Consider the following 144,179-nt stretch of genomic DNA (forward strand, 5'->3'; position numbering starts at 1 on the left):
TCACAGAAGCTTGAATACGAAAATTATTATTTTTTCCAACCTCTTCTTTATTACGTCACTCAATCTTTCTATTACTTTTATAATTATAAGATGGTGTGAATTAAGTTGCGTTTCCTAATTATTTAGATAATTTTTTTTCTTTTTTTAACAAGTTCGGATAGTTGTTATATTATCAAAAAAAAGGTTTTGGAGCAAGCTCCTTTTACATTCCGTTGTTCTGATATGATAGACTGAGCAGTAAGATAGGCACACAGACCTTTCTCCTGTGCTTGGTATCAAAACTTCAGAAGTTTTTTTAGCTATTCTAGAGTACTGTTTAACATATTGACCCACTAAGAAAACAAATTTACATAGCATATTTCACAAAAATTTATGGTTTGTAAACTAGGAGAGCAAATTCTGTGGCCTTTTTCTTGTGTTTTGCATTTTGATGTTCCTTAAGTTTGTTGTTCCTTGTGTTGTTGTTTGTTCTGCTTGATGTTCCTTGCTGCTGTTCCATCGACTTGCTGTTCCTTTGGCCTGTTTTTCTTTCGTCTGTTGTTCCTTATGCTGTTGTTCGTTCTTATTGCTATTCCTTCTTTTGGTGTTCGTTTTGCTTGTTGTTCCTTGCTGCTGTTCCTTCTGCTGTTGTTCCTTTTGCTTGTTGTTCCTTCTGGCGTTGTTCCTTCTGTTGTTGTTCCTTCTGGTTGTTGTTCCTTCTATTGTTGTTCCTTCATCTTCTTGTTGTTCCTTCTTCTGTTGTTCCTTCGGTCTGTAGGTGGCTTTGCTTTTATAATAGTCCACTGCTTCCTCTAAATGCTTGCACTTTGATTTCAGAGCCATGATCTCTTCTTGATGGACTGCCATGTTGCGCTTCTGGAAACTATACTCCATCCTCACTTCGGAGATCTTTTAATGACTGCCGCAGCCAGTGTATCATGATTCCTTTGCACGGCGCAAGAGTCATTCCTTGTTGCCTCATCAATGTGGTTAAGCTCCATTATACTGCTCTTTCCTCTTGCTATACTTATCTCCCTAATTCTTATTTTTTCTGTTGTAGCTTTCCTTCTGTTGCTACTTGCTGACCCTTGAGCCTGTGTTATTTTATAGCCCGTTCCGCCTTCGCTGAGCCTGCAATTGGAGGATTCTACTTGATGGCAATCGTCCTCCCTAGATTTTCTGCCTCGATTTTTCCTAGTGCCTCTGCTTTTCTCATGAAACTTGTGATCCGAGCTGCCATCACTGACATATTTCATGTGTTGTTCATCGTTGTCATGATTTTTCCTTTGACTGTCCGAGTTTTTTTGGATTTCCCGATGGCTGTGGATTCCTTGTTGCACTGTACATTCTATTCCTTGATGTTTCTCTTTACTCCTTCTATGTTGTCCTATTGTATACCAAAACTTCATTCTTGTCATTTTTCGATGGGAGTTATGGCACGCTGAGATAGTATTCCTCCTGATTCTCTATGACAATTCCTTCTTCCTTCTCCACAGCCTAATTTGCATGATGATCCGCTTGCTTATTATGCATCCTCAAGACATGTTTGAAGGTTGCATTTCCGGATCCTGCTAAATTCCTTCTAGTTCTTTGGATGATTCAGCTCATAAACTTGTTGTTTGGGTTCCTGTTTCGAGCCATTATCTCAACTATGATGGCTGAGTCTCCTATGATTATAGGATTTTGAATAGCTTTTTTTTGAATCAGCCTTGTTCCCATTAGTAAATTGTATGCTTCCACCTGATTATTTGACATTTGTCCCAATCCCCACTCGTAAGTGGTTAATTTTCCCCATTTGGATCATAAATTATTCCACTAGCTCCTGCTTTTCCCGGATTGTTCTTTGAGGCTCCATCAAAATACATACAGTGTCTATTCTGAGTTTTCTTCCAGCTTTCCAACTCCTCTTCTGTCATTCTTAATTTCCATTTTTCTTTGTATTTTCTTTTCTCTGACCTTTATGTCGATTGTTGTCTATTATGGCCTTACTGAGCCAATCCCTTTCCTCTTGTTGGAGAATGCTATAATTTGTTGGTGTAGTTCCTTTTGCGCTGAGAATTTAAGAAGTCATTCCCCAAGTTTTGGATAGTGTTTTCCCAATTCTTGGGCTTTGATTTTTGAAGATGCTCTTTTTTCGAGCCAACCAGATTTTCCAACATAACACCGTTGGTATACATTTCCATATTCTTATAATAATGGCTTTCTTTTTTGTTACATAAGGGTAAGCTTTCTCAAGGGTTCCGAGAAATTCCGGCAATGGTTTTTCGAAGCTTAAGTTAATTTCCAATGGTTGAATTGGCTACTTCTAGCATTCCTTTGAGAATTCACACTCTTGGAATAAATGTTGTATGTTTTCTTCCGCTTGCCAACATAAAGGGCATCTTGATGGCCCTTGGATGCTCCTTCTTTTAAAATTTTCTGCAATCAAAATCTTCCCTTTTAACGAGGTCCATATGAAATTTTTTATTTTTGGCAGGCTTTCTGATTTCCAGGCTAATTTCCAGGAGTCCCATTCCTAGTGATCAATCTGCTCTTGGAGGATATTATATCCAGATTTAATTGTGTATGCCCATTGTTTGGATATCATAGGTAGTTGTCTTCCTCATCATAGTGGACAAGAGCTACCCCTTTTAAATGTTGTTGGATTTTTGCCCATTGTCCTTCTAGGCTTACTGGAATGGCTGGAATTTTCCACTCTTACCACTCCTTCTGGTTCTATAGTGAGATTGAATGAAGAGTGTTGAATCCACTTCCTTTTAGCCATTCTTGAATGCTTTCAACTTTTGGGAGATTTTGGATTTGACCTTTCCCCATGACCCTGTCCTCCCATATCGAAATGGTTTTCCCGTTACCTGGAATTTTTGAGATGTGGCTTCTCATTAATGGAATTACTTTTTTGACTAGCTTCCATACTTGAGAACTTTTTCTAATTGGGATGATTCCTTTCAACAACTTTTCCTTGGATCCATCCATGTATTTGTTAATTAGGATTTTTTTCCACCAGCTCTTTTTACCTGTTATGATTCTCCACACTATTTTCATACCAAGAGCTGCATTCATTAGTCCAGGCAGTCGGATAGATAGCCCTCCTTCTTCATATGGTAACACTACTTGATCCCACTTGACCAGGCTGAACTTCTTGTTTTCCTGCTTCCCACCTTGCCATAGAAAGCTTCTTATAATTAACTCCATCTATTTGTGGGCGCTTGCTGGTGCCATGATTATAGCATATTGATAAATCGGTAGTGCTGCAAGGAGAGCTTTAATTAGGATCACCCTTCCTGCCATATTTAACCACATAATTCCCCAATTCTTAATCTTAGCTTGCAATTTTTCGATCTGTTTTGTCCATATTTCGGCTTTCATGCTCTCTTTGGAGATTGGGAGTCCCAGGTAGAGGAAATGGCTCCATCTTTCTTGTGCTAGGATTTCCATGATTTGGGATATCCTTTACATAATTCTAGGCGAAACATTCCAGCCATAAATCCTGCATTTAGTGTTATTTAATAGCCCCCCTGACACCTGTAGGAATTTATCCAATGTTTTTTTAAATCTTCTGGCTATTATTGTTGATGCTCCTCCCAGCAGCAAAGTATCGTCCACAAACAAGGAGTGGTTTATGGTTTTTATTCCTTTTGCTATTCTTAGCCCTGTTATAGCTCTTTCTTTCCTCTGGGCTTCCAGAGCTCTGCTTAAAGTCTCTGCCATTATTATGTAAAGAAAAGGGGAAAGAGGGCAGCCTTGCCTAAGACCTGTAGTGCTTTGGAAGAAATCACCGGGTCTTCCATTTATGAGAGGGGTTATCTATGGAGTGGAGATGCATGCCTGAATCACACTTGTAATTTCTTCTAAGAAGCCAAGTTTCTGGAGGATGACCATGAGATAAGGGTGGCTAACCCTATCAAAGGCATTTGCCATGTCTAGTTTGACTATCATGCCTTTCTCTTGCTTCTGGATACTAGAATGGACAGCTTCCTGGACAATTATGACATTATCAATGATTTGCCAGTTTGGCACAAACCCTCCTTGATTTTCAGATATGATTTGGGGCAACACTTTTTTGATTATGTTTGCCACTAATTTGGTTATTATCTTATAAGACGAATTACAAAGAGAGATGGCCCTGAATCTATTGAAAGTAATGGGATTTGCCTCTTTTGGGACAAGTGCCAGATAGGAGGATTTTGTGTTGCCTCCCATCATTTTTTTTTTGAAAATGTTTTTCACCATTCTTATGAAGTCCTTTCTAATTGTATACCAGTGATTTCTGAAGAAAGCTATGGTGAAACTGTCTGGCCCTGGTGCTTTATCCGGATGTAGACTCCATATGGCCTCCACTATCTCTTCCTCTGTTGGATCTTTCCACAAATCTGCGTTTTGTTCTCTTTTTATTTTCTTTTTTTGTGTGCTGCAAAATTTATTCATACTCAGCCGTTCTTCTGTGGCTGACAATAGATCTTTGAAATGCATGTGGGCTGCTTTTTTTATTTCTTCCGCTCCTTTAATTTCTTGATTTTCCACTTGGATCTTTTCTATCTGGTTTCTAGCTCTTCTAATCTTCATAGAATTATCGAAAAAGGACGTGTTCATGTCACCTGCCTTGAGCCATAAACTCCTGTACTTCAATCTGGCCTCTTCTTCTTCTTCCCTGTTTTCCCTGTAAATTTCCCAAAAGATTTCTCTCTCTTTAAATAGTCCTGCCTGCTTTCCTCTTTGCCCTCTTTCTCCATTTGCATGCTGTCCATTTTCTGTTGGAGCTCCTTTTTTTTTTGTTCCTCTATTCTTGCCCATTCTTTTAACTTGGCTCTTAAATTTTTAATTTTTGTCTCCCATATGTAATGAGGTGAACCTACTACTCTTGGTTCCCATACTGTTTTTACTAACTTGCTATTTTCTATGTTGTTGTCCCAGGTTGAGCTGTATCTGAAGGGGAGAGGGCCCTGGTTCTCCAATTTACCCAAAGCTATTAAAACTGGTTTATGATCTGATGCAGTGGTGTGGATGATTTTTGATTTTATAGAGCTGTATTCTGCTGCTATACTTTCCTGAATTAATATCCTGTCCAGCCTTTCTTTGATATTACTTTTACCTACTCTTTTATTGTTCCAGGTGTATTTCCCGTTATTTGGGGGGATGTCCAGAAGGCTGTGTTGCTCCATAATTTCTTATAGAGAGTTTTTGGAGGGGTCTGTTTGATAATTTCCTCCAAATTTTTCCTCAATACTTCTTACCAGATTTAAATCTCCTCCTAAAATCACCTTCCCTGCTTGATTTTCCTGTAAGATTTCCTTCAAAGTAGCCCAACACTATTCTTTATCCTTATAGTGATTGGGGGCATAGACGTTTATAACCCTGTACCTCTCTCTTGTACTCATTTTCTTGAGGTCTGTTATTATCCAATGCTGATCTATTTTCTTTTGAATCAATTCCCATATTCCTTTTTTCCATCTTGTGCATATACTTCCTGATGCTCCTATTGCCTGCATGGCTTCCCCTTCCTACTTTCTAAACTTTTTTTTTGAGATTTTTGGTGTTTTGATTGCTTGCCTTTGTCTCCTGGATATTAGAATATCTGGGTTTTCATTTATTAATATATCTCTCGCTGCATTTTCCTTAATAGTTGACCCCATTCCTCTGCAATTCCAGGAGACTATTATTATTATTTACTTGCTTGGTGGTACACGGTGCCCTTCCCCTTGGGTTGGCTTCTCTCATTGTTCCCTATGCTCTTCCCTAGGAAGGTATCCATAGGTTGTTATGTTCCTAGAGCCATTTCTTTGCTGTTGCTTCTTCCCTTAATTCCTTGTTTGTCTTCCTTCCCACTTTCTTTTTGATTTTCAGTATTTGGGATTGCTTCCTTTGCTTGCTTTCTGGTTAAGATTCTGTCTATTGAGGGGGGCGGAGAGAGGTGGGGATTTGAGATTCTAGGGCAGTGGGGAGAAGGGTTAAGGGAATGAGGGGTTCTAGATCTAGATTTGGGTCGGGGCGATGGGGGAGCAGAGAAAATAATGGGTCGAATGGGTCTGCAGTGGCAAGGTCCGCATTTGGCAAGAGAGGCTACGCTTCGGTGGATGTTGAGGGTTGCGAAGAAGATTGGTTTGGTTGCTTGTTTACAATTTTTTTCCTCTTGACATGTTCCCATTTATTTTCCAGATCCTCCGTTTTTTCACTGATCCGGATTTAAACAGGAACGCAACAAATTACAGAGATAACCATATACACAAAGATGCAGCGGAAATAATACTTCATTTCATTAATGGAAAATACTGAAATATGCTTACAAACAGAAATGGCAATAAACTAGCTAGGGCGATGGTAGCTTATCTCTGAGAAGAGATGTGATGGCTACATGCCTCTGAACTGTGTTACAATGAGGCTCGAAGACCTATTTATTGTTGAGAAACAATGGACAACCCTTAATATTCCAAAACCTAACCCTAGGAGATGAAACGCCAAACTGTGGGCCCCGTTTGGGTAAATTGGTACATCAACTTCCCGGGGTCGTAACTTTGGCATACGATCTCCGTTTGATGCGTACAATAGCTCGTTAGAAAGATCTATCCGAGCACTACCACTTTGGGAAGGGCAACATCGGTCCATGGACCCATGTTGCCCCCAGATTTCCCAAAAAACGTCGTTTAGGGCCTCAAAACGGCTCCGGAAGTTCAGGACCCGAAAAACTGCTAAAAATAGTAAGTTGTGCTACAATTGAGGAAACTGAAAATGCTGAGAAAGACAATGGTGGGGGTCCAGGTGGACTTGGCAGGTGGCCACCAATATCCACCTGGATCATTCCTCCCCCCTTAGGAAGCAATGGTCCCCATTGCGTTGAGCTCCTCCATGAGATGAGGGAACTTCTGCTGAACTTGTTCCCTGGTGAGCCACTTGCCCTGCTGAAGGAGTTGGCCCGCTTTGACAAGTCGATACAATTGGATATTTTGTTGGCGAGTGTTCTTGATCTGTGTGTCCATGATCCGATCAGTTGCAGCTTGTTCCATGCAATCTGGATTTAATTCTGTGGGTTTGAGCTGTTCTGCAATGTCGGATGTGTCTAGCAATGGTGGAAAGTATGGCCGAAGGCGGTCCACATTAAATACTGGGTGCAGTCCAAGGAATGGGGGAATGCTGAGCTCAAACGCATTGTCTCCCATAGCCTTAGTAATGGTGTAAGGACCATATCGGAGTGGTCTCAATTTCCGATAGGCTCCAGTAAGGCGTTCCTTTTGCAAATGCAACCAGACTTTGTCGCCCACCTGAAACTTGTGTGGCACCCGATGTTGATCATGTCGCTGCTTGTACTTGGCATTTGATTTCTCAAGGATGTCATGGACCTGCTGGCGAATATGTTGGATTCGCTCAATGAAGCTGGTGGCCTTATCTGTTTCGGACTGGACATGAGCTGAATTCATGTGAGTAGCTGCAAGTGGCATGGCCACATCAATGGGGCATAGTGGCTGGAATCCCAAACCCACCTGAAAAGGGCTATGGCCAGTGGAGCTGTGCAGAGCTCGGTTGTAGCTGTGCTGAACGTAGGGGAGGCTCTCGTCCCATGTGCGTGGATGCTTTGAGTTATACATGCGCAGAATGTGCACAATCATCCTATTGACAACCTCCGTCTGGCCATCAGTGTGAGGATGGAAGGCTGTGGACTTCGTGAGTTTGGTGTCCAGCATTGACCAGAGACTGGACCAAAAGGTGCTGAGAAACCGACTGTCCCGATCTGAGATGATAGACTGTGGGATCCCAAAGTGCACCCACACTCGTTCAAAGAAGAGTTTAGCAGTGGCTTCTGCTGTGATATTCTTCTTGCAGGCCATCATAATGGCCATCTTTGAGAACCTGTCGACGACCACAAAAACACAGTCATTTCCATGCTTAGTGGAAGGAAGGCCTGACATGTAATCCATGGAGATGGATTCCCAAGGTCGACTAGGGGTAGGCAACGGGGTATAGAGGCCTTGCTTCTTAATGGTCGGTTTGGCAATGGCACAGGCAGTACATGATCGGATGTACTTCCCAACATCCTGTCGAAGATTCGGCCAATAGAAATAGTTTTGCAGTACTGCCACTGTTTTCTCGACCCCGAAATGCCCAGCAGCCCGACTGTAGTGTGCTTCCCAAATCATCTTGGCACGCTCGCTTGAAGGAACACAGAGGTGACCGAGGTGGCATAATAGGGCATCCTGGAGGTGAAAATCTGCAACCTGCCGACCCTCCAAGAGTGTCTGGTATGTGTGGCCGAATTCTGGGTCGCTTTTGTAGAGAAGTGGCCAATCAGAAGTCTCGTGCCCGCAAGAGTTGAGCACGGTGGTTAGCGCCATGATCAGTGGTCGACTGAGGCAATCTGCAACATTATTGGTGCTGCCCTTTTTATACTTGATATTCAAGTGAAACTGTTGCAGGTATGTAGACCACTTCTGATGGCGATCATTCTGCAATTTCCCTTGGGTCTGTATGAACTGCAGAGGTCGGTGGTCTGTGTGGATGACCATTTCCTTCCCCAAAATGTAATGCTTCCATTGTCGGCAGGCCTGTACAATGGAATACATCTCTTTATCATAAGTGGGGTACTTCTGGACTGTGTCTGAAAGTGTTTCACTGTGATATGCCACTGGATGTCCATGTTGAGTAAGGACTGCCCCAATAGCATAGTCAGAGGCATCTGTCTCGACCTCAAATGGTTGTTGTAAATCTGGTAACGCGAGCACTGGTGCCGTGCAGAGGCGATCCTTCAACTCCCTGAATGACTTCTGTTGAGATTCAGACCAAAAGAATTTTGCTTTCGCCCCGCCCTTGGTGACTTGACTCAAGGGCCAAGAAATATGAGAAAATCCCAACACAAACCTGCGGTAGAAGTTGGCAAGACCTAGAAAGCTGCGGAGCTCTGTTAGAGTGGTTGGAGAGGGCCAATCCCGAATGACTTGGACCTTGGCTGGATCGACATGCACCCCCTGTTCATCAATGATGTATCCCAGATACTGAACCTCGGTCATGCCAAAAGTGCATTTCTCCAAATTGGCACATAGCTTGTGTTGCCGCAGTGTTTGGAGAACCTGTCGGATGTGGTGGAGGTGCTCTTCCCAACTCTGGCTGAAGATCAGAATGTCATCCAAGTATACTACTACAAAGGAGTTGGTGAATGGCCGCAAGATGTCATCCATTAGCCTCATAAAGGTTGCAGGAGCATTCGTCAATCCGAAAGGCATGACCAACCATTCGAAGAGGCCCTCCTTGGATTTGAAGGCAGTCTTCCACACATCTGAGGGTTTAATTGGTACCTGGTGATATCCTGACTTCAGATCGATCTTGCTGAAATATTTCGCCCCCTTTAGTTGGTCTAGGAGGTCATCAATCCGCAGGATCGGGTACCTATTACGGACAGTGATCTTGTTCAGCGCCCGATAGTCAATACAGAGTCTCCACGTCCCATCCTTCTTCTGTACTAACACTATCGGGCTCCCACAGGGCGAAGAACTCGGACGGATGTGACCTTTCTGCAGGAGCTCCTGAATCTGTCTCTTGATTTCATTGTTCTCCAGAACGGAGCGCCGATAAATTGGTCCATTGGGTAGCGGCGCACCTGGGGTCAGATCGATGGAGTGCTTGACTTGACAGTGCAGAGGAACCCCTACCGGGGAGGTGAAGATGTCTTCGTACTCCTCCACAATCTTGTCCATCTGTAGCTGTCGTGCAGAGGAACCCCGTTTGGAGGCCGCAGCCACTGTCTTCTTCTTCCCTTGAGGGCGTATCATCAGGGAAACAAATTTCCTGGTTTTGGAAATGATCTTACTGCATTGTTTTGCAGTAATCAAAGAGATGGCGGCAGGTGGTGCTACCTCTGGTATCCTGAACAACTTATTTCCCAATGTAATAATAACAGCACGGGGCCTTGATTCATACACAGCATGTCGCTTCCACAAGTATGGTTGTCCTAGTAATACATCACAAACTTCAAGGGGAGCAATGTCACACAATACCTCATCCGTGAAGGGCTTGATGTTTTATGGAAGGCGACACTGCTGGCTCACACGAAGATCTCGCCCTTGGTGAAGCCACCCAATGGTGTATGGTTGTGGATGTGCTGTGGTCGGTAAGCCCAACCGCTTCACGACCTTTGCCGAAATGAGGTTCTTTTGACTCCCGCTATCAACAATGAACTGTATCGGGGAGCCCTTTACCCACATCTGGGAGTGGAAGAGACGCTCCTCCTCCTCTGGATCTTCGGGGTCATTTTTCTGGATCTTTGCGGTAGCAACAGTGGCGCTGGGATCCGCATCAATGATCTGCTTCCCTTTTTCATACCCCTTATCGGGTTCTGACTCAGAGTCGGAACATGCATCTGATTCTGAAACCTTTAGCTTAGCCACCAGTGACTGCTTGGCCCGACACTCACTTGTGTTGTGAGTGGAGCTCTTATGGAACTCGCACCATTTTCCAGTGTCCTTTCTCGGCTTCGCGGCGTTGCTCTTTGCTTGCAGCTTCGACTGGTTGTCTTGGGCTGTCCCGCCTTGGCTTTGTCCTTTGTTCTATGGTTTAGGGGCACCTTTCCCCTGCTTTGGATTCGCAGATCCAAAGTCTCGCTTCTTTTGTTTAAACTTCTGCTCGACCTTGACGGCATACCGGTATGCTGCGCTGAGCGAGGGGATGTTTAAGAACTGTATTTCTTCCTGGATGTACTTGTGTAGGCAGCCACGGTATTTGAGTATCAAATGTTGCTCCGAATCCTTGATACCCAACTTTGTGCGAAGGGTATGGAAAAGATTGGTGAACTCCGGCACGTCTTGGTCCCTTCCCTGCCGCAGCGTGGTCCACTTTATGTATTCATCCTCATAGCTTCCGACAGGGTAGTACTGCTCCTTGATGGCATCCCGGAACGAATCCCAGGTGGGTGCGGCTGAAAATAGTGAGCCAGTACTTTCATCCTTCTGCTCGCAGTAGGTTTCCCACCAGTCCTTGACGTGGGGGGCTGCTTTGAGAAGAGCAAAAACAATCTTTTCCCGACTCGAAAATTCATGAACAGAAAAATAACCCTCTAGCAGATTTAACCATTTATCTACGGCATCGGCGTCTATCTGACCCTCGAATATGGGGATTTCAAAATTAACTTGTACCTTAAAGGGTGTGGCGTTTCCAGAGGAGCTACTGGAAGCCGATGTGCCGCTTCTGGGTAGCCGCTGAAGGATCTGCGCAAAGCTGTCCATCATCGCGTTCCGTTGTCGCTCGAGCGCTTCTTCGAGCAAGATTTTGATGGGATCTCCTGCCCCCTCGTCTTTCTTCTCGTCCGCCATGGGAGGCCGTCGGGATTTGCGAGGCTGGTCTTGCAAAGGTTCAACCAGTTCAAGCCCTAACTCCTTATATCCCGACCTTGTTGGGGACATGCAAAGAAAAACAGAGAAAAAGCAGACCGCTCTGATACCACTGATCCGGATTTAAACAGGAACGCAACAAATTACAGAGATAACCATATACACAAAGATGCAGCGGAAATAATACTTCATTTCATTAATGGAAAATACTGAAATATGCTTACAAACAGAAATGGCAATAAACTAGCTAGGGCGATGGTAGCTTATCTCTGAGAAGAGATGTGATGGCTACATGCCTCTGAACTGTGTTACAATGAGGCTCGAAGACCTATTTATTGTTGAGAAACAATGGACAACCCTTAATATTCCAAAACCTAACCCTAGGAGATGAAACGCCAAACTGTGGGCCCCGTTTGGGTAAATTGGTACATCAACTTCCCGGGGTCGTAACTTTGGCATACGATCTCCGTTTGACGCGTACAATAGCTCGTTAGAAAGATCTATCCGAGCACTACCACTTTGGGAAGGGCCCATGGACCCATGTTGCCCCCAGATTTCCCAAAAAACGTCGTTTAGGGCCTCAAAACGGCTCCGGAAGTTCAGGACCCGAAAAACTGCTAAAAATAGTAAGTTGTGCTACAATTGAGGAAACTGAAAATGCTGAGAAAGACAATGGTGGGGGTCCAGGTGGACTTGGCAGGTGGCCACCAATATCCACCTGGATCATTCATTTTCATTTTCTTTTCTTTTTGTACATTTATTTGCGAAATGACTGTATTCATGACATACCTTGCATTTGAAGGGGATCTGCTCGTAGTCCAGCTGATGTATGTGCGTCCACTGGTCCACTTTGATTTTGATAACTTCCGGGAGTCCTCTCCCTAGATCCAATTCGACACATATTTGGGCGCATGCATGCATATTTTCCTTTGGCTCACATCAATCGATGTACTTCCCCACTGCATTTCCTATGGCTTTAACTAAGTTGTCTCCCCAGCAATGGAGAGGGATGTGCGGCAATCTAACCTAGACAGGTACAACGCTTGGGACATCCATTCATGGATCAAAGTCCAGGGTCCATCTGTTCAGATACAGCCCCCTTGTATCCATGAAATACAGACCATTCCTGAAAATCAAGTCTCGATCCTCCTTGGTCTCGAAATGAAAGGTATAATATCCTCTGCCGCAAAACCTAATCGAGATCTTCCCATTTATTGAAGTCGACCAATTTCTTTCTACCCACTTTTGGACAGTCCTCGGTGATGGCCACAACCCCGTGAACTGCCCTACTAATCCTCGTTCTGCCAGGGAGAGAGCTGCTTTTCGTGGGAGAGCCGGAGGGAGAGATATCTCTGGTATTTCTTCCATTCTTTTAACAAACTTTGAGACTGCTGGTCTGTTCTTAGCCGGTCCCATTGCCGAAATGAGGGAGGCAAATGCTTTGGCTGTTTCTTCCGATTCCTGATGGTGGGCTGAATGATGATCTTCGTTCTCTGGTGGATCCATTTTTCTCGAGCCTCAGCAGCAGGAGGCCATTGAGGGCAACTGCGAATTGCTTGCTGCAGGGAGGTGCGCGATCTCTCTGATCCAGAAAAAGTCGATCCTTAGCAGCTGGAGGCCAGTGAGAAGAAGCATGGCTGCATCTCTGAATGCTGCAACGATAGCTAGAACTGCACGCGGGCGACTTCAGGAGCTCTCATCGCAGCAAAAAAATTATTAGTATTCTTATTACTTGAAACCTTCTGAGACATTTTTTAGATAAAATTATTAACCTTCATTGTTTTTCCTAATTATTTAAACAAAATCATTGACATTCTTTTTCCCTTATTTTTCGCACTATATAGAATTTTTTTAATGTAAATATGTAATTGTAAAATTAATAAATATATAATTTTTAAACATATTTTTTCCCTTTTCAAAATTTCCATTTCAAAATAATAATTATTAAAATAAAGATTTTGATTTTTTAAATATAAACGTTTATTCAAATTTTATGCTTTATCGCAATATTTTAAAATTTAAAAGATTCCAAATTAAAATACTCATAATCAAACAAAATTCCCTTTCCAAATCTTATTCTTTCAAGTCTACAAATGACATGGAATTAAAACTCTCCTCTTCCATGCTAAGGAAAGTAACGTGGCATTGAAAACACTCCCCTCACCTATTTGTAATAAAATATCTATTAGGGGCTTGGCTCAAAGTGACGTGGCATTGGAAACCCTTGCTCCTCCAATTTCGAAACGTTGCAGAATAATTTAAACTATAGTAAAAATATACATTAAAAAGCAAATTTAAAGTCATCCTCATGAGGTTGCGGCAGCCATAAACATCTTTCACGCTGCCTCTGCTATGGATGCACAAATCTTGGCTTGTAAGGGTAACGGGCTTCTATGAAGGCCCGCGGTCCCAAACCTTAGGATCTCTTAACCACGTTCCTCTTCCGGGCAAGCGGTCTGGAAGGCCCCTGTAATCAGCTTTTGATCTAAGGCTGTTTTATAATTTTTTTTTTTTTTGGATCATTGGGGTTTTGCGGGAAGACGAAGAAGAAGAAATTCCAGAACAAAATGCGGGCGCTAAATGAATAAATAAACGAATTCAGTCCCCCAAGGGAACCGATGTCAACGCTTGTGGGTGTCCGCAACCCAAACGGCAAGGAAAACGAAGGCCAGGGTGTTCGAAACGGGATCGCTCAGCAGCCCGGACAGTTTTCGGGCAGTATTTCGCCCTCTGGGACCATCTGGGGTAACCCTGAAAACCCTAACCTCAATTCTAATTTTTGTTTCAGTGCAAATCCAGGTACAATGCCTATAAATCTTGATAGCAATACAAATGTAAATTCATCCACTGCTTCTTCTTTTTCTTCTTCTGGGAGTTTCGGCGATACACACTTTCACGCTGGATTCTCAAGGGTAAATAGGACTGAATCAGGTAAGGAGAATATATTTAACTCTTCGTCCGCAATGGGAGATGGAATGGATTCTAATGTTAAAGCAAATCTCGGCCCGTTTGCTTCGGCCCCATTTTCTACATCTTGTGCATCCTTTTCAGTTGCTAGTAATAATGCATTTAAAAATCCGAGCAAAGATACTGCGGGAATATTTCAGTCCGAAGCCTCCACGAGCTCTCAGAGAAATAGACCTGTTGCTACTCAGAGGCCGAGGTTCATGAAGGTGCGAAGGAATTTAAATTCATCCAAGGGTAAATCTGCCGTCTTTACTGGTAAATTATTTCATAGCGAGAATAGCTCGGGGGTTGAAAAATGCGAATACAATCCTTTTCAGTCAAATTCAAATACGGGGTCCAATGAGACTAGATATTACTTCAAGCGCGATATGAATCAAAGATCAAGTGCTTCTGCGCCGTTTTCCAGTGCGTTTGGGGAGAATATTGGTAACCAGGGATTTAAGCCGGTGCAGAATGACCATCCAAAGCCATTTGCAAAGAATGTCTGGGCTAAACAGAACGATGATGTGGAGTTGGGCAACCGAATACGTGTCTGGGACCCTTTTAATAGAACATCCGAGAGTGTTTCAGGGGTTGCAGCCAATTCTTATTTTAAAGCGCATGAAGACAGCAAGAGCAGCTCTACATTTAGAGGAGTCATGGAGGATAAGTTAGCGTCCAAAAACAATAGTGAGAATAATGGGTTTGAAAAACGGGGATGCGATCCATTTCAGTCTAATTCAAAATCGGGGTCCAGTCAGACGGGATATTGCTTTAAGAGCGATCTGGATCAAAACCCATGTACTTCTGCATCATTTTCCAATGTGTTTGGGGATAGTATTGGTAACCAGGGATTCAAGCCAGCGCAGGATAACCATCTAAAGCCACTTGCAAAGAATGGCTCCACCAAACAGAACGATGATGAGGAGTTGGGCAACCGAATACGTAGCTGGAATCCTTTTGTTGGAAAATCCGGGAGTGGTTCAGGTGTTGCAGCCAATTCTTATTTTAAAAAGGGTGAAGACAGCCGCAGCAGCTTCACATTTAGAGGAAGCATGGAGCATAAGTTAGCGTCCAAAAACAATAGTGAGAATAATGTTAATGTGGCACGTGGATGCTCAGTTTCTGGCTGGCCAGGGTCAGTCAATGTTGGAAGCACAGTGGAAGACCTTAACAATGCCAGGAACTTGAATGATAGCCTGGTCGATAGTGAACAACGAGCCTCTAAGCCATCTGAGATGAACTCTGCCAGTGTAGATAGTCATTTGTACAACACGGAAGATGCTACTCGGAAAGCATTTGTCTTTACTACAGCATCCAAACCAAAGTCTAGCGTTAGATTCAGACACAAACAAGAATTGCGAACTGGAAGATGTGACAATAGTAGTAGCTTGAAACAAGCTGCAGGAATATACGACGGTACATTTGCATCTCAAACTTCTAACTCCAACACCGACGGATTGAAGAAAAATGCTGATGAAAAGTATGAAAATCCATTTACTAATCAAGCATCAGTCTCTGGATCATTTAGACGAGGTGCCTGCACATTTGATAATCCATCTGTAGCTGAGATGCATCCTTCTCGCCCAAAATTCGCGAGTTCTACAATTGATAGCTCAGTTGGACCGACAACTTGCGGTCAAATTCCTTCAACCTTCATCTTTAACGCAGGCAGTAAGTTTCAATCTGGGAGCCAGAAAGCTGCAAGTCCACTGCTTGAACCATTTTCATTCTCCGAAGGTTCTGCCTCTGGCTCTGCTGCACATGCATTTAGTAGCGGGTCTACAAAAGAAACTGCCAACAAGGTTAATATCTCAACCAGCACTGGAGAAATGGGAGCAATTCCTACAAACTGGGAGACACCGCAATGTGAGGGTGAATCATCAATGAAAGATAGTTCTTGGCCTGCTATGGAGAGTTTGTTTTCAAGTTTGAAGCAGAGTTTTGAGTTTAACGCTAGCAAAGAATCGAGCAAGAGCCACAGTACAAGGAAGAAAAGAGAAAAATCTCAGTTACCCACATCCATGCAACGCAAGCTTGGTAGGCGCTTTGCTCCTAAGCCAAAAAGGTACATTCCACGTTCCTCTCCAGCCAATAACACTGAGGGAGGTTCACCAATGGATTTCTCTCCTTACAATGAAACTGCTTCTAAAGATGAGTCGTCTTTTGGAAATCACAACATACCAGATTTAGGGCAATCTTCTGCAGCATGGGAAGCTTCCATCCAGTATGCTGCTCAATCAAGATACAATTCACATGAATCTCTTGTCATGGAAGCCAAGGTTGAAGAGCTGAGGGCTGCAGCTGTAAACCTACATATTGGTACTGATAAGGAAATGGATGTCAAAAGTCACCACCAAGAAAAGCCATCCAAAGGAGGAGAGGGTCTGTCTTGGCAGAGAAGTAACAGCACTTGTGAAGCAAAATCTTTATTTCCTGATAGAAGTAATAATAGTAAAAGGGAATCTGCTGAAGAGCAGATATCTATTCCAAGTGCTGAAAGTGAGTTATTAAATTCTAAAATGGAAAATATAAGAATCGATGAAGGTGGTGCAAAAGCAGAAGCTGAGGAAAACAGTCAAAATAAGCAGTTTGCCTTCGCATATTCCTCTGTTGATGCAAAAGCTGAAGAAAGCAGTCAAAATAAGCAGTTTACCTTTGCATCTCCCTCTCTAAATTCTACTCCATCAGTATCCAAACGACATGCCAGAAGAAGTCATCGGACAAAACTTGGAGAAAATATAAATGCATCAAGCTGCGATATTAAGATTGAGTCATCTCCTTTTACCACACAGCCTTTTGTTTTTCAAATGAATGGAATGCAACAAGAAATCATCAGTCCTAATGGACCTAAGCTTCAAGGTACAAAACAGAAAGATGAAGAACATAAAGGAAATGATTTTTCAGAGCCATTTTCATCTACGTCTAAGCACAAAGAAGAAAGTGGAGCAACAGTCACCTCAAATGTTGGAAAAAGTGCTGCAACAGAGCAGGCTTGTGAAAAATGGCGGCTCAGGTGAGAATTAATGTACCGTTATTTACTTCAAGGATAAAGTTTACAAGGTTTCTTGTTTTTTGCTTCAAGAGTCTGTCCACTTTTTTTTTAGTCTTCTATTAGTCTGCTGCTATGGGATGCTTTGTGAATTTGATCTAGCTTTATGCTTCTATTAATTACAGATTTCATGATTTCACATAGAACATTCCAAATCCTGATGCACCTATTAAATATTTCTTAAATACTACCTGTCTATATGTTTCACAGAGGAAATCAAGCTTATGCAAATGGAGACTTTCCTAAGGCAGAGGATTGTTATTCACGAGGGGCAAGTGTTGTATCTCCTAATGAAACATCAGAGAGTTGTATACGGGCATCAATGCTGTGCTATAGCAATCGTGCAGCCACTCGCATGGCTGTTGGCAGAATGAGAGAAGCACTTGCAGATTGTAAACAGGCGATGGCCATTGATCCAAACTTTCTAAGAGTTCGAATTAGAGCTGCCAGGTAAAGATTGCTTGTTTTCCACTTTCACTGGGCAGAGGTTTGTATGCTTGTTGTACCTGTAGTTGACTAAGCACGTTGATTCATTTGCAAATTGATTACTAGGTTTGGAATTCTAATGCTAGCTGTTGGCAAGCCCTTGGAGATTCTTCTAGGAATGATTAATGATTAGCGTTCCTCAGAGATGTGTCCCCTAGGGTTGGGGGGGTGTGTCCCCAATATTTCTTATGCTCCTGTGATGTAGAGGATCGGGGGGTGCTTGGGGAAATGTTTCCCCACGTCCCCCATTTTTGGGAAATGTGGGGAAATGTTTCCCTAGTGTAGGGGGTGCGTTCTCTCAAAAGGGTACTTTTGGGGTGCCCCCCTAGAAAAGGGGTGCTTTCACGTTTATTCACTTTCACTGCTTGATGCTCATTTTATTTTCAATGTTCATTATCTATTGTTAATTTTCAGTTTTAACTTTTGAGTCGATTGTCGATGTTGATGACCTTAGATCGAGTCTTGATTTGTCACTCTTCACTATTTTTTGAGTTTGAGTAATTTCAATGCACTATTTCAGACGTAGGTATCTAATATTTTTCTTAGTACTACTTAGATTCTAGAATGATTAATTTAAATCAATGTATCCATATTTTACTATTTCTGTTTTATTTATGGTTTTATGAATCAATGTATTTCACTACTGAATCTGAATCCAAGTCATGTTTATATTGTTTACAAATTTGAATTTTAGTATTAGTTTAATATTTCTTATTTAGTATTGACATTGCACAATGATGATTTTTTGTGAGATGAATTATTATTTTTGGGATTTTATCATCATCATCATCATTATTTTTATTTTGATTTTAGATATAAGGAACCCTATGCTAGGGACCTCGACGTCCCCTGCTACCCTGAATTTTCCCAAAATTTGGGGTGCGTCCACATGGCCCCCATATACATTTATCCTCTTCTGCACTCCCTTGTCTTAGAAACTTGGTGGAAAATTGTTAATGACAACTTTTTGTTTGAAAGATTGGTGTGTTTATATTGTAACATTACCATTGATGGAGAAATTTTATTGAGAGAAAGCTTGTGTTGCATGATCACTTTACCTTAATTTAGGAGTAATGGTAGGGTCAAGTCCAACCACTAGGTCTAGCACCTCTAACCAAAGACCTGCTCTAGTAGCCATTTTATTGTGATAATATTATGTCCATGTGATGAATGAAATTTAAGAGGAAGTGTGTGTTGCTTGGTATCTTCATGTCTATCTTCGCTAACTACAAAATCTCTTCATAGAGTAACTACCCTTTGGTCTTCATCCCTAGGAGTTTGACTCATTTGTAACTAAGTTATATCTTGAAGAGAGATTGCCGATTTGGGACTAACTTATGCTTCCTTTTTTGTCCCCTAAGAATATGTATTGTGTTAATAGCATCAAACCCATACAACAGCTTCTTTGATTATTTTGCCGCAATTGCAATATATGCAAGATTCAAAGGATATTAAGATATCAAATATAATTTTTGGAATCTCCTTGGAAAATAAGTTTGGTGAAGACTCTCTTGCAATCTTCAAATCCTCAAATAAGACATTTGAATTTCACTTTATTATTTGTCACTTTTCTCCTTTTTAGATCACCATAATCTCTTTTGTCAAGTGAGAAAAATTACCTTTTTCTCCAGTGGTTCCCACATTCTTCTTATATGATCCATGAAATTGAAGTATATAAGAGCCTCCTAGAGTAACTTCCAAAATAAGTTAAAGTGACAAATAATAAAGTGAAATTCAAAGGTCAAAGTATATAAAAGCCTCCTAGAGTAACATCCAAAATAAGATACAATACACTGTGTTAAAGGAATCATCTTTGAAGATTTGAGTGAGATTTAAGTTTGACATCTTACATTGCTGTTGCATCACTAAATTTGATTTTTTATTGAATTCCCCACAAAAGTACCTTAGAAGAAGTTAAAAGGTAAACTAAGAGTTTTGACAACTATCCAATCCACCTTGGGCTTTCTTTCATGGAAAGTGGCCCTATTCCCTATGATCTAGAGGGATCTTAAAACAAATATGGGGAGGGATCCCCAAACAAGGCCCATATACAAAATTATTAAAACCGATATAGATAAGCATCATTTTATCCTATAGTTAGACTCAAATCTTTAGCATCCTTTACATTCCAAAAGAGAGTTGCTTCATGGTGAAGGTCTCTTTCAACAAACCTTCACACTTCATATATAAGTCCTCTAGGAACATATGTCTCTCTTTATCAACTTTACACAACCCTCAAAGGAAACTCAAATGTAAGATTTGTTGCACTGTAACCAATTTTTTTGATATTATCAATTTGGGTTGCATTTATATCTTTCTACATAAGGCTAACCACCAATCTACCTTGTAATCTCTATGAAAGCAAGACAATCCTAGTGTATGAAGGATGTATCACCACTACAATTTAGAGCTTGAGTAGGATGTAGTCCATTCTAACCCTTCTATTGCTTTATAATTATATAGGATGTGCATGGAGGTTGTATGAAAGTGGGTGTAGCATATCATTAATGAAATATATCTTTTTTCCCCTCTCCACCATTATCTCAATGAATTCATGTAACCAATCTTTTTACATGGTATTAGGGTAGAAATGTCTGCTTGTTAGTGGAGTCTAATTTTTAGGAAAGTTATAAAGCATTTAAAATAAAATGTTAGAATTATGTCCCTGCGAATTATTGAGCCCAAATGTGGTCCTATCTTGGAAAGGAGAGAACACATTTTAATTCTAGAAGTAAAATTATTTTTATCATGGGCTTAGAATATAATGCCATCCCTGGGCCAAGACCCTCCAAAGGAATGATTTAGGTGATTTGGGTATATTGTTTGTAAATGTCTTATTTGATCAATATTTACGTCTTCCTTAGACAATAACAGGTGACTTAGACATCTAGGGAGTACCTGAAGAGGGGAGATGGTCTGGTTAGATGGCCATGAAGTGAAGTAGTTGAGGGACCTTTAAGAACTAACATTGGGCATGCCATGGGAGGGGTCCTCTAAGTCAATATCCTCCAAAGAACAAATTGCTAAATCGGGATATTGAACCCTTGATCTAGCAACTATAAAGCCTTGAAACTATGATATATCTTTGAATCTCGAGCAATATCATGGAGTCAACTTGTAAATGTTATCTCAAAATACCATATCAATGGGCTTGATCCCATGCTAAATGGATGGTTGTTAGCTCAATTATGGTGGTGGTTGGCTCAATCAGATATAATGGCTCGGATAGTGGCAGATCGATAAGAGACATGTTTGACCCAATTAGAGAAAGCAAGGGTTCGAGCAGAGGAGTGAGAGGGACTCTCGATTAGAGAAGGTGTCTCAATTAGAGATGGCAACTTGCTGATACCCTAGCTGATGGCTAATCCTATAAATTATTCCTTTGTTCTTGGGTGGCTTGTTCATGGTGGATTAATTTTGTAAATTATTCTTGGTGCCTCTATGTTGTGTGCAACTTGAAATTACAATACAACCCTCCCTGGTTAGAAATTGTGGTTTCTCCTCTTTTGCAAAACGTCAAATCTGCATGGCTTTGTTAGAAATTGAAGAATTATAACATAGGCCTTATGCCTAATAAAGATGGCTCTATAACTATTTGGCTATGAGCTGCCACCTGATTTGACATTGGGTGGATGATATGTGGTGACTATGGGAGGGAAAACTAGAACAAACAACTTAAAACAAATTAGCAATGTGAGAGTTGCGGGAGGTGGACGTCGTGTTTGAGGAACTTCACTTGGAATCCTTCCTCATTAGCAACCGTTTTTGTGCTGATGACCTTGACTATTTAATTGAGGTTGTAGAATGAGAAAAGATGTCAAGGGGAGGTGGACAGTGATATGGGTAGGGGCTTTTGTAGAAATGTTGTAAGGGGAAGTTGTATGAGAGTGTTAGAAAATCAGAAAGGCAAAAATATTTTCTTATATTGATAATTACTTGTGATATTCTTATGTTCCTCTTTTAGCTTTAGTTCATCAAGCAATTAATAACACAAAGATCACAAACACCAGATGTAGGCGGACAGGCAGGTCAAAACCTCTATCGAGGGGAAAACCTAGTCAACAACTCTTCCTTAATAATTTCATGAGATGATCCAAGACTCTTGACCTAGAGACCAACTTCCTCCACACCAAGTCAACCTTTTCTTCCTTCTGTAGATGATAACCCTTTCAACAACTTCGACTTAGTAGCAACAACTAGCAGCAACAACTTCGACCAAGTTGTAGCCCAGCAAATACTTTGATCCAACAGAAAGACATCGATCCAACAACAACACTTCAACCCTCCAGTGGTAGACCATAGAATCCACACGTGTGAGAGAGAGAGATGACCCAAAATCTTTGATCTTGTCCTTTCCAACAATTCTCCTTCTTCTCTTGGAATTTTGCAGTTTTTCTGCCTCCTTCTCTTGGATATTGAACTTGTGAGTGAGTGTCTCTAAATGAATTCGAATTGCTTGTATATATACCCTTTTGGTGAAGTCGAATTAACTTGTTTGAGGCAGACTTAATCTCCTTGAGGCCGACTTGGTGTGGAGGTGACAAATACCTTATTTGACTCAATAATAAATCTTTTTACATGATTCAAAAGCCCAAGAAAGGTCTCTTTTAAAGGAAAATGACTCTAATGACTTAAGACAAGACCTAGAAGTCCTCAGTGGGGACTTTGACCTAATATATGATGAACCAATCATGAAACCCATACTTTAATAAGTCGTAAAAATAATAAAAATAATTCTTTTTATTTCTTTTGATAAATCCATTTCATTATGACTCAAATACAATTATGAAGACCGAACCTAGTTACATTTCTCAACACTCCCTCTTAACTAGGGAAGTATTCATACATACATATACAAGTACATGGAAGATCTCAAAACACATGGACCATGAAGAGTTTAGGCATTTACAGTGCCACGAATTAGATTCCTGACCAAGGCAATCTATCCGGGTGGGACTAAGATGGACTAAAGCTTTCAACCTCTCTAGGTACCATTAGGATTACTTGCTAACCATCAACCCATGGAACTAGGTGCGTGATGCAAGGTTAGAGCTCTATGACCAACGCCACCCTCCCTACTACTTCAAGAACTAGACATCAACACATGTTGGCTAGATGTCCTCCCAGGCATTTTACACACAATGCCTCAACATATCAAATCTCTCTAACTTCAAGCATGCTTTTCAAAAACTTTTAAGAGATTTACCTAAACAGTCACAACCCCAATCAGTAACAACTTTTCAAATACTCATGAGTAAACACAAACCTTTGGGGTCTTCAGACATCTTGATGTTGCTGCACAATAGTAGGACAAATCTTGACAAAGGTTTCTTCAATCATTCAACTTCCTTTCCTACTTCACATGCAACAATCAAATCCTACTTTCCTTCTTTCAACAACACCTCAATATGCACTCTCTAATTTCTTTGAGGTATCCATCATGACTATAATATGCCCTCCCTCTCAACTTGGGAGATATCCTTCCTTATATCTAGGCTCCTTCTTAACTTAGGGAGATCAACATCGGAGAATATTTCATGGCTTCCATCCTTCTTATCAGAGCCATCTTGATCATCATCATTTCATATAACTTCCTTCATCATGCTTATCAATCAAATCAATTTTACTTACAAACATCTTCATCATCTTGAAGATTATGTACCTGCACAACTTAGATAGCAAGTATAACAAGATACATATAGAAGCATGTTCATAATCATACAATAATGGAAGCATTAGACTTTAGACCTCAAATACTTAGTTAGGTTCATAGTCAACAAGAGACACATACTTTTATACTTCAACTTCTTGCTAGGGTTTTGTCATAAACCCTGGACTTCATCATCAAGACTTTTGAGTAACTCAATGAGGATAACAATCTTCATTATATCTAGGGTCTCAATATTTCTTCAAGGGATATGACATACTCTACTATAATATATTGTAAACCCTAGAAGCAATTCAAACAAGTACACTTACAATGCATCTAACAACTTTATAATTCATTTGTTAGACTTCTACTAGGATTTAATGCAAACCCTAGATTCCATACATGAGACACTAAGCCTTAGATATCAATAATCAAAACCAATCACAACATAATCTAAGGTTTCAATAATATGACCAACATTTCTGTAAACCCTAGATTTTATCATCACATTTGAAACAATATCATCTCATCATATCTTAGAATATCAAACTTCTACTAGGGCTTAGTTACAAACCCTAGAACTTATCAACAACTAGGTTAGCACAAACACATATCTAGGATAATCATGCACAAGCCTATCATAACATATATAGGACAAACTCAAGACACAAATATCAATACATTTAAATTCATACATGTAATGATCTTGATTAAGCTAGGGTTTTGATGATACAAACATACATACCTCCAAGTTTTCATTCCTAGGAGCTACATACATAAGGGTTTTACTTATAAACCCTAATTTACCAAAAGCCTCAAGGTCTAGGAACACATTAGCATCCAACCCTAAAAGACTAGGGTTTCCATAATAATACTAAAACAAGACATTCACCATCAAAATCCCAAACATCAAAAGAATAGTATTTTCTAGATTTCATTAGTAACCCTAAGTAGACTAGGGATTTCACATTAGCATGCCCTTAGGTTATGGATTTTCAGAGAACCTATTAGGGTTCCACAAACATGATGATTTAATGAGGGTAGATTCAATCTAATGATTAATCTCCCAAACAAGAATCTCTATGATTCAAAGGTCCTAGACATAACACTTGTTAGTAATAATGAAGCATATTTCTTAGAATGAATGAATATACCTTTATAACGAAGATAAATAAAACTTATAGTTTAAGACATACCTTTGAGTTTAGACAAACCTTATAGAACATCAATTCTAATAGAACATCTATGCTTTGTCTTATGAGGTCTTCTTCATAGCTCTTGAGCATATCAACAAGCTTTTCGTAACAAGGAAAATATAAAAAGAAATGTTATTAACATCTAGTGTAAACACATCTAGATAGGAAAAGGAAAACAAAATATAAAAGATAATACAAGGAGTAGGATACTTATCTTTGAAAAATTGATAAGGGCTCCCTCTTAATCCAGTCTCGAGGGATACCTATGACTTTAACATTAACAAAACAATTCAAAAATGTTTTTCCAAAGTATGTTAAATCCATAAGTACTAAAAATAAAAAAAATACAAAACAATTCAAAAACAATAGAAGGATTTAGTAGTATAAGTCCTTTATTTATGATTCTTCGGTCTTGTCCTTTTTTGGAGATCCTTCTTTGGCAACATTTGCATGATCCCTATTTCCCTTTCTATTTCTCGGATTCTCAAGACAATCACTTTTATAGTGACCCATATTGAGACAATTGTAGCATTCAATTTTGGATAGGTCTATCTTCCTTCTAGGCCCTTTGCATTTCTTGAAATTTCCTTTGTTCTTGTGATGAGTGGAATAGGCATTCGAAACTAGAGAAATTCTGACTTCTTCTTGACTGCATGCATTCCATAACTGTTCGAATGTAGGAGTTTCCTTCCAATTGTTGAGACTTGATGAGAAGGCACTCCAAGATGTAGGTAATCCTAGAAGTGCAGTGATTACAAGCTCATTTTCTGGTACTATCTCCTCAATTGCTTGGAGTTCATCTCTTAATCTAGCTATTCTTACAAAGAAGGATGCCATAGTGTCTTCCTTTGCCATCTTTATAGATCTTAGTTCATTCTTAAGACTTGCTATTTGACCAAGATTCCAGATAGTGAATAATTTGGATACTGCCTCATACATCTCTTGAGCGGAATCTATGTTGGATATATATGGGATGAGGTTATCCTTTATTCCATCCACCATTAGTGTCATGGCCAATATTTCTGTTTCCCTGAATTTTGCCTTTTCTGCATCACTTGACTCATTAGTAGGCTTCTTTAGCTTTCCTTTGTCTAGATCCAAAACTTTATTCCTCTTGAGGATGAGGTTTATCCTCTTCTTCCATGCCTTGTAGTTGGATGCTCCTAATTTGTTTTCTCCGTTCATTGAGTTACTGTTAGACATTGTCCTTGAAAATGGTAGACTTGACTTCTTATATGATCCTTTTGATTACCCTCATTCAAACCTCTTAAAACTCCTTTCAATAGATCTTTGAGCTGCCTTTTTCCTCCTTCACCTTAGCTCAGGTACCATGTTAGAAAATTAGAAAGGCAAAAATATTTTCTTTATATTGATAATTACTTGTGATATTCTTATGTTTTTCTTATGTTCCTCTTCTATCTTTAGTTCATCAAGCAATTAATAACACAAAGATCACATACACCAAATATAGGTGGACAACCAGGGCAAAACCCTTATCTAGGGGCAAACCCCTATCGAGGGGAGAACCCAGTCAACAACTCTTCCTTAATAGTTTCACGAGATGATCCAAGACTCTTGACCTAGACACTGACTTCCTCCACACCAAGTCAACATTTTCTTCCTTCTGTAGATGATAACCCTTTCTACAACAACTAGCAACAAAAACTTTGACCTAGCAACAACAACTTCAACCCAACATAATTTCGACCTAGTTGCAACCTAGCAAATACTTCGACCCAGCAGAAAGACTTTGATCTAGCAGCAACACTTCGACCCTCCAATAGTAGACCAGAAAATCCACATGTGAGAGAGAGAGATGACCCAAAAACTTCGATCTTGTCCGTTCCAACAATTCTCCTTCTTCTCTTGTAATTTCACACTTTTTCTGCCTTCTTCTCTTGGATATCGAACTTGTGAGTGAGTGTCTCTAAATGAATTCGAACTGCTTGTATATATACCCTTTTGGTGACATCGAATTACTTTGTTTGAGGTGGACTTGATCTCCTTGAGGCCGACTTGGTGTGGAGGTGACAAATACCTTATTTGACTCAATAATAAATCTTCGTACATGGTTCAAAAGCCTAAGAAGGGTCTCTTTTAATGGACAATGACTCTAATGACTTAAGACAAGACCTAGAAGTCCTTAATGGGGACTTTGACCTAGAACATGATGACCCAAGCATGAAACCCATGCTTTAATAAGTCATAACAATAATAAAAAAGATTCTTTTTCTTTCTTTTGATAAATACATTCAATTATGACTCAAAATACAATTATGAAGACCAAAACTAGTTACATTTCTCAACAGAGAGGACATGTACTAGGTGTCTAAATCTAGGGTTAGAGCATTATGTTTAGGAAAATACAATTTTTTTTTGGAGAATGGTAAAGGGCTTCACAAATCCCAATTTTTATGGTTGAGGGGATGACAACAATATATCCAAAAATGAGGAAGGGAGGGGGGTTCATGTTTACAAGTGAAATGAAGATGCATGTGGTGGAGTTTGTTCTCCTTGTTGAACAAATGGTCCATGGGGAAAAAGCAAGGTGTGGGGCAAGGGCGGACTACTAGATGAGAAAGGGAGGAGGGGAGGAATCAACTCGTGAAATCGTTGTATGTAGGAGTCAACATACCTTTTAAAGAAGACAAGAGTGCATGATGTATTGGAGCGGGGGTTGCGAGGTAGAGAGAGAAAAAGATAGGAGGGAGTGGGTTCTCCAAAGGAGCGGGGAAGACTAAAAAATGTCAAATTTAAGGGAGTAAATCTTATTTCACCAAGGCATAATTGACTACACTAACTACGTTGTTGTGAGGGAAACATGTCGGCCCCTCCATTCACAATAGAATGAAAGATTATCAAGAACTAATAGGTCATAAGATTACCCAAGTTGTAGAAGGTGCCTACCATAGTTTGTAAGAGGTCCATAATCATCATTTGAAGTCCTATGAAAGGCCACATTGCTCTAGTTAATCTCTTGAAGGTAAAGGACATCCTTGGATTTGTGATAAAGTGGTACTTTTAAGCCCTTGGTACGCTTGTTGAAAGCCCCCCAAAAGAATATCTCTACGAAGAGTAGAGTAACGAAAAATCTTTTTATGTAAGTAGAGGAAAGGATACCTATCAGACTAATTGTGAAGTGTGAAGAAGCTAGGGGAAGTAGGAGATTGTGATGTAAATACAATGAGGTAGGTGGGTACTACATTGGACTTGGGCCCATACGAGTCATGGATAAGGCACACAACCCCTTTAGAAATCTCTTTCATGCTTGGTATACGAGTCTTTGACTTGCAGGTTGCTTGCGCTAGATGGTAGCCTATGGTAGCTATGAATTGTAGGCGTGCCTAAAATGCTTGCATGCATCTCAATGAAAAAAGTAGGTATTGGGTTCTATGCATATCAGAAAGCGTTTCTAGAGGAGAGAAAATTTAAAAGATTTCCATTCGAGTTCTAACAATAAATGGAGATGGATGAAGACCTCTCCCCTTCCCCCTACAGGTGAGTCATTTGGTTGGGTAAGATCTCTCCCATTAGGGCAAATGAGAGCCTTGAATCATTGCTGTGAGATCTTGATGAATTGTGTTGAATCATTACCCACTTGTCTTTCCTTGTAGTTGTAACAACTTGTTCCTTTGCATTCTTGAATTCCTTTGTTTGAAGCACTGTGAGATGTAGATCAAGAAGGTTTTAGGGGGGCAGGACATCAAGAAATGAAGAATTAGAGTGGAATTTAGGGTTAGTCCATGCTCTCTTTAGAACGACATGCTTGAGGTCAATGGTGTCATGAATGAAAGCTAAATCGTGTTGGATTGAAAGAGGAATTAGGGAGACCACATTCTTTAAGGTTCAATTTCTTAGATTACTTGAGCCTCTCCTCTTCAATCTAGGCTTGGACAACCTTCTCCACAACTAGGGTGGTCTTTGCCCCTTTCACAACTTGGACCCATGTTGGTTGTTGTTCCACCTATTTTTGCTAGTTTCAAATCTTTATTTGTAAGGTTTTTATGTTTGTGATTTCAGCTTGTCAAAGTGTAGTGTCCCAAACAGATGATTGAGGAGGTTGTTCTGATTGTAGGCTAGTGATATTCTACTTCAAGTGATAGTCATCGAATTCTACCTCCATAACCTATAATTTAAATCTGTGGCAATGGTTGTGAGGGTGAGGTTCTTATAATCCACCTTCAAAGGCCTCTCTTTAAGCTTCGTCATTATTGTCACAAGAGACTTAATTTGGTTGGTGCAATGTGAGACATTTTTGGGGGTTATATCAAGTGGAGATGTTGGGCTGTATAGGAAGCATATTTGTGGGTTTAGATTGATTAGCCTTTGGTGGTTCAATTCTTGGTTCCACCAAGCTTTGATTGGATTTGTGGTGCCCTTTGTTTGTTTAGAATGCTCATTGCCTGCCTTGGCTGTTGTACAAGGCATTGAGATGCCCCTTATGTCTCTTCTTGTCACGTTTACATTCATATAACCATAACTTTATTGTTCCCTTCTTTGTCGTATGTGCTAACATGACTACAATTATAATTGTGAGTGTTTGCCCTTGTAAAACATATGTCGTCCCACTTATGGATTAAGCAATCATCTCAATGCTTTTTCAGGTCAACTCCATCAAATTACTTTGATCCCATAGGCTTCAATGGACAAGGCATGCTCCAATTTTTAATATTTTTAATATCCTCGACTTTGTTCATTGATTGGGATTTGACAGACAAGATGATTATTGGAATTCCATCAATTACTAAGGTAATTACTTTGAACTTTTTAATCCCATAACTTGGAGCCATCTCTTTCTTATCCTTGAACAGAAACTCTCCAATGATGATAGAGTATGAGACGATTGTAAAAGACAATCAACAAAAGTTGACACTTTTCACAGGTTTTGATCAACTTATTGTTTCAACACAAATGTTGTCCACACGTGGGGTCTTCTGCTCTTTATTGGGATTTCTTACTATGGATTCACTGGGACATCACAAGTCATGACCTCTTTGAGGCTTCTAGCTTCTCAATAATGCACATGCATGTGAATTATAGTAATTGAAATGTGGCATTGGTTTCATGCTTTCTTCGAGTTTCCAAAGATGAAGCTTGAGGTCTCCAAGATCCAAGAGTTTAACGCTGGCTTCTAACCTCAAGTCTTGACTTTTATCCTCTCATGCATTGATTGCTAATAGTGCAATGTGGTGATTACTAATTGTGACAACTACACAAAAATTTGCAAATTCTCTCGAACTGACGTAGTGGGTCAATCATTTGTATTACTTCACAAAATGTGTGATAACAATGATATTTGCATGGATTTTAAAAGCTATTTTAGCGTTTAGGTTTTGAGTTTATTTTATTTTATAAATTTTATTTTTTTCTCTTTTGCATTTGTATTGCTTTTTCTTTGGAGATTACATAATTTTCTTGAGAAAAGCCAACACTTTCTAAACAAAGCTTTATGTTTCACCATGAATAGAGGGGTTTCTTACGCAATTGATTACTCATCAAGAAACAACAAACAAGTACTAGAAATTCCTTTTCTGTCAAGTACTAGAAAATCGGCCAACTAGAAAGTCAACTTTGCGGTCAAAACATGCTTGCAGTCAGAGCAAGTCAACTTGCCTACAAAGTATTGCAACATTATGTGGCCTGCCCAAACAAAGATTCTCCCACAAAAATTGTAGTCAAACTGTCCCTTAAATCCCTCGGTCAATGCTGGTCAAAGTCTCCCCAAAACAAAAAGTCAACGCAGGTCAAATCAGCTCCAAAACTCGCACTTGTGGAAGAAGAACAAGTTACCTTAGACTTGTATGATCCAATCAGTGAGGGAGAGAAGAATATGTTGTGTGTGGAATGCACCAAACGAGGTTGAAGGTCTCTTCTATTTATATGTGTGATGCAAGAGGGTCAATTTGACTAATGAGACCCCAGGCCGACCTTGACCAAATGTGTTCTTGTGGGCTTGACATCAAAAACATATTTCTTGTCCGATTTTAGCGAGCCTTAGATCAATTTTGGACATCTCGGAAAGATGAGTTCAATCCAATAATCATCTTCTTCAAATGGATTGCCCAAAGTGGAATTTGGCCCTAGTTGCACATTTTAACAACAATCCATCATTCTAAACTTTTGGAGGATCTTGATCATGTGCTTCCCTTGACCAAGAAAAGTCTCATCAATTTTTTGCCAAGTCTCAATTAGTTGTGAATCGATCCAAGATTCTCCATGTCACATTCTGCTTCCATCTACCTCTGAAGTCAATACCTTTTTCTTTAATTTTATGAGTTCTTTGAATCATTCAATTGATCAAAGTACGAGGTCTTCTATAATCATGAGTTTCCTCTTTCCATTTCATTCACAAATCTGGGGTAACTCTTCCAACTGAGATATGAACTACTTCTATTTAACAAGAGAACCTTCTTGAATTTTGCTTTCATACTGCCATCTATTGCATGCTAGATCTCGACTTCTTTAATGAATGCATACTTCAAACTGCTTGCTCCTCCTATATTCAAAAACATCTTCTTGTTATGCTATGTCCTTCCAGTTCTTTCTTCTACGTTCAAAGTCTAGGCAACCCTTGCCGTTGCTTTGTAAAGTCTGTTCCCTCTTAAACTGAAATGCACTGTACTAGTCAACATCTATGTATTCTAGTAGTATCACTGGCTTTATTCTTTGATGTATATGTTCGAATCGATGTCTCATAAAAAATCAACTCCTTTTGGCTAGAAGAATCTTTAAAAGTTTTGCTTTTGAATTTCTATCTCGCTGCAAGATAGAACTTAGACATACTTCAAAGCAAATAGACCATTGTTTTAGATATAGACTTCTTAACACGTTCTTTGCTTTTGCTCTTCTTCTATTTACCAAAACTTTGGTTGCCTTCATCATATCCCTGTGATCCTTGAGAGAAATATTAGCTTCCTTTGAACCTTCATGATGATATTCTCTTCTTTTCTTGAAGACACAAGAGTTTCTACCATGCAACTCCTTTCTTTAATCAATAAAAATTCCTACTAGTCTTTTTATGTAGATAGTAGTCAACGAGGCTTCTTTTCATAAGAATGTACACACTTCAAAATGTTGATTTCTATAGATGACCAAGAACTCCCTCTTAATTTTTCATCCCCTTGAACCAATCTAGACAAATTACTAGATCCCATAGGTCATGTAGCTTAAGTTCTACTTTGACTATTATCTTCTAAACACAAAATGAAAAGTAAACTTTTACTTCAAACTTGGTACAAGAGTGGATGTAGGATTATGTATGCTTGCCATATTCTTCATCAACTTTCAATAATAGAGATCCTTCTGATTTTTGTCCTTGGGTTTCTTCGGAGCTTCTTCATCTTCAACTGTTGATGCTTCATGTAGTTTCTTCCTCTTATTGTTCTTAGAGTTCTTAGGACAATCTCTCTTGTAGTGTCCATATTCATGACATCCAAAGTATTGGATTTTGGACATATCTTTATTTCCTTGAGATTTGTTACCAACATTTTTGTTTTCAGATCCAAATTTCTTCTTTGTTCTCATTGCAAAAGCTTAAGAATCTTCATTATGAGGTTGAGTATTGCTTTTGGCCTTCAATCTTGATTCCTCTGAAGTGCAAGCAACCCATAACTCTTGAAAAGTAGGAGTTTCCTTTCTAGCATAAATGTCTCCAACAAAACCATCCCAAGTTTTAGGTAAAGCATTGATTACAGTGGTGATCAATTTAGAATCAGATATAGTTTCACCAACCCCTTGAAGTTGATCTCTAATTTTTGATATCTTTATAAAATATGAAGCCACGTTGTCCTCCTTTTTCATCCTTGTTCCATAGAGTTGGTTTTGTAAATATATTTTATGCCCTGTTGTGTTGATGGAGTACAAGCTCACCAAAGTATCATAAATTTCCTTGGATGTTGACAATTCTAAAACAAAACTCATGAGGTGATCTTTGATGGATTTAAAGAGAATCCTTTGAGCTTTGATTTCTCCCTTATTATACGTGGCCACTTGAGCATTGTTTTTATCTGGTGCTGGAACTTTGCCTAAAACAAATTACACGACTTCATTTTCTATAAGGACTAAATTAATCCTCTTCTTCCAAGCTTTGAATTTAGATGCTCCTTCAAGCTTGTTTCCCTCCTTACAAATAGATGCCATTTGATTAGAAGTGTCAGACATAAAGAATAGAAGAGTACTTACTTGAAAGTGAGAGAGAGCTTCTATAAGGATGTCTTTAAGAGTGCCAACAAATTGTGATCTTCAAGCCTCCTTCCTTCACCTTAGCTTTGATACCATGTTGAGAAACCAAGTACAATGCATTCTAACATTTAATTCCTGTTCTTGATAATTACTTTTGAAAATTAGATGTCTTCTTATTACTTCTTTATGTCTTATTCATCAAGCAATTATACATTTGTTCAATCATTCGAAGAAATAAAGATCATAATGAGACAAGAGACACTAGAAATTAGGCCAGTGGCTAGGGCAAAACCCCCAAGCGGAAAACCCACCAATCCTTATAGAATCATATCAAAATGAGAGATATCCAAGCCAAGACCAATACCAAACTGCCACCAAGATACCAAGTCACAAAACCTCCTCCAAGTCATCTCGAAAAGTCAAAGTCAATGTTGGTCAAACAACTTCAAATTTGGTCAAACTTCAAAATTTCAGGAATGCAACTAGGGCCAAATTTCGACCTGCAATCACCTCGGAAAATTTCAGCTCCTTCCACAAAATTACAATCCTCTCATGTGCAAATTGCAGCAGTTAAAGATTTGGTCAACTTGGGAATATGCTTCTTGTTTCTGACTTGTATTCTCTCTCCTTTGACTCGACTTCTTCTTCTCCTTCGCTAGGTTCAGATATGCTTCTTGTGATGATGATTGAATGAGGTTCAGAGGGGTTGAACTTGTTTCTTATATATACAGCTGTCCAGGAGGGTCGAATAGGTGTCGCTTGGAGGGCTAGATTGACTTGGTCATCTTGTAGACTTATGACTCATACTAAAAATTCAAATTCTCTTTCTTTTAAGTGCCCAATTGGGACATGACGTAAATAAATTTTCTTTTGACTCAAAATAAATTCTTTTTGACTCTAGCATGAAGAACATGCTTGACAATTCATAATAACAACATTAATGATAAATATACGCTATGAAGACCTAACCTTGTTACAACTTCAACAGGGGATTGATGAATATGCATGAAAATAATGAGGGGGTGTGTTGTGGCTAAATCTTGCATCATGCAACACTAGTGCAACAGGGGACAAAGAAAGCTCCCTAGAGACAGCCTCTGGGTTGATTGTAGACCAGTGCCTAGGACATCGTAAATAGAGTGCTTGTGAGGTTATATTGTACGGGGGTTACAACACTCTTAAAACAAAAAATGAAATAAGAGGGGCTTGGTTCAATAAGCTTTCAAAGAGGAAGATTCAGGCCAACTCATGGATCCAAATGCTGGGGGGTATTTGGGCAATCTCAAAGAGAAATGACTTCTCCTTTTGGTGGCCGACACATGAAAATGAGACAGCTTAAACTGAAGTTGTATTGATGGTGGAGAGGAGGAAAGGAGGGAGAGAAATAGATGCATAGGGTTGTAACAAACATAATCCTAGGCAACAATGTTCTAGTAGAAAGGGGAATTCAATGGATAGGGCTGTAAGCAAGACAGAATCCTAAACCATGGTTTTCCAATGAGATGATAGAAATAGAGGAGCAAAAGAAGGTTTCAGATCAAACATAACATGGGTATCGTTCTCTGCCAAAGCAGCTAAGATAAATCCATAGATTGAAGAGGAACCAACTGCGTTCATTACACTATTTCAAAGAAAGAAAAACACAGGTGAAATGAGATTACCAAGAGGAACTTGCTGCACATTAATCATGCTTGGAATCAACAGGGAAACACCATTTATCCCAAAGGGCCCAATAACCAATCCATACACTCAGCCATGATATCAATGAAGTCCCATAAAAACATATTGAACCAAAATGGCAACACATAGTTTAGCCCTCGCAGGTCTGAGAATCCGGAACCCTTGTATTATGTTTCATCCCCCTATTTATAAGAAGAGGGGGAGAGCTTTGAATTACAATTAAAATATCTGAGCCTGAGCCCCAGCTGTCATGCTAGACTAGCTGTCTCAGCTCTGTCAGGCTCTGCTACCACCTACCTAAGATTACAACAGGGATCGAATCCCTTTCTTGGAAAAATACATAAATAAATGCTCAGAGAAAGAAAGTCGAGAGAGGAAGGAGGAGGTGTCCCCTTGCTGCTTCAGTGGAGGCCTTGGATGGAGCCATGTCCCTGTTGTTGTCATGCTTCTCTCTGCTATTGAGGCAGTTTACTGCTGCATCGGTCGACTTCTATCAACTCTCCTTTGACTACTTTCGGCACCGACTTATGGAGGCGTGTTACAGGCTGAGTCCTTCCATGAATGCGCCCATACCTTCATTAAACTGCCTAGTTGCCGACCCATCCACCCATTAAAATTCTGCGCTTTCCTGTTGGCGTTACGTTGTAGCGAACAATGGATCGGTCACGGGCCTTTTAACACCAAAACATATGAAACAAGCGAGCATTTTTAATTAACTCTTAGGTGTTTATCCTTTATGCCCTTTTATTATAGCCGCTTTGTTATTTCTTCATATGACCACGGGCAGAGACCAGGGGCTTATCTTTAAAGCGCTTAAGGCCTTGACTTGTTGTGCAGCGGGCTTTTTCTTTATATCACATAAGTCCCTCATCGATCGATTTCCCGGACTCGAAATATTTGTAAATCGCAGCTTATAATATATCGCACCTGGAGCTTTTTTCTATTGCATCGCAATCGGCGATAAGCCCAAGACCGAGAGTCAATTGCTGATCGTCGATAACCTGTTGACGTCGTTGCTGATACTATCACTGCCATGTGTCACCCTGTGAGTGTTGCCATGTGGCACATGGAAACAACCCCATAGGAACCCTAAAAATGCCCAAAATGAGTGACACATGTCCACCTCCCACATCATCTTTCGTACTTGCCACGTCATCTTTGACGTCAGTTGCCATGTCAACTCGGTGGACCAATTAGAGGCCGCCACGTGGCCCCCTGGAGGAGAGAGAAAGAGGCCCGCCTAGCCCTATTTTTCCATGCTTTCTTTTGTATTTAAAAATTGGCCCTCCTTGATGATTTTGGTCCATATCGCAATATCAACTATTTTTTATAGTTTCAGACTTGTGAGCTCGCCGATGCCACGTGGAGGAGAGAGAAGGGGAGGCTCGACCCTTGGTTTGTGTAGCCATTTCCTTTGTAAATCAGAATCGACCCCTCCCGACAGTACAACATTGTATCGCAATCGGCCCCGTCTATGCTGTCTTAAGTCTTAAAACCTCGCCGATCGTCGATATGCGATCTGCCTAGACCCGTCGACGCTGATATGCGATTTTTCCCTCAAGCTTAGCCATTTTTTGGGTTTTCTGAGCTTTCTAAAGGGATTCTTCAGTAGGCCCTAACTTCTGATCCATGAACCCTTTTTTGGACTTCTATATACCCCCCTGAAAGCTCTTTCCAAGCACTTTGCAAACGGAGAGGGTCCCATCTAGCTCTGATATCTTCTGTGGCTCAGCATTTGGCATCAAACATCACTGCTATTTGGCTTTTTAAGCAACTGAACACTGGTGAAGGGGTGTGAGTGATAACTAGGAAAATGACATGAAAACATATCTAGGTTGCTAGTAGTATAACTTGACTTAAGAAGTGATATGCTTATCTATAGGAGAATCATTTGTTGAATTGTGTAGCTTGGGAGGTACTCCACAAGCCTAGATCTGGGTTTGTGAAGTTTGGTCACAAAAGGCTTTGTGGGCAAAGAACCCAAGTAGAGGGGTTTTAGACCCAAGAAGGGGTTTAAAATCTAAAAAGAAATTAAAAGGAAAATTAATATTTCCTAAGGTCTAAGTGGATAAAACCCCTAAGATCTAGAGGGTTCCTAAGAGGCCTAAGGAAGAGCTATTTAAAGAGGCCTAAGGGAAGGCTAGAGCATCAAGTGGGAGGGAGCTCGTTTGATCAAGGAGGGAGGTTGAGATGTAGTCCTAAAGAAGGCCAAGCTAGGAGGCTGATTAGGGTTGCATAGTAAGGTCGAGTTCTAATCCATCCTAGTGCAATGAACTTCTCAAAAAGGCAGCAAGGAGCCTCAAGGAGAGATGCAACAAGGAGGGTTTGTGTCCTAGATAACTCGTTCTTATGGAGGCATTCTTCAACCCTAGCAGCAATGCATTCTCAGAGGTTTCGCTGAACTGTGGGTAAGGCCACAGGCCTGTTCTAGGGCATGTAAAGGTGGCCGAAAGGCCTAGTTACCTTGCAAAGAAAAGGTCCACAAAACGGTATGTCTTGCTGGTGTAAAGAGGTGGGGTCGAGAGGCCTAGATCATTCTCCAATCCGCAAGAAGAAGGTACCAAGCGCTTGTGTGCTTCGTAGGTGGTCCATAGGCCTAAGAACAATTGCGGCCAGGAGGGTCGAGCACCCTCAGGCCTCAGCGCAACAAGATAAGTGGCCTAGTTTGATTAATAACAAGACTAAATATAGACTGCATGTTGCTGGTGTGTTGGCAGTGGGTTTTAGGGCTGTGTGGAGCTGCTAGAAGAGGGCTGGCCATGGAGAAGATTGCTAAGTGGATGGAGGAGTTGTTTAAGGGATTGAACAATAATAGTTGATGCCTTAGATATGGTTGCTTTCTCTGCATAGATTCACCCTCAGATTTATTCCCTATGTCTGGTATAGCGCAGATGTACGTATGATACAAGAGGCCGCAAGAGCAGTGGGAAGATGGCAGAGTGGAAGGTTGATTGTGCTAAGAGAAAGTGCTGGTTATGGAGGTCTGTTAATAGATTATGAACGACAGTATATCAATGCAATTTGAGGGACAAATTGCAGAATTGAGATCTCCATATTTGGGGTCCTAGATCAATCAAGTTTTAACTGTGTATGGGTAGTTTGAAGACCTTAAAGTGAGTGACAAGAAATCTGATATGTCACAATAATGAAGGCAGAATGAAGAAGCCCTAGATGAGGGCAGTTCTGTGGGTTTAGATATGTGCAATTTGAGGTGTCAAATTGCAAAACTAAGGGTAGTATGTTTGTAGCCCTAGATTAGTCAAGGAGTGACTTTATGTGGGCAGATCAAGAAGATGGGATCATTGTTCACAAATGGAATTGTGAACAATGGATTTTCGTTGCAGGACACAGTGTAGGATGGAGTGGGAGAAGATCTCAAGTACACAATCATAAAAGGAGTCGTGGACTATTAGGAGGTAGATTTGGGGCCCTAGTTCAAAAGTTGCAGATGGGTAGACTTCAGTGAAACAAGGGTAGCTCCAGAAGACACAATGAGCAACCATCCTAATGGAGTAGGAGGAATTCTAGTGGGCTGTTTGATGAGCCAAAGTTCAATGACACAAAAGGAGTTGTGGTCATCGATAGTGGTAGGCTGAGCAATTGAAGATTCAGTTGAAGTGATCAACAGATGGGGAAGGCAAGAGGACTTGCCAGATGTGTTCAGGGCATGTGGACTGAAAGGGCCGCGGGGCGCCACATTAGAAAGTAGGTAAAGTGTGTCTTGTTCAGGGTAGATTGGTAGTCAAAGTGACCAACACCAAGTCCTAGTTGTGTCCTTGTATCAGGGTTGTATGTAAGGGCCATGATCCGTGGTAGAGGAGCCCTAAGCCTGTTGTATTATAGATTGTTAATATAACATTTAGTGGGTTTGAAACGTTAAAATTTTTCTTCTGCACTAGTTGATTCACTGATGTGTGTATATTGTGCCGCGCAAAGTAGTATAGTTGTGGCATTTGAGTGTGTTTGAGTTTGAGACTTTAAGATTCAAACCAGATTCTCATATGCCGTGAAAACTCAACATTATGAAGTCACCATGGTACAAACTAATGAGAGACAAGAATTTTGAGCGTTATGAATCATTATTAGATTACATTAATGATCACCTTAGTCATGACACATATCGTGAGCTTGGGCCACTATGGCACTTTGAAGTATTGAGAATTGGTGGATATATGAAAACATGTTTGATTGGCTAGGACTTAGTCGACAACGCTAGCCCTGGAATTGTAAGGGAAACATATGAAATTTCCAATCTCTAAGAAATCAAGTTACAGGTAAGCCATTAAGGATCAACAACTTATGAGACTCACCCAAATGTAGTTGGTGTTTTGTATAAATTGAAAAGGGTCCCAACCTATTCTCTAACATCCTGTGGAGGTTCACTGAGACTAGGTGTAAAACATTCTTGGATTTGTTGTGAAATAGTGTTTGTTGGTTTTTGTAGGCATTGAAGCCCCCCATAAGGTTGACCTCACCTTATATTAAATATTGGACAACATCAACTTATAAGTTCAGGTAGGTGTTCCTCACTATAATCCCTATAGAGAGCATTATCTGATGAAGTAGGGGGAAAGAACAGATTTTAATGAAGATGTCCCCGAGAAGAGGGGATATGCCATTAATCCTGACCCACGTGAAATGAGTTGCCTCATTAGAATTGATCATGCGATGTTTTCCTAGAACAAGTACTAGATATAATGAGTAACACAATTTGAACCCATAACTCCATCAGTTCTTTGTGTATCTAGTTTGCAAGTCGAAAACAAGTAATATTCTAATATAGTTTGAACAAGACTCGTATGGGTCTTTGTCACATAGAGTATTTGAGGGTCTGTGTGTCATAAAGTGATCTTGGAGAGTACCAAATGATCCTGTTATGTTGAAAATTGGTAGTTGATGGAGCAGTGCCCTTCTTGGAGAAGCCCAACAAGCCTTAATGAGACCCTTCTTCTAGTTGGGAAAATTTAAATTTGGACATGGATTTTTCTATTATTATTAATGCTCGTTTGGGTCAACTCAAATTTGTCAAGTCGTTCTAGAGGAGAAATTCGACCTCCTAACTCACATATAAATAGACCTAACTTGACATAACTTGGAGCCATCTCATCCCACATCAAATCTTCTTCATTTGGTTCGATCACTTTTGAAATTGCAGGGCCGAGTTGACACGTGCGAAGTAGAGAGAGGAGACTTTTGTTGACTTCATTGATTTTCTGATTTTTGACCTCCTTTGACCTAAGTTGACTTGGTTTGACTTGAATCTGCTCTGTTTTGGAAGGCCACTTTGGCTGGTATGTTGACCGAAGTTTTCTGGGCACTTTGGCCATCTTTGACCGCAGATCTAAAGCTAGGGTTATCGTAGGTTTACTTTGTGAGTTGACCGAATTTGGAGGTAGATTTGAGGACTGTTTTGACTAGGTTTGATTGAGTAAGAGGTTGAATTTTTTGTTGCTTTGAACAAACTTTTCTGAGCACATTTGACCGTTGAATTTCACTGGTTAGAGTTGCATTGATTGAACTTTAATAGGGTTGAAAATTGCAGGATTGGTACTTTGACCATATTTGACTTTTATGCTTATCTTTGGTTGGTTATTAGATTATTGACTTGGATAGTCAAGGCTTTGACCTTTGACTTGTTGTTGGATGTACTTGGACTATGTATCTCTGTTGAACATTTGATGAACATCTAATAGAAGAAGAATCTGGTTGGGTTTTCCCCCTTGTGGGGTTTTTCCCTGGTCTTTGACCTAAATCTTTGTGTCTCATTGATCTTGGTTGTCTTTTATTGTTCATATTATTTGTTGGTCTATCTACAATTGCTTACTGTTTTTGGGTGATTGAAATTAAATTTGGAAAACTTATTCTTACTGAAACAAGAAATTGTTGAAGTGATTGTTACAACATAGAACATTGATAAATTAACACATTATAGTTTAAACATCTGATCTAAATGCTTGAAACTCTACTCCCACCCATCAAAGGGTATCATTTGGTAGACCTGGGTTGGTAATATCTTAGGGGGAGCAGATTTATGAATCATTGCTATAAGATCTTGGACGACTACCCATTTCCTCGCTTTTCAAGCTTCTACTACTTGATCTCAAGATGTTTAAGTTCCGCAACCCGGGAAAGTGAAGGTTCCTGTCCAGTGTCCAAAAATATTTTATGAAGAATTGAAAGAGTCTTTGCTTGGCTTTGAGAGCAAATAGTTTGTCTCCCAAAGTTTGAAATCTTTGGAAGGGCAGGGTGGAATTTGAACTATACCAAGTGCTCTCGGGATTGAGGTTTGGGAGGCTTAAGGTGTCTTGGAAGAAAAAGGCCCTTGCTTGTATGGGTTTTTGGGGCAATGAATTTGAGGGAGAAATCCTTGAACCTTTAGATTAAGTTTCCACGCTTCATTGGATCATTCGCTTATTTGACTTCCTCTACGTCTACTCGGGGAAGGGTCTTATCTCTCCCATTTACCACCTACAAGACCCAAGAACCAAGTTGGGTTTTAGTATTTTTGTATAATACTTGTTAGAATTTGATTTCTTCCTTTTTTTTGAGGTCCAAGATTTCAGTATGAAGAGAGTCACTTGTGGGTAGGAGATCTTTTTGTGTAGCACCAATAACAATAGAACTAGACCTAATGGAGGCACGAGTTGGTTGCGCTGCACAGCTAGTGCCTTCCATTGGTTGTTTGCCTTTGCTTGATGCAACTACTAATTCTGGTTCCAATGGCTCTACCAAATTTGCGTTGGGATCAACCCCCCCTAACTTCATGTCAATATCAAAATCAACTTCAAACTTAGGATCTTCAGTCTCCTCCACCCATTCTGATGTTGGATCAATATCGTCCAACACAATGGGATCTAGATCAAGTCTTCTGTTCATCATTTGGTTGCGCCTTAGTCGAAGGTTGTATTGCATGAAGACAAGATCATTTAGACGTTTTCGTACCAAACAATTTCTCTTCTTCGTGTGTATGCGCTCAAAAATAGACCAATTGCGCTCACAACCTAAAGCATTGCAAGTTTGGCTAAGGACTCTAACTGCAAACTTTTGCAATTGAGGATGTTGGCGGCCAAATGACTCCCGCCAATGTGTTGCGAAGAAAAAAGTATTAATTAGTAACTTAGTTCATTTCATTACTTATTTACAAGTATTTTAAGACAATTTAAATTGTAAATTTGTAAACAATTGAACTTTAAAAGAAAAACAAATTGGAATTGCTTACTTGGTTGATCCACATCTCTTGCCATTTTTGCCAAGTTTTTTCCAAAGGTACCTACTGCCATACTGAAAAGAGTAAGTTGTCTGTATTTCCAACTGGTCAGAATGGTTAGAGACCGTGCGCTCCAAGCAGTCATACAATCCATCTCAGGGCTCCCCAACTTGCGGATCTCCTAGCTGAGCTTTATAATGATACTTCGGGTTCAAAAATACCCAGCTGCATGTAGAGGACGATGGAGTTGTGTTCCATCTGTGATCAATGATCTCCCAAATACGCCCATATTTAGCTAACTTATCCTTGTAATTTTCTCGTATCTGCTCCTTTGCCTAATCCATAACCTCATAGATGTAGCCCATGGCCAATTTTCCCCATCCAACATCTGTAGCACCTTAACAAGGGGCTCGATAATTTTCACAAGCTCTACAAACCTTTTCCAAAATAATTGTCAAAAACTCTCTTTTTGGTGTCTTTGCCATCTTGTCTACGAGCCCACCGAGATGAAGTCCAATCATCAGAAGAAAACATTTTGTGCAAGTTTTTGTTGTTGAGAATTGAGACATAGCAACGTAAGGAAGTGAGCTGCAAATCTCGTAATTGCAGGCCTAGCAAGCTCTTTGCCCCTAGTGTTTTTCCTCATTAGGCTCAATACCCATGGGTGGTTGTACATGTATTTTATAATGCACTTGGCATGCTCTACCGTGTTTTTTACCCACTCCACTTTGCCTATGTCCTCAAGCATGAGGTCTATGCAATGTGTAGCACATGGAGTCTAAAATATGGTCTTATATTTGGACTCTAGCATCTTTCCAGCAAAAACATAGTTTGAGGCATTATCTGTGATGACTTGCACAACATTCTACTCCCCCAGTTGCTGAATAATGTCATCCGAAAGCTAAATAGAAGGTTTGCATCCTTGACCTTATCAGATGCATCAACTGTTTTGAAAAACATGGTTCCTTGAGGGCAAGAAACAAGGAAATTAATGATAGTGCTATTCTTTCCATCTGACATGATGGAACAACCTGTTTTGAGCCATGACTCTTTATACTCAGCCGATTACTCATCAATGATAGAAATCTCTTTTTGCAAAAGAACTCCCCTCAAGTCATGCACAATAGGCCCTTTGAAGCCCTTTCCTGTAGCTATAACAGAGTCCCACATAGCTTGGTAATAAGGTGAGTGGGCAACATTAAATGTGAAATCTTCATCATATCACCATCTAACAATGTATTGAAAAGAAGATTCCTTGCATTGTTTTTTCCAATGATCATCCAAAGTGGGTTGACATTGAGTTAGATTTGGTAGGGAGGGAGTGGGATTAACAAAGGCAGTGGTGGCAGGGGATGAGAAATAACACTAGATGTTCATCCTCTTTGTTCCTTTAGATTGTTGGCTATGATGATAAGATCCAAGAGCAAGAGGAACATAGTGAAAGGGGTCATTGGTGGAAGGGATAGAATAGGAGTCTTGAATCTCAAAATCATCATACCCACTCTCTTTCGTGGCTTGTAAAATTTCCTTTTTCCTTGCAATTTCTTCTTGGATAGCCTTCTCGCTAGCCTTATTCTCCTCAAACTTCTCAAACTTGGCAAGGTATTCTGCCCTAACAGGACTTATCACTTCCTATGGTGCATCACATGGCTTTACTTCACCTCATATCCCAGCGAAGTGTTGTTTCAACCTCCAATAGATTTATTGCAAACTTTGCATATCATTTTTCCATCAATCACATCACAATGAGCCCATGTAGTGTCCTTGGCTTTTGAAAGCATGGTCGCTAGAAATATTTGAAATTTGCAAAGAAATTTGCCAATTCAAAAAAATTGCAGCTAAGAAAATGGAAAACCTAAGATAAATTTGGGAAAAAGATGGGGCATATTTAGCCTACAAAATTTGATAGAATAGAACTAGAGATTTGATAACAATGTAGCATAGAACGCATTAAGAAATTAAATACATGGACAACGGTGAAATATTTATTTTTTCAAGTGAAAATCCTTACCTGGAAATGCAAATTAGTTTCATTAGCCTCCTCTTGAAGATGCCAAATTTACTAACAGCACCCAATAAATCCAAAATAGCTCCAAGTCCAAGTCCAAGCCTCCAAGATGACTACTCCAGCAAAAACTCAACAATCTCCAAGCTCCCAATGAAACTCACAAAATCTCCAAATGAGATGTGTGAGGCAAATGAGAGGGGAGACCTCCTTTTATTGGCTTGGAAGCACTGTTTTTGGAGGGAAACAACCTTTAGTTTCCCTCCAAACCACTTCACAAGCTTCCAAAAAACCGTCCGGTGGGTCCATGGCCGGCGTGGCAATGAACCAGCCGGTTTATGATGGAACCGGCTGGTTTACCCATAAGCTGGCCGGTTCCGTCATAAACCGGATGGTAAGGCCCGTTTTTCTAAAAGAACGGTGAAATGGTGGCTCTAACCGGGTTTTTTGGCTGGTCCGGATGGTTTAGCCAGTGAACCGACCAGTTTGACTGGTTTCCAGTTCAGACTGGTCGGTTTTTAATACAATGATTTAAATCAGGAAAAGTTCGAGCATAACCTTTGAGTCTGACTCATATCTGGAAAGACTCCAGAAAGCTCTGGGAGTAATTAAATATAGAAAACGGTTATGTAAAGCTGACTGAGTTTGCCTAGTCAAAATTGCTCAAAACGAAGTCAAACATGTATTAATTGTGGGTCAGAGTGACTCGTGATTAATCCCGAGCAAGAAAAACTCTTTTCTTCCTGCTTAGAGTCATCAGGATTCCTGTTACATCCTGTCATAAATATTGTTAAAACTATGTTTAAAATTTCTATCTATTTCTTGCGATTGGTACACAGTACTTATGTTGGCATCAATGTCTAAATGTCATACCTTAAACAGTTTTTGAAGAAGTGTGATCTTAGATTGGTGATGACTTGCAAAAGCAGTGCATGTGACATATGAGCATTATGAAAAATTTGGTAGCAAGATTGTGATGACCCATGGTTAGATACATTAGATACATTGATAACAAAACGAAAATATCATTTTGCGGATGGAATGGGAAGTTGTATTAACCCTGATGTCTGGAATGGAGGAAAATATGAAAATGTTCCAATTGATTTTGATCCCTTTCCCATGAAGTGTTTCTCAACAAAGGCATATGCTATTGCATATGGTCTGTAGTGCAAATTGAATTGTATGTCATTTCTTAAAAATCATTTGTTTAAAATTCAGATTGTGACAGAATATAAATTAAACGTAGGTGGTTTATGTTGCAATAAGTTAAATTGCTAATGTTCCGTGGATTAGGATTAATCATTAGTTATGTTGAAATTTTTTATAGGTATAGTGTTACTTCAAATATTGGCGATTAGCCTAGAAGTTGCAAGGTTTTTAAATATAGAAAGGGGTCAATATATCAGGGCCATTAACCTGTCCCTTAACTGGGAAAGCAAATTATTTTGATATTTTTAATAGTGTTGAATGTAGAAAGTTTTGCAATATAATCTAACAATGAGAACATAACATGCCTTCATGAATGTGTGCTTCATCTTTTTATGCAGTTGGAACTGCACTACGTTCATTCCATATGTTTTGTTGTCTTTGTATTACAATAATGTTGACTATTGTTGTCATCTTAGTGTTTAGTGTAATTATATGTTTGCAGTTGTCATCTTTTGCTTGGAGAGACTGAAGAAGCAGTTGCACTGTTCAAAGGGTGCTTACGTTCAGTAAAAGATATCACAGACCTGAAAATAGCAGGGGAAGCTTCTGAGGGTGTGAGAAAGGCACAGGTTGGTACTATTATTTGTTGTTGTTGTTTTTTTTTTTTTGTTTTTTGTTTTCTGAATAAAATCTTCCTTTAAACTCTATTAGGGATGATATATACATGCATTTCATACAAAAAAGGTAGGCCACATAAAACTTCTGCCATGATCAAAACGTAGCTACTAGAACACTCAAGGGCATACTAAAAATGGTAGAGTCAATGCCCAAAGTGACAACAAGCCCAAAAAAGCAGCAATCATATGGCTTAAGGGTAAAATTAACAAATAGAAAGCAAATATCAAATATCAGCTGGCCACAATGAAGAATTAAACAACAACAACAGATCCCATGTTCGGAGCAGGGTCATGGTCATCAAAGTTTTGGCCCCACCTGGGTTTTGGTGGTGCATCAAGAGGCAGGTTGGGGGTCCATCCATATTCATTTTGTTCGTGCTTCTCCATTGATGTGTAGAAATTTTCCAGGAACATCACTTTCAAAATCTCACCATAATCTTATGGCTTGCCAGATCTATTCCCTGTGAACTGAGCCTTGGGCTAATCTGAAATATTAAATTACAGCAGAAATATTTCACTTCTCTTCAAACAAGTTTCACATGACAGCCTAGGATAATAAATACCATACAAGTGTACTTCAGTACCACTATGCTACAGGCTTTAGGGTGCACGTTTCTAGGCATATAAAAGATCCAAATTCTCTTATTACAGCAGATTATAAATTTGTAACAACAAGAAATCTGCTTTCATCTTTAAAATGTGCTAAATCACTTAAGCAATTCAGTTATATGTTATGTCAAATCAGCATGAACAACAATTAGTAGAATCTACCCAAGCAAGAAGTTAACATAATCTAAAATTCAAATATTGAATTAGATGATATTTGGATAGTTGGAAACTTTACATATATACAGAAGATGAAGTGCAAATACATACCATAGCTTAATCATGTTGAAGCTTATAGTAGCTTTGGAAGGTTTTCGGCATAGGCTTAGTGTCTTAGCATGTGGAAGATGATTTATTGCCTCTAGGTGTTTGCTTAATGAAGGTTATGAAATGAAGACTAAGGGAGAGGTGAAGAGACAAGAGGAGACACAACGAGAGAAAGTAAAAATCAATGTGTTTGTAGATTCAGATTGATTTTCCTTACTTGATAATTACTTGTGATATTTTTTGGCTTTTTATTATTTAGTTTTACTTCATCAAGCAATTACCAAAACATGATCACAAAGACACAAAGAAGACAAGATATAGGCTCCAAGCCAGGGCAAAACCCCACAATTGGGGAAAACCTGAAGAATCCTCTTCTTATAGAATCAGATCAAAAATGAGATATCCAACCCAAGACCAAAGACTTCTTCAAGGTTCCAAGTCAGCCTTCCTCTCCAAGTCAATGTCAATAGCAGTCAACTTAGACAGTTCAGAATTTTGGCCTAGTTTCAGAGGTCAAAGATCATGGCAGTGTTATAGACTTCAAACATCTCCAAACTTCGGTCTTGTTGCAAACTTCAAACAACTTCAGACTCTTGGCTTTTTCACAAACTGTAGGATACTTCAAACCCTTGGCCCTGTCACAGAACTTAAGAAAAGTCTTGGTCTTGTTGTGGATCCTCGGCCCTGTCACAGAACTTAAGAAAAGTCTTGGTCTTGTTGTGGATCCTCGGCCCTGTCACAGTACTTCTAACTTGTATGTGTGGGAGATATAATACAGAATTCACCTTTCTTCTATTATTTCTTGACTTCCTTTTGTCTTTGGAATCTTAACCTCTTTTTATCTTTCTTCTATTACAGATATCGAATTTCTTCGTCTTCTGTCATGTCTCCAAATGAGCTCGAATGAGGGCCGACCTGAAATTTTTTGACTGTCTTTGATTGACCAATTGTTTTTTTTTTCTATCTTTTGAAATGTCAAATGGCATGACTCAAATACATATTGTTTTGACTGAAATGTCAAATGGCATGACTGAAATTTTTTGAGGTATTTCTGGTGCATTAGATGAGCTGTATTTTTGTGCAAATTTAGTTGATTATTTACAAGCCAAACTTAAGTTATGTTTCAATCATTGAACGTTTGTGCTTGTATTTTAATGATTCCTTTGCAGAGCTTCTTTTGGCATATGAAAATTTGGCTATGTTGATGACACTGTCACTGTGTCTTTTATTGGCAGGAAGTGTCAGAATATAGAGATCAGGCAGCAGAGCTTCTAGGTGCAAGAAATCCTGGAGATGCAACAAATGCATTGCGTATAGTGAATGAAGCTTTGTTAATCAGCCCACATTCTGAGCGGTTACTTGAATTGAAAGCTTTAGCACTTCTGCTAGTGAGTGTATTGTCTGTTTGTTGTGATATGATTGACTGTGAAAGTATTTTAGCTGTAGATGGATTAATGGTCCTAGTGCAGTTTTTCTCCAAAGCCTTACTTGCATCTATATTATTTTGACTTCAAGTTCTTGTGTTTTCACTTTAGTTGCGAAACTATGAGGAGGTCATACAGGTATGTGAGCGAAGCTTAGAATCTGCAGAAAGGAACTATTGCTTTGTGAACAATGACAATCAATTATGCAATGAGGATTCATTGGAAAGTCTGGGGCAGTTTCCTGTCAAATTATGGCGGTGGCAGATGTGTGCCAAGGCAAATTTCCACTTGGGCAGATTGGAGGAGGCACTTGATTTACTGCTGAAATATGAGGAAATAAATTCTGCAGTTCAAAAGTAAGCGTCATTTTCATTCTTTATATAGTTCAAAATATGAGCATTTTGTTTTACTCTTACCTGGTTTATTTTCGAGTTCTTGAAGTCTGTATGGAAAACAATATTTGCATGTAGGTATGGAGTAGAGAATATGGAATCTTTGACATCATTTACGGCTACAATCCGTGATCTACTACACCATAAGGTATCTTGAGTTTTTCAAAATTAATAATCACTAATTTTATGGGCATCTTTTCTTTGTTGAAGTGTGTTGCTTTTGTGAAGTTCTTCTACATGATCCTGGCAATCTGCTATAACCTATATGCCAGCGTATTATCATTTCAAAAATATTTTTTAAGTTTTTGTTAGTGTGTAGCCTGGACTAATTTGTGTTTTTAGTTTACAATGACTGGGGTTTGGCCCCTGCGGTAGATGCAAATTTATTAATTTACCATATTTACTTGGAGGATGAGTCGGTGGGGTCAAAGAGTAAAAGATGACTTAGACTGGGGAAAAATTAAAACTTGGGGGTTGACTGGGAAAATTCAAAGAAAAGAAAAAGAAAAAGAACGCTAATTTAAAAACACTGTTGTTAAATAACATGCATGTTTACAATGCCCAATAATGTAAATCTTCAAGGATAACCAATGTTATACCAAGTTTCTGGTAAATGGGGATGCGTAGACCAACCCCCCAAGAAATTTAGGTGATGACAGGGTATGTTAGGCATTAGGGCGTAGGTATCCCTGTCCCAAATATATAAAATATACTAATGTTAAGTGTTAATTAAGCCTTTAAAAATAGTCCTTAATTGTGGATTTAGAAAACCATAAAACTTGCACCTTAATATCTAATGAATTAGAATCTTTGTATTTGTCTTGTCATTAACAGAACTCAGAAGTAAATGGTGAAAAAGGGCATTAGATATCACAAACTCAAATTTCTCAACTGTAAATGTGCATTTCTCAATTGTAATGTATGAAATGGGTACCCTATCGTGAGAAATTACCTCTCCTTCAATTTGTAGATGGAAATGTGTGTAAAATCAGCAAGAGAATGACGCTGTTACAGGTTTCAACTTTTCAACAAAAGTTTCTTTGAGAAATTGCAAATATCCATGGCTGTGACAGAACTTTGGCCACAAGATTGTCTCTCCATTGTGTTGAGTGTCAAATCCAATTAAAATATGCTGAAAATCCACTGCGGTTATGATTTTTCAGCTGCCAAATCAGTGCTCAACACCAAGCCATTTCCCAATACCAACAATCACACTTGCATAGTATCATTGTGATTTGTTTAGTGTTTATAAAGAGTAGTAGGGTTTGTGCCTTGTGGGACCTAATAGAAAAGGGCATCGAGATAGAAATAAGGTTTTTATTTGTAAATTTTCCTTCGATTATATAATATATTTAATGCAGATCTTATATATATGGCAGTTTGCTATATCTGCCCATACAGGCTTATATTTAAAAAAATGGGAGCCCATCATTTTGATGGACAGTAAACCCAAAAATAATTCATCCCACCTTCTTATACTGAAGCAAAGAATGACACATTTTGTAATCTCAGTGAGTGCTCAAAGGTATATCAATATCAATTACTACTTCTGACAAATACCAGAGACAGGGGATGATAGGGTTTGAACCTAGGTCATTGTCACAACCACTACTCCAAGTTGTTCCTATACCATATACCAATGGATCCCTTACATGACTTTACATGTTTGGTGTCTAATGGTTTAGATTTATGATGTGGGGGATTTCTTCCTCCACCCTCCACCCTAACGCTTCACTCCTAAAGCATGCTCCTAGGGGGAGCATTCAGGAAGCACCCTAGTGAGTGTGCCCCCTTGATCTCCATCATTTTTCCTTCTCCGTCATTCTATCGTAGGCACTAAGTTATTCTCAAGATTCAACAGGCATGATGGGTATGTCAATGTGGTATATCCTTTTGGTCCCATTTTTCTTATGATGGTGGTGTTGGTAGGATGTAAAAATACTAGTGATGGTGAGGAAGAAATAGAAGTAGGCAATATATTGTCATATACCATGGAAAGGAGGAAGAAATGTAAGGGGATTATGATAATGAAAATTAGAGTCATGATAAACAAAAACCCAAGGAGATCTTAGCAGACTTATGGAAGAATGCGACGAAGCTTGAGGGAGGGAAGTTGGGTGGAACCACAAAATTTCTTTGGTTTAGTTGTCATAAAATTTATACATGTTCCTATGCTCATGTGAGAAAGCACCCAGGGATGAAGGAAAGACTATAGGAGTCAAAACCTAAGTTGCACTGAAATGGATACGGGGTTTGAAACAGATACTGCCAATTTTCAAAATTTTTGGATACAATATGACAAGGAAGCGACACACACACACATATATAACAAAATAAGAATTTCATCTTACCATTCATCTCTTAGAATCTAGATTCTATATCTAAAAATACATAATCAGTTATCATCATCATCAATTCAGAATATACCATAAACAAATCATCATCATCGATTCAACATAAACATTGTCATTGTTCAAAAGTTTAAAACACCGCCATAAATTACATTTACATATCATCAAATATGTCTTAATTGATGTTAAAAATTGGTAGCTCAGGGATGAATTTCTCCTAGAAAAAATCATATCTTTCAGTTTTGTTTGAACTTCCTATAATAAAATTTCATTACAAAAATGTAACTCCTCGTTAAATGCATTTGTAACTCCCTCATTCAATTCGAATTGTAACTCTCACCAAATATTCTCTCATGTCTAAGTGTATCTCTCTTTCCCAAATTTGAATTGTAACTCTTCAAGACGTGTACTCTCTCTATTCTTGGGATGAGTTACACTTCTCTTCAAGTAACTCCTCCCTCATGGAATTCAATTCTCTTTTTACTGGCGCAAGGCATGAATTCATTTTGTAACTCGTCTCCTTTCTTATCTATTTTAAGCAAGAGTAAGTGAGAGTTGAAAGTAGCATGTTTATTGTGAAGAAGGAGAACTAGTGTTGAGTGTGTGCAAGAGAAGTGTGAGAGTAAGTAAAGAGTAAGAGCAAGGGAACAATTGGAGCAAGTGTGAAGGACAAGATATGATCAAGAGAAGGAGGAGATCTTCAAGCAAAGAGCAAGAGCACTTCAGCTGCAAGTTGATCAGACATTGGTGACTTTATTCATTCTCATTCTCATTGTCTCTCTCCCTCTCTCTGCACTTTTGTTGAACAATTGAATAAATCTAATAAAAAAAGGATCATTTGGGTTTTCCTATTGTGGGTTTTGCCCTGGTCATTGGACCTAACTCTCAGTGTCTCATATTTGTGCTTGGCTGTCTTCATATGATCCTTAAGTTTATGTTTTATCTACAATTGCCGATCTAAAAAGTTGTGAAAAATAAATATGCATTCTAAGTAATTATAACAACATAGAACATTTAATTTTATGTAAAATACATTCGTTTTTTTGCAAACTACTTTCAACTTTCTGCTGGGTACATTCAACTTTCTGCTGGGTACATTCATTTCCATTCAGTTTTCTGCAAAGTACATTCAATTTTATGCAAGTACACTAATTTTTTTGCATAGAACTTTCAAGTTTCTGCAAAGAATTTTTAAATTTATGCATAGAACTTTCAGATTTTAACAATGGACATTCATGTCACTAAGAACCCCATCATCTCCAAGAGTGGGAGCATTGCTGCCATGTCCACTTGAAGATCCAACTATTGGTGCCTCCTCATCAAACAAAATCAAATGAGACTTGACATTCAACGTCATATCCAAGTCAGACAACTTTGGTTCCACATTCCATAGTTTGGTGGGCCCAAATTTGTATTCGTCACTCTTGTGTGATAGAAGGCGAAGGTTTGAATGAATATACACTAGTTTCTCAGCCTTCTTGGAGCCCAATCTATTTCGCTTCACCCAATGGATGAAGCCATATATACTCCAGTTCCTTTTTGCTGAAGAGGAACTAACAACCTGTGACAAGATCTCGATGGCTAATTTATGGATATGTGGAAGTTCCCCACCATAGTGGTTCCACCAATCAATTGGACTTAATTTGGTCTTGCCCTGCATATAATCAATATCAACACCGAAACTCTCTGCTCCTACAAAATGAGCAAACTCTTAACAAACTCGAATCCCAATTTTAGGATCTACAGAAAGCTTTCTTAAAGCTTGTTTACATCCTTGTGAGACTTTTGGGTCTTTGTTTGGTGCGGTTATTTCTAGATCACTTTGAAACTTTGGAGAATAATATTTTGGATTCATTGCATAGGCCAAAAGGTGCAATGGGATGGTCATCTTGTTCCACCTTTTGGTCAATATATCTTTTACTTTGTAAAAGACTTCATTTGAGTTCTTCTCCTTGGCATTTATAACCACCCTTATCTTCTTTATCATGGAGTCAATGTCGTCATACACCTCTTCCAAATTAAGCATCTCAGTGTCAAACATGCGAAGCAAATCCACAATTGGCTTAGTAAATGCCAAAAGGTACTCGACCCTCTCCCACCATTCATCATCAACAACCAATCTTGTCACTACTTGTGCTCTTTCAGATTGTGATTGCCTCCATTGATTCCAAAGAGAACTGCATACCATTGATTGTAATGCTTCTTTCATTTGCATAAGCCTTGTTAAGACTATGATGTGAGAAACAAAATGAGTCTTGACAACTTGCAAGTGTCAATGTTTCAATAAATTAAAAATCATAATTGATTGAATATCTATTATGATTAACAAATCATGACATTTATGAATCCAATTTACATATTTGAATTTAGAGTCATAGAAATTAGAATTTATGAAATAAACTTTAAAGTTTAGATACCTTAAGGAGCTCCAACTTCGCAAATTCCTTGTAGATGCCTTGGGACATGTGGTGGTTTGTGATGAATGCTTGAATCTATTTTGTATCTTCAAAAATAAATTAAATCCACTCAATTTGCTTCCCCATCTTGCTCAACATGAGGTTCAATGAATACACAACACAAGGGGTTCAGAAGATGCGCTGATATTTTCCTTCAATAATTAAGCATGTAGCTCTACACACAGTTGCATTGTCAATTATTACTTGAACAACATTTTCTGGCCCCACCATTTCAGTTGCTTCAATTAAGATGTCAGCAATGAATTGGGAATCTTTCAGATGCCCCTCACAATTCATTGCCTTCAAAAACGTTGCTCCCTTTGGGCTCTGAGCAACCACATTAATTGAAGGCCTATTTCTCTGATCTTTCTATCCATTAGAAATGAAGGACACCCCTGAAATGTGCCATGAATTACGAATGGGGCTTAATTTAGCTTCCAAATCTAGCTTCTCAACACTCAACATTCTAGTACGAACCTTCTCATATTTAGGGCTCTTGTACCTTTCTGGGGCTTCATTCACTGTTTTAATCATTTTTGCCAAATAAGGAGATCGCACAAGGTTAAAGGGAAGGCTCGTGTTAGCTTACAGCCTGATAGAATGACTTAGCTTTTCAAGGATTATGATAGAAGAATGTAAGGAGATTCCTAATAATTAAGCAATCAGACAGACTTCTTAACAACTAGGGAAATTTGGATGCGTGTAGAAGATTTCTACAACCCAACAAAATATATAAAAAAGGAAACTGAAGGCTAAACTGAAACCAATTCTAAGAGGAGCTATTCAGACAGATAGTCGAATAAGCTAATGTCTTTTAATGGCTATCAAAGTGCATAAAGCAAAAACTAGTCAAAGAGGAGTTATCTTGGACAAACAGTCCAATAAGCTAATATTTTTCTGAAGGTTATGATTTTATAGGGGATTTCAGAGAGATTAATATTTAATCTACACTTGCCCACACCTTCATATAAATGCTTTGAACATGTGTAGAAATAAAATATGAAACACTAGAAAACACAAAACTCTGTCACATTGGAGCTGGAAGGCTTTCGTTAAAAATATTATAATAGAAGCTATTACAAAGTGAAGAGCCTTGGCATCAAAAGCCCACACACAATACCTCAATTGATGAAGTATTTATACAAGTTCCTCACAAAATATCTTGATAAAAATATCAAGAGCTATTGCAAATATCTGAAAATTGTATTACAAAAATAGAACACAAATAAAGGTAACTAAAACTATTTGAAGAGTTCTAGTACTATCCTTGAGGATTTCTATTGATAAAGAAGAACAATTCAAATTTGATTACAACTCATATTTGATGAGGTGGCCTCCAAGTCACTAACTGTCTTTGAGCTTTTTCCTCTTGAATTTCTGAAAAATAGGGTCCAGTCATCCCTTTGAATATCTCAATTCGAGCTAGTTGTGTGAAAGCTGAGAGAGGTTTTTGTAGTCTAGTATCTTAGGAACAAAAACCTCCTCGTTTCCCAAGATTCATCTATGATTATCCACAATATTTTTTGCAAAAAGGTGGATTAAACAGAACATTGCAATATCGGAAAAATAGGCTAAACATGATGAGAGTGTATCTCCCAACCCCTGACACTTATATGAAAAGTGAGAGAGGCTTTTGTATTTTGGAATCTTATGAACCAAAGCCTCTTCCAGTTTCCAAAGATTCATCTTTGTTTGGCCAAAATATTCTCTACAAAAAGGTGACTAAAACAAGAAATTTCTGGAAAACATGCCTTCAAAGATGCATTTGTATATCCCAAACCATAAAAACTGTTAGAAATCTGAGAGAGATTTTTGTACATGAGGATGTTAGCAACAAAAACCTCTTTCAGTTTGTGAAAATCCATTCTCATTTGTTTGTAAACAATGTGTGACATTACTGTGCTGTATAGGGAGAAAACATAGTTTTAGCTGACCATGAGATAGGCATATGACGTGGAGGTAGGAGATGATGTGGAGGCACATGGTTGGCAGAAATAGTTGACGTGTGGACGTGGAAGGAAGGCGTGGGAATGGAACGGTAAGCGGGAGCGGGATCAGGGGGGGGAAAACAATGAAAACCGACATAATCAAGATGGGTGGTTTACGCGGGGAGCAAATACCCTTTTTTTTGGGGGGGGGAGTGGTTTCTTGTATTGGCGGAGGGGGGTATGAAATATCGGCGGAAGGACACATAGTAGCGGGAAATTGCTTTTTCGGATCCCCCCCTTGACGTTAAACAAAATCACATCAGGGGGGTCCGAAACAGTTAGTTGGTTGTCAGATTTGGGCGGAGTTGAAATCTACAATGAGGACATGCCTGGGGATTAGTGCTGGTGGTCGCCATCGGATCTTCGATGGAGCACTTTATTAATGAATGCCAAAACTTGAGGATAAGCTGTATTTCCAAGTTTTATTAAACATGTTACCTCTTTTCCTTAATTTATACAAATAAACTAGGTAGGGTGCATTTAAATGTGCTGACCCTTGTTTATTTATTTATCAATTAATCCTAATTTAATACATAAATTTAAAATGGTATGATCATACAGTTTGATCAAAACTAATCATGTTACAACACAATCTTCCTTTTGGTCCATGATTATTCAATTTGTTACAAGACTATTATTAATATTATAAAATCCTTAATTAAAACAATTCAGGAGATTGGGCTATACAATGTCATTCAAGGCATTATTGATAATGTTGCTAACTATAAAGCAATAGGAGCAATCATTAATGATAGATACCCTAACATATTTTGGTTAGGGTGTTTGGTTCACACAATAATTATAAATGGATTGGTGCATTGTATAAGAGCGGTAAGAAAATGATGAAATTTATTACCAACCATAGCATGGTCCAACACATTTTCCGGTTTTTTTTTTTGGTTTGTAAGTTGGAGTTATTAAATATTGCAAAGACCAGATTTGTTAGATATCACCTCACTTTCAAGCACCTTTTGAAGGTAAGAGAGGCATTGGCTAGTATGGTCTCAAGTGATTCATGATAGGATTTGAAAGACAGGGTGCATTCGCATCTGATAGGCATGAATTTTAGGAGGTGGAGTATACACTGCTTGATGATAAGTTTTGGCAGTATGTTAGGTGTGTTCTTTACTTCACCAAGCCCATTATTAGATGAGTAGATGGACAACATGCTATGCCAAAATCAATGACAATGTTGAGCTGAGAGTTGCGATCTTGTATGATCACGTCATGTGTCCTTGTCTTGGTGCAACACCTAGCATATATCGTTTGTTATAGCCTTTTGTTCTAGCTTGGAATGAGTACGAATTTTCTAGTTCTCATCCATGGGTTCTATTGATGTAGCAAAAACAATTGTAGATGGAGAATTGTTTGCCTCTCTTGGGATATTAAGGACACCAAAAATGTGAGATACTTTGTGGAACTATAGTCTTGAGCTTGGAGTTCTATTGATAATTTCAATTCGTACTTCTTGTGCTAATGATGCCATTGATGGTCCATGGACACCATAAGCTTTTGAGCCTCCATAGATTTGTGCTCACATCTCTTCACAGTTCTCCTAATCATATCCAAAGCACACTAAACACATCTATCCTCTCTACATCCATGAGCTATATATAACAAGAAGAGGAAAGATATGGAAGCCTAAGGTCTACTGATAATTGCACTAATGTTTTGCACTAGAAGGATAGTTTTCTCCATCACTAGGATCTTGGGTGCACTGCTAACACATGCCCCCAATCTCACACCATTGTTGTTAATCCTAGGGGCAAGGTGGAAGGGGGCATTTACAAACTGTCTCCACTTATAGTGCCAATAAACCACATGCGATGTAGATCAAACCATTATACCCTTTAATAGTTTGAGTGTTAGAGACAAAGTACATTAGTAAATTGGGTGAGGCATGTGTTGTAAAGTTGTTTCGACGTGAATGTGTGATGATACATGTATACTTCTCATTCATTGCCATGATAAACGCTATCAAATATCAAGGTAAGGGTGACTTGGATGGCTGAATCCTTTGATTAGAAGGATTGAAGTGTAAACTCGAGTGTTTTGGTGATTGTACAAGGTTCCGCATTGTGAGATTCATTACATTTGTGAAGATCTGTTGCTGGTCCCTTGGAGTTGTTGGATTGACTTGGGGGGGAATTCATCTTCATGGAAACCGTTTCTTCATGGTCTTGGATCATTTGATGGAGATCTTTCATCTGGGGAAGTCTCACTTCTCCTTGGCTTGGTGGTCTTCTCACATTTGATTGCCTTGTTAATCACACCTTGGTTGCACATTTGATGTATATGTGGAGCATACTATCTCATTATGGTGGTTTGGTATATATGCTTTATCTTGGATATGGATGCTGGTTCTATCTCCCCAGTTGTTGGATGATGATGTTTCATGACATTATTGATGTTTCCTAGTGACTTGTTGTGTTGTGTATGATGTCATTGTTGCTAGAATGTTGAGTGTTCTACATGGTCCTCATGTATTGGATGTATGATGGGGAAGACACTTGATGGTTGGATGGGGTTGGCATTTCTTTATGCCCCCTTCTCTTACGATCTTGCTATGGTGGAATGATGCATGTTGGATTTGGGGGATTTTCCTAGGTGATTTAAGTTTATATGTAACATTTGATAGGCATCAATTGGGGTGGGGAGAGAAGGGGGGAGGGGATGTGTTCCAAGATGTTAGTACCTTCATTGACATGTCTAGGTTTGAGTGAGAAAATGGGGGTACTACATATGATTTGGTGGTGATCTAAATTTTTCCTTAGGTTGGATGATGAATTTTGGTGTAGTAAATGCCTTGGTGGTGTTGCACCTTAGGTCAGGCTCTATTATTTTTTGTTATCATGGTGGGGTTTTGATAGGGAGAACATCTTTTATTTACATGGTACAACACTTTGTTAGAGTGCACCCATTACTGGCGGATATGTTCATGGTAATTTAATCAATTTGTGGGAATGTGGAGGGGGGACGATGGTTTTATTTCAGCATTAATATTTGTGCACACATGTCAAGGTTGATTTAAATTTTCAATGGCTAAATTAATCTAATTTATCCAATTTAAGGTTAATAGCTAGGGTGCCCTAGTTCATCGACTTCCTTTTCATGGGTGTTAATTTTTCACAGTGCTCTATGCTGATATAATCACTTAGACAGTTTTTTCACTTTTATTCACCCCAGTAATAGTTAAGCAATTATAGGTGGAACAGTAAAGTTTAAACAGTAAATGCACAATAGAAGATAGCCAAGCACAATGAAACATAGAGATTTGGTCAATGACCAGGAAAAAACCCCACAAGGGGCAAAACCCTTAATCAATTCTTCTTCTTCTATTAGTTAATCAATGTTCAGCATGAGATACATCAGTCCAATAGTACATCCAATAATCAGTCAAAGTCCAATTTTGACCTTACCATGTCAACCAAGATAATCAATCCAATGAGAGAGAAATAGTCAAATCTGGTCAAAGATACCAGTTTGCAATTTTCTGCCTTTGGTGATTCTGTCGACCAGTCAACAGCCTGCAATGATTTCCCCAAGTCAATGGTCAAAGCTGCCCAGAAAAGTTCGCTTAACCCAGCAGAATATTCGTCCTTCCTTTCTCAGTCAAACTCGGTCAAAACAGTGACAAATTACTCCTGCAATTTCGGTCAAACTGCCTCAGTCAACCTGCAGTCAAGCCCTAGTCAACTATGCGGTCAACTTCAGTCAAAGTGACCAGAAAATTTCAGTCAAAGTCTCCTGCAATTTGGCCTCCCAAAACAGTCAAGAATTTGGTCAAAGAAGCCCAAGACAAAGAAGTTCAATGCTGGTCAACGCAGCCCAAATCAGAACAGGAAAAATCAACTCAGCCAAAACAGAAAATGCCCTCCTCCTTTGCACGCGTGGATCTCCTTCTGCGAATTTCAGATGATGTGATGTCCAGATGTCCTCCAACAATCCACTATTTATATGCACTTTGGGACATGTCTTTTCACTTGTTGGCCAACATGAACTTCTTTGAGGCCAACTTGTCAAACTTGTAAATGTGGGTTGACTTTATTAATTTTCCATTGGAAATTTTGACCGAGGCTGCCATTTTCAACGGTTTGAAGGTGTTAGTTGAAGTTGTTTGAGGCGTTTTAGTGCTGCACCCCCGCCCCCCCCATCCACTCTCCCCTTCTTGGGCACACTTAGCAAGGTATGCATTATTTTATTATTTCATGGAGAGGTTGGGACTCTTCTCTAGGGCACACTTTCTTGGGTTTTTAAGGCATTTTTATGACATGGCTTATGGAATAATATTTTATTGTTGAGTTGTAACACTCTAAGGACATTCTCCTGGGGTGCACTTCATTGGAGAATATTTTATTATTTGTGTGTGGTTGAGGTAGCTACGTGGTCCACTTTTCTAGGGCACACCTCTCCTAGTAGCTCTCTCATCGTTATTGCACAATGCATATATATTTCAGTTACACTTGCTATCATTTGATGTTCATCAGAGAGCAACCTCAGCTCTTTAGCATGACATATATATTATTTTATTGGAGGTGGTTATAGAGCTGGTGGATTCCCTAAAGCCTAAACATGAAAAGTCTTGGTCAGATTCTAGATACTAGACAACTTCTAACCAAAGGCTTCCAGGGATGGATCATATTTTCTAGAGATATGACAAACAGGGATAGATCATATTTTCTCGACGGATATGATAAAAAATAACACATGAGACGTAGGGATGATAGGGCATGTCCTGTTTCACAGCTTGCAGGCCTTCTTGGTGTCATTGCCCTTACAAGTTGTTGTGACAGAATGCACAACAATGGAAGCACATGACATTTTGAGGACCTTGCCTTGCTGGTGGGAAAGGCCCAACTTACAGAGAAGGATCAAAATTCAGTAACATAGTACGTGATCTAGATCATGCAAAGCAGAAAAACAATATGGATGAGAATAAAGACTGATAGTGTACCACACAAGCCTTTGAAACCTCAAATCATAATTGAAACCTGGCAGAGCTCTGTTCCTTCAATCTGTTTCAAAATTTTCACTCTCATACACCTATAAATGAAAATGTGTATGGTGCCACATCCACAATTCTGAAATTTGAGACCCAGCTGCACCTACACATGATTCATTCCTGCAGCCACCAACTTAGTAAACATTGACCATACCATTCATATCATACCTAAAATGTAATTTTATAAATGGGGTACACATGCTGGTAATAGTAATGTCAATTAACTAGATACAATTGAGATGTACATGGGAAGTCCAAAGTGACGTTTGAGATTCATGGAGGAATTTTATCAATGTCATATGCTTTTATGTCTGATTGGAGGTTCCTTTTATATATTTTGGGGTGCTATGATTATTCTTGGAGGCTGTCATGCCGTTTAAAGACACATTGCAAATTGGGTGCAGAATCAATGTCATATCCATTTTGAGGTAACAATGATGCAGAATCATTTAACTTTTGAGTCGTTTCATATTTGTAGCTCTTGTTTAAATTGAAGGCAAGGGCCAGATTGTGCATGCTTTTTCTCTGCAGCTGTTCTGAATTGTAAATTTATCAGTCTGATTTGTCTAGTATATACATTGTAATACTCCCGACTTAGCTTATAGACTGGCATGCATGATTTTTCTTATGATGCTTGTGATTTCAGGCTGCAGGTAATAAAGCTTTTCAAGAGGGTAAGCATGCAGAAGCAGTGGAGCACTATACAGCTGCTTTGGCATGTAATGGAGAATCACGGCCTTTCAGTGCTGTTTGTTTTTGCAATCGTGCAGCTGCCTCCCAAGCTCTGGGCTATATCGCTGATGCTATTGCAGATTGTAGCCGAGCCATTGCTCTGGACCCAAACTATCCCAAGGTTTGTTTACAGTTCTTTTTGGTGTATTTTTTTTTGGATATATCTAGTTGCATACTAGAGGTAAAACATCCCACAATGTAACATGTATATCAATTGTTCTTAATTCCAGATGTGGTTTTAATTCCTAGTAATTTTTATAACCCAGATTTTTTTTTCTGCAATCACTGAATGAAAATACTCTGAAGTTTTTCTCTCAGAAAATTAAATAACAGAAGCAAATACAAGAAATCAATCACACAGAAAGATATCATTCCATCTTCACTTTTTATTCTCAGAACAGTGAGGGTTTGCTTACTGGGAAAATGGCCAACAGAGAAATTACAGAAAATTCCACGAAATAAAGCCTGGAAAATCTGCCCCTGAATAACCCTGATCTGCACTTTGCTGGATTTTTCCTCTGCGCATGTGGCCTCTACAAAGACTGAACATCTGAGACTTGCAGCCTGCAAACCCTCCTGGTCACTCTCACGTGTGACCCAACCTGAAGCTTGCTGTCCCACATGTGGCCTCCTATGCAATTCTCTCTGCAGTTCAACTCGCTCTCACATGTGCGGCTCCTGCAAAAATTGGTGCTTAGAAATTGTTACAGCCTTGGCCTCCAGTCAATCACCTTCTCCAGAGTTTTTCTCTCACTGTTGCAACACTTATTTTCTCTTCAGCTTTGAGTATCACATTCACTGAGAAAATTCCTTTCTCAAATATGTGTCTCTTTCCTCTTTTAGGCTGTATTGAGTTAAATCCCTAATCCTAATATCCAAAGTGATGGATGGCTAAGACCAAATCTTAATCCACATGAGATTAATGGTTGAAATTAATTCTAAGTCACTAAAGTAAATAATTTACTTTTCCTTGGACTTTTCAAGCTTAATAACCAGCATTGATTAATTAACTTAATTAATGTAATTTTCCCGAGTTAGACTGAGGGAAATCATGAAAGACAACTTAATAAATCAAGCAAGTTTCCTAAAAGGCTTTGGACGATTCCTGTATGAATGGCACCTAGCCAATGCAAAAATACCTGTCTGCTGCTACAAGCATCATTATCAATTATTATGCTTCATTGCTACTTTGCTGTGAAATTAGTGATTTGCCTACCTATATCTTGTAGTTGCATTTAGTTCATCTATTCAAGGAGTTTCGGCATAGTATCTATGTTATTGGAATCGGAATAGTGGACCCTTAAAACTGGAAACTGGTCAAAATTAGAAAAAGGGGAAAAACGATGACCAAAAAATATAAAGAATTCAAATTTTGGTAAATATATATTCATTGACATCCTTGTGGATCCAAACCATTAGACACAAATACATAAAGTTTTCGTGTATATAGCAGGTAAGGGTGCATATAACCAAAATAACATAAGTGCAATCCATATCTGAACCAAAATACATGTACAAAAAGGCTGAATCATGCTACAAGTAACTATATATCACATCACAATAATTTCCGAAATTGGAATCCTCATCATCCAAAATCATCCTCTTGCATTAAAATAAGGTAGAAAAAGCTTAACATGCTTAATCGATGATTTTGGTTGAGAGAAGGCTACATTTTTACTAGGGTCATGACAAAGGAGTTCAACAATCAATGCTGGCAACATCGAGGTACATAGAGGTTTTTGTGCTCTTGACTAGATGCCAGTTCGATACCCTCATATATGATAAATTGCAGTGGGAATGTTGCAATCCTGAAATTATGAAAAGTGTTTAAACATTTTGAATTTTGAATGGGATCTAAAATTCTACATTCTTCACATGAAGTCCACTGGGGTTGGAACCTCTCTCAAACATCTTGAAATAATTAATGGTAATGTTAAAAAATTAAGTAAAAGTTGACATTCTCCTTTCGATTTACACTGAAATTGTTGAAGCAATAATGCTACATTACATGTTTATGGCCTTTGTACTGTATCACTTTGGTGAGCCTATGGGTTCCTGCATATATATATATATATATTTTTTTTTTTTCCAAAGGAGAAAAACCGTAATTTCATTCATTTGAGAAATGTTGGAAAATTACATTTTGCATATACACATCCTTTGTGTATTCATTTGAGTTGAAAAACTGCTATGTGAGCTCATAAAAAGGATCTCTTTTGACTAGAGTATCAAACCATTTACTAGAAATTTGAAGAAAAAAACCTAAGTACTGTTGATTACTTCCAAGGAGGGGTGAGTAAGCTGCTTCACCCAGCAAGAAAAATACTCTGTATGGCTGGTAACAGAGAAAAAACAGAGTGAGAACAATAATCTGAAAACTGTGGATTTTTATGCTCTTGCTGCCACAAAAGGAATGCCCCTATAAGGCCTGTGAAAGAATTCATAGGCCTGTGCATTATTCTGCTCCGTTATACCCTAAAGTCCTTGGGCCATATCGGCCCTCTTTTGGGAGGCGATCAGCTGCCCTGTCCTTTCCCTGTAGATGTGAGAACATGTAAAATAAATAAGAGAGTCAATGAGCTGCATGGTTTCCTCCAGAATAGGCATGAGTAATATGTTCCTGCATACTTGTGTTTTGTTGAGCATATTGATTGTGAACATAGAGTCCCCAAAACATGAATCTGAGTGCATCCCTTTTCAAGAGACAAATGCATCAAGTTTTTATGGGCCAGAAGCTCTGTCTGGTTGTTGGTCCCTTGGCCAAAGCCCATGTTTACTTGAAAGGAGTGAGCTTCAGAAAGAAACCTCCTCCACTCTGCTGATTGCCATTGCTAGAGGCTACATTGAAATAGGCCCACGGCCTGGTGGTTTGATCAATAGTTTCTGTCCTGACCACTCTGGGTGGGGCAAGGTGCAAGCCTTTTTCCTGTGGGTAGTGGCTTAAGATAGCTGGTCCTTGCATATTTTTAAAATAGTGAGATATGAAATGTATCAACTATATTAGTTTCTGATGGATTGATAGAAAACTTATAGTTTTTCAATCGCTGAAGGTGTCTTGGTTTATACACATTATCTTCACACATGACTTGTTGAAGCATTTATCATGTTTGATGATCTGAGAATCATGTTAATTGTTTACAAATAACCAAATCGCAGTCAAGATGACTGCTAAATGCAATTTGTACAATACCTCATGGGAACATATAAGGCACACATAAGAAAATAAAAATGTCAAAATGAAAACATAAAACATAAAACAAATTTGCAATAAAAGTAGCATTGGGAAGGTGTTGCTGAGATACAGCTGTCACTGAATAATGGTTTCTTTTTTCCTCCCCAATCAGAATAGAGTCTGTCAAGATGTGTCTGTTATAAGCTCCAAGTGTGTACTGCTCATCTTTCAATTAATGCCACTTGTTTAAAGGAATGTTCAGAGTCCAGATAGCAACACATTAGTATGAGAAGCAGTAAAATATACATACTGTTTAAGCACAGCCTTGCTTAATCAGATCAATCCATTGTCATTATTGATGTGCCTTGGATTTTGGTGTTACAAAATGGAAGCTACCTTGCTCCCCCAGAGAATTGTTGATTAGTGGATCCATTTGCAATTGAATGTAGGCTAGGATTGAAAAAATCAAGATGGTATTTCTCATTATTAGTAGGAATTACAGTGTTTAATAAAACTAGCTTGGTCTATAATCTGGATCAGGCAAGCACCTTGGGAAAAGACACGACTTTGAAAATCTGGATCAGGCAAGCACCTTTCCATGCATGTCATAATTCCTCTTCCAAGCTCCCCATCCTCGTTAAATTTGCTTTTATCATAAAAATATTGTGGGTTTAAGAAGTACCCAGCAGCATGTAAAGGGGAATGCAATTGCCTATCCCAACATGCGCCAATAATGTCCCAAAGAGGCATATACTTTGCCTCCTCATCCCCATATCTTCTTTTGATGCCCTCCTTTGCGAGATCCATCGCCTCATAAATGTAACCCATAGCGGGTTTGTCACCATCAACCATCAAAAGAAAGTTTAAACTTTAAACAAATTTAGTGAATTGATGAAGCCTTCAAGCCTCAAAGGGTACCTGGCAACATCTTAGACCTTTCTCGTATAGCACTGGTATAGCAAATAATTTAGCTGGCGCCCTATAATCTTGTAGTTAGGAAAGACACGACTTTGAAAATCTGGATCAGGGAAGCACCTTTCCATGCATGTCATAATTCCTCTTCCAACTTCCCCATCCTCATTAAATTTGCTTTTATCATAAAAATCTTGTGGGTTTAAGAAGTACCCAGCAGCATGTAAAGGGGAATGCAATTGCCTATCCCAACGTGCATCAATAATGTCCCAAAGAGGCATATACTTTGCCTCCTCATCCCCATATCTTCTTTTGATGGCCTTCTTTGTGAGATCCATCGCCTCATAAATGTAACCCATAGCAGGTTTGTCACCGTCAACCATCCTGAAAGTTCAAGCTTTCAAATTATAAGAAATATGAAACATTGAAAATAAAAAGAAGCTCGAAATGAAATTTTAAAAATGAAAAAGTTCAAAGACTTGAAGACTTGAAGTAACTGAGAACTTTGACAAGGGACTCCGTCACATCAATTATCTCTTCGTCATCTTTCCAGAAACCGTCATTAAACACAAGTGCAACAATTTCATTGCCTTCAAGGGGCCTGGAATGTTTAGATGCCATCCACTGAGGTCCCAAGAACATCCTCTTCAGATTTATCTTTTGCTCAACCACAGATTGCAAAGATACAAAATTTGTTGCAAATCTAGTCACTGCAGGTCGAATAATTTCCTTACCTTTAGTGTATTTTCTCATAGTGTTTAGTACAATAGTGTGGTTGCATAGGTATTTGGTTATGGATTTTGCCTTCTCCACAACATCATGTATCCAATGAATCTCACCAATGTCCTCAAGCATTAAATCTATGCAATTGGCAGCACAAGAGGTCCAAAAAATAGTGGGTTGCTTAATCTCAAAAAGTCTACCAACAACCATATAATTCACTACATTGTCGGTGATAGTTTGTACAACATGTTGTTCTCCCACTTCTTGAACGACTTCCTCCATCATTTCACAAATAAGTTGGGTTGTCTTAACCTTTTCTGAGGCATCCACTGATTTGAGAAACATTGTTCATGTTGGACAAGATACAAGGAATTTTATTAAAGATCTATTCCTCTGATCTGTCCATCCATCACTCATGATGGTGCACCTTGTTTCTACCCATGATGAACGAAACTTAAATAGCACAAGCATGTCATCTTCAACACTCTCTAACAACAAATCTGTCCTAAGGCTCTCCGATGAAGGGGCTTTGAACCCTGGACCTGCAACAACAACTGCATCAATCATAGCTTGCCAATAAGGACTTCTGGCACAATGGAAAGGTATGTCAGAATAGTACCAAAAGTTAGCAATGGCCTTCCTTGCTTGACTATGGATATTTTTTTCCAACCAGTGGCATCCAAGGTAGGTTGGGAACTGGGTTTAGTGTGGGGAGCGAAAAAGGTGTTTATGTTTCCACCTCCAGTGTTGAATGTAGGAGGACCCATTAGTCCTTGAGTTTGAGTTGGACTTGGAGGCATGTGTGGGAAACTTGGGAACATCATTGAGGATTCAACAGAGGGAAATGACACGGGGGTAGTGGAAGAAAAATCGTCAACTCCAGGAGTTCCTATTTTTTTTTTTGGTTTATCCTTTCTGCTTTCCTTTCTTAGCATTATGCTGTCTCAACATATCAATGGCCAAGGTTGCTTGGTGTTTGACATTTTTGTCAACCTTGTTGCAGAGATCTATATCATGGCTGGGTATTTGTGCAAGGTGGTACTTGAATCTCTAAATGCTTCCACTACATTTTGCTTTGCAAACTTTACAAACGAGCTTGGGGTCTCTAGGAATCTTGTCAGAATAAGCCCAAGCAAAGTCCTTCTCCCTTGGCATTGTTGTTGTTTTGGACTTGTGTTTAAATTGTGTCTTCTGTTAAGATTTGGAGTTGTGCCTTCTGTTTAATTTGGCTCCTGTAACAGTAAAAGACAATAAAAAATTTAAAATTGCTTGTATTCTAGTAAACTGTAAAATACAAATTTGTCAGAGCAGTAAACTTTAAAATACAAATTTGTCATACAACAGTTGGAGTCGTCCCGGTGAACAGGGGCTGGAGTCTTCCTCGTTCTTGGAGTCGTCAACTGGAGTCTTCCTCGTTCATGGAGTCGTCTTGAATCTTGATGGACATCAGCAACAACTGAGATATCATGAACAACAATGACATCGAACAGTTCACTGCTGAGATATCGTGAACATTGAAAACACAATGATGACATGTAACAATATATCCTGACGTAGGGGGTATTTCTTGGTTTTCTCATTGGCTTCAATAAAACCGATTGTGTAGATGTCTTTTGTTGTTATGATCTCCATTCTATTGAGCAAAGTGGCGAAGCTGTCACAACAATGCTGAGTTTATATAAAGCATCACAGGTTACATTTCCAGGAGAAGGATCTGGCTTCAGCGACCAGTCGACTGTGTTTAAAATTTAAATACAACCACAATATATTGCCTAAGCCGGTTTTCCACCCGCCCACGCATTGCTAAAGTCTGCCTGGGGCTTGGGCACGTATTCATATCCCTCTGCTATATTTGTGAACCGATGTCGGCTGTGTTTCTGTGGACTGCGGTTGTGTTTCTACGGATTGCTATCTCCGAAACTGAGTCATGACTGCAGGCTACAGACTGAGTAAACGATAAAACATTTTTTTTTTTTGTGTTGCGTCGACTTCAGCCGACTGTCGGCATTTGCCGCTGTGTGTGCATCAGCTTCAGTGGACTGTTGTCGTTTGCGGCTCTGTTTGCGACTGTGACAACGGAGCGGGCAAACCACGTATAACGGTTAACCTAAAACTAAATCGTGCCCGCAAACCCATAATTAAATTATTAAAGTCGTGCCCGTAGAGTTTTAACCACAATTCAATCGGCAATAAATCGGACATAATTGGCTAACTCAACAAACTCAGGGACTGTCGAACTCGCGTTGACCACGAGTCAAACTCGGTCAACGTGAATTTGACTCGCCTCTTTTGGTTAGTGAGCAGAGTTATAATCACGATTACTTGGCATACTTGGCGATTCCTGTTTCATTGATATTTTATGAAATTGATATTGGAAAAATCCATTTTTGGGTAACTGAAAACTATGATAAATAGGATTATTATTATTTTATCATATGTTAAAGGGATTTACAAGAAATACTCATCATAAAACTCAAACATGATGTCTAATAGAAAATGAAGACTTAGAATACAACCTTAATCCAATTAAAGAACCAAGTTGATGAAATGAATGTAATATCTTGAAACAAGTGAATTTATCATGTTCCCTAGAATAAATGGATAGAAAAATGAGTGAAAATAAGGAACGCATGGAAAATAAGATGGATGAAATGGATAAGGTGGAAGAATTACAAAATTTTTTCATCGAGGCTTCCTAAAAGGATATGGAGATTGAAGGAGATTGTTATGAACATAATATATAAGTAAATAATTAATAAATAATTAGCATATTGAAGAGTCGTGTCCTAAAGGACATAACTATTCGTGAAGGGGCAACTTGCCTAGTATATAAGCAGGGCTCTCATTTGTAACATATCGTCATATCGTATCTCTTGTACATTCAATATTCTTGTATATAAATATTACTGTCCTATAATGGATATTTACATATTCTATATATTCTAAATATGATGTTGTGTATACGAACCATATTCGTTAAGGAGATCATGAAAATAAGGAGAACAATTGTGTTGGGACTTAATCACATGGGCAATATTTCATCACAATTGGAGAGCACAAATATTGAATCACAAAATCGTGATAATTCACCACTCCATGATCCCAAGCATCAAAGGTTTGTTGAGAAATCTAGGGCATGGATAGTTGAAAGATTTCTCTGCTTGATAATTGCTTGTGATATACTTTTACTTCTTAGCTTATAGTCTTTTCTTCGTTATGTTATTATTGTGTTCTTTTCATCAAGACAATTACGAATATGCACAATAAAATACAAGGGACACAGTATGTAGGCTCGTCAGCTAGGGCCAAAACCTCTCACCTCTTGAAAGGAAAACCCAATCAAAATTATTCTTCTAGATCTCAATTGACGAGTACCAAGACCATGACACAAACCCTTGACTCTAGTATCCTCCCAAGAACCTTGTCACTAACCTTGATGCTTTGCCTCTTCCCTTCCTAGACTTTCTTCTTGATCTTGAACTGCTTTCCTCGGCTCCTTCTAGAGAAACTCGGTCTTCTTCAGACTACTGCTTCTCTGCTTCCTCTAGAGAATCTCGGTCTCTAGGCTTTTTATTAGTCTCTTCTAGAGAAACTCGATCTCTAGATCTCTATCTCGGTCACCCAAAAGAATCCTTCCTTTGCTGCCCCAGAAGAAACCTCTCCTTCACTTGCCTAGAAGAAACCCTTCTTTGTTGCCCTAGAAGGATACCTCCTTTGCCGATCCAGAAGAATCTCTTTTGATCGAATGCAAGTCAAGTTGTTTGTCTTCAAGTGTGGCCAAGTTAGGCTTTATATACATCTTTCCTCATGTCCTTTAGGCCGACATGATCACTTGTGGTTAGGCCGACTTCTTCTAGCAGTTTCTTCCATTGTTGTAGGCCGACTTGAAGAGGATAAGTGACAAGGTATTGGAGGATACTTTACATAGATAAATTTTGAATTTTTACAAAGTGTAACTTGACTTCATTACATGACAATGACTCTATCATTTTATGACTAGATGACAAATAAATCCTAAAGACTCTTAATGGGAGTCTTAACTCAACAATAAAATCTCTTGCTCATGAAACTCATGAAGCAAGTCAATACAATAATTTTATTTTTCTTCTTTACATCTCATTACATAAAATCATAATTACATGTCATTATGAAGACCGAATCTAGTTACACTTTTCAACAAGGTTCAACTCAAGGCCAACAAACTACTATATTTGGAAGTTTGATGGAAAAGATCCTATAACATGGATATTTGAGATGGATAAATACTTTGATCTACACCAAGTATCGTTCTTACAAAAGATAACTAGTATATCCTTGTATTTTGAACAATATCAATTTGTAAGGTATCAATGGATTTGTGAAAGAAAAAAAGATTATATTGTTCTTGATCCATTTTTACGGAGAAATTGATATCACATTATGGGGATATTAAGAACTATACATTCTTTAGTGAATTAGTAATTTTCAACAAAGAGGTCCAATTACAGAGTACATTCTACAGTTCCAAAAGTTGAGTCTCAGGGTAAAGAATATTCCATAGGATAATCTATTAAACCTCTTCATGGGAATTTTAAATGGGTGTCGTCTACTGAGGCAAAGGAATTGCCTGGATGGTCAAAACTGGTTGGAATTTGGCCAAAAAAACTCAAAAAATATTGCAGACTAGTGTTTGATTCATGTTTTTGATGGTGGAAATGGATTAAGCACCATCAAAAACCTTTGGGGCACCCAAAATCTTGAAGTTTGACAACTGTAACCTGGATTTACAAAAATAAATCCCTGCTGGATTTTATCATAATTTTGCCGGAATCTCCATGATTTTTAGGGCAAATTTGCAGGCTGGTTAGACTACGACTTTTAAATGAAAGCATCCAATATGAGGTGTGTGTCTTTGAACTTAAATCCCTAGAGCATGCTTTTAGCCTGACAAGGAAAGTAGAAATTAAAAATATGACTGCTAGAAGAGTGGTCACTAACAACTATAGAGAACATCATGCTCCCTTTTAGTGTTGTAGGAACCATTCCCCCTCTCCCCCATCCCCTCGAACTGGAACAATGTAGTAGGGCACTGTGGTCGAAATGCCCCTGGATCTACTCTCCCAAAAAATGGCGTTGTGCTTTGGGTTCAATTTGTGTGGTTCTTGGAAATTTGGAATCACCACATGTCGATTCGTGCTCTTGTCATGCTTCTAGGATGCTACCTATGTGCTTCCAAGATGCTCCCTTGATGCTTCCTAGATGCTTCCTAATGGTAATGATAAATTCTTGAAGCATAATGTGTTTCAGGATGTTTTAGAGTGGTTCCAAGTTCCAACCTCATCAAACCTCATATGGAGAGAATATAATTTCATATCCCATTCAAAATTCAGTAGACTCGACAATTTTCAAGTTTTTAGGATCATTGGGATTGTGGTATTTCTTTAGATTCTACCATGTATGAGGGTATGTGATTGGAACTTAATCAAGAGCACAAAGCCCAATGTGTACCCCAGTTTTGGTGATGTTGATTATTGAACTTCTTTGTCATGGCCTTAACAAAAACGTACCCTTCACTCAAATCCAAATCACTAATCAGGCATGTTAAACTTTTTCTAGCATATTTTAAGCCTTGGATTAGGCAGTTTGATCAAAATTGTGTGGTGTTGATTATGTCCCTAGAGAATCGAGGTAGAGACAAAGGCTAGGCAAGAGGAGAAAGATGAAGGATGATACTAGTGACGATGAAACATTGTTTGTCAAAGCGTGGTGGAACATGCATGGCGGTGCTACCCCACAGCTACAAAGTTTGGCAACATGGGTGATTTCACAATTGGTGAACACTTCTTTTGTAGAGAGGTGTTCAACAACTAGCTCATTTTGTTGTTTTGGGCCTTTTGGTCTCCATGTTTCAGTGTATATGGCTTTTTTGCAAACATAACTATTTGGTCATGTTATTGTTGACAGTTGCTAGTTAACCTATTTCATTCCATAAGTTAATGGTCTACATTCTATTATACGACCTGAGATCTTTTATGATTGTTTGTAATTGATAGAATGTGGATTCTAGAAGGTTAATGCTCGAATAATTAATCATTAATATGCCATGGATTCCATATCTATCTTGATTTATGTACAAATAGTCATGCTTTCATACTGCAACTAATTTGGCATTCTGGATGTCTTTTTTTAGTATAAATGTGCTTCTGAGGATTTTTGGAAATGACACTTATGACACTTTGCTTCTCAAAAAAGCACTTGCCTTACCCCCACTTTGTGCAACATTGCTCCTAACCTCACTCAACTAACAAGGTTGACAACTCAACGAATGGATGAAAGAAGAGCAAAGGGACTATGTTTCAATTGTTAGCAAGTGCAGTAAAAGGCATAAATGTGGTGAGAAGTAATTATTTTACATAGACTATGAAGAAGAAGATCAATAATTGTAATCATCACCAACTCTAGAGCTTGAAGAGACTACTCCAACAATATCTTGTCATGCATTAGCAGACATCAATACTCCACATATATCAAAAATAAAAAGGTAACAATGTTGATTGATTCAGGTAATACCCATAGCTTCATCAATTGCAAATTGGCCAAAATTCTCAATTGAATTGTATTTCCAATACTAGAATTTCAGTTAATGATTATAAATGGAGGTACCATAAATATTAAGCTAAATATGGGGGTGTATTTATTGCATAGTCCCATGATTTCTATCCAAATGGTGTTGCTGATGTTGTATTAGGGTTTTAATAGTTATATTCCTTGGGAACGACAACCCTTAATTTTCAAGATCTTTTCATGAAATTTCCTCAGAAGGCAAGGAAATTGGGCTTAGAGTTATCGAAGAAAAATCCTCTAAATTGATAAGCTTCAACAATGTTACAAAATTACCCAAAAAGGGACACCATGGTGTAATTGCACAACTATGCACACTATATGTCCAAACATCTATATCCTTTGCTCCACTAGAGCTCCAAAAAGTTATCAACAATCATTTCAACGTATTTGGAGAGATGCCTAAGGGCCTTTCCCTTGCTCGAGATCATGACCATGCTATGCATTTGCAACTTGGAAGTGTATTGCCTAACATTAGGCCTTACAAGTATCCATATACACAAAAGAGTAAGATTGCACGTATAGTTCAAGAAATATTAGACGCTGACATCATTCAACTTAGCTAGAGTGCTTACTCTTCACTAATGGTGATGATTATCAAAAAGGATGGTTTGTGGAGTGTGATGCCTTAGGCCATAGTAGTGGTTTAGTGTTGATGCAAGAAGGAAGGTTGTTTGCCTTTGAAAGCAACGAACTTAAAGGAAAGAACTTACTCAGATTCATGTATGAAAATGAAATGTTGGCCATGTTGCATGCAATTAAGAAATGGTGTCCATACTTAATAGGAAGACACCCCAAAATAAGACAAAAATCATGATAGTTTGAAGTGATACTTGTAACCAAGATTCTCTTTAAAAGAGAAACAAAAATAGGTTACAATGATTCTAGGTTATTAATTTGAAATTATTTACAAAAAGGGAAAACAAAATATTGTGCAGATGCAATCTCAAGGAAAGCGGAACACACATATGGTTTTCTATGTGTTATTTCCGTTCCACAATTTGATTGGGTGGAAGAAGCAAGGATGGAATGGAAACAAGATCATTCAACAACTACAGGAGGACTCCGATGCAATAGAAAAAATTGTGGGAGTGATTTGTTTTGGCATCAAGATCACTTATACTTATGTAAGAATTATCAACTTAAATAGAAGGTCCTTTTGGAATTACACACATCTCTTGTAGGACATTCACGGTTCTTGAAAACATACCATAGGATCAAGAAAGATTTTTAGGGAAGACCTTAAACTAGATGTGCAAAAGTTTGTGGCTAAATGTATGGTTTATCCAAATTCGAAGGAAAGAATGTCATTATGGTAGTGGTATATTGACTGACAAAATATGCCCATTTTTTCTTTCTTTCTCATCCTTTTAAAGTAAGTACAATGGTAGAAAATTCATGGAAACAATCCAAAAGCTACACAAAATATTGAAGATTATTGTAAGTGATAGAGATTCAATTTTCACTGGAAGTTTTTGGGCTGAATTATTTTCTGTTTAGATATTCAATTGGCTCACAACTTATCTTACCATCCTCAATTTGATGGGAAAATTGAGATTGTGAATAAATGCTTAGAAGGATGTCTAATTTGCTTTGAATTTGATAAATAGACACGTTGGGTCAAGTGGTTGCCCTTGGCAGAATGGTTTTTCAGCACATACTTCCAGACTTTATCAAAAAAGCCCCCATTTATGGCACTTTATGTCTTCCTCCATCCATGACATCAGCCTTGAAAGGGACTGTAAAGGCTCAAGTATTTGAGGACCCCGCAATGCACCAACAAGAGATTCTCAAACTATTGAATGACAACTTGGGTATAACACAAAATAGGATGAAACAAGAAGCAAGTCAACATTGCATTGAGAGAGAATTTGAAGTGGGAATTTGGTATTTGTGAGACTACAACCATATAAATGGATGTCCCTCAAGCAACAAAAGGATAATAAAAATTAGCACCAAGGTATTATGTCCGCTATAAGGTGTTGCAAGGAATTGGATATACGAGTTACAAATTGGAGTCACTGCGATCTACATGTATACACCCAATCTTCCATGTTTCTTGCTTAAAGAAGATAATTGGTGACAAGATCCCAGGTCAAACTATTTTACCAGCGATTAATGAAGAAGAGAAAATCATACTAGAACTAGAAGCAATCCTGGAAACATGGATTAATCAGCTGAGAAATCGAGCAATTATTGAGTACCTCATCAAATGGAAGAACCTACTAGTGGGAGAGGTGACATGGGAAGATGAGTTGTTCATGCAAAAACACCCTTAGTTATTCAAGTGTTGAGAACATCACTTGTTTGAAGGGGAGGGGCATGTCAAACCCTATATAAGCCCCATGTTAACCTGAAAATGGCTTATTAAGCCCTAGATATCGAGTTATTACATTTCTATTGTTGTATTGTTAGGTCAACTAGAACCTTTCATTGTACCCTCTCCCCCCCCCCTACTCCTATATATATATATATACACACACACTAAGAAGACCTAGTCTTAGGATCATCAAATCTTGTCTTACACATTGTAAAAGAAGGTTTCTCGGTTTCTCGCTGTAAATGGACTGTAATTATTGAAGCCCCATGTTAACCTGAAAATGGCTTATTAAGCCCAAGATTTGAGTTATTACATTTCTATTGTTGTATTGTTAGGTCAACTAGAACCTTTCATTGTACCCTTTGCCACCCCGCTATATATATATATTATATATATACACACACACACAGAAGACCTAGTCTTAGGATCATCAAATCTTGTCTTATACATTGGGTTCATTGTAAAAGGAGGTATCTCGCTGTAAATGGACTGTAATTATTGATTTCTTATCATTTTTAAGACACAAGGTTCATAATGTGTTCTCCAAAAGATAATTCCTATAAGCCTACTCATCAAAATACCAAACTTCCTAAACCAAACATTGAACAACCTAAACAGAACCAAAAGTCAACATCTGAACACGACACTCATGACTCACAACTTGAAATCTTGGAACTGCTTTCCCCAACTCAAGCATGGGAGGATGTGTCCCTAGATACTTAGACATACATGGTAGCCTGGTAGGATCTATCAACATTACCTCTCTTAGGCCCAATGTTTGACGTTCCCCCATCTAGCTTTGAGTAATTAGAGGCCAAGGTATCCCTTATGCCTAAGCCTTCTTATTTTATCCCTTACACTGCCAAGTCACCAATACCTTGGAACCTCTTTGCTCCCTGCCAGTTGTCCCTTCCTTAAAGCCTTCTTTGCAACCTGCATTTGTTTCGAACTTGATTCCTCTTGTACACTACACCTTTCTGCACAAGGCTACTGCTTTTCTCCTCGCTCTGTCCTTGTCCAAAACACGATGCCTTACCCTTGCATGTTTTCCACATGGGACACCCTCCTTTTACCCACTATGTTCTCTGCTTCCTCTTGTTCTCGTGCAAACATTCCTTCCTAGCTATGTCAATTGCAAGGTACTCACTTCAATTGTGGCTCCTTCCTCGCCTACCATGATTGAGGCAAACCCTTAGCCTAATTCAACTCAAGCACTTCCTAAAAAATTGAGGACACCCTCTAGTTGAATCCACTAGACCAGCCTTGTGTCTATCCTTGTATTTATTTTCCATCTTCCCTCCCTCAGTAATCTTGCTTATCATGTATCATTGCTTCTTGCTTTAGGCACTTGCTCGCCCTACCTTTGCCATTGGACACTTGTTTTATCTTTCATCCTTGGATTTGCCTATTGTTGTTGACTTGTTTCCTTTTGCCTTCTACTATTTCCATGCCTTTTAAACTTCTTCATGACAAATCCAATCTTTTTCTAATAATCGTAGCTTTTCTAATGTATGAATCATGAACCCTACCATGGGGCAAAATGTTGAATATGTATTTTGCACTTTGTACTAACCATACACATAGTATATCTTGTTGCCTGTTTGATTTTTCAACATTTGCTGGCAATTGGCACTGTGCATGCACTGCCATCCAAACAGTATGTTCATGAATAGTATTCTTATTTTGTTCCATTACTCATCTTGACCCTTTGATGCAGGCTATTTCTCGGAGAGCCACATTACATGAAAGTGTTCGAGATTATGGACAAGCAACCATTGATCTGCAGAAGCTTATAACACTCTTAGAGAGCCAGCAACAGAGCAAAGCAAGCCAACCAGGGAGATTGGGAAGCTCGAGCACTAGCACACAAGATCTTAGACAAGCTCGTGAACGACTTGCCAAAGCAGAAGAAGAAATGAAAAGAGAAATTCCATTGGATCATTATTCGATCTTGTATGTGTTCTTGTGCACCACTACAGATAAGCTGATTTTATGTTGCATATTTGATCATATTATTTATGGGTTTTTATAGTTAATTTGTTGATTGGCATTATATAGTAATCTTTTCTTTTTTAAATAATTGAGGGTATGATGACCCACAGAATTTTGTCAATAATGCTTATCCTGGTGTGCATATCTATTTGATTTTAAGCTCATATGTAATCCACATTTTTTAGAATTACACATATTGCAGAATAGATGTACCCTTTCTCCTCTGTAGAGGTTGATTGATATATAACTTGCTAAAATGCACACCTAGATTATGTGGACCATCATATATTCTTGGCACGATATCATAGCTGTGGGCTATTTTTATTTAGGGAGATATCAATCATGTTGTATGGTAACGAATAGTTGCTTTCACTATGCTGACCAATTGAAATCTGAGTGGAATATATCGAGTTGCAGATTACTTTGCATATGGGAAAACAGTATTTGAAGGATGATGAATAAAAGCCAATCTTTTTGGTGTCATGTGCAGTAGTTTTGTTTTATATCCAGAATTTATGAAGCTTTTAGCATAGTATCTTAACTTTTTAACGTCTCTGTTCTGAAAATGAAATCTAGAAGGAAATATTTCTTGTGCTTTCTGTCTCATTATCATTGGCCTTCTGGTGTAAAATGGTTTGAGCCTTGGACAAAATTTTCTGAGTATATATGGTATCTTTGTTACACAGGGGTGTTGAGGCTTCCAGTACTGCAGCTGAGATCAAGAAGGCTTATCGGAAAGCTGCTCTCAGACACCATCCAGATAAGGTGACAACTGTAATTTTAATAATTTGTTGGAATTGATTTGGCAGTATCAATTTTATTATATTTTGGTCAAATCTTGTCCTAATTCTTTTGGTAATATATTATAGGCTGGGCAGTTTTCAGTACGAAGTGACAGTGGGGATGATGGCTATTGGAATGAAGTTGGGGAGGAGGTCCGGAGAGATGCAGAGAGGCTTTTCAAAATGATTGGAGAAGCATATGCAATTCTTTCAGACCCTGGCAAGGTATGTAGCATAATTGATAAATTCCTATAGTTCTGCAGTGGTCTATGCACTTTTGACGTTACAGAGAATTTTGATAGTTGTAATCACATGGGTTCTGGTGGCCATATGTTCTTCTTGAGACAATACTATTCACTCATCTTATGACTTACATTTACGTTTCTTTCATGGTTTAAAATTAGATCATATTATTTCACTGGTGCCAGTTTGTTCTTCACAATTGATTCGTTGGTGCAAATAACCATAAATACATCTTTTTTTTGACTAAACAGCGGCTGCGCTATGATGCTGAAGAAGAAGCGAGGAAACTTCGGCCAAGAGGAAGCAGCAGTGGGTCTGAGACTCTGTCAGAGGCATACCATTACCAATATGAGAAAGGCAGTAGGCGACAGCGAGATCGATGGGACTCGTGGAACGGATATGCCCAATATCAGCGCTGGCAGAATGGTCCAGATGCCGCTCAACCTGACACATATGCTCGCCGAAGTTCAAACAACTCAAGATTTAGTGATGGATCTAGGTGGAATGATTGGGATTATTTCTGAAGCAAGATATCCAAACCCTGCCCTATTATTTTTCTGAAATCGAAAGTGATGGTTTTATTCAGTTGGGCATTTATTGTTGACACAGTATTACCTTGTTTAGCATATTCAGGTGACTTCCTCTGCTTTGGTGGGATTGTACATGTGCCTGCGATATCACAGTCGAAGATTTAAAATCCCTGTCATTCTACGCTAATCTTTTCTACCTGCCCTATCAAGTGATAGATAAAGGTGGGAGATTTTGATTTTTGAGCTTGTTGACCATAGAACTGATGGTCCTCTGGATTATGAAGAGATTTGACTTAGCGCAATCTTCATGCCTTGATCTACATGGATGAGTGTGGATTTACCAAGATTATTGTTTTTAAGATAATTTGGGAAAAGGTATTGGTGGCAGATTTTAAATCTACATGGATGAGTGTTGATTTACCAAGATAATTGTGCTTAAAAGTTTGGGAAAAGGCTCTCTTGTATTGGTGGTAGAATTTAGATATTGTAATATGCATGGCCCGTGCTTGTTTTTAAAAAGCCTACAATCATGTAAATTGAATTCTGTGGGAAGCATCGGGTCTTATTGCGATAGAGTAGTTTATTTTGTAACCCTTTTACTCCCATGTGGGACATTTCTCTCACCGTCACAACGTGAATGTGGGTGTGATGAAGGTAGGCGAGATATATGTTTATTTTTGGGAACTGTCGATGGTTATATCATACCACTTTTCTGACTGTATAATTCTTACTTAATGATTACAGATATGAATATTTTGCTTCCATGGAACAAGTTCATTATTACTTGTTGCTATGGGAGAAAGTTTGTGCTTCTATTGGATAAGCTCTTTTATTATTTACGAGAATCATGGTTTCGGTTGAGGAGTTTGTTATTATTTGTGTTGTACAAACTCCTTAGGTTGTGCTGCTCAAATTTATGAGCTCTGTGGTTCAGTGTGATGGATGGGGATCATACTCCACATTGTGGGTTGTAAAATACGTTCTCAATCGCTTGCTATATTATTTAATCTGAATGTGGTACATTTACGGCTATCTTTGGGTGAGGCTATCAGCGGGGCTTGAGGTTGTAGAACTCTGTTTACATGAATTCAATGTTTAGCAGATAGACCACTTAAAGATATCCTTTTCGGTGTTTTTTTTCCTCCTCCTTTCGACATTTAGCTTGTTTGTTTATTTCTAACTCAGAATTTGGTGTTTTTTATACCGAACTTTTAGAATAGAATAACGGTTTAGAGTATATTTGACGTACACAGGATGTGGCACTACTTCCAAAGAAATAATTAAGATGAATTATATAATAATTCAGAATAGGAAAATCTCTTCCAAATTACCAATGTACAACCACATAATTATATCATTTTCATACCAATAATGACTAATATTTATTTCGATATGTTCCTATGTTCAGTGATTGTAAATGTGGGCCCTTTATTAGGTCTATCCGTATTCCATATACATTTATCCCATTACATGTACTTTTAATGCTGCATATACACTCTTTCGGGTCATTTCGATTTGCAGGGTTGCATTCATATTTAAGGAGATTATTGATTTAGACATACATTATTGATTTAGACATACATATATGTATGTGCACATACTGTACACAAGATATGAATGTTGAGCACTAATCTCAAAGTGCTGCCTATACAATCTTTGGGGTCATTTCAATTTGCAGGGTTGCATCCATATTTAAAGAGATATTATTGATTTAGACAAAAAAATATATATATATATATATATATATATACATATATATATGCACATATACTGTACAGAAGATGTGAATATGTGAATGTTGAGTACTAATCCCAAAGAGCCCAGAGAGAACTCATTATATGATAGAACCTCTTCCAAATATGCCATGTCTAATTACAATCATATCATTTGTTCATACCGATAATAACTATATTGACTTTAATATATTTATATAAATATATATTATTGATTTAGACAAATATATATATGTGCACATATACTGTACAAACGATGTGAATGTTGAGCACTAATCCCAAAGAGCCTACAGAGAACTCATTATATAATAAGACCTCTTCCAAATATGCCATGTCTAAATCACAATCATATCATTTGTTCATACCGATAGTAACTATATTGACTTTCATATATTTATATGCTTATTCACTGTACGTGTGGGTAATTTATTAATCATATATGTATCATACACATTTAATCTTATTTGTATTTTTTTAAAACCGAAAATAGATTTGTATTGTATAATTTTGGGACCTTGTTCACAATAAATACATCTTGTAGAGCTAATTTATCAAATATTTCTAATTGTTTTCTCTTTTTCAATTGGAATACATGATACATGATTTAGAGGAATATATTTGAGCAACAAAAAAGGGGTTTTGTAGGTGAATACCTTATAAAATTGTCTCAATAAAACACAAAATTTACAGCACGATGCTACTAACTGATTATGAAATCTTTCATGACTATAAACTTGCTATTATCGTGGAGAGGTTCAAAAGAATTTGCGGAAATAATAGTTGTAGTTGTCAGAGTGCTTCAGCTGGGTGAGTCTCCTAAGCTGAGAGTTAGGTTTTTAATCTTGGCTTTAAGCTCTTCAACCACCCTTGTTCAAAATCCTGATTTTCCATTTTTATTTTCTTGTATCAACTAATTTAACAATTTTCTTTAAGAGACTTTACCATTAGGGAATTATAACAAGCTTAATTTGACCATTAATCTTTAATTCACCTATCTTCAATTTACATGCCTTCTTAGCATAATCGCCTACTTTGTTGAACTCCCTTAGGACATAGAAATATGTTTTGGATGGGATATATTATGCAATTTTCTTGATTCTTTTCATGATGTTTTCTGTAAATTTCTCCTTTTGGGAGGGAGGCTTTGACCAGAGGATGCAAGATTAGGAGAGAATCTTCTATAACCAGTAGTGTGGATCTACCTGAGGTTCTTTGGTTGGCGATAGTCCTTGTAGAGATCATATATATCTGCTTGATTATTTGTCATATGACCAAGACGGCATGAGTACTTGAACACTTTGTCCTCTTTGGGACCATAGAGTACCCCTATCCCTCTTGTCATCGCTACTCCATATATGCAACCTTTGAAGTCGTACTTTCACATTTGTATCTATATTTAAAGAGATCATTACAGATTTTAGATATAGAAATACATGTGATCCACCTTTCTAAAATAGGTAGTACAATAATTGTTTGGCAATTAGTCTATAATAATGATGTAAGATACAAGTCCAAATTACATATAACAATTGATATTTTTAGTTTGAACAAGGTCAGAAAGAAAAGATAATTCTCAAAATAAAATAAAATAAAATAACCCTTTGTTAAAATAAAAATTCTACGTTATTATTTTTTATTATCAATTTTTTCTGTGTACTTGAGGTAAATTTGAAATAAAAATAACACTGTTAAAATAAAAATTCTATGTTATTTTATTATTATTAATTTTTGTTGACTTGGTCAAGTTACCTGTGGTTTTTGAGTTCTAGTTTTATGAGAACCCATGGTATTCATGTGGAATATCGCTTATTTAAAGGGGAATTAAACCAATTAAACCAACATGGATCAAATCTCTTGAGATGAAAATATCTTAAGATGCAAAAAGCTTCGATTCCTTGATCCAGAGTTAAGATGGATCTATGTTGGTTATTTATAACACGTCATGTTTGTTGAGAAATCAGTGTATGTAGATTAGGACTGCTTTCTCTTGAGAATTACTTGTGAATTTGTTGGCTTCTTTATTAGTTTTCTATGTTTCCTTCATTCATCAAGCAATTACCAAAAATACAAAAAACATGAAGATCACAAAAGACTAGAACACACGAATTAGGCTCCAAGCTAGGGCAAAAATCCCACAAGGGGGAAACTGAGAAAAACCTCTTCTTATAGAATCAAAGCAATGTGAGATATCCAAGACCTAAGACCAAGACCAAAACTGCCACATAGACCCAAGTTAGCCATCCTTCAAGCCATCTTCAACAAATCATAGTCAATAAAAGTTAATGCTGGTAAAATCTCTAAATTATGGTCACTTCCTAAAATTTCGGCCTCTTCTTGAAATTTCGGCCCTATACCAGCGTTGAAATACCACATAAAATGTCACACGTGTGGACAAATTAGGGAAAAAACAAATCTTTCTCTCTCCTTTGACTTCACTCTCTCTCCCCCTCTCTCTCATGACTTCACTAATTTTCTTCTTTCTTGCTTGCACAAAAATCGAATTGGTTGCCAAAATGTGGAGAACAATTATCAATATATAGTTGTTCGATCATATGAAGAGACAACTTATCGGTTGGACGACATGTCCATCTTGGAGGGCTGACAAGGTCTTGTGGTGAAAAAATTGACTCTCTTGACTCAAAATAATTATTTTTTTTACTTGCAAATAGTCCAAATAGGACTTTGACTCATGACAAATTTTCTTATTGAATCAATAAGCCCTAGAAGCGTGAAGAACATGCTTTGACTAGAAACATAATAATAATAAGAATAATTTTTCTTCTTTTGCGTAACAAATGTATTTTGACAATTATGAACACTGAACCTAGTTGCATTTCCAACACTCCCTCTTAATTAGGGAGGAATTCATAATTATACAACCAGATACAAAGATACTCCCAAATTGAAATATTCTCATAAGAAGGGTTTAGATTGATAAGCATCATCAACATCATCATTATAACCAACATTATCAATTACAAAATATCAAGGCCTTGACTGACAAGCTCTAACTCTCCACTAGATTAGAGCACAATGATGGGAGGCATATATTTGGACACCACCACTGCCTCTCAAGGCACATACCCTGTCTTTATGTTCACCAACTATGCCCTTACATGACTATTCTTATCTTGGATATCTCCCCCATCCTCGAAGAATATTGGTCATCCTTAGGACTACTCTTATCTTGGATTCCCAATCCTCAAAGAGTATTAGTCCTTTGGATTACCCCTATCTTGGATTCCAATCCTCAAGAAATATCGGTCCCTGGGACTACTATCTTGGATTCCCAATCCTCAAGAAGTATCGGTCCTAGATGCTTATCCAATCCGCCATTCTCCTTACTAGTGCCTTCACTAGACTAATCACTGTTAGTCCTGGCCTAGTGCATGACACATGGAGAATACAATGTCCACCATTGCTCCCTCTCAGCCAGGGAGAAAATTCTTACACCCTTTCATGCAGGGAGACATAATCACAATACTTATCACAAGATCAGCTACATGTTCTTCCGTGGAGATCTAGGGAGATTTGTTGTAGTTGTTGGGCTCCTATCTTGCATCATCTCATAACAAACTTCAACTTTATTGGACCTTTCATGTAACTGTGTCATCAAATGATTCATCTAACATCTCAAGGAGCCAAACTTCCTCACAGTTGCTTGCACATGCTTTCTATCTTTTATAGAATTTTTCACTCATGCTCTTCCAAGCCATTTTTTTTTTTTGTGGGTAAGCACCCACAGGGGATTTGAACCAGTGACCTATCGCAAGGAGTGCCTTAACAGTGCACTCATTCACCATCAATCCAAAGCCCTGTGGGCCTCTTCCAAGCCATTATTAATGTTGTCCACTCAATCTATTTATTCCCGAATCAAACCAAACAACTATTGATACAATTTCATCAAACAAATGTCTCACTTCTTTTGATCACTGCTACATACTTCTGCAATGTATTCATCCAGGGAGTTAAACCATATCCAGAACAAAATATCATTATCAGAGTTGCCAAATCACAATAGCCTCTAGTCAAGATGTGAGATTTTTCATATCAAATTATTGCTGCTTGCTCCCTCTGAGGTCAACATTCTTTCCTTGGTCTATCAGAGTTCTGCTTTATGTTCTTCAACTTTCAATCATTAATAGTATCTCTATCAATGTCAATATTTTTAGTTAATGTGTTCCTAGAACAAACCAATTAGTGGCTGGTACAACGAAATCATAACTCTTTAACTTCTTGCTTAAAGACATTGGCTTAGATCAATCATCTTCTTTATGATCACAAGCTTATCTGGGCTTTCTGCCAAATTTCAATTACTATTGTTTTTCATCCAAGATCTTTACACCTCCCTCTTTCCATCTAAGGTAAGTGAAGTTCTTGCCATCTTCCTTGATGCATACTTCAAACTACTCCCTCCTTCATCATCTTCACGCTGTGCCATGTTCTCTCTAAACCTTTCATCTGCGAGTCAAGCTTTAGATAGATTTTGCATAGCCCTGAAACCTTTATTGGAAGACCATGAAAGAACAAAAATGACAAGGCACACAAATAATAAACAAGGAGATATAAAGTACTTATCTTTTGAAAAAGATTAGCTCCCTCTTAATCTTGGACCTGTTCCCCAACCTTGTTCTCACATTTAACATCAAGAGTTAGGTCTACCTCTAACGGTGAACATGATTAGATAAAGTTTTGTTTCTAAAGTTCTTAATCCAAACTATACTAGGGTTCACAAACCCTAAATGCCAAAAGTCTTCGAGACCTTACAAACTGCAAGTTCTACAAATCTTAGATTCTTCCGTCAATCAAGAATTGCAAAAATAAAAACCCTACAAACATTTGTTTGTAATTGTAATTGTAATGGGTTAGCCGCAAAACCCTAAGGTTACTATTGACCAGCCTTTTATCCATTTTATTTGTTACTCATGATCTGGTCTTCATATGCAATGAACTATTACTCATAATCTTTTATATGTCATGGTCTCTAATATGTATTTACCCCTTTTCTGTCTTTCAAGTGATCATCACCATGACCTAGTGAACTTAACATAGATCATAAAATGAACACATAAATTATACATATCGCTTTTATTTGACCAGTCCTTTGCGGAGATTTGGTCTTGTTCCTTCAATTGACATGTATTAACTTTATTCACAAGAGATTGCTTCTCATATTCGTATTGCGGGTTCATTAACCTTCAGATATAGTTCTTTGTACATATCCCAAGCTTTTGTCCTTTAGATACAACGTAGAGTAACATTCTTCAGGTCTGTTACTTGCAACTTCATTCTAATCCCCTAAATCATTTCTTCCAGACATCGGGTCGGCTTCCATGATATATCATTCATTCTTCTATTATGTACAGGAGATCTGTGTAGCGTGACTGCTTCATTATTGATGTTACAGAGATAAGCTTTAAATCGCAGTTCATCCATACAGTTCCAACGTTTTGGTTTTCACACTAGGAGATGAATTCTAAAAGGTTTCGTTCTTCAAGATAGTTGTCTTATGTAATTTTTCTGGACACAATTTGTCATAGTTCTATTCTCTATACCTCGTCCATTTTGGTAGCAATAGTTTCATAATAAACTCAGGTATGTTGCTATGAATGTCATTGAAAGATGTTGCTTTGTATGTCTTCATCAATCATACACTACCTGCCTTACTGATGAACCATTGGTTCCTTCAACTACAACACACTTCTGTCCTTCGTCCCTTAGGTATTGTATGGATTACAGAAATGATAGTCTTTTTGGATGTCAACAATGAATAGTCTCCAAAGGGGTCGAGCTGCCTTATGTAGTTTCAGATAGAACTGTCAAGAAACCTTTTCGTATTGATCATATTCTCTTAAACAAATTCATTTTTAGGAGTTGTTTTTAATTTAAACTTTCCGGTGTTGGAATCTGGTTTTAAAATTTGAGATGAAATTTTGATTTGTGTTATTTAAACTGGTTTTTTCACTGTATATATGGATTCAGCACCCTGAAAAACTCTTTGGACACTTGGATTGTGCAGGGGTTACCCATCGAACTTGTAATTTCAATAAATTTCTGCCAAATTTTAAAGAAATTAGACTAAAATACCCATTAAAAAAACTTCCAAAAAATCACACTAAAAACAACTAGTCACTTTTATATGCCTCAAATTTCATGTGGCAAGTTCAGGCCTTCTTAGCGGAGATTAGTGTATATGTGTTTTTCTCCCGTTGTGAAGAGATTCGTCACAAAAGAAAATAGCATTTAAGTCTTTCAAAAGAGTTCAGACCAGAGATCATATATCAAGTATTAGACTCCATTTTTTTCTTCATGGGCAATGAATTAGCCAGTGAAGTATACTTAGATGCCACAGAAATTTTGTACGCTGAGGGTTGATTCTCCTTAAAGCCTTCTTACTAGCCCAAAGATAGATCTCAACTTCTTTCAAATTCAAATCATTGTACAGGACTAGCATACAATGTTCACAATTTTCTATAGAGGATAAGTACCACAGAGATACCTGCATTAGTAATTGGTGATAGCCTTGCTCCCATATAGTGATGCTTTATAGATCTTTGGTCCCAGAATAATCCACAGTAAATTATTGTACTAATAATCCATAGTAAGTTTGAATGCCGTCAATGATGCTTTATAGATCTTTGGTCCCCGAATAATCCACAGTAAGTTATTCTAGTAATAATCCATAGTAAGTTTGAATGCCGTCGAGAATATGTTGCCATAGTTGTTCGGATCGGCATAAGATATATTGAAATTATAGTGCCACAAAAAGCTCGCATTATAGAAAGCTGCCACAGGAATTCACATCTTCTACTACAAGATGCTCTTATATATCTCTCAGACCTTCGTATATCTGCTTCTGATCAATCATATGAATTTTTCTTCCACAGATCATTGCAAATACTTCATTGTTCTAAGAATTAGTTTAGTCCTTAGTAACACCTTTATAGTCTTGGTCTTTATAGGGTTTTTTCAAATCCCCTTTTTGTAAGGATTGGTGTAAGAATATCTTCAAATATATCTACAAAATGTGATTTTCAGACTGGCTTCCATTCACCGTAGTCCTGATAGCATGTTGAGAAATCGTAGTGTATGTAGATTAGGGCTGAGTTTTTTTACTTGATATTTACTTGTGAATTTGTTGGCTTTCTTTATTAGATTTTTATGTTTTTTTTTTCCAAGCAATTACCAAAAGTACAAAAACATGAAGATCACAAAAGACCAGAACACAAGAAATTAGGCTCTAAGCTAGGGCAAAAACCTCACAAAGGGAAAAACCCCCAAAAAAATTCTCTTGTAGAATCATATCAAAGTGAGATATCCAAGACACAAGATTGCCACATAGACCCAAGTCAGTCCTCCTTCAAGCCGTTTTCAACAAATCACAGGGAATAAAAATCAATGTTGGCCAAATCTCTAAATTCTGGTCACTTACTAAAATTTCGGCATCTTCCTAAAATTTCAGGTCCTGCAATTTCGACCGTGTACAACTTTAAAATACCACAAAAATTCTCACATGTGTGGACAAATTGGGGCAAAAAATAGATCTCTCTCCTTTGACTTTGTTGATTTTATGCTTTCTTGCTTGCATATAAATTGAATTGGTTGCCAAAATGTAGAGCACAATTGCCAATATATGGTTGTTTGACCATATGAAGAGACACAACTTATGCGTTGGCCGACTTGTCCGTCTTGGTCTTGTGGTGACAAAATTGGTTCTTTCGACTCTAGTTTTTTCTTCTTCTTACAAATAGTCCAAATAAGACTTTGACTCATGACAAATTTTCTTATTGACTCAATAAACCCTAGAAGCATGAAGAACATGCTTTGACTAGAAAACTAATAATAATAATAATAATACTTCTTTTTCTTCTTTTGTTTTTACTATAAAAACCAAATCTAGTTACATTTCCAACAATGTGGTGATTATTAATTAGTTTCTTTTAAATTTTGTCTGTGAATTATATATTTAATTAAATCATCGAGTTCTAACATATGTTGGTAGTGTACTTTATGTTCATTAAAGTCCTCCCCCTTCTAGAATGCTTTTCCTTCATAGCATGATATAGAGTTGATTGTCGATCATGATCCCTTGTAAAATGTCTTCAATTGGTGAAGTCATTCCATTGGTTTGTAGATTGTGAGAGTGTTGTTTATTTTTTTGGTCCTAGGCTTTAACAAGGTTCTTCTTTATCAAGTGCATCTCTTTTGAAATTGTTCCCAATGGTTCCTTTCAGTGGAAATGTTGATGTTGTATACAAAACTTTTCTTTCAAGGATGCTTCCCTATGCAACTCTGTGCAAGTTGCTTCACTCTGTAGCACACCATAAATTGTAGTTTACAATTCGATGTTTGTATTTACAACATAACTTCATGGCATGGGCCTAACTTTTTCATCTTTTTGTTGGTTGCAACAATGTTATAGTTTTTTATTAGGTATACAAAGATATTTAGTCTCTTGGTGATTGATATCAATGACATTATGGGTTCTTCAAAGTTCACAAGTATGTTCATGTCAATATTTTGTACTAACTCTGAGTTTCAAGGTCGCAAGCTTCTTGTCATAGTTGCATAGTTGCTTGAGATGTTGTCACAAGTAGCTTCCCCATGTTTTCTTCATTTATTAAGTTAATATGGGGATTTCTACTTCATTTTTCTTGAGCTTGCAATGGAATGACCTTTCATGTTTCGCTTTAAAGTTCTTGGCTCATGATGATTGTTTCATTGTGTTGCAATGACAAGGTGTTTGAGATTCCTCCATGCTTGGATTTTTCAACTAAGGATACACATTCATACTCCATCCCTTGCATTTGTTTGTAATTAAACTACATGTTTTTAACATCTTTTCACAAGGAATGTGTAAGATTTGTGTTGCAAAAAATTTCCATTTCTGGTATACTCTTCGATTGATCTTGTTTGATAAATATGTCTTGGTCTTTCTTATTGTAGAGTCTTTTAACAAAGTTTGATTAAAAATTTGTGAATTTAAAATTAAACCTTTGGGTTTGTTAGTCCACCACATAAATATTTTCATCTTTTATTGTTGTTGGATTCATCTCAAAATATATTTCCACCTTGTTCACTCATATGGTGCCCAACCAAGTGTTGATTCCATTGAATTTAGGTTTGTTCAACATTTATTGTTCTTGGATGTCTTGGTTGTGAAAATAAGAACCTATCACATGGAGTCATGAGTTTCCTTAACTTGTGTTTCTTTGCTTTGTGAACAAATATGGTGTTAATGGTGATATCTATTGGATAATTAAATCCAAGAGAGATACTCATGAGGACTTCTTATAAAAGATATGTGGGTGGACTTACTTTTCACCGTTAAATCTAGTTCTTTAAACTTCTTAAAAAACATGATTAAAATTGTTCTTTATATTGTCAATGTTAGTAATAACCTTAATCTTAATTTAGGAATATACATTTTTACCATCAATATGTTTAAGAAAATAGACATAAATCATAATAAAAACTTTGAAAATCAAAATTTGACATATAGTATAAAAGTAAACAATATTATAAGTAGTCAAACATTTGTTTGATTGCACTTACCCCAAATCAATATTACAACAACTTCTTAAAAAATGTTAGACTTCAAAAATCCATTCTAACTTTTATTTAAAAAATTAAAAATTAAAATAGGTTATATTTATTTATTTATTTTTATCTTAAGAAAAACAAAATATCTTTATGAAATTAATTATCCATAACCTTAAAAAAACAAAAAAACTAGCAAACTAGTATCAATCGTTATTAAATATATTGAATTTTCGGGAAAGATGTGGTTTTTCAAAATCAACTCAATCTCATCCTTGGATCATAACATTCAAATTACAACATTTAACATTGTAAAAAAATATATAACAAATCATCCCCACTTGAGATAGCTTGAAGCATTAATAAATTGTGTATCCTTCAGGGAAGTAATTACTTTGATAGGTCTTGTTACTGGAAATGAGAATACATAGCAGTAGAAATAATATTTATTTATATCATTAAGTTATCTATTCGCTAAGCTTCTCTTTTAGATAGTACGATATGCTTTTTTTTTGGGGATAGTGCAAATTATTCAATTTGTGGGGTTAGATATGTTTTTTTTTTAGTATTTGTGGTGCATGTATTTTAGAATTTTAGAATATTGAAGATATTGTAAATTATTTAATTTGTGGGGTTAATGTATTTTATAATATTAAAAATGTTGTAGATTATTTAATTTGTCGGGTTATTATTATATTATTATTATCTAATTTTAAGATTATGGTTAAGTCACACAATGGTGTACAAGGAACTCACCTCCCTGTAGTGATTTGATTGCTAAGTCTATAAAAGCACACATACTTTACCTTCCTTTAGTTTTGAACCTGTGACCTCCTAGAGAGAAATACATGCTCTTAACCATTAGGCCCACTCAAGCTGTATAATAAGAAAACATATTTAGTCTATAAATCCATGGTTACAATCAAATGCTTTTAAACTTGCAACAGTTTTGTGATCTATTAGTAAATAAAACTTCATTAAATAGAAATAGAAAAGCATGAGGATTTGTTAAAAATACTTTAGTTAAAGTTTGCATTATAGAAATTGACACATCTTTTATATGGTGGGAATTGACTTCATTTAACTTGATTTAAGTAGACTTTCACCCGTGAACATTCTTTCAATGATCTTTTGAGATTTAAATAGACTTTCACCCATTAACATTCTTTCAGTGATCTTTTGAACTCCAGAAAATGTTTTGACCAATATAGAAGTAAACCTTGATTTTTTCCTTCTCTATTCTAATGACATGGAAGGTACAATCTAAACATCTTAAAGCCTTAACCATGAAAAAGGCCCGAAAGTTTATAGAAAGTAAAAGTCAACCATTGCCAACACAGACATTCTTCATCACAAAGAAGACTGATAACTTGCAAGTCAAATAGACAGTAAACCTGAACAAGATATACATGTACGGTTACACATTCTCTTTTGGAGAGCAATTCTCCATCAGAAAATTCTTTTAAAACCAGGGGGTTTTTAGGCCAGAGTGGAACAATTTTAAGAGGTAAGAGGTTGGCAAGTGTGTTCAACTCCGTGTAAACATGATTGAACCTGATTTGGAAAAAGAGAGTAGATATATTATTCAGATGACGGGCCAATTGTTGCAATCCCGAACTCTCCACTTGTAGTTCATTATTTTTCCAATCTATAACCATCTAGCTCAACCACCTGTTTGTCAACTGCACACTTATAATAGCATAAAGGGCATTGAACTTGCCTACCTTTTGTTGTTTTTTTTGCTCATCCCAGGTTTGCTTTGCCAGCGAGGTAGTGGTTATTTGATAAATATAAACAAAAGTCTAAACTTTTCTGATTGGTTTTGTCAAAATAGTTTTTGTTGATTACAGTTTTTTTGATCTAATTCTAAAAAAGTTAATATTTTAGAAAGCTTAAGATAGATTTAGGCTGGTTTAAATTCCCCTTTAAATAAGCTATATTCCATAAAAATATATTTTTATTTTATTTTGACTAGTTAAAATGTTTACATTACATTAATCTTTTTCTTTAATTTAATTTTTAATTTTTATGTATCAAAATGTTAAATATTATATTACAGTATCTGTATCATATTGGGCTGGAGAACACTTCTCATTGCAACTAGATTTTTCATTGCCTTTAGAAAATTTCTAAAAATAAAAAGGCCAAAACTCACTAAAAAACCTTTCAAAGAAAAATAATATTTTCCATCAAAATTGCACACATTTCATGCCAACCAAATTGCCCAGCCAACTATGATGGGAAGAGCTCTAATGGGCTTCAAAGAAGGATGGGTGAAAAACTCATGAAAACATTCTAAAATATGCCCCCTGTTCCATAAAAGTTCCAAGCCCAATTGATCCTTGATCTCGTTCCGGTCCTGGCAAGTAAATGGACGATTTTAGACCAAATGTTGATTTGTTTCTTCATTCATTTTGGCAGGGATAACTATATCCCAGTCCCAACTTGTTCTTTTTTGCATCCTATCCCATGTCAGTGTGTGTCCATTGAGCATTCACCAGGAAAAAAATAGTACCTTTCAACAGAGCCTTTATCTTCCATAGATTTTTAACCACTAATGTAAGTGTTATCCCCTAGAATTTGCAAGGCCTGGTATCCGAGTTTGGCAGTATATTGGGTTCCCGAGTTATTGTAGGACCAAAGCAAAGCGTCCTACGAATTCGAGAGACGTATGTGGGGATTATTAAGTGCATTAGTATATTGAACCCAGTGGGGAATCCATGCTACATCCAGGTTCAAATCCGAGTTATTGTAGGACCAAAGCAAAGCGTCCTACGAATTCGAGAGACGTATGTGGGGATTATTAAGTGCATTAGTATATTGAACCCAGTGGGGAATCCATGCTACATCCAGGTTCAAATCCCCTAGAGTAAGCCACCCCAGCGCCAAATGGATGTGCATGTATTGTCTCCAACACTATTCAAGGTACATTGACCAATCTCCCTGAGCCTTGACACCAGAGCCTCTCGGAGAAAGGAATTATAACCAAAGCATGTGATTTCATCTGTCCAATTCAAATTTGAGAACCATAGCCAACTTTCCATGCTAAAAATTGGCCAATAATGGGAAAGGCGATGGTAAGCACTCTCAATTGGTTAGAGAAGTTGTTGGGCGGCTTCTGCCTCTATTGCACCCAATCTAGAGTTGTGACTATCTCAATATATTTATCAACCAGAATTCTCTTCCAGGAGCTATCGTGAGTCAAAAACACCTCTAGGGATTTGGCAGCTAAGGCTTTCCTAAAGATAAACAGATATCTAAACCCTAGCCTCTAGAATATTTGGACATAGACAGAACTTCTAGTTTGCCAGGTGAGAACCGACATATTCAGGCTTGCCTTTCTAGAGATAGCTCGAGCAGAGTTTTCTGATCCCAGTAAGGATACCCTTTGGGACGAGGGTCAACTGAAGCCAGTATACCGGGATGAATTCATTCATAGATTTGATGAGAACCAATCCACCTCCACGTGAGATCCATCTATTACACTAGAAATTTACCTTCCTATTCACTCTAGACAAACACTAATTCTCATTTGAGATTCCATCACTATTCAGCTTGAGAGTAGAACCCAAGTATTTGATACCATTCATCACGTCGAATGAAGTTGAATAAATTGATCAGGTTGTGCCTAATTCTCTACTCCACATCCGAATAATAGAAGGATGATTCATTGGTATCAATGGCCATACTTGTGGTTGCATAGAAAAGTTCCAAGATATCCTTTAGAACCCTACTTTCAACCTCCAGTAGAAAAGCAAGTCATCATCCACAATAATAGGTGGATCGAACGTTCAGATTTGTCCAATCTTATCCTCTGGAATATATTCACCCTTTTGGCCTCAACGATTTCCCTACTGAGACCATATGCAATAACCTCCAGAAGAAAATCAAGACATCATCCACAATAATAGGTGGATCAAACGTTCAGATTTGCCCAATCTTATCCTCTGGAATATATTCACCCTTTTGGCCTCAACAATTTCCCTACCGAGACCATATGCAATAAGTAAAAATGAGATTTGGCCTCTTGAAAAAACTTGAAGAAAGAGGAGCCAGAACCGTTTATGAGAACTGCAAATGAACCTGAGGTCACACAACTCATTATCCACTTAACGAGGGAAAGGTCAAACATAATGTGGTAAAAGCAAATGGAGATAAAGCCATAATATACTGTCACAGGCTTTAGACAGAATCAATTATAATCGCAGAGATACAGCGCCTTTGGATCTTAATTGTGTGTAACATTCCTGTTTCAATACAATAGCCTCATGAATTAATCACCCTTTTAGAAAACCAAACTGTTCCATAGTGATAATTTTGGAGAGCATAGGTTTTAGCCTGACTGAAATCACCTTTGCAATTATTCTATATAAGCAATTACATAACGCTATATGCTAAATTCACCAAAGGAAGAGGGCAGCCTATCTTAGGAATTAAAGCAATGAATGTAGAGTTTATCCTACTCAGCATTTTCCCACGCTAGCGATTTTCTTCCACCACCCTGAGGAGATCATCCCTCACCGCATCAAAGAAATCTTCGCAAAATTCAGCTTTCCAACCGTCTGGTCCCGAACATTTATCCCGTCACAAGAAGGAGTTCCTCTTTAGTCATCTCGCTGTAGAGAATGCGATTGTACTCATCACCAACCAACCTCGGAAAATATGAAATAATATTAAGAATCCACCCCATATTGACTTGCTCTGATTCCTTAAATAGGGTTGAGAAGTGATCCACCCCCAAGAACGCTAAATCTGCAAAGCCATGAATCATATTGCTAGCAATATCATTTAGCTCCCAAATGGAGTTGTGATTTCTCTAGAAATTTGCAAATTTGTGAAAAATTTGTTGCTTTGGTCACCAACAGCTATTCACAACGCCCTACTCTTTAGACACCAGTGTCCTACTTCAGAAGGATTCCAGATTCTTGCATTTGTCCAGATCTTCTTGTGAATTCACGTATCCCTGATTCCTATGATAGAGGGTCTGAAGCTCTTGCTTGGTAACATTTGAGAACTTCTCTCTTGCTTTTCTCCTTTCCCTGGCCCAGAAGGAAACCTTTTCCTTAATCACCTCCTCTTTAGACCAATTTGGATCATATTCAAATGGCGCACCCGGCTTCCTACTGACTTTATCAAATTCTATGTAAATTGGATAATGGTCGGAGCATCCAACCTTTCCCACCCGAAAGCGATATATGCTACATTTTGAAGAAGTTGATGATGGGTGAGGAAGCGGTCGATTCTTTTAGAGTTCCCATCCACGCTCGATCGGTTGTGGCTCCATGTCCGATTATTCAACACAGGTTCTGCATCGACCCATCCTGCCACCTCAAACCTGTCAATAAAGTAGTTGGCTATCCCTTTTTCATGAGCGAAAGGACCCCGAATTTCCTCTCTCCTAATGGTAATGTTTAAATCCTCCCTGTGATTAAATTTTTAGAACGAAGACATTGTAAAGAAAATATTCTCTAGCAGAACAGTTCCTTACCATTGTAAGGCCCATAAAGATTGTGAAGTAGCATAGTAAAATCTAGCTCCTTGCTATACAATTTTGTACAGACGTGAAGGAATAGAAAAGTGATTTATTAGGGCTAAGTTTGGAGGTAAATCTTGTGGTGAGCCGTTTTGAATTATTAGGACAATTTTGTACAGACGTGAAGGAATAGAAAAGTGATTTATTAGGGCTAAGTTTGGAGGTAAATCTTGTGGTGAGCCGTTTTGAATTATTAGGGCTAAGTTTAGAAGTAAATCTTGTGATGAGCCGTTTTAAGGCTCTCGCGAATCTATCCCTTAAAACTCCCAGGAGTTTTACTAGTTAAGCTATAATGGGATTATTAAGTTCCACGGTTTCTTGAATCAGCGTAACATCAAGTTGGTCTAGTTAAGCTATAATGGGATTATTAATTTCCATGGTTTCTTGAATCAGCGTAACATCAAGTTGGTTCAAATCAGTGAACTGCTTTAAGGAGAGATTTTTAGGTCTCCCGTTTAATCTCACTCATAATCATCAACCAAAAGCATACATAGAGGCCAATATTTCTTGGAGAGTCAAGCCTGGTCAGGGCAGGAGCTTCCAACCTTCCTTTAGCTCCTATACTTCGGCTAGAACTCCTTGCCAAAATTCTTATTGCTCAGTTAAGGACTAATTCTCATCAACTCCGTTGTGAAACAGGGCGCTGGAAAAGGCCAAAGGAAGTGTGGGAGGTAAGGGTATGCATTTTTTGTTCTTTTGGAAAAGTGGTAACAAAAAAACATTTCATTTTAGAATGTGAGGCCTTTAAAGACAACAGGGAAAGTTATGCACATACGCTTGCAGCTAGCTCTTGAGATAATCTATTTAGTGAGGGGTTGGTCGAGATGCTGGGAGCATTTATTGTGAAGCTTCACATAAAAAGGGCCGAATATATCAAGCAGAGGAAGAAGCAATCTGTCCCATAGGCTATCTTTAGCCTCGTGGACGTTAAAATAATTTTTTTCTTCTTTCTTTCTTTCCCCACATACCCCTCATGTCGACTGACATCACTTCATGAGGCCTCTTCCTTTGGGGTTCATATATCTCTAAGGACCCCAGAGATAAATCGTTCCCTTCCTTGAAATATTAATCGTGTGGTGGCTCTCTCCTGAATGCCATTGAGCACACATTTGCACCCTACTTTGGATGAACCCATATCGAAAAGTCCATCAAATCCTAAACCCCAATTGGTATTTGTTACCCACCATTTTGTGGGTGATAATCTCAGGAGAATTTTTTTTCTTCGATAATGAGTCTCAACTGGTAGCCAACAACCCCTTGATGCCTCTTGCTAGCTCCCTATGCCATTTCTTTGCCACCTGAGCCAACCATGTGGTCCCTCACCCACGTGTATTGATCGTATGTTTGAAGGTGGGCCTCCCGAATCTAAAGGTATGTCTTGTCATTTGGTAATTGAGTATTGGGTTTACTTATCATGGATACTTATGGGTATGGGTTGATGGAGGGATTTGGGGAAAAGAGTGGGCTTAGTTTGTGCTCTCGTCCCCTTGATTGCTTATGGTTGTTACCCTTGGATCTTAGTCCCATGGGATCTCCTTTATTGACCATTTGGTTCTAGGGTGGTACTACTTGGGAAACCCCGACTTTGGGTGTGTTGTCCCGCTATTTTACTAGCACATATTACTCCCTTTGCACTCACTATATCCCCATTCATCTTTTCTTCCACCTGGGTCCACATTCGCATTGTGGGTCCACATAGGGCTAGCCTCCCTATCCCCTTGCCCCTACCTCGAGTCATTCCAAAACTGTGCCCTCCTATACATTATATACCTAGGTCTGGGCTTCCCCTTATCTAACTACCCCTATGCCCCATTATGTGGCCCAAGGCTTCCCCTCTCATTCTCTATTCCATCTCACTTATTTGTCACTTGCCACCCCCATTAGAACGGTGTACCTTGGACATATTATTCCATATAAGCACTGAAACCACCTAATAAAGTACTTGGCTAACCCCCTTTGGAGTTTGGAGACATTAGCACATGCCAAAGCCCACTACGGAAGGGCATGCCATTATGAAGTGCCCAATTTGTTATCCATGGTTTGTAAGCTCCTTTACCTGATTATTCTAATGATTGATTGTACTGGAAGCCTAGGGGACGCATTGGATCTTATGTAGGATTTCAAGTGGTTTCCATTTGGGTTTGGATTTTCTATATGGGATCTTGACCCCCAGAGGTCCACATTGGCACATGTAGGGTATGCACAGAGAGGCATGGGCCTCCACAACAACAGACATCACTCCACAGATATTCATGGATGTCCAAAGGCTACTAGCGATCCACTTTTGGGACGATGGTGATATGATTAGTACACTATGCCCAACAGGCCCCCACATGAGCCCCACACTCTTGGTAGGTGTCCCAACACTTGTACGATGCCATGGCAATATTCATTCAACCACCTGGACTATTGCAGAGGATCTACAGACATCTTTGATTCATATAGAGACCCATGGGGTCATTGATGTGCCCTCAGACCCACTGAGAGCACCACAGGTCTACTACTTGGAGAACAAGGGGCCACCCCCTTGTCCATCATATTCCGAGAAATTTATTCCTCAATATGACACTTCAAGATATTATTGAGCCTTTAGAGGACCCTACGACATGCACATATTATTATTTGGCTCCTTGTGAGGCTTGTTTTTACATTATGAGCTAGTATGGTGGGCTTGTCACCATTAGAGGTTATTATTTGCAAATTATTTTATCATTAAGGACCCATAGGCTAATTCGAACTCCTTAGGAGGCTATATATTAATGTTAGATACATTCATTTGTATCATCACTTGACTTGGGATCTCTCTAATCATAGAGAATTTTCACACTTTTTCCTTGGTGGATATTTTTGGAGATGGATAAATTTTGATGTATGGATTTGGGCTATTTCTCTTGTCTTGGAGTTTTATTGAGCAAATGAAATGCTGGTTGGATATACTCTATTACATTTTAAGTAAATTTTGATGCTATTATTCTTGTTGATGCATAATGCTAAAATTACGGCTAGTTGTTGCATTAATGAAATGTGGAATTGAGCATGTTTTAGCTAATTTAATGTATGAGCCAATGTTATATGAATGAAATGTCCGAGAGATTTATTTATCTCGAGAATATTGCATCATTTTCTTTGAAGTATAAATGTTTGAAGGTCACTTTTCTTTTCTTTCTCTCAACATTGGACGAAGTTGACTTTTTGAGCCTCCTTAATCAAGAAACCAAGTTCTTACTCATCATTATCCTTGACTCCATATCCCCAAGTGAACTAGGCACTGATCCCTCAAGAAAGGTGATCACTTCAACCCTATTTTAACCATTTTCCCCCTTTTCCCCAAGTCTAGCCCCATTAGGTCATCTAGGGCATCAATTTCCCCGGAATTGACCCAAGGAAAAAATTCAATCTCCTATAGGTTACTGCACTGGTGGGTCCCCTCCCTCTCCTCCAAATTTGAGGCAATTCTAATGGTGGAATCTCCAGGAATCTCAAGCCCTAGCTCTAGGATCAAATTGTGCCTAGGCATCCCCAAGGCTAGACCTCAATAGGATCAATTCAACCTTTTGAAGAAAGTATTCTTGTTTAGTCCTTTCCCCTCACCTTGTATAGGATAGGAACATCATTGGTTGCTACATTCCATCCCCTAACCTGGGATGGGTCCACTTGGTCTCGTGTGGTCCTACTTCTCAATAAAGTCTATTTGTCAAGGACCATTTGGGAATCCAAGTTTCCCAAGGATTACAGGGATTGAGAAACTTGTTCATTATCCTTTCTCCCTCAACCTTCCAATCCTCACCTCTTATCCCTGGTGGACCAAGTCCCTTGATTAAAGAGCAAGAAAATTCCATTCTTCACTCCATCCTCGGGAAAGGGTTTTCAGAGTCACTTCTCACCTATCCATTAACATATACTTTACACGTGAATCCCTACACTACTGGGACTCCTCCCATCGGTGAAAGTCCATAAAGAGCATGGAGACTTAACTGTGGTCACAGTAGGCTAAGCCTTTACCATTGCCCTTAACCTAGCAGTTGCCATCTTAGGAACCCCTTTAGGTTCCTTGTTGGTTTGAGTGGTAACATTTTTGGCACCGTTGCTGGGGATGAGACGTGTGTTTTGTTCCTTGTACGACATATCAACATATAATTATTGGTGACTCCATTGGAAGAACAAAGCCCTAGTTATTTTTTAAAGTTTAAGGTTGATGCTTGTAGGGTGACGCACGCATTTTCTAGGCATCTTTAATTTCACCCTGACAACTCCTATATATGTTTCATGTATACCTCAAATAGGTTATCATTCTTTCATAAATTTCTCGCTTTTGACCTCCTAGTTATGTTGCGGGAAGGATGCTATGTGGGATGCCTGTGTTTGATGGTGATCCACTTTCCGTAAATGACCATGTGGAAAGATTCAATGCACATACTTGAAGGGAGAAAGTGGTCCACTAGGATGTCCTTATGTTGTTATTCTTTAGTTCTCTCTATGGTCATAAATCATGGTTGGAAAATCACGAACCTAGAAGCATCTCATTTATTGAAGGGTTCGTTGATGGATTTTTTAGACATTTTCAAGTACACCCTGCATTAAACATCCAAGAGGAAGCCTTCATTAAGCTTCATCAAGACATTAAGAATCTAGGTAATGAGTAAGAAGATGAGTCCTCCTTGGGTCCACACAATGAAAGTGATGATTTTGAGGACACGTGTGCTGTTTATTTGGGGTAGCATCGGATGTTCTCTAAGCCTCAAATTTTGTAGGTAGGCTTGGGCACATGCATTTCAAAGAACCCATAAACCTTTTTGGGAAACTCCACCCGGAGACGATTATATTAAAATAATTAATATTTTTAATGAGGTTCTTAAGTCTAAACTTAGGAAAATTAAAATTTAATGTGTATTAATCTAATTGTGGGTGAATCTTCTAGAAAAATACGAAGATTAAGTCAAATTGATCTGAGCTTTTGATTAGGAGTTAATCTAGGCCGTTGGTTTTCCAACAGGAAGATATAAGAAGGGGCTTGAGGGTAGTAAGATCGATTTTCTCAATAGTCGAATTTCAACAAGAGAAAATCAATTCAGAGGGAGAGTTACAAGTGAGACAGAGAGAGAGGGCATCAACACATTCAGAGAGTGCAAGGAAGCAAGACACAAAGCAGGAACAGATGACACAGAAAGAGGCAGCGCAGAGGCAGTTTAACGTAGAGCCTGCGTGGGCAACTTGATGTTGAGACTAGAAGAGAAGTCTGACGCATAGAGGATCAAAAGGATTCTGGGGAAGAAGAAGTGCTTCATCTGGGTTAGAATTTGGTCAAGATGTGTCTGTAAAATTTCTCATTCCTATTTTGTTGCATGTAATTTGTACAAGAGAATTTGTTGAATAATAATAAAACCCTCATTTGCTGCACCGATTTTCCCACATTGGATTTTTCTAGGGACGATTGTCCAAAATTAACTGTCATCGTGGTTGTATTTGTGCCAGTGTATTTCCTTACATCTACTTTCTACAATGTTTTAACTGTGAAGGTTGTAGTAGAATATATTTCGATATTTGCCGTAAGAATACTATAGATAACTTATTTATAAGGTAATAAGTAGAAGAAATAAAATTAATCATTGCAGTAGGATTTATATTTAGAAATTTTCACATGGTATCAGAGCTATAGGGAAGCAAAAGAGAATCCAGAGGACCCAACGTTGAAAGGAGAAGGGAATTCAAAATTCCTGCAGACGCAGAAATTCAAAACTCCCAGAGGATTGCATAGTTCAAGCCAAGGAGATTGGATTTCATGGGAAAACTCTCTCTGAGTGAGTCGACAGAGAGGTAAGTCTTTCCAATCGAAATTTATCAGTGGTAGAAGGTACAACGCAACAAAATATTCAAGAAGGAGGGTTGTCTCAGGTGGGACGTAGTTTTTCCTGCAATGGTTGCTGGGACAGGTTAGCATCAGAAATTGGCACAATATGGATACTCGAAGTGTCTCAAATTGATCTATTAGAATAGATGAATAATTTGCATGCCTAGAAAATTCAGCGTCAGCGGATGTTTGGTACATTGATAGCGGGGCTTTAGCTCATATGACTGGAGTATGAGAACATTTCTTGAGCTATCAAGAAGAACAAATGGACTTCCAAATAACTATGGGAAACAAAACAAAATGTACTCCAGTAGGGAGAGGCACCATAGATTTTCAGATGGAAGCAGGGACCAACATCCAAGCCACCAATGTTCTGCATGTGCCAGGATTAGGAATGAACTTAATTTCAGTGTCCCAGTTACAGGACAAGGGATATGATGTATACTTCATAGGAAAGAAGGTATACGTCAAGCATCCAAGCTAGAAGAAGAAAAAACAAATTGGGGTTCAAAGCAACAAGTTGTATAGGTTGCAACTCGAATCACCAATGGAACTGATAGGCATCAACTGTAATGGTGAGAAGGAGCGAAATGAATTATGGCATAGGCGAACGGGGCACCTACACCATGGAGCACTAAGGATGCTCAAAGAGATTGTTATAGGGTACTAGTCCTTAGTAGTGACGATGATGGCTTGTGCAGAGGATGTTGTTGGAAACACTGGGGGGGTGAATCAATATTTCTTTCAATTGTTATTTTTACCAGTTAAATAATTTATATTTAGAACAAAAAATGAACAATAGGAATAAATGATTTTATTAATATAATCTTTACAATAAATCAGGTACAATATATATAAGGCTCCAACCTGTTGCCAAGCACCATCTTGGTCTTTTGTGAGGCTCCAACCTCTAGGGAACCAACCCTATCTTCTCATGGCACCAACCTTGTGTTTAGGAGCACCAACTCCAAGGACACCAATCCTTCCAATTCTAAGGCACCAACCCCAAGGGCTTTGACCCTATCTTGTCAAGGAACCAACCCCAAGGGCTTTGATCCTATCTTGTCAAAGCACCAACCTTGGATTTAGGAGCACCAACTCTAAGGACACCAATCATTCCAATTCCGAGGCACCAGCCCCATGGGCTCCGACCCTATCTTGTCAAGATATGTTTGGTAGTAATTCTTTGCTCCCAAAATCTTCTTCACTGAGTTCTATCAATCTACAACTTCACTATAGTCTCCATGCTACATCATTAGTGACAGCCTGTCTTCATATGAAGGAGTCTTCACAACTTTTCATATTGCCCACACAAAGTCTGCAAATTTACCTCTTACTGTCACGATATCTTACTTCCAAGAAACAAACTCACAAACTCACAAACACTTCAATGCTGGTGTTGTCTACTGCTCCCTTCAAACGATGACAGATGAAACTTTATTTCCTTTCACAGAATTGTTCTTCAAATTGTGTTCTATACTTATTCCATAGATTAATTTATCATATGTCTGAGCCTTTCAAAGATTAATCCATTCAACAAAATTTCTTTGTCCTTAGGCTTCCTCCTGTCTTGCTGGACCTTCGGCTTCCTTCTGTCCTGTTGGACCTTCGACTTCCTTCTGTCCTGCTAGGCCTTCGGCTTCCTTCTGTCCTGCTAGACCTTCGGCTTCCTTCTGTTTTGCTGCACCTATGACTTGCTTCCTTCTCAGTCGATATTCAGCTTCTTTTGTACCTTCATCGTCTGCTAGACCTTTGGCTTCTCGACCTTTCGACTTCTTAGTCTTCGGCTTCCTCTTTTGTTCGCTTGACCTTTGGCTTCCTTTTTCTTCCGCTGGACCTTTCGACTTCTTCGCTCGCTCAATCTTCGGCTTCCACTTTCGTTCTCTCGACCTTTGGCTTCCTTTTTCACTCGCTCGACTTTCGAATTTCTTTCTACTGTTCCTTCGGCTTCCTCTGTCTCTTCAAGTTCATGAGTTGTGAACTTCTTTATGCTCTATTTTTATGCCCGAGATAGATACTCAGAACTGAAGCATTTTAACTTGTTTTTATACGAGTTTCACTAATGACCAAAGGACACGTCTATTGGAGGGAGGCCGACTTGTATATTAAAAATATATATCGGAGTCTTTTATCCATAGATTGATTATTCACGGAAACCATATAAGAGCTACTATACCCACATGGAGGTCCCACATGCCACATCACTACCTCAATCGTAATCACAACTTTCGGAGGTCTTTTACAAGTCGTGCCCATAACATAGCTGATCGCCGATTGCCCCTACTAGATGTGATATTATATTAAACTCTTTTGATAAACCCATCGGGTCTACCACTTTATCGCAATCGTAATTTCATAAGACTCCTGCAATTGCAACTTTATGAAAATTCACATTAATAGAGGTTCCCACATGTCACGCCATGGCTTAATCCCGCGATCGCAACTTCACGAGAATCCCACAATCGCAACATTCAATAACACTGATATTCACATATCACCCCATGGCAGATGCGATATTTAATAAACTATTTTAATAAGTCCGTCGGGTCCACAACTCTATCACAATCGACAGTTTGACATTCCTTTGAACTTTGCGATTACTGCAGATGCGATATTTAATTAAGCCATGCTATAATGGTGCAGCGGGTCCACAATGCTATCACAATCGCAGTTTTCAAGTGGCATTTATTTGTGATACATAACTTCCAATGCGGATGTGAAAGTTCTGTTGCGACGGATGCGATATTATATTAAGTCATGTTGTAATGGTGCAGTTGGGTCCGTAATATATATCACAATCGGGGGTTTTAACATAACATCCCTTTAAGTCTTTCGATATGAAAGTTCCGATACGACGGATGCGATATTTCTTTAGGACGTGTTATAATGGAGCGATGGGGACCACACCTTATATCACAATCGGGGTTTGCGGGACTTCAACTAGCACATAGATTAAAAACAACCTTAACCCCCGTAGTTGACTGTGATCTAAGAGTTGAATATGAGATCTGTAGAAATTTTGAATAATTAATCACTTATTCAATGGAGATTATCCTGATCATGTACTATTGCTGAATACATACACAATACATAAGCTCCTCTACGTTGATCATCAATTTACAGAAGCAGAAACATTCACAGGCGCACATAGAAGCATCAATCAAACTCATTAACACAGTATGTATCCCGGGGAAAGCATCTCGTTAAAAATCCCAACTATTTTTATATTATATTGATTGATCATGTAACATTACAAAGTACAATGCTTATCACAAGCAATCCAGTACCAACCCCACCTGTTACACACAATACAGCTCAGATCTGATCTCCAAATCTATTCCACTGCTTGCCTGCCTCCACAGCTCAATACCTGCTCAAGAATGAATGAGAATGGTTTACCAAACTCGTATTTAACCTCCAAAGAATCACTCACACTGGGAAAGACGTGAGCAGAGGATATAATACTTGGTATTGGCCAATTCATTGGCATACTCAATCCCTTTGATTGTGCAAATCATCATGCACAACTATAGTCACAACTGATAGCAATCTGATCCTCTAACACCTGTCCCTACTGAACTGAACATGCACTGACATGCAACTGAGTTAACTGATGTATTCTATAGTTACATTATGAGTTAATAATTAGTTTAACAACTCATCATTAGTCTATTTGCAGTTAGACTAATTACAACTATTTTAACCAAGTCAAACTGAACACAACTCCATCAACTCTACAATCAACTCCACCAAACTCAACTGATTGAGTTCTAACTGAAGTCATGCATGCAACAACTCAACTGACCCACAAAAAAAGCGTACTTCCTTCTAACAATTGTATGTGCCACATCTGTAGCTCAAACTGAAGTGCTCCAAGAGAATAAGATCAAGTTTATAGTCCAAATATTATTATGAGACAATAATATTTGACTTTTCTATTTTTGACAGCCAGTCTAAAAATATACTGTGATCACTCCTGTTGTGATCACTCCTGTTGTGGTCACTCCTGTTGTGATCATTCCTGCTGTGGTCACTCTTGCTGTGATCACTCCTGCTATGGTCACTCCTGCTGTGATCCAAAAATCGACCTTGCGCCATAATTTTCTTGCGGGTCCACTTAGTGAAGGCGACTCCTTTCCACTAAGCTCCATCATCTTGTTGCATTCTCAACAAGCATTTCTTGTTGCACACTTTTCAACACTCTCTCTCAACAAGAAAGGCTTCCTCTCAAACCCGATCCTATAACTCTGGAATGTTCTCCATGCAACACATCTGGCCGGTCCACTTGCTCTGTCATCAAAGTCTCTGACTGTATTGCCTCTGTCGACTGAAAACTCTGCATCTTTGTGCTCTTCAGTATCTGACTGCTCTAGCCTCTGTCACTTTGATCTTTGACTGCATCTGTGCTGCTGCTAGTTCTATCTCCCAGCATTGCATCCGCACTGCAACTCCCAACTGACCTCCCTGTTGGGCTAGAAACACCCTTTGACGCTGAAGCTCTACCTGCTGCTGACAAGTGCTCCCTCTCTGACATCTGCGCTACTGCAACATCTCCATGCATCTCGCACCATTGCACACCTCTCTGTGCCACCTAGCATTGTGCAAAACACTTGTGCCTCTCGCATTGTTGCAGCCTGCTAGCTATGCGCTGTCCTGGGATTCCCTACACTGTCTCTCTCTCTGCCGCTCCATCCGCATCTATCTCTACCCAATCAGTTAGTTCTTGCTACTCCACATCGGGGCTCTTGTAGCAAGGTCTCATCCAAGAGGTTGGGTACCTCAAGGATCCTGCCCCTCCTCCTTGGGACGATCAATCCACATCACCCCACCTCCTACCTGGAGGTATGGCTACATGCGATCCCTCAACCCACCTTGCTTAAAGTTTCCCCCTATTGGCTCCTCCATAATCGTCTGAGACTTCTTTTGGCTCTGCATGTTGAGAGGCAATATACGCTCCCTCTCAACCACCAAGTCTCCATCAGTTGCCTCGCTACTCAAGGCTTCGCATGCATCTTGAACTTCAAGAGCATACAGGTTCCTGACCCGTGAACCAATCTCATGACAACGAAAGCATCTCACCTTCGAGTTGTCAACCTTCTTCCCATCATTGGAAGAACTAGATTCGGAAAGAGAAACCTTCTCCTTCCCCTTCTTCACCTTACTCGCTAAGGTACAACTCTCCTCATCATGCATAGATGAAGAACTGTCTCTGGTGTGCCATCTAATCTCCTCTTGCACAAGATCCGACCAAAGTCTCTCCCATCCTGGCAGTTTCTCCCTTCCATTCACCGAGTCCTGGTAGCTATGCCAACTCTTAGGAAGGTCAAGGAGTGCTAGACTCACCATCCTCATCCGACAGTCACCCCCACACTTCCCAGCTCATCTCGGCATTAGGTGAACTTCGTGAGATACTGGGGCATACTTTCACCATTCTTGCATTTGATGTTTCTGAGTTTATCTTTGAGCGCCAACTTCCTCTGATCGCTCTTGCTTTGGAATAGATCTGTTAAAGCCTTCCACATCATATATGGAGAAGTCTTTCCATGTAGGCTGGACACAATGTGATCCTTCACGCCCTCCAACAGAATCCTTCGACATTTTGCGGTCTTCTTTTGCCAAGCATCAGATTGAGTAGCATCAGTAGGCTTTGGGACATCTGTCTCTATGAACTCCTTCAGCCCGTTAATACTGCCTCCATCCTGTCCTTCCATGCAATATAGTTTGAGCTGCCCTCAAGGGCATACTCCAATTGCAATCCTGTGAAAGACATCTGAGTTTTGACACCAAGAAAACACTGCTGCAAATTCGAATTCCACCAGAAACCAACTCAATTGCCTCGGATCTAAGATTCGTGAGAACACAATATTTCTCGTACAGAGATTGACTGTATGGGAATTCACCGGATATCTCACCTTCCAAAAGAAGGATGAATCCATAGGCTACCTGGCCCGATTACAGACTCTGCGTGAAGAAATAGAATGTAAACACTTCCTGAATAGTAGATCAGATGATCAACAGCTCTGATACCATGTAGAAATTTTGAATAATTAATCACTTATTCAATGGAGATTATCCTGATCATGTACTATTGCGGAATACATACACAATACATAAGCTCCTCTACATTGATCATCAATTTACAGAAGCAGAAACATTCACAGGCGCACATAGAAGCATCAATCAAACTCATTAACACAGTATGTAACCCGGGGAAAGCATCTCGCTAAAAACCCCAACTATCTGTATATTATATTGATTGAATCATGTAACATTACAAAGTAAAATGCTTATCACAAGCAATCCAGTACTAGCCCCACCTGTTACACACAATACAGCTCAGATCTGATCTCCAAATCTATTCCACTGCTTGCCTGCCTCCACAGCTCAATACCTGCTCAAGAATGAATGAGAATGGTTTACCAAACTCGTATTTGACCTCCAAAGAATCACTCACACTGGGAAAGACGTGAGCAGAGGCTATAATACTTGGTATTGGCCAATTCATTGGCATACTCAATCCCTTTGATTGTGCAAATCATCATGCACAACTATAGTCACAACTGATAGCAATCTGATCCTCTAACACCTGTCCCTGCTGAACTGAACATGCACTGACATGCAACTGAGTTAACTGATGTATTCTATAGTTGCATTATGAGTTAATAATTAGTTTAACAACTCATCATTAGTCTATTTGTAGTTAGACTAATTACAACTAGTTTAACCAAGTCAAACTGAACACAACTCCATCAACTCTACAATCAACTCCACCAAACTCAACTGATTGAGTTCTAACTGAAGTCATGCATGCAACAACTCAACTAACCCACAAAGAAAGCGTACTTCCTTCTGACAGCTGCATGTGCCACATCTGTAGCTCAAACTGAAGTGCTCCAAGAGAATAAGGTCAAGTTTATAGTCCAAATATTATTATGAGACAATAATATTTGACTTTTCTATTTTTGACAGCCAGTCTAAAAATAGACTGTGATCATTCCTGCTATGATCACTCCTTCTGTGATCACTCCTCCTGTGGTCACTCCTGTTGTGATCACTCCTGCTGTGGTCACTCCTACTATGATCACTCCTGCTGTGGTCACTCCTGCTGTGATCCAATAATAGACCTTGCGCCATAATTTTCCTGCAGGCCCACTTAGTGAAGGCGACTCCTTTCCACTAAGCTCCATCATCTTGTTGCATTCTCAACAAGCATTTCTTGTTGCACACTTTTCAACAAGATCAACGGCTAGGATTGAGTGCGGGACTTCAGCCACAATCAAGGAAATCCATACTTTCCTACCCCCGCAGTGGCTAATCACCGTTGATCTAACAGATTTGTCGATCTGATGATCCAGATCTATACCTTCGCCATTCTTCTTCCGCAAGCACTTGGGTTTGATCTCCACCATTATTTTCTTGACTCCATTATATTGCAATCGGGGGTTTGAGCAGTGTTTACATACCTTAATATAATAGAACCGCCAATAACGCGACAATATAATTTCTCTGATAAAGCGCCGATATCTTAACTCCTCCCTATAAATTGCTTCCGATAAATTTCTTCTCTTCTCTTGTTGGCTTTCAATGACTTCTTCCTCTTACTCTTTGCATATGCGAAAGATCAGCATTGTCTTGGCTCATCGCTTCTATGGTTTCTCTTTACTCCTATCCGATACACTGCTCCGATATCTCTTCTTCCGATAGTTCTTCTATGCTCCAATAACTCTTCTTCCAATAGCTCTTCTTTGATGGATTTTGATGAACTCTTCCTGCTCCTGTTGCTTCACGAATCTGCTCTTCTTGGCTTCACATCATTATTTACTATCCAAAATACTGCCATATTGACATCAATGACAATCTAGATCAACAAATGTGTGCTAGGAAAGTACGCTAAAGTAGTTTTTTCTAGAAGTAACAATAGAGAAGAGTGTATTAGGATTAATACACTCAGATATCTGTGGTCCTATGTCCACAAGGGATCTTAGTGGTGGGGAATACTTCGTCACCTTTATTGATGATCACTCCAGAAAAACCTGGATCTATTTCTTAAAGACCAAGGATGAGGTCTTTGATCGTTTCCGAGAGTTTAAGGCTCTTGTTGAAAATATGACATGAAAGAAGATAAAGGTATTGCGATCAGATAATGGTGGAGAATATACAGACAAAGACTTCATAGAATTTTGCGCAAAGGAGGGCATCAAAATGGAGTGGACAACTCCATATAATTCGAAGGAGAATGGAGTAGCAGAATGGAAGAACATAACTATTATTGGGGCAACCAAATCTATGTTGTTGATTTTGGGTATCATCAGATGTTCTCTAAGCCTAAAATTTTGTAGGGAGGTTTGGGTACATGCATTCCAAAGAACCCAGAAACCATTTTCGGAAATTACACCCAGAGACGATTATATTAAAATAATTAATATTTTAAATGGGGTTCCTAAGTCTAAACTTAGGAAAATTAGAATATTAGTATTAATCTAATTGTGGGCGAATCTTCTAGAAAAAGACGGAGATCAAGTCAAAAGGATCTGAGCCTTTGATTAGGAGTTAATCTAGGCCGCTGGTTGTCCAACAAGAAGATATAAGAAGGGGCTTGAAGGTCATTTGGAAAACACATCAGAGGCAGATACTCAGTTACCTGAGTAAGATCAATTTTCTCACTGGTTGAAGTTTGGCAAGAGAAAATCGATTTAGAGGGAGAGTTACAAGTGAGATAGAGAGAGAAGGCATCATCACATTCAGAGAGTTCAAGGCAACAAGATGTAGAGTAGGAATAGGGTGACACAGAAAGAGGCAGCACAAAGGAAATTTGACATAGAACCTGCGTGGGAAGCTTGATGCTGAGCCTGGGAGAGCAGTTTGACACAGAGAGGATCAAAAGGATTCCGGGGAAGAAGTACTTCATCTGGGATAGAATTCTGTTAAGAAGTGTCTGTAAAATTTCTCATTCCTATTTTGTTGGTTGTAATTTGTACAAGAGAATTTGTTGAAGAATAATAAAACCCTTATTTGTTGCACCAGTTTTCCCACATTGGGTTTTTCAGGGGACGATTGTCCAAAATTAACTGTGTCATTGTGGTTGTATTTGTGCCAATGCATTTCCTTACATTTACTTTCTGCAATTTTTTAACTGTGAAGGCTGCAGTAGAATATATTTCGATATTTGCTGTAAGAACACTGAAGATAAATTATTTATGAGGTAATAAGTAGAATAAATAATATTAATCACTGCAGTAGGATTTCTATTCAGAATTTTTCACACTGGGAAGGGTGAATTTATGGAAAGAGAAATTGAGACCTACCTTTCTCAAGGATATTACTCTTTATGAAACCTCTTTTTAAAACCTTGAGAGAGATGATCCCATTAGCCCCTTGGAATATGACATTGAAAAGGAGAAATAAGAAATTGCTGGTCCTCAATTTGATTGTGCTCCCATTTACGACACTAACAAGGAGGATGAGGATGAGATTTATCTTCCTTTCCCCTCGGGAAATGCCTATGATGTCATACCCATTGCTACCCTTAGGAAGGTGAATCTTCATTTTCCTTTTCTTAAAGAGGAGTAGTTGGAAGTGATCAATTTTCCTTTTAGAAGAAACTTAACCTTTGGTACTAAGGACATTGATAGGGCTTCCACTTCTCTTGAGTATGATTCTACGTTCAAATCACTTGAGCCTTTGGATTATGATTTTGGGAAAGCACAACCTGTTGAATACAATACTTCTTTTTCCCTTTTTCCTATTGGTCATCATCTTTATTTCTCATCAAGTGATTCCCTCATCCCTAGTCATATGATTTCAAGTAAATTTGATCCTTTCCCCCCTCCTGAGTATAGTTGTTGTGGGGAAAAATGCCTATGCAGGACGATCCTATCCACCTAAGGTGTGACAGTGCCTTAGCAACAAACGAATACAGCTATTATGATTTCTTCCTTTATGAAATGGGAAAGAGGGGAGATCGGTAGACTTACCGTTGTCTTCCGGTTGTCCCTCGATCTAGATCCTCTTCTCTTTGGGTGTCCACAACTACTTGTCTCCTCGCTTGCTCAAGAGAACAACTACATGAATCCCACGAGATCACAAGAGAACAGCTACCTGTGACAAGAGAACAGCTACTTGCGACAAGAGAAGAACACAACACAAAGGCAAATATACATATTCACAAATGATTCAGGATTAGAAGTAAATCAAATACACTAATGCAATCATACAAAATACACCACCATATAGGAAAGAATCAAGATAGCTTTATTGATTGATAACAGGGTTCAGGAAGAGATACAACCCATAGGGCTCCAATCCAGCATCTCCTTCCCAGCAGAATGGAATTCCTTCTTCAGCTCCCTTCAAAGCATTAAGCACCCAATGTTTCTAGTCACAAACCAACAACAATTCTTTGCAATAACAAAATTCTAGCCCTTAGATCCCATGGAGGAGAGATCCATATATAGATGTTTGGAGAGAGGATGAGTCAGCTTGAGATCTGACTAGTGTCCTCTCCCTCTCTCAGTTCTTGAGTCCACTTGGAGGTTCTTGCTTCCACTTGGAGATTTGGAACCTCTTACTCATCACCAGTCGAATTCCTTGATGCAAGTGTCATTTTGGAAGCTTCCTGGGAATTGACACCTTGAGGAATGACTCTGCCACATGTCCAATTACGCTCAGCGCAGGTAGCCTTTGTTGGAGTTGACATTCAACGCAGGTAGACAGTGGAGCAGTTGACATTCAGCACAGATGCTCAGTGGAGCAGTTGACATGATCCAGAATTGGCTTGTTTTTGAGTGTTTTCAGGTGGAGAACTTCTGTGAATTGCTGTGGTTAGTTTGCCTTGTTCCTCTAGGGGTAGGAACAACATGTTTAGGGACTTTGGATCCCTTAGATTATGGACATTTCATGCTCCATGCTGTAAGGCACAAAAATGTCTATAACAGTTGCCCCCTAAAGTATGAGGCCGTTTATCGGGTGAAATGCTTTATCCAGGAGGGTCCGAAGTTCATCCATCTGCTGGGAAGAGACCTGTAATAAAATACAATACAATACATTATGATTCATACTGCTTTCATGATCTAGATGAGGCGGGCATTCCCATGCTCAGCTTTATAAATTAATTTTTGTACATAGAACAGACGATCGTCTGATGGTAGACTGATAATTTTGGCGAAATTATCATCCTTTGAGTAGGATGATCATTTGCTGCAATGATGTACATGTCAAATGTCTTTATTTTTCCTGAATATATATCGCAACCCGGATGGATGAAACTAGATCCGGGGTCTTCAAACTCGTTCGATCTTCACTCTAAGTACAAGTCGATCCATGTGAGAATTGCGCTGAAGTCGAACATGGAAAGACATCGCTTGATTACCAGTCAATGATGTAAACCGTTAACAAGCGCGAGAGGAATCACCGATAATGATAATGACCCTCAAGGTACTGCAGTACAATTCACGTGGTGTGAATAAAGGACTTGGCGTCGAACACCACGCAAAATCTTCTGGTCGAAGGTCATTGATGTATACCTGTCGCCGGAAGTGAGAAACTTGCCATTGAGGCATGCAAGCTTCAAAGTACTGAAGGGGTTGTTCCTAGATCAACTTCTTGGATAATGAGCTGATGTCGACAAGAAGCGATCTGTCAAAGGAGGGCCTTAATGAATCCCACATCAGTGACACGGAACGGAGCTAATGATTTTAATGGAGGTGAAAACGATCTGTGACATATGATTCAGGGTGGCGGTCATGAATGGATGAAGGATAATGTATGGCAGTGGATGGGACCCAGTTGACTCTTTCTGAACGACTTCTCTTGAACATATGGCGACACTGATGCGATGGATCGGTAGCATTACCCCAAATATGGATGGTATGGCGAGACCATGGTGATGTGACCGGTGAATGAAACAACCCAACCCGATTGTGATACGGAGGAAAAGTGTCATGTTCAAGAGCGACCTGCTACCATCAAAGTTTTCTTGATTTTCTCCCAATTTTTCCCCAGTCATTGCTGACCAGTACCTCTTTATTTTTGTCAAGCTTGAGGAGGATAACATATGCTTGTTCTATAACCTGCCCTTCGGGCAAGCCCATCGCTATGTTTTAACGAGCTTAGCGATAGTGAAACTCGTTCTCGTCTAAAGACAAGTTTGTCGCTATTTAATAATTTTAACGAGTCTAACGACAAGGATAACTCGGTCCTTTTCATTTTTAGAGAGTCTGAAAAGGTACATAAAGTTAACTCCAAAATTCCTTTTTCGTCATCTAATCCCTTAAGTCCGAAAAAGTATAAAACAATACAGAAGGGATGAGTTTTCGATAATTTTAACGAGCCGAATAAAACAAGCGCTCGACCTTTTTGTGCAATAATCCCTAAGGTCCAAAAAGATTAAAATCTAGAGGAGGGATAGCTCTTCCTATCCTTTAACGAGCTGGAAGGCCAAAACTCGGCAATCTTTTCATATTTTACGAGTCAATTGAAAAGAGCTTAAAGAAGACTCGTCTTTTGAGGAACAAGTGATAAACAGGGATAGCAACTGATTCCAGGTACAGGTTGGAATTTTCCAATCACGGCAGTGTCACAAGGATGGCTAGGTGAAATCACTCTTCGTAGCTGTTCCTCAAAATGGGTAAACAATCATATGGAGGTGAACGATCGGCCAAATGAAAAGTGGAGGTGGCAGGTGCAAACACGACCAAGGCTTTTATGGCTGATAAATTTACGATCACGGTGGTTATTTACCGAGGATAGGTTCATTTTTTAGTTAAAAATGAGCTTAAACACTGGAGGAAACTCTGCTCACTGCTTATATTTATTTTTTAACGAGCATGAAGACCGCGTTAAAACTGCTCGGATCTTGCGTTTATTTTTTAACGAGCATGAACTTTATGCTAAAACTGCTCGATTACCCAGTCATTTGATAAGAGTGTCTCATCAAGATTCTATTTTTTATGGAGCTTCATCTCACTAAGCTTTGCTCCCCATCCTTTCTTTATGCAAGTTCGGAAACGGCTAATCCTACGAGTTTAAAGGGTTAGACCTACAGGTTTAAAGGGAGGACCTAAAAATTTAAAAAATAAATAGTCGCCCCTTGCTTGCACTCCAAAAGGTTTGCATGCCCCCAGGTATAAAACAAAGTTTCAAGATTACCTCTACTTTTCTGCCATCGAAACTTTCGTTTCACCGGGAGAGGCCTACCTCTTTCAGGTTACCCAAAGATTGTCTCGTTAATCTTTCAAACAAAACACTTCCTCGACAATGTCTACCGAAATAGACAGAGGTGAGTGACGACCCCCGCCCTCTCACATAACTTTGACAAAAGAATCTTATTCCATAACAACCCCTCTTCCAACCACGGACGGGGTACGGACTAGTCATATTCTCCCGCAGAAACCTACCTTATACCCAAAGTTTTCCTGCCGAAGCAGGCCAGGACGCATGCCCCTTGGGTTCCAGTCATATCCTCCCGGATTACTCGCGCTCATCAGGAGGACGGACCGTGGGTTGAGACACTTCTTGCATGAATAGAACATTTAGGGATGGCACATGACTATTTGCGATGTGTGATCCGGGAAACGAAAGTTGGTCCACGAGCTTGACCATTCTTCCTTCATGCGGAAAACACATTACTCTAAAGAGTGAGGAGACTACAGCTCCCATGCAATATATATAGTCTCATCCAAGGAGTAGGTTATAATCCAAGGGTCCTTGAACGACCATCACGTTCATTTGAACGGTCTTCCCTTTCAATGTTATAGGTACATTGGGGAGGATGCCTAAAGGTCGACTGGTTCCTTTATCAAAACCTGATAGATTTCTCATCTCAGGTAAAAGCGCTGGCGAACCAAGCGCTTTCCAAGCAATAGAGGAAAGGATACTCACAGATGCCCCCTCACCAATGATAGTGCCAGCCATTACCATTCTGTATATTTGACAAATAATTCTGAATGGTATACTGGCTGGCGACCGGGGTCTGCCTAGTTGGTTCCAATCAAAGGACACAACCAGGTTGCTTGGTGGTGGGACCGAATATACGGCCGGATATCGCTCTGATGAACTTCCTTCCTGCGATAAAGGAATGGTGGCATTGCCCCCTTGATCATCAGAGTCAGTGCTGATGAAGAGAATTTGGACGGTGTCGTCTTTATTCTCCTCTGTGATGGTGTCATTCGAAGATGGAGCCTCTGAAGGCAAAACCGGGTCGACTGCCGTATCAACCTTTTGACTTTCGTCAGGCATGGATCCAGATGGTTCTTCTTCAATGACAGGTGCTTCGGCTGACCACCTAGGTGGCTCAGCCGGATTCTCAACTAGTGAGGGACTTGGCAGGAGTCTTTGATATCCAGGAGGGAGATGCGCTCGTAAAATCGGGCGATCTTCCAGAACTCTTTTTGCCTCGTCTAAGAAGGGACAACGGTGGATGGCGTGATCGCCTTCACACAGTCTGCAGGGAAATTTAGCTCTCCCGCTCTGTCCTGGAGCTTCACTCCCACTAGTTGACGGTGAGCAGTCGACATGGCTATCAGAGGTCGATGCTACCGAATTGTGCAAACGGGGGGACCAGTCTCTTAGTATCCGCGGGATACAGGGACAATCTCTATGGAAGTGGTCTCCCTTTCATATGACGCATGGCGATTTAGGCCTTACGAGTGCGGTGTGTGGATTTTTGTTAGATGACACTTGTTTGCCCCCAGTCGCCTTAGGCTCCTTCTTCTTCTTCTCTTTCTTCTTCTTCTCCTTCTTCTTCTTCTCCTTCTTCTCCTTAGGAACCTGGTTTTTAATTCGACCGGTTCCGTCAAGCGAAGAGGAAGGAGGGGAGGAAGATGAAGTTGAAGGCTAGGAGGCAACTCTTGTCTGATCTAACTGTTGACTCGACTGTTCAGGAATGGTGGTGTTCTGAACGACACTGGTTGAAAAGAGCCAAACTGGTAGGCCAATTGTCAGTCCTGGAAGCGACAATGTGGCCATGTGGGGTGCACCAACATCTCCCCAAGAGGAGAAGGGACTAGGATTTCCACCAAGAGGAATTCCTTGGTTGGTGTGCTCCATCTCTTCAACCTAAAGATCAACGCAAGAATTAAAGGGTGATTGTTCCGTTTAAAATAAATTGTTAACGACGCTTTAGACACAACTTGCTTTTTCAGTTTTAAAGAGTCGAGAAAAAGCTAAAGATGACTCTAGTCTCCTTCGATGTTTTAACGAGCCCGAAGTGACAAATGCTCGGATGGACTTTTTCTGTTATAGAGTCTGAAAAAGGCCAAAAGAAACTGCTCTGGAGTTCTAGGCAGAGGGTGTGCCAAACTTTTCGCAAAACCGCAGAATACTTTTTAGGGTACGGGCGGTCGATCTTCGTGAATGCTGTGTTCACTGCATTGCGATCAGTAGGGCGGCCGACACGGCTTCCTAAGGATAAAAGATATATGCCTATAGGGGTCTCCCAATATATACGTGACGGTACGTGGGAGCACAATCCGTACTAGCGCTATCGTCCCTCAGGAGGAATCACCCACCTTCCACGAGATCGACAGTCACTAGGCTTAACGACGCCGGAACACGTCTCTAGCCTAGACCTCTATGTTGTGCGTTATGTTACAAAGCGTTGTTAGGTTCATTCAGTTTATTTTAGGTTGATCTTTTTAAAGTTTGCCTTTCAAGGTTCACCACGAGATGTATGATACAAATTCCTAAATGCAGTCTAAGATGATAAGCAAGCTTTATTATCTTTTCAACTTTGAAAATCCTAGCTACTAAGGGAAAAGAAAGATACTATCTTTTCTCAAAGAGCAATCAGCACACTCTAATGCACTTTTCCTAAATCCAACATGCAAACTATCAAATGCAAAATGCACAATGCAGGTGTTTGTTTTCCACTTTCTTAGTATAAATGCCTACAAAGAAAGCTTTTTGCACAACTTTGAATTTGCTTTTAAAATGATCAATACAAACAAGTTCACTTTCTTCGAAATCAACAAGGGTAGAAGAGATTACAATCACTTTGCGATTTTCGAAATAAAGACTTGTTTTGACACTTTGAAAGAGACAAATTCAAACCAATAAGAAAAAGTAAATCTATAATCAATCTGAAAACAGCCAATGAACTCTCTTCTAAGATCACTATCAATCAGATCTGAATCAAAGGCTACAGGATGACTACTTTACTCATGCAAAGGAAAACTGTAAATGACGCCACAAACACATAAAAACATTCACAGTCTTTTTGTACAAAAAAGAGGCGGAATCTAAGCAAAGAAAAGGAGTTATCAGACTGGTACCTATGCTGGTTAAAGGCTACAAAAAACAGAGATCAAAACAGGGCAATAGATAGCAAAGAACCCCAGCTGCACAAAGCCACACTGGATCAGCGCAAGTCTAACACTGTGGAGTTGACATTCAGCGCAGGTAGCCTTCATGGGACCTGCGTTGAAATGCAGACTGCCTTCACAGTGCCTGCGCTGAAGGAGAAACTCTTGTTTCCCTTGGGTTCTGGGTCACAAAATGCTCAAAAATCAACTGTTTCAGGCCAAATCAGAAACACAAGCAAGGTATAAACAGAGGGATGCTTTGAGAGGGTACTAAAGACTATCACAAGGATCATCAAATCATTTGTGGATTTAGTTTAGATCATAGACAAGTCCAGCAACTGGATCAAAGCAACAACTTTCTACTTTGCATCCGGGAAAGATGCAGTTCGATAGTTGTTGTCAAGTCTATGAAGTAAACAAATGACTAAAACACAAATGAAAAGAATAAACAAGTTCTTCCCCAGTGGAGTCGCCAATTTGTTGTGGGGAAAAATGCCTATGCAGGACGATCCTATCCACCTAAGGTGTGACAGCGCCTTAGCAACAAACGAATACAGCTATTATGATTTCTTCCTTTATGAAATGGGAAAGAGGGGAGATCGGTAGACTTACCGTTGCCTTCTGGTTGTCCCTCGATCTAGATCTTGTTCTCTTTGGGTGTCCACAACTACTTGTCTCCTCGCTTGCTCAAGAGAACAGCTACTTGAATCCCACGAGATCACAAGAGAACAACTACCTGTGACAAGAGAACAACTACTTGCGACAAGAGAAGAACACAACACAAAGGCAAATATACATATTCATAAATGATTCAGGATTAGAAGTAAATCAAATACACTAATGCAATCATACAAAATACACCAGCATATAGGAAAGAATCAAGATAGCTTTATTGATTGATAACAGGGTTCAGGAAGAGATACAACCCATAGGGATCCAATCCAGCATCTCCTTCCCAGCAGAATGGAATTCCTTCTTTAGCTCCCTTCAAAGCATTAATCACCCAATGTTTCCAGTCACAAACCAACAACAATTCTTTGCAATAACAAAATTCCAGCCCTTAGATCCCATGGAGGAGAGATCCATATATAGATGTTTGGAGAGAGGATGAGTCAGCTTGAGATCTGACTAGTGTCCTCTCCCTCTCTCAGTTCTTGAGTCCACTTGGAGGTTCTTGCTTCCACTTGGAGATTTGGAACCTCTTACTCATCACCAGTCGAATTCCTTGATGCAAGTGTCATTTTGGAAGCTTCCTGGGCATTGACACCTTGAGGAATGACTCTGCCACATGTCCAATTACGCTCAGCGCAGGTAGCCTTTGTTGGAGTTGACATTCAATGCAGGTAGATAGTGGAGCAGTTGACATTCAACGCAGATGCTCAGTGGAGCAGTTGACATGATCCAGAATTGGCTTGTTTTTGAGTGTTTTCAGGTGGAGAACTTCTGTGAATTGCTGTGGTTAGTTTGCCTTGTTCCTCTAGGGGTAGGAACAACATGTTTAGGGACTTTGGATCCCTTATATTATGGACATTTCATGCTCCATGCTGTAAGGCACAAAAATGTCTATAACAATAGTGTCAAGGAAAATTCCTTATTTGAATATAATTTATCCCCTTTGACCCATCCTCAGGATTATGATCACTCTGCAAACTCCCCTCCCCACTATGACCATCATATTGAGAGACCTATTTGTTGCACTTCTTCTTTCTCTCACCCTTTGTTCCCCTCTCATCATAACCATGTGACATCCTTGAAGAATGATATTACAAGAAATGATTGTATTGAGGAGTTCTCGAGAGTAATTATTCGTTCCTCCATTGTGTATCTAGAAGGGGATCCCTGGATCTCTACAATGGCCGATTTTCTTTCTTCGAGGACCTCCCTCTACCTCAAATGGATATCATATTTTCCTGCCTCCCACCTGCCTCATCCATCAGGTGACTATGTCCACATTCGATTTAAGGGTTGCTACATGAGTAATTATACTGGCATGCATATTTATATTGATGCGGTGACATGTTGGTTGCACTGGCTTTATGATTACACTTAGTATTAACACTACTATGTGCATGTTAGGGTAGGATGCATTGCATGATGATTTTTGCATTAGAACTAACTACATATGATGTTTCTCATGATAGATTAGATTGCATATTACTAATAAATAAGTAATAATAATAATAAAAATATTGCATATTGGTTTATGGGCTAACATTAAGCATGGGAGATCATTAGACACTGTGAAAAACATGATGCCAGTGGCTTTGATATTTGACATGTGCAGATAACAAGTCTACAATGACCAAGAGATTGCTGGAGTTCTCATGACCTCCCATTCGAGCAACCTCTTCCACTTCTTCGAGAGATCACATCCCAGCGGGAGCCATATGTTACCCACCATTTTATGGGTGATATCCCCAGGTTTATTGTTTTTCTCCATGATGAGCTGCAACTGGCAACCAGCAACCCCTTGATGCTTCCTGCTAGCTCCTTGTGCCATTTCTCTGTGACATGATCCAACCATGTTGTCCCTCACCCACCTGTATTGATCGTATGTTTGAAGGTGGGCCTCCCGAATCTAAAGGTATGTCTTGTCATTTGGTAATTGAGTATTGGGTTTACTTATCATGGATACTTCTAGGTATGGAATGATGAGGGGATTTGGCAGAAAGAGTGGGCTTGGTTTGTGCTCTTGTTCCCTTGATCTATTTTGGTTGTTACCCTTGGATCTTAGTCCCATAAGATCTCCTTTATTGACCATTTAGTTCTAGGGTGGTACTACTTGGGAAACCTCGACTTTGGGTGCATCATCCCGCTCATTTACCTGTGCATATTACTCCCTTTCCACTCACTATTCCCCCATTCATCTTTTCTCCCACTTGGGTCCACATTCTCATTCTGGGTCCACATAGGGCTAACCTTCCTATCCCCTTGCCCCTACCTCGAGCCAGGTCTAGAATGATGCCCCAAAGGTTGAACCAATTAAAAAGAAGAAGGAAAAGCATAATTGGCCACATTTAATAAGAAATTGTACCAAAAAATGCAAAAGATGGTCGGGACAAAAATAATTAGCACGTGGGAAAAAGCCAACACATTAGCTCTATCCCATCCATGGCCATCACCCTAGTTCCATAGGCCCTAGATGAGCCTCCTCTATCATTCAGGAACCCACGATTCTCCCAACCTCTGGAGGGCAATGAACTGCCCTACCTCAAAAGGGGTAATCATTACTACATTATACACATCATGCTTTTGTTCTTTGAGCCCTGAGTAGTTAATTAAAGAAAATTCATAAAAGGTAGGAGGCACATAAATAAGGGTGGAAAAATCAAGGCCGGGGCACCTCATGTACCACAAATTCTCCCTCCTATACATTATATACCTAGGTGTGGGCTTCCCCTTATCTAGCTACCCCTATGCCCCATTATGTGGCCCAGGGTTGCCCCTCTCATTCCCTATTCCATCTCACCTATTTTTCACTTGACACCCCCATTAGAAGGGTGTACCTTGGACATACTATCCTCTCTAAGGGCTGAAACCACCTAATAAGGTACTTGGCTAACCCCCTTTGGAGTTTGGAGACACTAGCACATGCCAAAGCCCACTACGAAAGGGCATGCTATTATGGAGTGCCCACTTTGTTAACTATGGTTTGTAAGCTCCTTTACCATATTATTCTAATGACTGATTGTACTGGAAGCCTAGGGAATGCATTAGATCTTATGCAGGAATGCAGGTGGTTTCCATTTGGGTTTGGCTTTCCTATATGGGATCCTGAACCCCAAAGGTCCACATTGGCACATGTAGGGTGTGCATAGAGATCCATGGGCCTCCACAACAACAAATTTCACTCCACAGATCTTAATGGATGTTCAAAGATTACTAGTGATCCACTTTTGGGACGTTGGTGACATGATTGGTACACTTTTCCCAACAGGCCCCCACACTCTTGGCAGGTATCCCAACACTTGTAAGATGTCATGACATCATTCATTCCACCACCTGGACCTTTATAGAGGATCTACAGACATCTCTGATTAATATGGAGACCCATGGGGTCATTGATGTGCCCTTAGACCCACTGAGAGCACCACATGTCTACTACTTGGATATTATTGAGCCTTTAGGGGGTCCTACCACATGCACATATTATTATTTGGCCCCTTGTGAGGCTTGTTTTTACATTATGAGCTAGTATGGTGGGCTTGTCACCATTAGAGGTTATTATTTGCACATTATTTTATCATTAGGGGCCCATAGGCTAATTCTAACTCCTTAGGATGCTATATAGTGATGTTAGATACATTCATTTGTATCATCACTTGACTTGGGATATCTCTAATCATAGAGAATTTTCACACTTTTTCCTTGGTGGATATTTTTGGAGATGGATGAATTTTGTTGTATGGATTTGGGCTACTTCTCTTGTCTTGGGGCTTTATTAAGCAAATGAAATTCTGGTTGGATATAATCTATAATGTTTTAAGTAAATTTTGATGCTATTATTCTTGTTGATGCATACTACTAAAATTAGGGCTAGTTGCTGCATTATCGAAATGTGGAATTGAGCATGTTTTAGCTAATTTAATGTATGGGTCAATGTTATATGAATGAAATTTCCTATAGATTTATTTATCTTGAGAATCTTGCATCATTTTCTTTGAAGTATAAATTCTTGAAGATCAATGTTCTTTTCTTTCTCTCAACATTGGATGAAGTTGACCTTTTGGGCTTCCTTGAACAAGAAACCAAGTTCATACTCATCATTATCCTTGACTCCATATCCCGAAGTGAACTAGGCACTGATCCCTCAAGAAGGGTGATTACTTCAACCCTCTTTTAACCATATTCCCCCTTTCCACAAGTCTATTCCCATTAGGTCACCTAGGGCATCAATTTCCCGGGAATTGACCTAAGGAAAAAGTTAGATCTCCTATACGCTACTGCGTTGGTGGGTCCCCTCCCTCTCCTCCAAATTTGAGGCAATTCTAACAGTGGAATCTCCGGGAATGTCAAGCCCTAGATCTAGGATAGAATTGTGCCCATGCATCCCCAAGTATAGACCTCAATAGGATCAATTCAACCTTTTGAAGAAAGTATTAATGTTTTGTCCTTTCCTCTCACCTTTTCAAGATAGGAATATCATTGGTTGCTACATTCCATCCACGAATCTAGGCTGGGCCCACTTGGCCTCATTTGGTCCCAATTCTCAGTAAAGATTATTTGTCAAGGATAATTTGGGAATCCAAGTTTCCCAAGGATTATAGGGATTGAGAAACTTGTTCATAAGCATATCCTTTCTCCCTCAACCCTTAAATCCTCACCCCTTGTCCCTAGTGGACCAAGTCCCTTGCTTAAAGAACAAGAAAGCTTCATTCTTCACTCCATCCTTGGGAAAGGGTTTTCAGGGTCACTTCTCACCTATCCATTGACATATAGTTTACAAGTGAATCCCTACACTACCGGGACTCCTCCCATCGGTGAAAGTCTGTAAAGAGTAGGGAGACTTAGTTGCAGTGACAATGGGCTAAGCCTCCACTGTTGCCCTTAACCTAGCAGTTGCCATCTTAGGAACCCCTTTAGGTCCCCTGCTGGTTTGAGTGGTAACAATACCCTAGTTCAAAGTGGGGTTTCTTGGTCTTATAAGTTAGGGATACCTACCCTAAGAGGATGCCTGAGACAAAGGATGGGTCACTACTGAGAATTTCATATGCATAGTGAAGGGTTATGACTCCCTAGATACACAAGCAATTGAAAACCTCCAAATTTTCAACCTACAAAACCTTCCTCAAAGAGGACCCATGAACATCCCCAATAACCTGAGGAGACCCAGTTTTTGCTGAATGGAAATAAGGTGGTGACATAGGCTTAGGGTTTGCAATTAGGATTGAATTACCTGATTCGAGAGTCACATAAGTTCCCTTAGTCTCGAGCTCCCCCAACTTGCCCCACTAGGAGGTTGAGAAGTCCAAATCATCCCTAGAGTAGCTTGATCAGAATCGAATCGCCTCTCAGTATTACACACCAACAATAAACAATATAGATATATCTCCAACCACTAGGTTTGACCATAATCCCTTCATCTCCCACATAGAAATCATATTTCAAGCCCTCCCAACACATTTATGAACATATGGTTGTGTTTCCTACATAAACTTTTCCTTTGAGTCTAAACCAAGAGTAAAAATCTATTAGCAGACTTCCCCAAAATTTTTCTTAAGAAATGTCTTTGAAAAGGATGTACATTGTCTAAGAAAATTTGGCTTGACTTTATGAAAACTAACACACCTAAAAAGTATATTCACATATCCCAAAATTTGAATATAATTTTGGTACTTCATCATGAACTCCATGTATTCAAAAAGCCTCTTACAATAATCTAAATCAACTCGGATATCTGCCACTAATCTAAAACTCCTCGTTATATAAATGGCATCAACTGTAAAGAATTTACCTAACTCCTCTCTAGTGGCCTTCAACAAAAAATCATACTATAACTTGAGAAGCAGGCTAGTTAAATTAATATGGGTGGGGATGTTGGATACCACTTCCTCCCTTGGATGAAATAAAAGGTGCCACAGTTCACACACCAAAAAACTATACCAATACCAATGAATTGATGATATAATTGACACATTATCCATGGAACACAATACGATCTCAATCCACCCTCTAGATATGATATGGGGGATTAGTGTGTAGGACAGGAGAGAGGACCACTCATTCTACATCCAGGATTTAATATCTTACATTGAGATCATCCTGCCATAGAATATTCAAATGATCACATGGCCCTCCAGGTCTATAATTTGGTAAACCTTGAAGTTCTTCCTTATAACCAATTATACTCCACCCCCCTCAATCAAATCTCATTTATTTATTTTCGACCTAAGGATTCCTTGGTCAGAGGTAAAGCACCAACTTGTGGATTAACTATGTTCATCTTGCTTCCAATGAACCCTAGGGAATATGCATCTTTGAAGACGAGCCCTGTTCTAAATTCAGAATATGGTTTGTTTGGCATAAGTCGAAATAGGTCAGATTTTGCATGGGTCCATCATTTAAACAAACAAATCTCCCTAGGTATGCAGCCCCAGGCCCAACAATACCTACCCCGGTCCTTTAACACAAATCCACCAGAAGATCGTGGATCAGGAAGGTCTGACATAGTCATGTAAATGGGCTGGATGAAGTATTTAAAACCACATAATCTTGATGCACATCGGGCCTAGGGTTTACATAGACAACTGACTTCCTAAATGCCATATCCTTCGTAATATTTTCATCAGAATAATCAATGAGTTGAATAAGGTCATCCATGCGCCACAAGTACTCCCGACCTCACCACCTGACAATGGAACCCTGTTGAAGCTATGTGGTAACCCTCTTTATTATTGCAGGGAAATTTTAGCATTATAGGTAAATGTTGATGTAACACTACTTATGAAATTAAGGTTATAATTTTACTTTACCCATATTATGCCTCACTTAGCTAATGTTTTCATTAATTTTAGTAGTGAAAAATTTCCTTTTACTTAATCCAAAACCCAAACCATTACTTAAAATTATGAATCACAATTATATCATCATCGAGACAGTTTTATTGTCCAAACATGTTCAATTTTGTGACAAAAAGTTGGCGACTATCAATTATTTGCAGGACAAGAGGAGATTAAACAGATTCTCTGGGACATTACATACAGTCTGGACGATATTGTGGCCATATTAACATGGGTGGAGTGCTATGTGGTGTCTGATTCTACCTCTAGATTAGATTCTCAACCTCAAACACCAGTTATTATCAATGCTCCAACAGAGGATCCACCTCAAGGTAACTCTAATTCCCTCTCTCTAGTTATCATATTAGGTTAACAATCTCTCATGGCGCTCGACTCTTGATTTTTGAATAGGCTACCCCTAACTTTCCTATGCTTGTATTGTTGTCAAAATGTCTTAGTATGTTATATGTGAACACTCGTTTTGTTTGTCTGCCCTGAACACACTTCAACATATAATTACGTATGGGCGATGCCTTGTCTAACTAGCTTGATATTTATTAAGTTTTTTGATCAATCTAGGAATACATGAATGTGTTATGTCCACACTACTAGAATACAAGATCCTAGAGAGTTTTTGGGAGAGAGAAGCTTTCAATGTAATATAAATATATTTATGAAGATTACAAAAAAAAGACATGTCCAACGTGACACCCATGCAAAATATAACACAAGTGCATGTCTAGGCGGCCCGCGATCTAATACCCCACCAATCTTCTATAAAACAATTTATAAATACATCATACATATAGTTCCACATTTTTTGGGTCACACCCAACAACTTGGGCTATCAAATGACCTCCCTATGGGTCGCTCGAGTCTCCTACTAACCCCTCTCCAAACATAAAATGGTTCCTCCACTCGGTCAAGTCACTTGACCACCTATTGAGTTGAAGGTCTCAAGATTCATTCCCATGGATGCACCCTTGTCTACTCTATAAAATTCTCATCTGAACTCATTTGGGCCTCTCAAAATTTAAACCTCCTTCCTCATTGTACTCAAGTCAACCCACTCAACTGTCCCTCCATTGGCCCCTTTGCCATCGAACACTCCATTGTTTGGCCATCACTAAACACATATCCGCACACTGTGTTGTGGCCCTCGGTTCATAGCTCATGAAACACATTTCTCCTTAGTCCATCCCTCTCTTAATTATGTCCCTCAAGTAGGGAGCGACCTTTGCCACATGTAGAGAAGACCAAGATCATATTGAAAATCCTTCGATTTGATGCAATTTGTGGTTCACTTCGTTCTTCTGACTCTAGGATATGAAAATTGTTGAAGAATCTAGGGAATCATAGTTAAGATAGGATTCTTCTAGCTATGATAACAATTTGTGAAGAACTTTTACTTTTTCTTGTTAGCTTGACCTTCTTCTTATTATTAGTGTATGTTATTTTACTTCATCAAACTGCTATCAAAATACAAAAGACAAGAACACAAGATGTTGGCTCTCTGCCAGGGCCAAAACATCTCTCTCTTAGGGAGGAAAACCCTTTGGTAAGTTTCTCTAATTGAAGCTTCTTATTGATTAATGCCAAACCCTAGACCCTTGACTGTAATTTCCTCCAAGCACAAGTCAAGTCCTTCCTCCTTTCTGCACTTTTTTCCACGACACTTAGTCTTCCTTCTTCCGTCACTTTGCTCCCAGGCACTTCGTCCTCCTTCTTCATTCTTTGGTTTCAGATAGACATAGCTTATGTGAGTTCTAGATGCAATGCTTTTCTTCTATACTTAGTGATATCCTTCACTTATGGAGACACCTTCCTTTTCTTTACCAAACAATATTCTTCTTGAGATATATATGTGGACTGATGTGACTGTACAACAACCCTAGATTCTCGCACATGTTAGTGGTTTCCTTAAGTATTAGGCTCCTTTAACCTTCGATTGGGATAACCTCTTCTTCGCTATAGTGGGAGGCATAATAGGCCTAATTTACTAGCCCAAATGATGTGAGATGAGATGCTGATATACTACTGCTAATATGACTACAAAGAGGCATCTTTTTCTTGCACACATGACTGTGTTTTAACCTTAGATCAAACCTCACAACTTTGGTCTTGTCTTCTCCTTCTTTGCTGCACTAGAGGCTCCTTCTATTCCACTTCTTTCACCCTTTACTTGACTCTCTTATTTCCATGATTTCATAGATGTGTGCTTGATGTTATGAGGGAGTGGACAACCTCTATATATAGAGGACTGTCCCTCCTTTAGGCCGACTTGTGACTATAAGCCGACTTGAAGATTCTTCATCCTTTTTGTTCCTTGAAGGATGTCGTTGCATGGAGAGGACTTGACTTTTCTTGGAGGGTTTTCCTTTGACTCTTTATACAAGTATATACATGGTGTAACATGCCCTTAAGGGTCTTCAACATTTTCTTTTGACTCTTTGACTCTCATATAACACTTTAACATGTGCTAGACATACTTCAATGAGAAACAAACTCATTGACAAATAATATTTCTTTTCTTGAATAAATACAAATATTAAAATTACATTTATGAAGACTGAACCTAGTTACATTTCCTTCAACACCCAATACCCAAACTGAGCTTCCTTACCTAGAGACCAAGTGTTGGCACCAGATTGGACAAAATGAAATTAGTTGCGAAAACTTGACTCAAATAGACAACCCACATGATGCAAAGGCAAATAATTTACCACAACCAATAGGACTTTGCTAAGAGACACTAGCATTACACAATGTGATAGAAAATTAAAGCATATGCAGCCATGAAATCCCCCAATGTAACATTAAAGATACCACGTTTGAGCATATGAAACCATGGTAAATGACAATGCTAAAACCAGATTGAAAAATTCCTCAGATACCATACCCAAATATCAAAGTTGGGTTATTAAAAGAGATACCTAGCAAGTCCAGGCCGTGGAGCATTGATGAAGGAAGCACGAACACCAACTCGAATACAAGCCTTGAGGCTGAACTATGCAGGAATAGGATGAAGAACATTGCCGTCTTTCAAAAATTTGAATTCCCTTGAACCAAAGTTGATTGAACACCCTAATTCCCTCCTTTAGGTGAGTGTATATCAGTCCACCAAGAGATGGCTTCGAACTCACCTAGTACATTGTACCAAAAATCTCATGGTAAGCTACATCCCAAGCACCATAACACCCCTCTATCGCTCTCAAGAACCCAATGTACGTTCGCCACCCTGTGAGTAAACCATCCATTTTATAACGACCAAAGGAAGATAAGTGCCATAAAGGTAGGATACTATTGATGCTCCATGGAGAGGACTTGACTTTTCTTGGAGGGTTTTCCTTTGACTCTTTACACAAGTATATACATGGTGCAACATGCCCTTAAGGGTCTTCAACATTTTATTTTTACACTTTGATTCTCCTATAGCACTTTGACATGTGCTAAACCTACTTCAATGAGAAAAAACTCATTAAAAAATATAATAAAATTAGTATTTATTTTCTTGAATAAATACAAATATCAAAAGTACATTTATGAAGACCAAACCTAGTTACATTTCCTTCAACAAAAAGTGTGTGCTCCATTTGGTTTGTTGTTGTTGTGGTTATCTCTCTCTCTCTCTCTCTCTCTCTCTCTCTCTCTCTCTCTCTCTCTATATATATATATATATATATATATATATATATATATATATATATATATATGTCTTATGAGGTAATGAAGGGTTCTGACCCTTTGGTTGCATGGATCGACACATGGCTATCTTGTGTTGAGTTGACCCATATGATGTGCTTAGATGAAAACACTTCACTACATTAATAACTAGACTCCCCATCACCAATAATTGAACTCCCTGAATGTGCCAATGACTAAATTCATCGAATCAACTCATCTTGACTTATCTTGGGTCATGATAATAGCCGAGCTCATCTTGGTCATGCCCTACGGTTTCGAGTCAATCATGCGATATCACATATGGGTTGTGCGCCCAACTGTAAACTCATAATCTTGACCAACTCGATCATTTCACCATTCATTTATGTGTGTGTACTCCCACCACACACTGAACATGTGATTGCAATCACTCAAATTAGGAAACCCCAAATTTCCAATCAAAAACCCAAATACAAGTCTCAGACATACATGCAATCGGCACCCTAGGCCCAATTATGATGTTGTCACACTCTTTAATTTGATTATGGAGAAGGAACATGCATTCATCACTCTAAGGGTTTGATAAGTATGCTTTTATATAGACTATTAAGGTATGACTATTTCCAAACTCTCCAAATGAAGCCATAAACAAGGCCACCTATTTTGCACAAATACTATTCTCATTTGCAATAAGTCACTACACCTCTCTCACAATAATACACATAAGATCCATCCAATATATTCATACAAATTGACTCCCATATAAAATGTCTTTTTACTCATCCTCTTGGCATTACTATGTACAATTTTTTAAATGAATTTTCAAAATTCGTATAGCCCTGAAGGAAAGTTTGACACACCCTTTCCTTCTCCTTGAGTAGTCACAATGACGGGCCTCTAAATTAGACATAAATTAAGGTTCATGCCTCTAAATTAAACATAAATTAAGGCATATGAACATCCTTCAGCACATTAAAAGCTCTCTTTTTGCATTAGATAATGTATTTTTAATTTTAATATATTCATTAGGAAGGTTTATGAATAATTGCATATTTGTGCCTAATATTATTTATTTTTGTGGAATATTATGAGAATATTGAGCAAATTATGAAGATTTGGAGGAGAAGATAATTTAGGGACTTGATCCCTACGACAGAAGGATCACTATTAAATAATAAATCAACAAGATATTATGGAATTATGGCACAGATTGTGGAACTCCAATGATTGAGAAAATCTAGGAATGTGTTCCCTGCCATTTAATGCAGATTCATAGTATTGGGAACCAGATCTACTAATCAAGGGATTTTGGTGGGGAAAGTTTCCTCCATTCATGGGGAATGATTCCTAATCATTTTGTATAAGTACCAAGTCGAATTTTCCTCTAGGGGGAGATTTTCATTAGTGTTCTTGTGGAGAGAACTCGTATTTCTGCAGTTCCATTGTATTTTCTTGCAGGGATGTAATTGTATTGATGAAAATAATGAAGATTGGTGTCATGTTCAGCTTCTAAATCTTGTTCTCCTCCATAGGTCTCCAAGTTTCCTTGGGCTTGGCCATCCCAGGAGCCTCAGAGCCCTTTTGTATAATTTTCTTTCATTCTTTTCACTTCTTATTCACATGCATCTTTTGTTTTTATTTCTTTCTATTTTTGCATTTAGTATTAATGATTTCTTGTTGTAGGATTGGGTTAAATGGTTTATGTAAGTTATTTTGCAACATCAAAAGCATCATTTAATTCTTGGAAAAGCTTTGGAAGGTCATAGTAATCATTGAGCTACTTGGATTAGTTTTCTTATTCCCAAATCTAGATTTATGGAACTCCTTTGTGGCAAAGAACAATAAATTTATGCTATTTTTTAGAGCATGTTAACGACCTTCAATTGAGTTGGTTCCACTTGCATTAGATCAAAAAAACATTCTAGTTCACAAAAAAAATTACCCCACTGCATTTGAACTTGATTAGGTTGGGCATTTTATAGATTTACTAGCTCACTAGTTCTCGAATTTCTATATTTTCGACTAGTAATTTTGTGCTATTTTTTAGCATGGGTTAATAGAGGTATTTTTGAGTGATTCCACTTGGAATGGGGACCTAAGACATCCTAGTAAATAAATTTTTTTTTCCCATCCAATTTGGATTTGATTTTCTTGGTCATTTGATGAATTATAATTTCGTATAATAAATCTATAACATCATGTAGTAAATTAGGGGATCCTGTAGGAGAACTAGGAGATCCTGTAGGAGAACTAGTGCATCCTATAGTGGTCTGTTTTGAGCCCGAATTGAGAAAGATCATCATTGAAGCTGGGATTAGACCCCTACTTGACCTCCAAGCCATAAAAATCATTGTACCCCTCTTGATCCACACCTGTCTCTCTGCCAAAGATCAAGGAAAGATTAGCATTTGCATTTATAAAGAAAAAAAGATTTAAAAAATGAGTTCTTTTATATTTACACATGCACACAACAGTTAGTACTCTCTAGATCAGATTTCATGATCAGTTAGTTTAAATCATCACATGTGATAAATAGAGTTAAGCTAGGTTTCTTTTACATTTAGTTCATGATATTTATGTATTTAAAATAGGTTTCTTTCCTTGTATTTTCTTTCTTGCAATAGGTTAAGGTTCCATTTCGAACATTTCATTTTCTGCAATTAGTTTAGGATTTGAGTTCAGTACATGCACTCCATTACATCATGACAACAAAAGAATGACACATTGTATGCTGCACATATAGTGCCGATACCTCTTAAGTTTGTACGAACCCCGTGTTGATAATTAAAGTCGGTAGCCTTGGGAGTTGCAACATTATTGTTGCAATACCGAGGCTCATCACTTTTTGGCACCGTTGCTGGGGAGGTGTCAAAGTATGCATTGTTTTCTTCCCTAGTTGATTCATTTCTTTTTATTTTTTTGCAAAAACATTTTATTTTTTTATTTTTTAAAAGTGAATTGCATTAGTGTTTTCATTCAATCATAAAAAAAAATAAAAAATCTCCAACACCAACACACCCCCCTATTTGATCACATGGTGCAGTAAGAGCCACATCACCATTCACTTTTGTAGGTAGAAGAAGAAGATGACAAAGAATGTAGAAGCAATTGGTGGAGATGATGACAATGAGGAAGATCCTCTCGGATTTCTCATTCAAGATACTGATGGTAGTGTGCACATGAAGAACATCCCTCCATCTTTTCTTCCAAAATTTCATGGTCTAAGGTCAGAGGATCCGAAAACCTTTCTCTTTGAATTTGAAATTGTTTGTAAATCTTATGGTTACTTATTAAAAACTTGAAAACTGAGATTGTTTCCGACAACATTGAAGGATAGAGCTCTTAAATGGTTCACGCGTTTAGGGACTAATTCAATAAGATCATGGAATGATATGCAAAAGATATTTCTAGAAAAATATAAAGATCATGATATTAATGAAGAAATCTTTAGAATGAATAAAAAAGAAGACGAGAGTCTAGATGATCTAATAGAAAGGTTCATGTATAATGTTAAGAGGGAAAAACTACATCATTTAGGATCCGACACACTAAAAACCCTCTTACTTAGAACAATTAGGGATGAATGGATTAATCTCCTTAATCTCATGAGTAGAGGTGATGTATACCAATTATCATTTGAAGAAATTTGTGAAACATGGAAACACATATCAAGAGGAAGGGCAAGAGTAAGTCAATCAACATTAAGATCAGTAAGTCAAGCTAAAATTTGAAATTTGTTTGATGATTTTAAAACAGAAATTCTTAGCAATCTAACCAAACAAGTAGAAATTTTAAGAATGCAAGATAAAGAAAAAGAAGATGTTGATGTTTGTGTTTTCCATGCAGAATCACATGATGTTAAACATTTTCCATCATTACCAAGGTTGAAGGAAGTTTACCAAGAGGACAATGGAACAAGTCAATCACTAAAGAAGCTATGTTATGTAGCTCCAAGAGAACCATGGATGCTTAGTCAACCTAGTATGACGCAAGAGCCTAATTCACAATTTCAAAGTTATGCATATCCACCTGAAAGTAATTGGAACACACCCTTTCCTTGGAAACATTGGTCATCTCAACCCCAAAACCAATTTTGGCAACAAGGTTGGCAAGGAACTTATGAGATTCATCTACAATATCCTCAATATTTTCCTCAATATCCTCCATACCCAACTCCATGTTATCCCTACCATTCATCTCCACCACAACCACAACCCCAACCACATCCATATCAAATATCCACTCCCACTCAACTACTTGTACCACCATTTCCAATCCCACACATTGAAGTAGTTCAACCCACTTACAATGTTGAGGTACAACACTTCCAAACATCTCCTCTTGAGATCAATGGTATTCACCACAACTTAGGAAGAGTATTGCAAAAGAGAGATTATCTTGATATCATTGAAGGACCACATCCAGAAGAAGAAGATTCAAATGAGAAGACCACAAAATCATGGGCTGCACTTGATGAAGAGGAGACATCAAAATTAGAGATCGAGAGAGCTCCCTCATGGTTACCATCAAATCTTCCATCTATTCTAGAGAACAATCAACAAAAATAGGAAGATTTGAAGGTCATGGTAGAAGAAGACACGAGGAATGATCCAGATAAGCAAGAAAGCCAAGGATATCAAAGTTATATTGAGGTTTGGTTTTAGAAAATGAACAAGATGGAACATCACTCTCTTCTTCAACTATGATTGATCCTTTCAAAGTCAAATCATTTGGTCTCTAAAATCCAAGTACATGTCAAAGAATACATTTCAAGCCTACACATCATTTTGTCTGTCATCTTGATGTGCACATGGCTTCATTGGAAGTATTCGTATACTTGAAAGTGATTTTGTTTTTCAAGTAGGGTAGGGTAGAAAAAAAAATAAAAAAATTGAAAAATAAGAGAAAAAAAAATCTCATGTGAAAACCTCCTTTGAGGCGCCTCAGATTGGCTCATTGATTGAAAACCTCCATAAGGCGATCAATGAGTTGGGAAAAATAAAAGAAAAAGAAAAAGAAAAAAGAAAAGATCCTAGGTGAAAACCTCCTTTGAGGCGCCTAGGCAGATCTACTAGTTGAAAACCTCATTGAGGCGGCTAGTAGGCTTAGATAAAAAGAAAGAAAGGAAAAAATTAAAAAAAAATCATTGCTCCATGTATCTCTTTGATGAATGTAGGTGCTCTCCAACCTACAAGGAACAAAAACAAGTTGCAACCAAAGAAAGAAAAAATAGGTCAAACCTAGTCAAAAGAAGTCAAATTTTGAGTTTCTCCTCCTTTGCTCAAATGCTCCAACAAGGCCAAGGCCATGCCAATTTTTCACCCTCATCTATTTTCACCATCCACCCATCATTCTCAAGATTTTCCCATTCAATTTTCTTGCTGTCCAAAAAACTACAGGAATGATCTGTTTTACTATAGGAAACAAAAATACATAGAGCAGAAATTCGTTTTTGACATAACTTGAAAACCATGCATCCATTTGCGAAGCTGTTTAAGGGGGAGATGCATATGGATGATGTTAACATGCTCAAGCAATTTCAGCAAATCCGAGTGCACATTTTTCGAGAAATCAACCTCCATCACCTACAACCATTTTTGCATTTTTTCGATATCCGTACATCCATTTAATAATATGTTTCATGGGGAGATGCATATGGATGATGGTAACATGCCCAAGAAATTTTAATAAATTCCAGTGCACAGTTTCGAAGAAATCGACCACCATCACCTTCAGACATTTTTAGTTTTTTTCTTGAGATCCGTGAATCCATTGACTAACTATTTTTTATTGGGAGGTGCATAATGATGATGGAAACATGCTAAAAAAGTTTCAGGTCAATCCATCCTACCGTTTGGGAGATATGGACAAAACAAATTTGCTACAAGACGCTGTTTTGAATTACTACAGGAAGTTCTGAAAATCTACAGGAAGGCCGAGAAGAAGCTACAAGAAGAAATATGATGGAGAAATGGGTCATATATTATTTAGGAAGGTTGATATAGGCCCCCTAACACCTGCACATCAATATCAACTCAGCAGTAGCATGCATGTCTCTCCAACGACCATCAGGTAGGTACATGTATGCAATATTCTTGACCTCTTCTCTTGAGCATATTATAGTTAGAAATTTGTTGTTAATGCATGAGAGATGAGGTTTTATAAGCTAAGGATGGGTCAGCAGTCTCATCCGCCTTCAACTAGTTAATTGCAGCTCACTTCTTCACTCATGCAATGTTGAAAAGTAAAATTATGAAGGGTGATGATTTCAAGGAATGAGGACAATAGTTAAAAGAAGAATTTTTTGTAAAGACCAAGTCACCACAACACTCCAAGCCCTCCATCCACTTTATATTCACTATCTATCCATCATTCATCCATTCCATTTCATAATTTCAAGAACAAACCCTATCTCACCCTGAAAATTTCTTGAAAAAGAAAACAGAGCATCCTCTCCATTTTCACAAACCTACATCATTTCTCATCACTCCCATACAGTTAGAAGACTCTGAAGGAAGAAGGAATGACTACTACAGGAAGACAGAATGCTGCTATAAGAAGGAAGAAAGAAAAATTTGTGCTAAAACCCAAAATGACAGTGCCTAAGAGAGACCTAATCAAAACAGAGAACTCCAAGGCCATTATGCAACCATCTAGGCCACAAGAGAGAAGAAGAAGGCAACAAAAGGAAATGAGGCATCCACCATCAAAACATAACTCAAATTACAGTGATGAAAAGAGACTTTCCAAGAGGTCTCTAATCTCTTTCTAGCTTTTGTCCAAGGCCTAAAAGATGTTATAGAAATGAGAGAAAGGCATGGGATTCAAGTTGAGGGCCTGTCCTAGGTGCAGACTATCATTTATGCTCAAAAAGGGTTTCCTGTAGTGTTAACAGGATTTCCTGTAGTTTTGACAGGAATTACTACAGGATGTCCTAGTTCTCATCTAAAGACATTTTGAAGGTTTCAGAGGTGTCCAAATGGTGGAACAAGGTAGTAGAAGGTTGATAAGGATGTGGAAGACCTTGCCAAACTAAAAAATATTCAAGAACCCACCTTGAAAAAGGAGAAGAAAGCAAGCTAATGGTCTCAAGAAACAATGATTTTTCTTTGCACATATATATTTTTGGGCTTGTCGTTGCAGAAATTACATCCAAGATTCTTAATGCATAAGAGAGAGGCCACCAGGGCCATGAATGAGGCACAATGAGGTCACTAAGTTTCTCAAAGGATGAGCAACACTTTCGCAAGGGCTATGATGAGCCTATAAATTAGACATAAATTAAGGCTCATGCTTCTAAATTAAACATAAATTAAGGCCTATGAACATCCTTCAACACATTAAAACCTCTCTTTTTGCATTAGATAATGTATTTTTAACTTTAATATATTCATTAGGAAAGTTTATGAATAATTGCATATTTGTGCCTAATATTATTTACTTTTGTGGAATATTATGAGAATATTGGGCAAACTATGAAGATTTGGAGGAGGAGATAATTTAGGGACTTTCTCCCTGATATAGGAGGATCACTATTAAATAATAAATCAATAAGATATTATGGAATTATAGCACAGATTGTGGAACTCCAATGATTGAGAAAATCTAGGAATGTGTTCTGTGCCATTTAGTGCAGATTCCTATTATTGGGAAACAGATATACTAATCAAGGGATTTTGGTGGGGAAAGCTTCCTCCATTCATGGGGAATGATTTCTAATCATTTTTTATAAGTACCAAATCGAATTTTACTATAGGGGGATATTTTAATTAGTGTTTGTGGAGAGAGCTCGTATTTCTGCAGTTCCATTGTATTTTCTTGCAGGGATGTAATTGTATTGATGAAAATAATGAAGATTGGTGTCATGTTTGGCTTCTAAATCTTGTTCTCCTCCATATGTCTCAGAGTTTCGTTGGGATTCGCCATCCCAGGAGCCTCAAAGCCCTTTTGTATAATTTTCTTTCCTTCTTTTCACTTCTTATTCACATGCATCTTTTGTTTTTATTTCTTTCTATTTCTGCATTTAGTATTAATGATTTCTTGTTGTAGGATTGGGTTAAATGGTTTATGTAAGTTCTTTTGTAGGATCAAAAGCATCATTTCATCCTTGGAAAAGATTTGGAAGGTCATAGTAATCATTGAGCTACTTGGATTAGCTTTCTTATTCCCAAATCTAGATTTCTGAAACTCCTTTGTGGCAAAGAACAATAAGTTTCTGCTATTTTTTAGAGCATGCTAACGACCTTTAATCGAGTTGGTTCCACTTGAATTAGATCCAAAAAACATTCTAGTTCATAAAAAAATTACCCCCTTCATTTTCACTTGATTAGGTTAGGCATTTTATAGATTTACTAGCTCACTAGTTTTCGAATTTCTAGATTTTCGACTAGTAATTTTGTGTTATTTTTTAGCATGGGTTAACAAAGGTATTTTTGAGTGATTCCACATGGAATGGGGACCTAATACATCCTAGTCAATAACAAAATTTATCCCATCCAATTTGGATTTGATTTTCTTGGTCATTCGATGAATTATAATTTCGTATAGTAAATATGTAACATCCTGTAGTAAATAAGGGGATCCTGTAGGAAAACTAGGAGATCGTGTAGGAGAACTAGTACATCTTGTAGCGGCTTGTCTTGAGCCCTAATTGAGAAAAATCATCATTGAAGTTTGGATTAGGCCTCTACTTTACTTTCAAGCCATCAAAATCATTGTACCCCTCTTGCTCCACACTTGTCTCTCCTTCCAAAGATCAAGGAAAGATTAGCATGTGCATTTATAAAGCAAACATATTTAAAAAATGAGTTCTTTTATATTTACACGTGCACACAGTAGTTAGTACTCTCTAGATCAGATTTCATACTCAGTTAATTTAAATCATCACATGTGATAAATAGGGTTAATCTAGGTTTATTTTACATTTAGTTCATGATCTTTATGCAATTAGAGTAGGTTTCTTTCCTTGCACTTTCTTTCTTGCTATAGGTTAAGGTTCCATTTCGAACATTTCATTTTGTACAATTAGCTTAGGATTTGACTTCAATACATGCACTCCATTACATCATGGCAACAAATGAATGACACATTGTATGCTGCACATATAGTGCCGATACATCTTAAGTTTGTAAAAAGCCTGAGTTGATAATTAAAGTTGGTAGCCTTGGGAATTGCAACAATCTTGTTGCAATACTGAGGCTCATCACACAAAAAACCACCTCACCCCTTAGATTCCAAGTCTTCCAAATTACATGGGTTACAACTTAGTCCTCCTCGGAAATAATCTTTACATGTTTGTACATGTGAATATATTCATTTGAGCAAAGATGATACAAACTTGAAAAAGTGTAGATGAAGCAAAATGTGTGCACATGTGCATGTAAAAAATTCAAACGTAATTGTCTTTTCTAATTATTTTTGAGAAACTATTACAACAATTTGTTTTAAAGGAATATAGTTCAAATTATTCCTATCATTATATAATCCCTCTTTGAAGTAATTGTAACTAGTTACTAGTGTCAAACACCCATTGCATAGAATAAATGTATTGAATACTATCCCTTCCCTTTCTTATGTGAATTAAATCCACATATAGCATTATATTAAGATGACCATATATAGTTGTGTAAACATATCCTTAGTAGAATAATCGATATGTAATCTTAGGAATGCCAAGTATTCCATTGTAGGATATTAAAATGTCCATGTTTGAGATTTCAATGGGCTTGAAAGATGCAATACTCATAGAAAAACATGTTAAAATAGATTTCCATGTTTTGAAATGTATTGAATTTTATTGAAATAAACCAAGTTATAATTTAGAAGCTTTAAATTTGTTTCAAAATGAAGGTTGGTAAATAAAATCTATTATTCTTTCACATATAATATATTGAAGTGCTTTGTTAAGTCATTCACATGTGAAAGAGAGTGAAATTTCACCACTAGGTTATATATTGATGGTAATAATGTATTTTTAGGGGATAATGCATTTATGATTGCTTATCCATGCATACATTTAGCCCATGTACTCTATGAAAAAATTGGATGTAATGAATAATTCAAGCATGTTCAACAATGTTCCTTTTTCCTCCACCTATCTTATTCACACAAGCTTCTCTCATATAACTTGTTCTCCATGGCATGACCTTCATGGATCCTTCCTTTAGTTTTGCATGACTCGTATCTTTGTATCATAATATTTACCTAAATTAAGTTGATTTCTCAACCACTTAATCATCTTTTACATGATTTCTTTTCTTCAATTTAGCTTATATGGGTATGGATTCTTGTTAAATTAGAGTTTGATGCTGGTGATTTGTTTACAACTAACTTGGACTTCACATGCTAGGATTTTTGGAAAGTTGCTAGGAAGGAATGACATTTCCACAACTAATTGGTTGTCATTCTAGGTCCATATGAAACTCTAACTATGTAGATCTTATCTCTACAATAGAAAACACATTCTAAAATTGAATAAGGGTATTGAAATTTGATAGATGGGGTCACATTATAGCTTCAACAAGATAAGTAAGATAACATTAAAGAATGTTACCTAAAGATACTTGAAGAAGGTGACCTCCATCTAGAGGATGTGTATGACAAAAATGATGGTATTATCTCCAAGGATGGAGTAATCAAGGACCAAGTGTAACACACCCCATCTTGTCCCTAGCCCCAACTAAGGGTAGAAGGAGGAAATTACTATATTGACCCGACTACCATAGCCTAGTCATGGAGTTTTGGTCTAAGATTTTTGACCTCTTGAAACTACCTCAAAACTTAAAACACATGACATCATCGCATTTGTCTCGCTGAGGCTTTCCAACGATATAAATTTTACCTTTATTTGGCTTATGGAACAAATGATAAGACCATTCAAAATTAAGCCACTTACAAACCTTGCCATGTCATTATTGTTTCTAATGTGGCAACCACGCAAAAACTTGCATGGTTTATATGCCACCGAGAGAGCCTACATGGAATGCATGTCACTCGACCTTGAATCCCATCAATAGGAGGGTTTTGGTTTTCCTCTTCGTAAGAAATCACATTGCACATTCCATCAAAGCCCGACCTCTCAAACTCTGACCACCTGAATTACCCTTGGGCCCTAACCAACAGTCCTGCTTGACTATGCTATCAAGCCTAACTGGTCAAACTTTGACTAACGGGTCCCACCTGACTAGTCATGCATCTCCCCTTTGGTTGGGTGTGGGTCCCACATGACTAATTTATTCAACCCGACTGGTTCGAATCCCAACTAGAAGTCCTGCCCGATTGTTCAGCCTACACACTTGGGTCAGGTACGAAACCATCCCGAGATCGGCCTTTTCGGCCGACCATCCCAACCCCCCACTTGGTGGGTCCTGCAAGCAAGTTCAAGCCTATTTGTGTGCTTCCTCCCACTTAGATATAAATTCCAATTTTCTTGAGAAATCGCCCAATCCCAAGGCCATCACAGCTCGACCGCCTGGTTAAACTTGATCCTCACTAAATTGAGGATGATGATCCAAGATCCTTCACCTCTCTTCTAGCGCACCATGGCCATAGAGACCACGAATCCACATGCTCAGATACATCCATTATTACTGTATTGAAATACAATGAATTTCTACCTTGAGAATCCAATGAAATGAGAATAAACTCAACCATTAACTTGCTTGGTAAAATACATAGAATACGTGTATCTAAGTGCACTTCTGAGAACCATAAGGAATTCACTCTAGTTTCCCAACCACAACATAATCAAGCATTTATTTCCATGCAACACAATGCACATACATCGAATAAGTAATGAAATCAACAAAACTACAGGGTAACCGATACATTCACCAAGTTAGGGAAATAAACATAGATATTTACCATCTCCTCATGAATTTATACAGGAAATTAACATCCCAGTTACACACATGAATCCACATCTCCATTAACTATATAAGCATGAAACCAATACAAAAAGTTGTACATATTATTCAAATATAAGAAGCATAAGTAAATACTTATCTTGTACTGCCAAATGATCATGCAACTAAGATTTGGACTTCATCCTCCAACTAACCTTATACAAGCTATAACCACGATTACTTGTAACTATCACCCCCAAGCCAAATTCTAGTGCTTGAGGTGCAGTTATTCTAAAGACTTTTAACTAGGAGAACAACTAAAACATGATGCCACAAGGCTATACTACCTTCATCCACTAGCTACACACTCTATCATTCATAGTTTTCATGCATAATCATATCCATGCCAAGATACTACAGTGTAAAGAGCTTCAGCTCACTTTAAGGAGAAGAGAGTCCACCATAAGGGAAGGCTCATCATTGGATAAGCTACTGAAAGGTAAGGTGGTAACCTATCTAGGCGGTTCAATAGTGAGTCAAGCACTAGAGCTTTAGCCCCAAGGAAACTCCTAGTGGTTCAACAACTCTCACAAGCACTTGAGTGACTCTTCTCAACTAGTAGGTTCATCACTCCATAAGATTCCAGTGGGTTCTTCTACCTTACAAGCAATCCACTTCTCTCTGTGATGATTTTTGCACAACAAGCCTCTGCGAGGGTTCTTCAGTTGGTTTCTATTTCTCCAGAGCTTGATTTCTATGAAATATGATCACTGCTCCCTTGCTATTTTTTTCACTGCGTCCTTTCTACTGTTTCCTGAGCATATTCACAAGAGAGTAAAACAGAGTGTGTTACCTTCTTCCACTATTTATGTGTGCAAGTATGAGAGTGCTTTCATATCGGGTCATTGCATGAGAATGCCCCAAAAACTGATTAACTATCTGCTAGTCAACCACTCGACATCGCAACCCATGTCTCTCCTTCAATTCTTGTGCTCTTGTTGCTTATGATTTGATTTTAAAGGAGACCTGAGCCTATCCTTGTATTTTTTAGCTAAATTTAATGCACATTCGACTCATTTAAAACCACTTAACCAACCAAGATTATTATTTAAAATAACTAAATCCTCAAGAAATATCCCTCCTTAAGCAACTAGAAACCGTGTCCCTTTTCTCAGTCTTTAATTATTTACAATTTATTTACAAAAGGGAAAATATCAACCATGGGATGTCATAGTCTCCTCCCCCTTGGGGGGAACACCATCCTCTGTGTTCAACAACCATATACAACAAAACATTCTCTAGACCAGGCATTGTTGATTATGGAGCTTTATACACACAACTCTGTACAACATTTACATTATATTTACATTTTCCTTAACAAATAAGAAAGGATATGTTGGCCGCATATGGTCAACCATTTCCCATGTGGCTTCCTCGAGCCCATCTCCATTGCACTTAGACTTTCTCTATTTCTCAATTCTAAAGCACAAGCCTTCTCCAATCCAATATGCATAAAGGTTTCAGTTGAAACTCTCCCTCTGGTTCTACCTGTAACGCAGGCCAATCAATCACATGATTAACATCATGCACATATCTTTTAAGCAACAAAACATGGAAAACATCATGCACTCTAATTGATGGGGGAAAATATAGCTTATATGCCATTGGACCTATCATTTCAAGCACTTCAAATGGCCTACAAAATCATGGTTCCAACTTGGTGTAGGACCCAATTTTTGAGAACTCTTCTTGGGTCTAACTCACAGGAATACATGTTCCCTTACTTGGAACTCTTTATGCACTTTATGCTGGTTCACATAGATTTTATGCCTATCCTGTGCTACTTTTAAATTTATTTTGATGGTTTGCATTTCCTGCTCCATGTCCTTCAATAAATCAGGTCCACTAAGGACCCTATTTACTAGATATCTCCAACTGATAGAGAGTGTTACAACTCCTCACATAAAGCACTTAAAATGGGATAATTTTCAACAATTATTGATATGCATTATTGTATGCCTTATACGAGAGAAAGGTATTCCTCCCACTTCCTTGGCTGGTGCATTACATACATACTTAACAAGTGCTCAATAGTTTTGTTTGTCCTTTCTATTTTCCCATCAGTTTGTGGATGATATGATGTGCTAAATGCCAGCTCAATTCCCAACCTTGGAAATAGATCTCTTTAGAACTTTGAAGTGAATTTGGAATCTCTATTTGAGATAATCTTCTTAGGAACTCCATGTAATTTCACTATCTTGTTGATGAAAGTTTGAGTCACCTCATTGGTTGAATTTATAGACTTAAAAACTACGAAATTAGCTACTTTTCTTAGCTTGTCGACCACTATAATGATTGCATCATGTTGTCTTGGAGTCTTTGGCAATCCTGTAATAAAATCCATAGAAAATACCTTCCACTTCCATTCGAGGATGGGAATAAGATGCAATAAGCCAACTAGGTGCTTACAATTAGCCTTTACTTGCTGACACTCTATGTGCTTGGAGATGAAATATTCCACCTCCCTTTATAAATTCGGCGAGAAATATAATTTCTTGATGCTTACTAGCATATTTTGATAGCTTGGGTGTCCAGAATGTGGTTTCACATGAAATTATCTTAATATAAGTTTCTTCAAATCACTATTATTTGGCACATAAATTCTGCTTCTGAGTTTAATCATTCTATTTTTAACAAGGCTATATTCCCTATCCTTTTCGCCTTCACATGCTTACTGCAATTTCTCTTTCAGCTATTGATATTTTTTATCCTACTACCCAAATTTTTTGATCCTTTTCTCAAGATCATTTTCGTAGGAAATTATAGTTTTTGAATGGTTCAATTACACCCTCTTGCTGAGTGTGTCAACCAATTTGTTCTCTTTACCTTTTATATATTTGATTTCAAATTCGAATTCACTAAGCTTGGCAAATCATCTGGCTTTCATTTCATTTAGCTTAGGCTGTTCAAATAAATACTTTATCCCTCCATGATCAATCATTAAATTGATTTTTCTACTGAGAAGGTAGTGTCTACATCTTCTGGACGTGAATGATGGCATCCAATTCCATAACATGAGTTACATAATTATCTTCATGCTCATTTAATTTTCAAGGTTCATTGCAAACCACTTGGATTTCTTGCATCAAGACTCCACCAAGTCCCTCCTTGCAGGATTCTGTAGATACAATGAAATCCTTTTCAGGATTTGCTATTCTGAGCATTAGTGTGTTAGTCAACAACTACTTTAGCTGATAAAATCTTGCAGCGAAATCAACTATCCATTCAAACTTTTTCCCTTTTATTTACAATGCGGTAATTGGGCGGCCAATCTTAGAGAAGTTCTTAATGAACCTCCTTTAATAACCCTCTAGTCCCATAAAGGACCTAAGTTCCTCCACATTTCCAGGCATTGGCTATTCCATGACAACCTTGATGTTTTCAGGATCAATTGCTACTCCCTCTCATGAGACAATGTGCCCCGAGTAATGAATCTGTGATTTAAAGAAGTTGCACTTGCTAAGATTTGCATAAAGATTATGCTTGGTTAGAAATTGTAGTAATGTGGCTAGGTGTTCTTCATGCTCCTCCTTAGTCTTTGAATAGACCAAAAAGTCATCAATGAAGACTATGACAAACTTATTGTAGAGTATCCAAAATGTCTTCAAAATATCAACCACTTTCACCTTTATCGCCACCATTTCACTCACATGTCGCAACTCCATAGCCATATAATCTTTCATTAGCCTCCATTTTCATTATTACATGGGGTTACCTTTGTGTTTTCCAAAAGCTAATGATTTCTAGTATTTTAAGTGAATTTATGGTTAAAACTTAGAAAAATGACATATACTTGCTAATACTTAAAATTGGTTTGAGTTTCATGACATGTGTAGGTCATTTGGAAGCTTCCAAGGCACCCTTATGTGGCCTCCAATGCTCAAATTCGAATTCCCTTCAAGATATGGAAGAAGATTTGGATAAAGGTCAAAGAGGATATGTGTCTCATCATTAACTATTTGAGTTGTAACTCTATGAGATTTTCTAGGGATCTAGGGAGAGAATAATGGACCTCCATTAATGAGGTAGCTTCTTATGTTTTTGTATAAATAGGAGAGCCTTCTCCTTTCAAAGGCATGTGAAAAGTTGGGGAAATTCTCATGTTTTGAATATAGAATTTGGATTTGGTAGCATGCTCATGAGTGATGTTCACTTT

At 38.5% G+C, this 144,179-nt stretch overlaps 1 protein-coding gene across 1 annotated transcript; it reads left to right on the top strand.

The window, feature by feature from the left end:
- The first annotated feature begins 13,584 nt into the window (after positions 1-13,584).
- On the top strand, positions 13,585-78,819 carry LOC149264962 (uncharacterized). The gene is made up of 11 exons (XM_089429041.1): positions 13,585-17,247; positions 17,494-17,733; positions 45,340-45,466; positions 47,623-47,775; positions 47,923-48,167; positions 48,282-48,351; positions 60,647-60,853; positions 76,177-76,412; positions 77,138-77,216; positions 77,321-77,458; positions 77,728-78,819. Exons 1-11 carry the CDS (start codon positions 13,904-13,906, stop codon positions 77,998-78,000), a joined length of 5,112 nt encoding a protein of 1,703 aa, XP_089285167.1. The 5' UTR covers positions 13,585-13,903; the 3' UTR covers positions 78,001-78,819.
- The last annotated feature ends 65,360 nt before the right edge of the window (positions 78,820-144,179 follow it).

Source organism: Pinus tabuliformis, chromosome 6, assembly GCF_031772625.1.
Source record: "Pinus tabuliformis cultivar Carrire ecotype Pingquan chromosome 6, CPIR1, whole genome shotgun sequence".
NCBI lineage: Eukaryota > Viridiplantae > Streptophyta > Pinopsida > Pinales > Pinaceae > Pinus > Pinus tabuliformis.

Coding starts and splice junctions, on each gene's coding strand:
- LOC149264962 (XM_089429041.1), top strand. CDS start 13,904: ATGTCAACGCTTGTGGGTGTCCGCAACCCAAACGGCAAGGAAAACGAA. Junction 17,734..45,339: donor GTTCGAATTAGAGCTGCCAG/GTAAAGATTGCT, acceptor ATATGTTTGCAG/TTGTCATCTTTTGCTTGGAG. Junction 47,776..47,922: donor AAGCTTTAGCACTTCTGCTA/GTGAGTGTATTG, acceptor TTTTCACTTTAG/TTGCGAAACTATGAGGAGGT.